The 143,835-nt window shown below is 42.9% G+C and overlaps 2 protein-coding genes across 3 annotated transcripts; both read left to right on the top strand.

Annotated features, from left to right (window-relative positions):
* Nucleotides 1-24,927: 24,927 nt before the first annotated feature.
* HSD17B12 (hydroxysteroid 17-beta dehydrogenase 12) lies at nt 24,928-115,475 on the top strand. Its single transcript, XM_054199645.1, is given in 13 exon segments — nt 24,928-25,029; nt 25,032-25,185; nt 25,188-25,361; nt 59,080-59,126; nt 63,722-63,797; nt 81,083-81,193; nt 85,925-85,989; nt 86,921-86,965; nt 97,400-97,434; nt 102,852-102,933; nt 106,662-106,727; nt 113,428-113,577; nt 113,792-115,475. Coding segments are annotated over 13 exon segments (1,212 nt in total). The 3' UTR covers nt 113,897-115,475.
* A 1,570-nt stretch (nt 115,476-117,045) lies between these two features.
* On the top strand, nt 117,046-138,997 carry ALKBH3 (alkB homolog 3, alpha-ketoglutarate dependent dioxygenase). 2 transcript variants are annotated; one of them, XR_008466105.1, is made up of 9 exons: nt 117,046-117,515; nt 119,188-119,300; nt 120,499-120,533; nt 122,456-122,503; nt 124,075-124,178; nt 125,392-125,480; nt 130,314-130,523; nt 135,304-135,415; nt 136,427-136,525. XR_008466105.1 is itself a non-coding variant. In XM_054199644.1 (9 exons), exons 1-9 carry the CDS (start codon nt 117,428-117,430, stop codon nt 137,143-137,145), a joined length of 879 nt encoding a protein of 292 aa, XP_054055619.1. In that variant the 5' UTR covers nt 117,054-117,427; the 3' UTR covers nt 137,146-138,997. The 2 variants fall into 2 exon arrangements, 1 of the variants encoding a protein (XP_054055619.1); XM_054199644.1 differs by lacking the exon at nt 135,304-135,415 and adding an exon at nt 137,053-138,997 and having other exon boundaries at nt 117,054-117,515.
* Nucleotides 138,998-143,835: the final 4,838 nt, after the last annotated feature.

Here is a 143,835-nt window from a genome sequence, read left to right as displayed (position 1 = left end):
TTTTAATCTCCTAGGGAGCAAGTGCTCTGTACCTGTGGTGCGGTTCCTTTTCCCATTAGCAGGCAGCATGAGTACTTCCTTTTTTTTTGTGATCTACTATATGCAATGCCATTATGTCCATTAGTGCGGTATTTATCAAACTTTCTGAGTCTGTGACCTCCTCTTGATTCACCTCTCTCTCTGTTACTGTCTTAAATTCTTCCCTTTTTTGATGATAGAGACTAAGACTCTGTAATCGCTGTCTGACAACTCACTCCCTTTTCCAGGGAGAGTGGACTTGCTGCCAGCAAGTCAAGGTGGTTACGAGCCTAGTGGCTACCCTAGGTGCAGGAATTTCTCAGTCCCCTGCTGTCAAAAATCGAACTACTGATGACTAAACTTTTTTATTCTAACACTGTGAATATCATCATGTCCTTTTGCAGCCCATAGTTTGAGAAAGGCTTCTTTAGAAGCGGTGCAGTTCCTGTCTAGTGATGAATTCCCTAGCAGCACAGTTTTAGAAAGTGACAGAAATCGGGTTTGTTGAACCTGGATGCAGCGAAGGTCTGTTGATAGTGGCAGAGGACCTACATAATTCTGTGACAGTGCGAAATCCATATGATCATCTGAGTTACAGCCCTCTTGTGTGTGCCTCTTCAAACAAAATTATTCTTGGTAAGGGATATGGGTGATAGAAGGAGGTTTTGATGTTGGCGTATTTGCTTTAAATTTTAGGAAAAAATGAGAGTATTTTTTCCCTATGTTGTGGTGTATATTGTTTTAGATGTGTTGATCAGCTGGTCTTTAGAAGTTGGAAAAAAATTGTACTGGAAATCAATGGGGCTGCATTACATTGGTTGCTTAAAATAGGGCCAGATGACGTTTATAATACCCATGTTGTAATATTCACGGTGTCTCGGTCAACCCCCTTGAGCAAACAGTAAGATGCCATTGGCTCATGGGCACAAGTCGGGGTCCTCAGCACGACTGGGATGCTCTCCCCAGCTGCCCGTCCCCAGCAGCTAGTCTGGCTATTGCTGTTCTCGTCTTGGTCTCTCCCGTGTGAATGCCCCATCGAGTCAGGGTCAGGGCACTGCTTAAGAGATCAGGAAAAAGTAAAGATGGCTGAAGTCTGGTGTATTTGAGACTGAACGAGAGTGACAAAGAGGTGAAAAGTCAGCAGTCCTAGGCTGTGCTCTCTACACCTGTCACAGACACTGCTTGACCTGTTCACATCTCCGTTCCTCAGTTTAACCTACCTGTCATGACAGTTACTCTCCGCTACAATTATTATTAATAATGTGACTATTACATAGCACCAGGGGTTATGCCTGATGCCTTCCAAAACCAAACACATTAATGAGTATTTGTTAATAGTTGCTCCCCTCCTTGTCTCCAGATGGGAAAAGGAAGAGAGGAGCAGGCTGCCCCTGTGATAGCCTCTTGTGCTGCAGCAGGACCTGTCAGGAGAGGGCTGCAGACCATTAGGAACCCCAAGAAGAAACTCCAGAGCCCTTCAGGACTGCTGGCGTGGCTAGGCAAGGCACCTCCTGGGGAGTTCCCTTCTTTGCACTTCAGGAATTAGGATAACGCTAAGTGTCTTTGAAAGAATAGCAACCCTCTTTTCCATCGTCTCTCCCATGTAACTCTTTTCTGCCCCTCTGCCACACTCATAGTATTTCAAAAGGTTCATTGATAATACTTGCTGTGAGGCTTTTCTCCGTAATATCAGAAGACAGAAGATAAATAGCAATCGTACAGTTAAAATTATCTCGTTAGTTAAAGTAACACAAACATGTATAGTAAATATTTATATAAAAGCCGGGTAAAATACAGGACAGACTGCTGCAGAAGGAAATAATTTCTAGGAGTGTGCCAAGAGCTGCATTTAATACCAAGCCTAAGTTATAAAACATGGCCTTTAAAGGAACTGTTTGAAACAGGCCATTGTATTTCCCTGTAATTATTGCTGTTATTGGTAATGATCCACCAATATTAAGTAATGGATAATTGTTAATTTCACGAGTGTCCGCTTAAGCTAAGCTTTGTCATATCTTAAAGAAACTGATACAGTTCAGGGTCTTTGACCCTAAAAGCCAGCGCAGTGAAAGCCAGCAGTAGCAAAGTCTTTCTCCCAGAACATTTTATCACCGAGGAAGGTGCAGCCCTGGGTGAAAGCCTGATGCAAAATCCGTGTGATAACTAACTCCCACCGAAACACTGTTACCAAGAGCTCCGTGGCAAATTAGAATATTAGGGGCAAACGAGTCTTAGACATTGCAGTTAGGAAAGAGTGAATTTTGGCACTTAGGAGGAATGTGGCTGCGCTGGGACGTAGAGGTAGCATGTTTTGAGTCTGTGAAAGTCAGTGTTGCGATCATGCTTCCCAGTAAACAGTTTTCTGTGACCCAGGTGGTCATAATGGTCTGTCTTGGTATGGCATTGAAGCACCTGAAGGTGCGGTTGACCTAGGCGAGTGAATTACCCCACTAAACACAGGCTGTATTTGCACGCTTGAAATCAAGTGTATGTGTAAGTCTCTCGTTGAATTGGCCTTGGAAACACAAAAGATGTCTTCTGGGAAAAGGAGAGGAGAGGTGGGGGTAGAGAAGGAAGGCGGAGAGAAATTCTTTGAGAGCACGGTTACTCCGCGGCTGTGCAGTGGCATCCGGGAAAAGAGAAAACAGGAACGTGTGCTACGTAATGCTGTGGAAGCTGCTCGTGTCTAGATGCATGACGTGATCATATAAGTCAAATATATAGTACTGCAGTTTACTCCCATAGAAAAGTTTGTGTCTGTGAAACGGACGGGTACATGATCACAATGCAATTCCCCATTTTTATTCACGTTTCATATGGTGAAATAAAACGGTAGGGTAGATAAAACTGAGATACAGGTATTCTCACAGGAGTTGCATACGTAAGCTTTTAAGATTTAACTTTTGGCATGTGAACAGGAAAATAATATCTGTAAGCAGCTAGTGACAGTTCCTGTGTGTGCTTGTGGGACACAGAATTGCTAGGAAAGAAGTTGAAAAAGTGGATGTTGCGTGGCTCCTATAAACCCTTAAGTCTTTCCATTAAGTCTCGATGCCTCAGAAACCTTTATGTCTACGAAGACAGAAACTGCAGTGCTTTAGTAGCTAGGGGAAGATTTCACTGTATGTGTATGTGCCTACCTACACACATGTGTGAGTTCACGGCTGCGTTTTGGAGTCCGTGCCATAGACAGAGGAAGGTTAATACAGAAGGGAAGATACAGGTTTTGAAAATATAAATGGAAGCCATTTTTGGGTTTTTTTGGTGTTGACCGTTCTAGTCTCTGAAGGCATTGTGGTTTATCCTGGAAAAATGAGGGTGACACAAGTATATGCTTTGGGAACTTTGATTAAACAAGGTCGTGGTGCAAGACAGTAACGGTTCTGTACGGGTTGGAGTGTTTCATACAGCTTGTGCTTGGCACAAGAAGGAGAAATAGTTATCGCAGCCGGTAGCAGGGACATACAATGTTTCCCTCCCCATGCAAACCAAAGTGGATAGATGCCCTCTTAATTTCCTACGGCCTGTGTCAGGAAGAGTATTTATCACTAATTTAAAAGCATACAGAAAGGTGAATGCAGGGGCTGTTTTTTTCCCTTGAGTTTGCATAGGAAAATAATTGAAGGCAAGCATTGTATGTTATTAGGAATATATTGGTCTGCATATGGCATGCTTTTGTTGCAGATTGCAGACCCAGAGGCCTGATCCTGCTGTCAGTGAAGTTAATGGCACATTTCCTATTGATTTCAGGGAAAGAAGGAGCAGATCACAACCTAAACATGTGACAAGTGAAAGCTGCTCCTTTAGAAGGATGCTGCCCATTACATTTAGGCCTCCAAATTATTTTTTCGTAGTGTCTGGGGAAAGAGATGGACATGAATTGTTCATATTATACGTGTAATGAGGATTGTTTAAAAATGTAAATGTCTTCTTTAACATTGCTGAACCAAAAATATAAAAGATTCTCCCAGTGCATGAAAGTGAAACTGGCTGAGAACAAAAGTGAAACCAACAGGCAACTTTCACTCCCCAGGCTGAGTGAAATGCAGAAAAGTAAATCCTAGACAGGTGATGCTGAACAGTAAATTTGAATTTTAAAATTTTCTTTACTTTTATTAGTGTAGAAAAGCGTTGCTGGTGATCTAGATAAAGATTTCCCCTAAGATAGGTGTTTTCTCTTGATGGTTTCTCTTTAAAAAGTCAGAACCAGTGAAAAAATGTCTGTTTCTTTTTCTTTATGATGTTAAGGGGCATTTCTACATGTTACCCCCTTTTCCTTTTTCATGCTTTGCATCACAGACTTGCAAGTCATTTACACTTAGTAAATGCTGACAGGAGCATGTTACTAAAGCAGGACAGGGCTTACCTTGCTTTGCAAAAGTATGGGTGACTGTAATCAGCAAGTTCCTAGAGAAGGAAAAAAAAAAAGTATCTCTAAAAATATATGAAAATTACAGTAGAATGTGTTTAATCTGTAAAACAGTAAAAAATGAGAGACAGTGTAGCAAATGGGAGAGAGAGACATTCAGTTCTTCCTGCCCGGTCTAATAGGATCAGCAGGAGACAAATACACAGAAAAGTGGGCAAAGACCAAACAAAGCAACAGCAGAGGGTAAAAAAAAGCATAGGGTGCCACGGAGAAAAAGAGAGACTGGACAAAAGAAATGGTTTAGATAAGTTAACATTGTGCAAAATGCTTCCTTGTTTCGCATTTGTCAATGTCCAGGAAATGGGGTGGAAAAACACATGTGCGGCAACAGTCTGCTAGGATCTAAGCAGTATGAGGAGGGTAAAATATGTGGAAGGAGAAGGGTAAAAGATGGAGAAAAGATTTCAATACAGGCAGACTGTTGTTTGTTTTTTTTTTTTAAAAAAAAGGCAGTTTAGTCATAAATACTACACCCTACAGTACTGAGGCTTTCTGACCATGACTTACATTGATAATGCTTATTAAATGACAAACTGAAACAAGGGCTTTTTTGGAAATGCAGCACAATGTGAATTTGTGCTCATTATCTTAACTTTTTTTCCTCTCACATTTGTTTGAAAAAGTGTAGAGGGAAAAGGGGCATAAAAATGGTGTATAGGCAGTGATTTTAGCTGGTATCTTCCTCACAGGTGAAGGGAGGAGAGAGAAGTCTCAAAACTACAGGCCTCCGTAAATTCTACAGCGTCACAAATAAGTACACAATAAAACAAATCACAGAAAAACGGGTAAAGCAAACACCGTATTTATGTGAGAAGGAATTCAGCTTTTAAAACAGGGGAGGGAAAAGTTGCCGTGGGAAGGAATATCTCGGGACTCTGTCCCTCATGTAAATGGCTTTAAAAAAAAAAATTAGATTTCAATATATGTAAAAGCAATTATTTTATTTTTTTCTCAATATAAGATTGTGCCATTTGCAGATTAAATGTTGCTAATTGGTTGGAGCATGCAGCAGTATACAGGCCTCTAAGAACTGAAAACCAGGTCTGGAGAATGTGGTACTTCACGTACGGAGCTAATTTTTGACCTGTGTACCTGACTTATCAAAAACAATTGTGAGGGCTCTAATTAGAGTGTAAAAGGAGTTTTTAAAATGCTTTTCAGACCAAGAGACACGAAGCCTTGTGAGGGCCAGGTAATTTGAATGTGTAGAAATTGGTCTAAACATATAATAATTTTAATCTCTTCTCTCTTACGTTATAGGGAGCGCGGCACAGCCTGTGTTCCGGACAGAAGGACAGCCGTCCGAGGGACGCGAGCATCACTTTTCAGGTAAGGTGCCGTTACTGATGATTTTTCGACATAGAGAGAAAATAACTTTTCCGTTTGGATTTAATAATACCTGACCTTTTGGCCTTTTCGGTTTTGGAGTTTATTGACATTTCAGACAAACCCAAATGTTTTGGTTTTATTTTGCCAGAGGTGAGGAGGCAAATTGTTGAGAGAGAGGGAAGTTAGTGCCAAGTCCTTCCGAAGTCCGGTCGGTTGCAGGAGAGCAGCAGTGCTGACAGTGGTATTCTGGATTTTCCCATTAAAAGATGCAAATGATAGGATGTTATAGAAAGACAGATGTATTTGCGAGCTGTGGTGTGTGTTTCAGTTCACCTCATATTAGAATAGCAAATAAATTGGAAGTGGATGCTGTAATTTGTGGTTGGTCAAAGACAGGGATAAAAAATTAATTCTTTCTAATTGTACGTGGCTTTTTTGTGTTGACAAATATATTTGATGTGGTAGCAATTAAAAATAGTCTGTTTTGATTAAGTTGAAGGAATGATCCTTGTTTTTAAAGCATGCTGGTTAATTAAGCAAGAGTCAGTAAATGGCATAAAGCTATAGGTAGGATGCTTGCTGAGAAAATGCAGTTCCTTGAGGTCAAATTAGTCAATAAGTGAATTGTTTTGATCAGGACAGAGGCTATATTTCTGAGTTATTTTATACTTTGTGTAAGCTTGTTATACACCAATAGAGAGAGGAGCTGTGTTAAAGTGTTGGACTTGCTGTTGTATTACGGTACATCACTTGTTCTTTCTGTTTTGAATTGTTGATTCAACTCTGATAATTTAGACGAGAGAGAAATGTAAATTCCATTTACCAAATGGGATGTTTCTAGCTTTTAAAAAAGAGAGAGATTAAAAATGGTTAGAAGTCTCTAAAATCTATAATGTTGTTCTGTAGCCTTTTAAAAGGGAGAAATCCAAATAATAATATTTCCACTGACAAAATAATGTACCATATCTAAAAACAATATAAACTGTTAGAAGAGCTTTGAAATAAACAGTACGTGGAGATAGGTAGCTAGGATTTTGCAGTATTTTTCTTCCCTTAGTCTCCCTCCTTTTTGGCAGGGAAAATTGAAAGATTTCTTTTAAATATAAACAGAATAAACAAATACAATTGCAATGAAACATTATGCTTGGTATTTGGTGAAATTTGTTTTCTTATAAGTATTTTGGTTTTTAAATGTAAGTGCTGTGAAATAGTTCAGATCTCAAAGTTTGCGGGGAGAAAATGTTTCAGCATCTTTGTTCATACCTGAGGAATCCATTTTAGAAGTCCATTTTCCCTGTTTGCAAAATACATTTTTATTAGATCTATGTATTTGGGTTAAGACTTGCTTAAAATTACTTAATTAGGTTATACTGAAATTCTAAGTGATTTAAAAAGAAGGATTATGGTAATATGACAAAACATAACACTATTTTCATTGAAATCCTTAAATAAAGCCCTTTTAACATGCCAATTTTAAAAATCTATAAATTTGGGGTGTTAAAATAGTACAAAATATAAAAAGGCCGAACTCATAATGGAATGTATAATCCTGTACCAGTGAGCAGGGATTTTGTAGGTACGTCTGGAACATGGGAGGAGGTCATTTACACCTTCAGTTTGTTTTTGAGCATTTCTTTTGTGGTATTGTCCTTTTTAAGACTTTATTATATATATGTAAAATACTTCTAAAATGTTTGTGGTTGATTTGTAAAGAGAAAATGTAGAGAAAGAGGTAACAGTGTAGGTGCGCTAAGCTAGATGGCAATTGATTGTGTTTTCCCAGGAAATTTTGAAAAATATACCAAAGTAAAAATTGGCACAGTAAGGAATAAATTCTAAATAATTGTATTTGTGCCATTTGGAATAGCGTGGCTGTGAATTGTCTTTAAAAACCTCCTGTAAGGGTCTGAAAAACAGTGCAACATAAAAAGGCTTTCCAATTGTGTTTTCTCTAGATAAAGCTATTGGCTTGTAGGCTGATTTAAGGGACAAGGTATTAAAAAATAAACTTTAAAAAAAGAGCTATATGTGTGCTTTTCTTATTGATAAGGTTTTTTTAAAAAAAGGAAAACGTATATGTGTTTCTTTCCTCTGTGCTGTTTATGGTCTGAAATAAATAATAAATTTGTAGTGATTTATTTTTTAAAAAAGAAGTATTTGTATGAAAAAATCTGGCAGTGGGTTTGTTTTACTTGGTGTTTTAATTTTGGAGAAATAGTAGAATGTTTCTGAATATTTGCATTTGTTTCAGAGGTTGGAGCATAAGCCAGATTTCTGTGTAGTCTGTCAGGCAGTTACACGTCTGAGCATGTTACAGTTTGTAGCACGACAAATTAGAGCCATTTGACTTGTGTTTGCTGCACAAGGTTTTCATGAAAAAAAAATAAAAATATGGCAAATAGAACAGATGTATGGGGGACGATCTCGGGGGGCATCTCAGATGCCGAGCTACGGAGGGAGGCCGGGGGAGACCCCGCTGGATTTGGCTCTGAGGTGCTGCTTCTGCACGAACTCGTGCTCTCTGCCCCCGTCCCTTGATCACTATAAAAATGGATTCTGACTGTCTGGATGGGTTTTTTTTCTTGGTTGGCAGCGGGTTAGTTTTGTGTGTGCATCGTTCGTTGCTTATTTTAAGAAAGGGTGTGGGAAAGTGGAGCATGTGTTGGCTGTAGATGTCCTGGGCAGGTGCAGGAGGGTGCGTGGGAAGGACAGGACAGGACAGGACAGCCGGGATGAGCTCTTCACATCACTGTCCCTGCCGGGCAGCCCAGCATCTCCGGATAACTTTGTCCCAGAGTTTTCTGGGGGCTGTAAGCCTATTTTCCAGTTAATTTACTTACTACAATTTGTCTTTTGAAACAAAAATTAAAAAAAACAAACAACCAAACCAACCAACCCTAAACCAAACCCAAACCAACAAATAGTTGGAAAAAAGATATTTCACCTGCTTTTTATTAACTGGCAGGGAGCGAGCAATAATACCACGGCCGTCAGTAGCAGACAGCAGTAGTTGGGACCAGACACCACACTGCAGAGCACCGACACCCACCACAGCACCAGCGGGCCGGGCCCGGGGCCGGCGCCGGGCCGGGCCGCTCGGAGCAAGCACCGCCGGGCCAGGCCGGGCCGGGCCGGGGGCGGCTCTTTCCCGCCGGCCGGCGGAGGAGCGCAGCGGGTCCGGGGCGGCCCGGCGGCGGCGGGCTAGCCGCGGGGAAGCGGTGGCGGCTGGGGGGGGCCGGCGGCTGCGGAGGCGCCCGGGCGCCGCAGAGGGTTAACGGCGGCGGGGCCGGGCAGGCTGGGAGTTGTAGGCGCGGCGGCATGCCGGGAGCTGTCGTAAACGCCGCCGCGCCCGCTCAGCATGGCGGGCCTCACAGGCGGGAGTGCGGCCCGGTCGGGCGCCCCGGGCCCGTCTGCCCTCGGCCGCCGCGCTGGGGCGGCCCGGGCCCGGCAGGCGCCGCTGGAGGAGCGCGGGCTTTACCCCCGTCACCCTAGGACCGGCCCCGGCGGGCGGGGTGGCCGCCTCAGGCGCCGGCAGGTCAGTGGCAGGTTTGGCCCTTCCCCCGGAGCCGGGCGAACCCGGGCAGCCCTGGCCTGTCCTGGCTGAGGCGGAGGCGCTGGCCCTGGCCCTGGCCCGCCGGCGGTGGGGGCGGAGGAGCGGGCCAAAAGCCCGCTGCGGGGCACCCGGGCCGGGCCGGGCCGTCGGGCGGCCGCAGGGCGGCGTGGCAGCGTGGCCGCTCGGGGCGCCGGCACCGGCCCCGGCCCCGGCCGAGGCGCTGACCCACGGGCTAGCAGCCCGTGCTGGGTCCTGCTTCCACTTCGTGGCGAGCTCCGCATCCAGATGAAGAGCCTTCCCGTGGCCCCCTCCGGGAGTCAGCCTGCTCGGGCAGCACACGCTCGGATGTGGCAGGAGGGCGTCTCGGGTTTTATCTACAAATTTGGGTTTGGTGTTGTTTCGTTTTTAAATGTGGAAGGGAAGACTTGAGATGCCTGCAGGTGCTGAAGTTATGGAGGGGCAAACCCGGGAAGCAAACGAGACTTGGTAGTCTGCCTGATAGCACGGTATTTTCTCTGAGAACAAAGCAAGGAGGGAAGAAAAAGGAGGAAAACATATTACATGTTAATTTAATTTATGCTAACAGTGGGCTGCAAGTGTCAAATCAGCTTCTTGTTAAACATTCTGATGTTTTAAAAGAATTTTTTAATTAGCCGGAGGTGTCTTCTTGTATGTATGAAAGGAATGGCAAATAGTAGTACGTGAAATAAATCAGTCTGAAGTGAACTTGGTAAACTTTGTTGGGTTTTTTTTCCTCCTTACTTTTTGAAGGCAAATGTTGAAAGATAGTGATACCACACATCAGCAGTTAGCTGAATTTAGGACTGAGCATGCTTAAACATCTCATGGGAATGGAACCGGAACGATTCTTGTTAGGTAGTTTCTTTTTCTTGGTAATAGTAATCCTCTTGAAATGCAGAAGAAAACATAATTTATTTGTTAACTAATAAATGAAGATGTGCAAAGAACATAACACTGTTGAGATCAAATGGAAAAGGGAAATATGCCATAGTAGGATTGCTTTCTGTTGCACATATTACAGTTCAGTTCTGAGAGGAGATATGAGGGGCTCTGCAAACATTTTTATATTTGTATCTGAAAGCACATCAGATTTTGCCAATAATCATTGCCTCAAATACAGTCATTAAAGTGTATGCAGATGGGTGTAATTTTCGGAGGAAAGGTGGCAAAGCAATGAATTCATTTATTTATTTTTAGGGAAGGTATCGTTCTGTTGGAGGAAAAAACGTTGTTTTGCTTATAAAAGAAATTGTTGGGTAGACACAAAAAAGGGATAAGTGTCTAAGTGCCTGCTTTATAACCCCTGGTGGTTTGGACGTGCAGAGTTAAGCTGGTGAAGATGACTTGAGATACAAAATCAGCAAGTCCAGAACAAAATAATTGTGAGTAATGTGTTTTAAGCTTCTTCACGTATGGGCCACTCTATTGCCATCTGAAAAGAACCATTGCTTTTCCAGTTCTTCAATAGGAAATTAATTTTACTGGATTGTCTCTTCTTATTTCAGTGGCAACGGAAGTGCATTAGCACAATAAATACAGTATATCCCCTATCCAAAAATGTAAAATGTATTTTTAAATACCATAAAAGCAGTGGAAGCTACACATTGAGGGGGCCAAATAGTTCAGGGTACCAAATGGAAAGACAAGATTTGTAATGCAGATGATCTAATCTGATAGCCATGGTACACTTAGCTGTAGAACAGTTTTTGAAGGGCAAAATAGAAGACACACAGGAAAATGAAAGATGGGATGAAATGCAATATAGTTTTAGCAAAACCAGCCTGTGCCAAGTTAACTTATCTTATGCTAGGATTTTCTAGACAGAGGAAATACACTAGATCTAATATGTTTCATTGTCAGGAAAGTATTTGATATTGTACCATGTTAGGAAATTATGTAAATTTGGATTAATTACATTGTCAGGTGACTTGGGGGCACACTGACAGATAATAGGTGGAAAGAGAATGTGCTGATGGAAAGGAGGCTGCAAACTGGATTTTTCAAAGGCTATATTTTAAATTATTTCATTTTTTCCTTAGTGACACTAGTGAAAAAGTAGAACTGTGGTGATAAAATCTTACAATACAAAACTGGTGGACTGTATCAATATAGAGGAGGATTGGAATATCCATGTACCAACAAGATGAATCAAAACTGAGTTAAATAGATAAGATTGTGATGCAAATAGCAGCTAATCACAATTTATTCTAGAACTCATCACTTCAGTGATGAATTGGTAGTTGGTGTGGTAGTCAGCAGCAGAATGATAGCATACTGCTATGTGATGTGGCTGAGAAAATAAAAAATAGATGGTGTCCTAGAATATATTAGAGGAGGGAATTCCTGTATGTATAGAAAATATTAATGTCAATGTATATGGCATTAGTGAGTGCTTATCCGGAGCCCGACTATCACCCACATTCAGATAAATGGATTCAAACAGATGGATGGAACAGATGCAGAAAAGGACCACATGGATGTTAAAGAGAGACTGTTTACGAAAAGACACAAAAGTGACAATTACACAGTTTTTATATAGGGGAGGAAAATAATTATGTGAGCTCAAGATTAGTGTAAACAAGCAAAACAAATGCGTATAAAGGGGATAATGAGCACAGTTTGCTGGGAATTACAGGAAGAGTTCTAACTATCAGGCCACCAATATTCTGGAGCGGTTTCAAATGAGAAAGAAATTTAAATTTCTTTTTAAATGAAGTTTGATAAATCCAGAAAAGAACATCAATGTTTGGTTCTGTGCAGTAGTGGGAAATTTGACTTGGGAATCCTGGATATCCCCTCCCTTAATTCTGCATTCTTGTGTATCAGTAAAATGGATTCTGAGATTGATATGTACATTTACAGTGGGCCCATTTTGAAAGTGCTCCTGGTTTTTGTCATCTTAATTTCCTTTTCCGTTGGTAAAGTTCTTTTCTTTGGGCCCCTTACTAGAAGCAGTGTAGTTTGGTTATATTTGCTATCAACTGCTTATCACCTGCACACTCTGAATTGTGTCAGCAGAAGAAAAGTGATGTTGTTTACCTCACTGACTTCAACGGTGGGAGTAGACAGACTGTAGGGTTTGGACACCATGGTTAAAGGTGTGCTCACACCTGCCTGACTTCTTGTCCCTGAATGGGCTGCTCATAGAAGTCTTCATGGAACATTTTTTAGGAAAGTATTTAAATGAGAAGTCATCTAGGGCCAGACAATATTGCATTCTGAAATGTATGTATAATCATCTCCCTTGCGATATTACTTGAGACCTTGTATCTTTTTTTATGCTTTTTAGACTGTATAGTTTTTACATACAGCACTTAGTGCAACACTGAAAAATAAACGGAAGAACCATAAAATTAAGGAACGTTGCTTTTCAGCAAGGCTACCATACTCTAGGCAGACATTTTAGGTTTTTACTTGGTATTTTTGCTATTTGGGAAATCTCTGCAAAGCAGGGAGTTCAGCAATCATTGCTCAGCCATCCATTTTAATTTTATTTCTCAGTCCACAACTGTTGCAGGTTATTCAAATAGAAAGGGTTTGTTTTAAGGAGGTAACTTCCCATTCAGTGGTCAATAGAAAACTAAGTGATGGAATCAAAAGAATCATCAATGTATATGTTAAGTGCTACCAGTGGCACTTTCACTAGTTGCTGAAGCAGAGGAGTGAATGGATTATAAGGATCAAACTTCCTTCATCGCCCTAGAGGTGAAGAAGTCATGTGAAAATGGAGGGCTCATTTGGTAGGAAACAGTATGAAAGACTTGGAAGACAAAAAAAGAAATATATATTATCTCTAAATGATTTCTTGCACATTTTTTCTGTAATAGATGGTGAGCTACAGACAGAATCTTGAAGCTTACAGGGCAGAAATGTGACTGTAAAGTGATTCTGAGTATGGAGTGAAACATGCTTTGTTGTTATTTTGCCTGGATTCCTGAAAAATATTTTTATCTTCCATCATAAGTCTGATTATTTAAAGAAAAATACTCCTATTCATGGCAGATGCTTTCTCTTGTTCTTTTTTTGACCTTTTTGAATTGGAAGGAAGTAATGGACTGGCCCACTGGAATGGTGGGAACACGAGTGTTAGGACTACAGCAAAGGAAAATTTTCTGTCCTGATCTGCCGATGTAATTGTACAAGGCTTTCTGCTGCAAAAAAAGGCACTTCCACTAGTGTCACCAGTTTTTCATTCTCTTGTGCCGTATTACGCCTATTGAAATACTGCTGTTTGGAAGAGAAAAGTTATGGAAGTGAGAATGGGTAACCTTCATGTGATAAGGTTAATAATTACATTTGCATGATTCAATAACAAAAGCAAACCAGCTAATATTTTAATACAAAATACAAAAATAAGGTGTTAATGCTGTTATTAACGGTAGGACAAATCCATTCTTTTGCTGGTTTTATATGAAGTCTGGGAGGAATGTGTACACATGTATACTCACACACATGTATCTATACACATACACCTGCTTTGCTGCATATGCTGGCTGATGAGTGAAAATAGCAGAGGATCGATATATAAAAGTACTGGGAACTTACACGCTGAACAAAATCAAAGTAGGCCAGAGCTTGGTTTGGTAGCAGTAGACTGGGAAAGGGATGGTTCCCTGCAGCCTCCAGCAGCATTGTTTGGGTTGTTCTTATTTTTATTGTTGTTTGTTTTTAATTATCTGTAGAAATGCTTTGGAGCCAGGTCATTGCTGCTGTAAATCTTCAGATTTTCATTGATGTCTCCAGAGGGATAGTGATTTACACCCCCTGAATAGATGGCCTTCTGGGCGGGGACATTATTATGGTGTCTTTGGCCTGACATCGTTTACTTCCTTTTATTCCCAGAAAGAAAAAACAGTCAAAGGAGAGGTAATGATAAGCTCCTCAATAGGCTCCTCCCATAGGAAAAGAAAAAAAAAAAAGCTCAGTACTTCTAAAATGGTCATACAGTTGGTACAAAAGCTGTTGGATGTTGTTGTTACAGCAGCATCTATAGGAATTGAAATAGCAAGCGGAGAAATAGGAATTTTTGGATTCCCCTGATCTCTCTCCAACTTGTAAAAATCCTAGAATGGAAGGAAATGCCAGCTTTTGGAGCTACTTATTTTGTTTCCTGCAATTCCTTCACATACAGAAACTTCTCTCAAAATTTAATCAAAGCAGAGTAACTAGTAAGTAAGTAGGATAAAACTATTGTTTCTACTTGTTTCAGAGTGGCAGTGGTCATTTCTGTCTTAAGTGTTATGATTACTACTATTCTTATTGCGGTATTCGGGCAGATGACAGCTTGGTTTAAATTACAAATGCGAAATGAGTTTGGCTCTCCCACCATCAAGCACAAAGAAGCTTTGAGTTAGAGATGCCAGACCTCACCTATTTGACCAAGGCAATACCGTAAGTTCCCCAACATGATATTGACTTTTAATACTTCTTTTCCTCTAACCATCCAGAACATCTAGCTGCCCTCTCAGCATCTAAAGGTAAAGATTAGGACATCCAGATCACCTGCTCAGGTGCCACCTAACTGGGAGAGGACCTCAGTTCCTGCCCCTAGATTTCTCTGCCTGCCAAGGTCCCAGTGACCATAGTGCATTTGCGCTGGGCTGTACCAGCACGACGCTCCCCCACCAGTGTTAGTGGGGGTCTGTCCTGCCAGGTCGCCAGAAGCAGGTCATCTGCAGTTGGGCCTTATGAAGTGAGACACACTGTGCATCAGTGGTCTGCCAGTTCAAGCGAGTGAGAACCTGAAGTTCAAATCCCATGCCATCCTCAGCAGATATATCTCCTAAGAGCTCATGCTTCATTTCCCCCCAGGACCTCTGAGGTATTTAGAGAAGATGAGTATGGGATGTGTGTGCATGTTGGAAGAACTGTTTGTGCAGGAGAGAGTGCAGTGCCACATTGCTGAAACCAAGGGTTAGTGCAACCATCTGCAACGATGGGTGCTTGGGATCCAAATCCTGTTGTAATGGGGAACAATGTACAATCCTGTGAATGACTTGAGTCGCTCAGGGTGTTTTTAAAATGCCACCTGTAATGGTTAAAACTTTAGGGGTAGAACTCTTTAGGAAGTCTGGAAGGTGGATATTTTAAAGAATTATGGAGAATTTGAAGAAAAAAATACAGAAGCATAATTGGGTGTTAAAGATAGGAAATGGAGATTTTTTTTTTCTTCTCTCAGTTTTTGTCCCTGGTAGGGTCCTAGTTGAACTCTCTGCCTTCACATTTCCTCACGTGCAAACTAGGAGTGATACATCATACTTGATGGGCATTCTGTGAAGCGTAATTCATGTTTGTGAAATACTGGGAGTGGCTAAGACAAAGTCTTCTAGAAGTACCAGGTTATGGCAGGGGCACCAGAACTGTTTGGCAAGTGGATCTTTGAAGAGACACTCATAGAACACCAGGTTGGAAGGGACTTCGAGGATCATCTGGTCCAACCTCTCTTGGCCAAAGCACAGTCTAGACAAGATGACTCAGCACCCTGTCCAGCTGAATGTTAAAAGTGTCCACTGTTGGGGAAACCACCACTTCCCTGGAGAGATTATTGCAAAAGCTGATTGTTCTCATTGTGAAAAATTTTCCTCTTATGTCCAGTCGGAATCTCCCCAGGAGTAACTGGTACCCATGGGCCATCTTTTCCATGGGACTCCTTGTGAAAAGGGAGTTTCCATTTTCTTTGTACCCACCCTTTAAATACTGGAACATGGAGATAAGGTCTCCCCTAAGCCTTCCTTTCTCAAGGCTGAACAAACCCAGTTCTCCCAGCCTTTCCTCATATGGCACGCTTCCCAGTCCTTTGATCATCTTGGTAGCCCTTCTCTGGACCCTCTCCAGCCTGTCTACATCTTTTTTGTGTAGTGGGGAGCAAAACAGAATGCAGTGTTCCAGGTGTGGCCGGACAAGTGTGGCCAGACAAGTGCTGAATAGAGTGGGATAATGACTTCTTTCTCTCTGCTGGTGATGCCATTGTTGATGCAACCCAGTATCCTGTTGGCTTTCTTTTCTGCAGCAGCACACTGTTCACTCGTATTGAGCTTGTTGTCACCCAGGACCACCTAGGTCCCTTTCCATAGAGCTGCTTTCCAGCCAGGTAGATCCCAGTCTGTGCTGCACTCCAGGATTATGTTTTCCCAGGTGCAAAACCTTACATTTGTCCTTCCTGAACTTCATAAGGTTCTTGTTAGCCCACTTCAGGGCTTCCAGCAGGGTGAGTCTCCCTTCCGAAGTGTACACTTCCCCACTCAGTTTGGTGTCATCAGCAAACTTTGTCAGGGTACACTTGATCCCATCACCCAGATCACTTACGAAGACACTAAACAGCGTTGGGCCCAGTATCAACCCCTGGGGGACCCCGCTTGTGACAGGTTCCCAGTTTGAAAAGGAGCCATTTGCCACCACCCTGTGGTTGTGGCCTGTTGGCCAGTTCCCCACACACCGCACAGATCGCTCGTCTAGACCATAGCGCATCACTTTCTCTAGGAGGAGGCTAGGGGGAACTGTGTCAAAAGCCTTGGAGAAATCCAGGTAGGCAGTGTCTACTACTCACCCCACATCAACCAAGCAGGTTACTTTGTCCTAGAAGGCGATCAGGTTTGTCAAGCATGATTTGCCCTTGGTGAATCTGTGCTGGCTTTTCCCAATCACGTGCTTCATTTAACTTGCCCCCAGGAGGATTTGTTCCACAACTTTCCCAGGGACTGAAGTAAGACTGATGGGCCTGTAATTTCCTGGATTCTCCTTTGAGCCCTTTTTGTAGATGGGGCTGATATTAGCTTTCTTCCAGTCTTTTGGGACGTCCCCCAGTCTCCACAACTTCTCAAAGATTATGGAGAGCGGCCTCACAACGGCGCCTTGAGGAAGAAGGATTTTTTTAAAGGATATGATGGCAAAGCTAGTCCTCTGGGGTATGGAAGAGGTGAAGTAGTTACGTAGAAGAGAGGAAATGTCGCATTATTCCTGTCCCACGGATTTGAACCAGCTTGTGCTAGGCAGAGTCTCTCAGGGACAATAGATGCATTGGAGGGGGGTAGAGGGAGGGCTGTAGACACAGTCTCACATTCAATGTACTCCACAAAAGGATGCAGTGAAAGGGCTGAGTGTATATAATACAGCGTGGTGGATGAACAATAGGTTATAGATGAGGAGACAAAGGTTTATTATCAAATGTAGTCCATCATCTGGGTCTGAAAGTGAATGCATCATGCAAGGTGACACTGAGTGTTGACAGTGGTGTGAGGGACACGCATTCTCGAACTTTGCTCATTTTATGTGGACAAGTATCTGTATCGCTTATCAACAGTTATGAAACTAGGTAGCAGAGACATCAAGGATTAAACATAGAGAACAGAGTATTTTGCTTCTACAGATGATATTTTCAGCTCAAAATCAATACATTTCAGTAGGCTGTAGGTTTGAAGAAGGTTAATCTGTTGCCACGGCCCATATTATGTCTCTCCACTAAACACATCCTGCACTTGGATTTGCAGCATGCACAACTATTAACATTTTTTTTAAGAAGTACTTGATTTCTAGTGTTGCTGGCAATTAAAAAAAAACAACACCAAAACTTTATGTCTACTCAAGCCTTTCCTTGGTTTGCATGAGGAGAGGATCTGGAGCTTCCCATTGTAATCACTTCTGAGAACTCTAAACAGGAAATAGCAACAAAAAGAGGAATTTTGAGATTTTACAAGAAACTGCAGAGCTCACCTCTTAATCCATAGTAGGTAAAAGTGAAAAATCCCTGTGTAAAGTACTAGAAGTTTGTAGTGCCATTTGCATTGTTTCCTATTCTTAAGAGGAACTGAATGGATCTTCTTATGAAGAGCAGGGTGCATCTGCATGACACATTAAATTTACAGTCTGTAGATGCAACTAGTTGATATGTCAGCTGCTGTCTTGCTCTAGGTTCTGTTTAGCTTCCATTGCTACATTTGCCTGGAGTGATTTGTTGTTGAGAAATTTGGGACTTTAATCCCTGAAGCAGGACAGGTTGCTGACGCCCAAGGTTTATTTAAGAAACAAGAAGGAGTGTATAGCTTTTACACAGTGTGGTAACCTAAAATGCCTGGATGACTCAGTTTCAAACCTAAGACTCATGTTTCAAAGATGACTCGTGTTTGCAGGTTCCTGTCCTCATAGAAACTACAGTCAAAATTGCAGGATGAGAGACAGACAAACCAAAATTTGTACTTGCTTGACTATTTATTGTGGCACTTAATGGTACCAGTTCCATCCCTTTCTCTCCGCCTGCTGCTCTCTGGCTCACCTGCATCTATAAGCTCTGCGGAGCAGGGATGATTGGCTCTTCTGTGGTTGGTCAGTGCCTGGTTGAGTCGGGTGCCCCTTCCTTGTGAGTGCTGAGGTGCCCTGTGTTATGGAGTGAATTATTGGAGCGAATAAGGACTCCCACAGGAGTACTGGAAGGGCTGAGAGCCAGCTGGCTGCCGCTGTCAAGGCTTGAGTCTAAAACATAGATCCCCAAGCCCCTGCTTACTGGGAAGCACAGCAGGAGTGAGGAGAGTTACATGAATACCCGCTTCCAGAGTTGCCCAAATGCACTGCTTTAATGCATGCTTAAGATTTATGCGGGGGACGGGGCTGAGAATGTCTGCCCCAGCCCCTCCAGTCCCACTGGCTTTCCCTCCCGTCATCGCAGCTGCTGGAAAACCAGTTATTCTGCATGCTGTGCTACAGCTTCAGCTGAGAGCGCCTCACCCAGCACTCGTCTGTCCCATGCTGGTGAGGCACTTCGCTGGTGCAAGCCCTTTCAGGCAGAGGAGGGAAAACTGTGTTCCTGGGTGGGTGCTAAATAGCGTGTGGGCGCTAAATAGCGTGTGGGCTTGGAGGGGTACCACAACCTCTTCAAGGGAGTGGAGTAGGTGCCTAAGAAAAGGCTCAGGAATGGGAATTCCACACAAAGTATTTTGCCTCACCCCAATGTTAGGATCCGCTGCTGTTTGAGGTGTGGAGAGATGTATTGGCGTGTCCAACTGGTTCCTGTAGAGTTCTTCACTTAACAAGATGGACAGCGTAGATCCCATTCTTGGGTATTCTACTTTTTGCCTTCAGTATGCACCGAGGCGGGGGTCTAATCTGGGGGCAGTGGATTTAGGCAAAGGCATACTGCAGTGCTCAGCACCGCAACAGCCAGGCCCTTGATTGAATCTGGCCTCACTGCAATAAGTGTGAGTAATGTAAGAGAGGCATGAGAGCAGAATGACTGTACAGGAGGGAGAGCTGCACTTTGACTTGACGAAAAACATATTTGTAAAGGGATTAAATTAGCACTGGGTACAAGAATGCCATTTAATGAAACAAATGACTACACTTTTTCTCAGTGGGAGGGAAAAAAGTGACACATCAGAGATAACCAGCAGTTCCCCATCCTCCTCTCAGGGTTGCTGCAGAGCAGACGGCATTGCTGGCTGGGCTGGCCAGGCTGGGGTGAGGAGTGGATCCCAGCGCCTCACTGTACGTGCAGGGGGTGGCTGACTTCAGTTCTCATCTGTGGGCTTGGAGTAAGAGGTGTCTTCCTCAGGTAGTGGGAGAGCAGGGCAGGAGGGAGGATGTGTGTGTGAGACATGGGAATGTGGTCTCACCGAGACGCAGGATTGCTCCTGAGGTACTGGTGGCAGCAAAATCACAGAAGAACTTAATAACAAAAGTCAGATGTCTCTTCTTATTGGGTGCTCTTTTATCCCCTATTCATTGTATTTCATTTCCCTCTCTGCTGTGTTTTTGCCCTCTTTATCTCTCCTTGTGATGTCTTCCTCTCTGTAGTTCTACATCCTTATTTTTTGTTCTTTTTTATTTACAGTTGCTTTGTTACTCGGGCATGTCTTTGCTCCTTTAGCTTCCCTAAATACTTTGTCTTTTGTCTCTCTTGTGATCTGCCGTACAGTTTGGCCACCTTCCATGCGATGGAGCAATGTAGCTGAGTTGTGGGCTGACATAGGCTTGCGTCACCACCCTGAACCAGATTGCATCTGCAATCATCTGGAACTGGCTACATGCCTGAACTGATAGAAGATGCTGCGGAGACGTGGATCTCTGGGGCCTTGGCAAGGTATCCTCATATACATGTGTGTGTGTGTTGATGTGTGAGTACATTCAAGATGTCTGTCAGTTCCATCAGCTCAGCTGACTGGGTGCTCCTTTGTGGGAAATGGGAACAGACCCGCAAAACTCATGGGAAGACCAGGATTAACCCTGGAAAGGGGGATATGCCTGTTGCCCAGCAATGTGTGATGACCGTAAGCAAGAGATCCAGAACCCCTCACTTGACCTTTGTATAATTCTTTCCCTTCCAGTGAGTCCCTTTCCCTGCCTGTGACTCATCTTCTTCTAAATGTAGGCTGTAAGCCTCTCAGAGGACTGCCTTTCTCTCTGAACGGAGTAGCATAAAAAATAGCAGCGCTGTTGAATAACCAGTATTATTTTTTAACACAAAAAACTTGAGGACTGCCTTGCTGTATCTGTGTTTCTCTGTCAAGGGATTTATCGGTTTCCTGAGAGGACAGCGAAGCAGGGTCTGTCCTGACCCATAACAAGAAGGTTGTTCAGACAAGAGGTCTCAGGAGCAGCACAGCTGCAGTACAGTGGGCAGTAGACATTGTAATAAAAGATGGGTCGGCTCTGACAAAGGCCAACGAATCTTTCGTAGCATCCACCTACTTCCTTCCCTATTTCTGACCCATTTGTAATTGGCAGCATTCCCGTGGTAACTGCAGTGTGGCTTATGTGAACATCCAGTAGGAGGTTGCCTGCTCCCTTCAGCAGGTTGCCCGACACCCCTCTCCTTTCCTCCAGCCTCTACATACGCTGTCCAGCTGCCCAGTCCACTTCTGTTCTCGACACCGGGCGACCCTGGTGGTCATACTTTTACCTTCCATCCCTCACTTCAGCTCTTGTTTTGCCTTTGACTTGTAGCAGATCTCTTAAGAGAGCCAAACTGGTTCCTTCTCTCTTTTCAGATGCACTTGCCGTATCCTGTCTCTCTATTGCCTGGTGCTGTGGAAGACAAAAGAGTGAGAATCAGCAGTCTGTTGTTGCCCTGCGAACAATTTGAGACCTGCTTTGACAGCCAATAGAAGAAAATAGTGTGGTGTGGCCACAGCAGGCATGTGCTCTTTCTGACAATTTACAATTGCACTATGATCCCAACAGGGCGTGATGCTCGAACCTCCCTCTGGTTCCCTGTGTTCTTTTCTCTTACTGTAACAACGTTGTTTCTTTCCAACACGCACGCAGATTAAAGTAGAATTGCAAATTAAGGAAAGGCTGGTATGGAACAACAGGAAAATTAAATTTCCCAACAATTTTGCACTTCCTTGTAATCCAAGTACTGCCTTTGGCGGGTGTTACATAGGATACACGCTTGGTGAGGCCTTTGCGAATTTTCCTTCTGTAAAGACTGCAGGATTTCACCCTAGCAAGTCACACTATTCTAAAAATAGTGGCCAGTAAGCAATAGATGGGCTCTTTTGGAGGAGGAGGAAAAAACCAAAACAAAACAGGAAGAAAACTTGGTGAGAGCTTATCTTTTGCAGTGTCACCTTTCACAACTGAGTGACTAACAAACGAAAGAAAAAAGAGGTGAGGTAAATCACCTTGAGGGTGGTTGCCTCCGGTTGTGGGGTAGAATGAAATCCAGTGACATGCTCCCGCCCATTAGATCTGGTACAACTGCTGTGTGATAAAGACTAATTTCTAAAAATCAACTGTAAACCTGTAGGTCAGCCAATAAGACAGTGACTTGACAATTTTTTTCATTGCAAAGCATATGGTAGTTTCATGCCTTTAATCTGCATCACTGCAGACAGTGTATTGTTGAATCCAATGAAGTGTAAATCCCACTATGAGTTTAATTGCTTTCCACAAGTAGATTATGAACAGAAACCTTTTATTTCTTATTTTCTATCTTTGAATGAAAAGCTAGCATGCGTGTATGTATATTTAGTAACAGTAAATGTAACAAACATTTATTTTTATTAAACTAATAAAACAGATAAACCTATCAAAGCATGTTTTCATTTAATTTCTTTGGTCTTGTTTCCCTTAATATAAATCAAAGATCATTAAGTGCAATCTTGTGTATCTCAGGACACACAGTTCATTGCATCAGGTGGTTGATGTCGTTACAAAAGTGTCTTGTTTCTAAGGAAGAGCTTTGAGGTTGCGATAGTCTTTGTAGCTGCGTCCACATGGCAGCATCGTTGGGACCTCAGGGTGCAACACTGAGGGTGCTACTTACCTGTTGTATTTAGGGTAGCACCTCATACAAGATCTTTCCAAGCTCTGAAAAATGTAATCCCTGCATTGAGGAGCTCATGTCCTGTGGACAAGCAGGCAAAGGTTAAGGAATATGGAATGGGACAAGGAGAGAAAAGTTGTAGACAGCTAGAAAATCCATCCAGTTGACAGTAAGTGGTCTGCGGGAGTGGGATCTGTAAAAGGAAGGTGGATCTGAAGCGTGGTGGGGCTTGGCAGATGACCTCCTGGAGGCTGCATCCAGCATCAACGTGGCATGTGGAAAGTAACACAAAGGAGTGGATGGGGAGAACCGGCAAGTGGCTGCAACCCAGGAGCAGCGCTTTAGCAGGGGCAAGGAGGGCGTGGAAAGCCTGGAGGTTCCAGAAAACTGGATGGTGGCAAAGCTACATGTAGCAACCTATGAACACGAGTGTCACCAGCCTGAGTGGCTGTGGGAGCAGTTGGAGAGCCAGCCAGTGAGTGAGGGAGGGAAAGAGCAACGTAACAAAATCAGTGGACAAGGAAGATTGTGACTGTACTGGGTTCAGCTGGGATTGTTGGTGGGTATCTGGGAAAGGCGGAGTAGGCTGCCCTGGGTGTCAGAGCAGCACGGAAAGAGGGTGAAGGCTGAAGCAGAGTGGTGCTTTGGAGATCTTGGAGATCTTCAGCAGTAGCGGCTGGATTTGGGTATGACCTGTTTTCCAAGGCAAGGGAGAAAGAAAAGGCAATGCATAAAACTACCCTCTGTGCTACTTGTCGTTAACAACTCAGGTGGATGTGGATCTCTGAAAAAACCTCATCTAGAGAAGATTTCTTGCTGCTCGTAATGAGGTCATGGTCAAATAAATCATATAAAAGCCTTGCTTTCTAGAAAAAGATTTTAACACTGAGAGTTGCAAAAGTCTGCCTTTAAAAACAGCGGTCTCCTCCACCTCCACCACTGCCGGACTTCTCTGGCGTTTTGGTTGACCCACACATTGCACCAAGGCTGGTGTTTACAAGAAGGAGGGAGAAACCCTGGGCCTGGACGTGGGGTAGGGGTGGCATGGCCCTAGCAGCTGGCTGGAGGTAGGGCAGAAGGCAGCAGAGCTTTGTGCTCTTCTCTCTCTCCACTATTCCGGAGTGTTATGGTTGGAGAAACCCACAACAGTTTACTGTCGTTTAGACAATTATTCTCTCACTCGATGACCCCTCCCCCCAGGAAGGGGAATTGGGGAAAAAACAAGGAAACCCAAGGGCTGAAATATAAACAGATTTAATAGAATAAGACTAGATAATTAACATTAAGAAACACTAAGAAACTAATGTTGATACCAATATAAAATACACAAGGATTATACTCGGGCAGTTCTATCAGCAGGAAGCTGCGCAGTCCCAGCCGTGGACAGCAAATGTCGGACACCGCGAGGGCTACGGCTTCGGGAAGAATGGGTAGGACCCCACTCAGAGGTCCGGCACTGAGGCAAGTTGTCAGGATCACAGCCATCATGGACGAGAGAGCGAACTTCGCAGCAAATTTCCTAATTTGTATTGAATGTGACGTTCATGGTATGAGATAACCCCGTTGGCCAGTTTGAGTCAAGTGCCTGGGTCTTGCCTTCACACCTGGCTAACTCGAAAACACCGACCTTGAAACCCGCACGCTATAGCTGGCTATAAAGTAAATACTTTCACATACTCGGACACTAGAGTCTTCTGAATGTGCCATTTTCCCAAGCATTAGAAGAGAAGTTAGTCCCGTGTCACTCAAACCAGGTCACAGAGGTGGCTGCTACACCCGAGGCTCCCAGCCCATCCGCCGCGGGGCTGCGGGAGCGCGGCCGCGTCCAACCGGCCGGTGTCGGGCGCCGGGGGAGAGCCAGCCCAGGGTGGTCACCCCCGGGGACATCTCAGGAGGCCTCCGCCGCCCCGGGGGGGCAGAGGGAGTCGGTCGGACGGGCGGGCGCCGCCGGCCCCGCGGTACGTGTGGTGCACCGACGGCCGGGCTGCGGCGTTCCCCGGGACGGGCTGCCCCCCGGGGACGGGCTACCCCCGGTGCTCCCCACTCTGCCCGCGGGGCCACTGCTCCCCCTGCCCTGCCCCGTCCCGTCCCGTGTCGCCCCCCAGCCCCCACCGTAGCGATGTCAGCGCGGGGGCGGGGGGGGGGGGGGAACCGAGGGCCATATTCGGGTACGAGGCGGAGCCTGAGCATTTTATGAATGGGCTCATATGACGTCAGCGGGGGCGGGAAGAAAGGCCCCGTCTCCCACCAATCCCGCGAGACTCCAGGGCGGTGGGGCCAATCGGAGCGCGGCCGCCGGTTGATGGACACCCCCGCCGACCAATGGCGGTGGGCGAGCAATGCCGACCACGTGGGGCGCAGGCCGCAAGTAGTACGGGGGCGTGTGGCCGCTCGCTCCCTGCCCCCCTCCCTTCCGGCGTGGAGGGGCCGCGCGGCCCCGGGGCGGGCGGGGCCGGCCGCGTTGCCGGGTTACCGGGTGGTTGAGCGGTCCCTCAGCCAATGGCGGCGGGGCGGGGGCGGGCGCCGTGACGGCTGCGGGCCGGCGGTGGCCGGGAGGGCTCAGTTCGGCCGCCGCCGCCTCCGCAGCATGGTGGCTGCCGCCGCGCTGCCGGCCGCCGGCCTCCTCTACTGGGTGGGCGCGCTGAGCGTCCTCTCCGCCGCGGCGCTGGCCTCATACCGCCTGCTGGCCGGCCTCCGCGTCTGGGTGCTGGGCAGTGGCGCTGCCGCCGTGGGGCCGGCGCTGGGCGCCTGGGCAGGTGAGTGCGCGTCCCGGCCGGCCGCACTGCCCCCAATGCGGGTCTTGCACCCCCGGTGGGTGCGCGGCTGCGGGGGGGGGAACGGGGTGCCCCCCTCACGGCGGGGAGCGGGGGAGCCGGGGGCGGCACCCCGCGGCCAGGCTGGCGGCAGCCGTGTCCCCGAGCGGACCGGCCGGCTGAGGGGCCGGCGGGTGCCGGCGCTGGGCCGGGCGCGCCCCCGCGGCGGCGGGATGTAGGCCGCCCGCGAAAGTTGCGTGGGCCGAGAGGGCGCCGGTCAGAGCCGTGCGTCGGGAGTTGGGCCGGGGGCGGGAGCGGCCGCTTTGAACTTGGGCTGGGACCGCCCGGGGTCGGTGTCCCCCAGCGAGGGGGGCGCGGCGGGGAGCGGTGGCCGGCGCTCCCGGGGAGCGGTGCCGGCGCCGTCGGCCGCTGCGCTCCCGCCCCCTCCGTGCCGGCGCTGGCGGGCGGCCCCGCGCGCGCCGGTCTCGCACCTCATCGCTGACGTCACGCCGGCCCCGTCCCCGCCGCCCCCGGAGCAGCGGGCCCGTCCCTCCGCCGGGGGAGGGGGGGTGTGAGCTGGGAGGGAAGAGCCGCGGGGCTGCGGCTGCGGCGGTACCGAGCCGCCCCGAGCCTGGCGGCGGAGCGGTGCCGTCCCAGCCTGGCTGCCGACAGCCGCTCCGGGGCGCGGGGGCCGCAGGGCGAGCGGACGGGCTCGCTGGCAGAGCCGCTGTGTGTAAGTCCTGCCCCCCCCGCTGCCTCCTTCCCGCAGACCGGCCCCTCAGGGCCCTTCAGGAGGGGGCGTCCCTCGTGAAAGGGGTGGCGGTGGCCAGGAGTGGGTGGCCACGGGTTTTAAGTGGCGTCCCAGAAGCGCTGTGGAAGTACAGGGAGGATATGGCTGGGGGATCGTCACGGCTACGTGGTGCTAACTTTTCTCAGTTCTGCCATTCCTAGTCATAAAATCGTAGAATTGCCTAGGTTGGAAGGGACTTTTCGGATCATCGAGTCCAACCATCAACCTAACTCTTGACAAAAAAAACAAAACGGGCTGGGGAAAGACCATTTCTTCTGCCTTAGTCTGGCACAGTGGCTTTTAAGTAATGATGAGGAATTAGACAGGGCTTCTGTGCCAGTGCAGCGCATCAGGCCAAGAGAACTTTCAAATCCATTCCTGACAAAGTTAGTGGGAAGGGAAAGTCCTGTGTGTGGTTGGGACTTGATAAGGTGGGCCATAAAAATAACTGCAAACTGTTAAGAACCATGAGTTTGAGATGAGGCAATAGTTTAAAAGGCTGCAGAAGGTACTTCCTTCCCTGGGGGGGAGCAGGAGGGCATCGGGTGCTTAGACTCTGCAGCTGCTTCTGGGTGGGAGACCTGTAGGTACAGCAGCCCCACAAGAAGCTGGTGAGTTGCAGGGCCCATGAGTGTGGTTCCTCATAACCTCTGCAAGAGCCAACGCAGAACTCATGTGTGAAGACACAGTTGGGTAGTTAAATGTCTGTTTGTGTGAGGTGTCAGTAAACCAGCAATGCTGCTGGCAGCGTACGTAATCCCAGAGCGTGGCATGTGTCCTGCAGCAGTGCTTTGGACAAATTCTAGCATTACATACAAATGATTAAGGCCCATGTCTTCCTCCCAGCTAGGGAAATGGTATGCCTGTTAAAGATACGGTTGGCACAGGAGACCCAAAGCCTCTTTGACTTTCTAATGTTGGTTTTGAATATATTACTACATTATCAGCTGCCTGCTGACCTGAGGTGCATCACAGAAGTCTTGGTGGCCGCCTTAGCTTGTTCTGCATTGTTTCAAATATGGAGGTTTGCAGTGCTTGAGCCAAATGCCAGCTGGAACCATGAACTGTAGACAACAGATCGTTCCTCAGTCACATCCTCGAACATGCCGTGAACAGAAAACTGCGATGAGAATGTCCTCTGCCACTGTTTTGTACAAGTGCAGGCAGCAGCAGGCCATTGTATGTGGCCAATGACTGCTCACAAAAATTTTTCTTTCTCTTTGCCTTGATCTTCAAGGCATGGAGGAAGAGGAGTGTGGCAGTAGAGCTCAATTCCCTGTATTTATTACTCCCGCTCTGAAGCGAGAGCACTGCTGCAACGTCAAGGAGGATGGAGAAAGAGGATGTTGGTGCCTGCTAACTCAGACCTGAGCTGTCACCGTAGAAAGGCATGTGGCCACCATCAGCTAGCTGTTGTACGTCCTCTGCGTGCTACTGATGCAGGCACGATGCTGCTTTCCTGGGGTGGCTGCCGTAGTCTCCAGCTGAAACGAGGAGAGGTTTCCTCAGTCTGAATAAGTGCTGGGGTGGTTTGCCCTGAAGTGCATTGTGGCACCTGCGATAGGCTGGGGAGGCTCTCTGTTTTCTCTCCTCTTGGAAAGGAGGATGGAGGCACAGCTGCGGATATATTGGGTCACCTTGAGAATTAGTGAATTACCAAGTCATACTGTGGGAAGAAGTGCATCTCCTCTTCTCCTGGTCTTTTAAAAAACAATGGGTTTGATGCTAATTAGCCGCTGTGATTACTGTGACAATGCATTCTTCCTACTGCACAACTAGAAAGCAGCTTCACAAAACCCAGAAAGCCCTTACAAGCCCTTTTGTAAGGGCTCCTTACTGCCCTTTAACTCTTCTGCACGTCTGAAATTGAGTTGCAAATTCAGTTGCAAATTCTGTCTTTGTTTTCTTAGTGGGTTTTTGGTTGCATATATGCAGTTGCTCTGGCTGCTCTAATTTGCTGGTATTTAGAAGGAGGGGATGTGAGGAGGAAGAACTATGTGAACCGATAATGTCCTCTGAGAACATTAGGTTTGTACTACTTTAAATAGCACAAAAAGTTAGTTTTTCTATGGTCACGCTATGTGGGAAGGTCTGTATTGCAGGTGTTCTCTTTTTCTCTCCTCATAACTCACATCTGGCTTGGTTTTGGCTACTGTGCAGTGGTGGGAGTTGGGTGGGTGTTGTCTCAATGTGGGATTTCTGGGTGCATCTTGGGAGAGAATACAGTGAAAATTCCTGGGTCAACTGCTCTGTACCTTTAGCGTGCCTCATAAATTGGTAACAGAAGAGAAGAATAACAGCTCCCTTGCTTGGAAAACAGTTTAGCTAAATAAACCCCAGACTCGACAGGAGCAGAGTGCCAAGGAGTCATTCTGAAATCACCAAGAATGCTGCAAAGATGTGGCTGTTCCCCTGCCTTCCTCTAGACAAGCAGATCTATTGGCAGCGCTGGTAGTTGTGATCCATAATGGTATTTCCTTAGGTTGGATGAGAGTGTCCCATTGATGGCGGTGGCAGGCAGCCACCTCGCTTCTCTGCCATTGACAGTTGAGTGTATTCTGGAGTGCAGAGTGTCTGGAGCAGGGAACAGTCTGCTGCTGCATATCTCCCGCTTGGAGAGATGCCGTATCTCCTATTTTAGGAAGCCACCTCTTTTTCTGGAAAAGAAGAAATCTTTTTTCTGCCCCTTCCCTTCAGTAACTTGGTGAAATGAAGTCAAAATCCAATGGTAATTCAGACTGGGAGGTACCTCAGGAGGCCAACCTCCTGCTCAGAGCAGGGTCAGCTGTGAGATCAGACCAGTTTGGTGTATGCAAATAATCAATGTTGTATATTCAAAATACACTGGCATTACAAAATGGAGAGATCTGATGCTCTAAAACTTCTAACGTCTTGGTCATGTTGGATACTTAAACTTTTCTTTCCTTTTTTCATGGCTCAAAATTGCAAATACTTTAATAAGAATTTTTTTTTCCCAATTTGCTGTAACTGAAGTGATGTGTTAACTGGAAACAAGTTTATTTTGACTGTGTAATTGGCCATATGACACTCAAAGAAAAGTCCTGTTTTCTTTCAAACCTCTCAGTGGTTTAGAAAAGCGTCCACTTCTTCCCCCAGTGCCTTTGATGCAAGTGTGGTTGAATAATCGCCCATTTAGAGATTACAAAATGTTTGATAGTGATGATGCTTTCTCATGTGGTGAATACAGCTGTACAGTTGTATTGGGGCCAACAAATGTTTGCGAAGATGAGCTTGCCTTAATTAAGCTTCTTGGAGTTTATTCACTAACATGCAAAAATAGCTAAATGTGGGCAATTTGCTCTAGATTTCTTAAAAAAAGAATCTGTAAGAGGTCATTAATCAGGATGCTGCTCTCAACTGCCTCTAACTTTCTGTAATTTTGATTTAGACAAAAACTCCTTATTCAGTCTTAAACCGTTCTTTTCTTCATCAGCAGCAAAGCTGGGTGAAAGCTCTCTGCCTGCTCTTGTTGGCTTCTTTGGCTTATGGGCTACATTTGGCTGTGCAAAGTCCAGCATCTAAAAATAGCGATTTGTAGATCAAGGCCACTAAGGGAGGCATGAAAAATACATGTAACTGGGTACACGAGCAGTGGAGTAGATACTTATTTGTGTCTTTAGGGTCAGGTCTTTTAAAAACTAAGAATATGTGGGGTGATTCCCAAACTCTTATTGACTGGGAAGTTGGGGTAATAACAAGCTCTAAATCAGCTCTTAACAATAATCTTATTAGATTAATAAGATGTGACGCTTTTATGAAGAGAAAGAAGTGACAAGCTGGATTTTGTGCTTGTAAACAGTTTGAGTTGGATTCCATCTATAAGATTATGCTTCCTGTTGTCCCTGGAAACAGCGTCTTATAAAGCAACCCTGATCTTTATGAAGTTCTTGGGACAACCGTGATGAAATAAGTCGAATGATAAATGATTTTAATGACAATTTAAGAACTCCGTACAAAGGACATTCACTTTAGTGCTGACCAGGCGGTAACTTGTTGATAACTTGGAGCGGCTTTCATAAGCAATGTCATTTTTCAGGCTCCTTAGCATCAAGTGAAATAGTTGTTACTTGAAGGCTTTCTTGTTTTCTGCAAATAAGTTTCAATCCCTGTTGCACAAATGAGTGCAATCTTGCTTTGCAGGTGTTTGGCAATGTGCAATGATAGCTGATGGGCCACGTCACAAATCACTGTTGCAGATTAAAAGAGCCAACCTTGTGCAATGTGTGCTGAGGGGATAGAAATGAAGGGAACTTCAACCTCTCCTAGCACTGCTCTCTGTGGGATGTGAGAGGAGAGAGGCTCTGTGCAACTCCCCCTTTTCCCTGCACCTGAGTGCTTGGCTAGTGTGTGCAGAGCTTTGCGGAGAGCTCTCGGTTATCTCTCATTCTTTAACAGAATCACTTATTCAGGGGTTTAGCATCTTCAGCGCTTCGGATCTGTGGTGAGGGTTTTCTGGCCTTGTTCTCAATTCTGGGTGCTACGCAAACGCTTCTACCCGTGTATGAAACAACGCATGGCACTCGTCAACCCAAAAAGTAATGTTAGGAGCATGTGAAAATATGCCAGCTTGCTTGTAACTCTTGATCATGACAGCTCAAGTCAAACTCGCAGCCTGTACTTGGAGCATGTATTGTTTTCATGTATGGTGTTTGCAAAGTGCTTCTGAAGGTTACCGCACTGAAATGCGGCTCTGGGAACAATCTGGTGCAAGTGTCCTAATCCTGTCTGACCTTCCCAGAAGTGCTGTGCTCCAGTGTGTGTGGCTCTTTCTTTTCCAATTTACCATGTAATGTTTCCAGTATCCATCCTAAATTTTCTCTGGTAAAAAAAAATTAGCTGTCTTTCTTTAATCGTCAGTCCTACTTGTAGCTTTTAATTTGGAAGGCTTCTGTCAGTGTCTCCCTCCAGCCTGCTTTTTCTCAGCCTAAGCAAGCGCTGCTCTTCCAGAGCAGCTCAGGAGAGGTGGGATCTCTGACCCTGTTGCTGTAGGCTCAGCACTCCCACTATGTGGTACTTCAGTGGGCTCCAACCCCTTTGAGGCCTTGCAGCTCTTGGTGAGTCAGGGAGGGTCTCTAGTATTTTTTACGTAGCCCACTGTTACTAACATACCCTAAAATCAGTTTTGCTTCCTGGACAATATAAAGGAGTGAAAGTTTGCAGATGGCACCAAGTTGGGCGGGAGTGTTGATCTGCTCGAGGGCAGGAAGGCTCTGCAGAGGGATCTGGACAGGCTGGATCGATGGACCGAGGCCAATGGTATGAGGTTCAACAAGGCCAAGTGCCAGGTCCTGCACTTGGGTCACAACAACCCCATGCAGTGCTACAGGCTTGGGGAAGAGTGGCTGGAGAGCTGCCTGGGGGAAAAGCACCTGGGGGTGTTGGTCAACAGCCGGCTGAATATGAGCCAGCAGCATGCCCAGGTGGGCAAGGCGGCCAACAGCATCCTGGGCTGTATCAGGAACAGTGTGGTGAATAGGACTAGGGAAGTGATCATCTCCCTGTACTTGTCACTGGTGAGGCCCCACCTTGAGTACTGTGTCCAGTTTTGGGCCCCTCACTACAAGAAAGACATCAAGATTCTGGAGCGGGTCCAGAGAAGGGCAATGAAGCTGGTGAGGGGTCTGGAGAACAAGTCTTATGAGGAGCGGCTGAGGGAGCTGGGGTTGTTTAGCCTGGAGAAAAGGAGGCTGAGGCTGAGGATAAGCAAACACCTTATTGCTCTCTACAACTACCTGAAAGGAGGCTGTAGAGAGGTGTGGGTTTGTCTCTTCTCCCAAGTAACAAGTGATAGGACAAGAGGAAATGGCCTCAGGTTGCACCAGGGGAGGTTTAGACTGGGTATTAGGAAAAATTTTTACACTGAAAGGGTTATCAAGCATTGGAACAGGCTGCCCAGGGAAGTGGTGGAGTCACCGTCCCTGGCGGTATTTAAAAGACAGGTAGACATAGTGCTTAGAGATGTGGTTTAGTGATGGTTTTTGTCAGAGTTAGGTTGATGGTTGGACTAGATGATCTGAAAGGTCCCTTCCGACGTAGGCAACTCTATGATTCTATGCTCTACTGTGTTTTCCACAGTTTTGCTGTCTTTCTGCTTCTTGATTGCTTCTTTTGGGTGTTTTCCTTTGCACGTGATGTTACTGACTGTTTAAAATGTCTGCTTAGTGGGATTGCTCAACCCTTGTTGCATTAAGTGCTCCTTCTTGCGTGTTCTGGTCAGCAGAGGAGAGGGAGAGCGAATGCTTAGAGCCCAGAAGTCCAGAGTCCCACCTCCAGTTCTGCTGTGTCCCTGCTGATGGTCTTCAGCACTTCACTTCTGGCTTGTGTCGGCACCTCTTGAGACTAAATGCGTACGTGCAGGCACCACCAACCTCAGCATCAATGAGGCTCATGATCTCCAGCTCTAGAGTGTAGTTCAGTGTGAACGCTTCCGGTCTCCTGTTTTTTTTGAGAGATGCTTTTCATTTTTCAAGTGAAATTCTGGGTGGAAGTGTTCAGTAACACAGAGCTAACGTCGCTGGGGAACTTGAATTGGAATATGGACAGGCTTTGCCATGTTTAAGTGCAGGAACAGACATGCATGTGAAGCAGAGTTATAAATGCTGTTGTATGGTCTCTCCACCTGCGGGGGGGGGGGGGGGGAGCTAATGGTGAGTGGAGGACAGATGCTGTTTGCATGAAGGTGAAAGGAATACCCATCTCTGATAAACAGCCTGAGAGGGAAATGCTTGAAAATTTATTAGCCAGGGGGATGAATAGTTGTGTTATTTTAAGCTAGCTCATTCTTTCTGCCTTCTGTCTATTTTAAAGTAGGAATACTTGGAATGGGAACTGGTTACTTAAAACTAAGGAATTCATGCAAGGAAGTCATCTAGAGTAGTATCTTCCTCTGCTTTCTTTATGTTGCTTTTTTGGCCAGTGTACTTCTTTCCTTTTTGGGAAGGTTACCTGTGCAGTGCCCAGCTGAAAGCAAGGAGAGGAGTGTAGCAGTGAGGAGCACAGAGGTGTCTCCAGCAAAGAAGTCCAACTGGAACTGTGCCGGGTGTTGGAGCCAGTTGGGGAAACACATTCCTGTGTAAGGAACAAGTGGTCTATCAGGAGGTGCCTAGGGTGTCATGGCAGAGCTGAGAGTGGGGTTTGGGGAAAACTGCAGTTGTTTACCACCTGTGAATTATTTTTTGGTAGGTGGGTGAAACACGCTGTTCTTGATTTTAGGAATATTTTCATTCCTAATCCATAGGGTTGGGATGACCATCTCTGCTACAGAAGGGATGATAGTAAGAAAATATTTTTCCTAATTATTCTAACAGAAATGCCAAAAGTGATTCTTTAGGTTTGTATATGAACACAAATGTGGGATAAACAGCGTAGCTAGCGGGTAAAGCATCTCATGTTGGGCTTGCATGGTATAATTGCTTGCCTAATTAGATTTAGAGTTGCTGCTTGTAACTTCAGATGACTTCTGTTGCTCACTTGTTGGTAGGCTTTAGGAAACCTAGGTTCCTCAAGTAAAGCAAAACGCTTTGCGGATTGAGTACGTTAGTATCAGAAAATGCTAGAATTACGGCTATTGAGCTTCCTTCCCTTGTAGTACCTTTAATTGTGCAAAAGGATTCTACCTTAAATCTGCTATTTTTGACTCCTGATTATTTAACCTTAATGTAGTATGTTTTTCCAAATCTGTGCAACTTCCCAGATTCCTGGAGTTGAACTCTAGAGCAGTACACCATCGCCCACTGGGTGAGTCATTAGCAGAGCTGAAATCCCGATCCACAATATAAGCTTCTTCAGCTAACACTGGAAAGGAGCTATATGCAAAATTTCTTACTGAGCTTTTAGTTTACTCCCCTGTCCTCAGCAACAGATGGTGACACTTAAAGTCCTGGGGTTTGGTTGTAGGTTTTGAAAGAAACCTCTCGTGAAGCAGTTCTTAAAACTGGAGATGAGATGTCCAGAAGCTGAGCCTCTGGGAAAACGGTGCCTGTCCCTTTATTTCTTGTATTTCTTTATGTCACCCTCCCGGCTTCTTTCTGTCCTGAGGGTTCTCTTGTATTTCTCTCATGACTCAGTTGCTGTCCTGAAGAGGGTGGGAGACAGCTGTGTGGCTCAGTTTGAGGCATGGTGTGTGTATGTGTAGTACTTACTGTCTAGTTGACTGTACAGGATTTGGGTTTGGTTACTTGGGTGGGTTTTTTTTCTACCTCCTTCCTATTTTCTCCTGGTAAGTAATCGTGAGCCGTGGTGTCCTAGGAGGAGGGTGCGTTATATCAGTTGTGCCAGAATCCGAGGGACGGCTGCACTTGCCCTTCTTGAGGAGCTCTATACTTGGTGTACAGGGAAGAGCAGGGGTGAGGAACTCAGCTCTGGGGGTATTAATCACAAAGATTTTCCAGAGGATTTTCAGGTACATTAGAAGACTACCATTGAAGCAGAAAGGGAGAAAAGCTGTAATGAAAGAAAGGGAATGGGAGGTGTGGGATAAGCTCAATGGGGCAAAGGTTTTTGTTGTTGAGGGGAAGAAACTGTTGTGTGGAGACTAAAGAGTCTGTTCTCCTTCCAAAGCCTCTAGTCCCTACTTTTAGATGCAGAGGTTTGCGGACATGTGCAAGGGTGTGTGTAGGTATGGAAAGCAGAAGGAAGAGAACTATCTACAGCGTGACTGCTGCTACCCAACCAACCAATGCTGGCTTATGCTTGCATCACTGCTGTTCTCCATACTAAGCTTCACCACTGGATCCTTGTTTCAACAAGTCCCAGTTTCACGTTCCTCATCTGTGTCCAACCACTCTATTCCTCCAAAACCCTTACCTTGTATCTCTTCTGAAGCCTCTGGTTGGTCTGCTTCCTTCCTTAGGATTCTTATCCTGCCAGCAAAGGCATTTGATCTGTAAACTCATTAGTCACTAGTAGTTTTCACAATTTTTTTTTTTCTCGAGGAGGTGTATATGCCCAGTATTCCTGGTGTCTGAGTGCCATCTGCCACAGGAGCTTTCCATCTCGAGTGCAGCTGAGTAGAGGTGATTCAGCACAGCTCATGAGTCAGACCTCTAACAGGAGGGAGAAGGATAGGGCAGTAAAGGATCATAGCACTGATCGAAGAAGCTGCTACCCTGTCAGTAGTTGCACAAGGGATTAGAGTTAGGGTTTCTTGGTGTTTTTTCCTGCCCTCGGATGTCCTGCATGTCCAACCCAGTGTTTATCCAGCGTGGCAGAAAGGGATATGTGCTCTGAGCAACTTCCAGTTACCTGTCCTAATACAAACTCTTTACCTCAGTCTCTTTGCTCTGCTAGTCCCAATTCTGTCTTCAGATCTATGTCAAAAATTCTGGTGTTCCACAGCTTTGTATTGGTTCCTAGATTCTGATGTAAGATCCTCCATTTGCTGGACTGGTTCTTCACCTTTGCTATTTTTTGCCAATTCTAGTCAGGGTCTGGGTGTTCGCTGCAACCTGCAGGGCCTTGTTCATGCTTCCTTTGCGCGGGAGTCAGTTTATAAATGTGAGATATCATCGGTCACAGAACTGAGCGGGTGGTTTTACATCATGGCTTTCTCATCTAACTGTTTGGTATGGGGAGAGAAGAAGGTAGTTGGAGAACTCTTCTGCTTTTTTTCTTCACGGTGCTGGTGTTTGTCTTATTCTGCAGTGATCTAATTAAGGAGTCTGCCCTGCAGAAAATTAGTCACTTTTGGCTATTTATGCTCCCTAGACTGCTTTGCTGTGGGTCAAATGCGTTCCAGTGCTGGCGCGACAGAAGGGAAATTCGGTAGTATCATGAAGCTGTACGTTGAGGATACAGTTAAGCCCAGTGGTCAGCTTGAGTTGCTCCAAGACCAGGCTGCTGCCAAAATAATTGCTCCTGCTCTCGTCGCTGGCTGTGAACTCTCGCTGCTTCCCTTCTGTCGCCTCTAGTCAATGTGTGGTGGTGGTGTGAGTGAGGTCTGCTCACTGGTGTGGCTGACAACTAACTCTGCAAGAAAGACCAGCTGCGGGGCTAGCTGGATCAGCTTGCTGATTTGCCTGAAAAGCAGTTGGTGAACAGATGCTGGGGAAGCAGGTAGGAATGGATGACTGGGTGACATCCTGCAGCTACGCTGGCGTAAACTGAGCCTAAAACTGCAGGAAGAGCCTGTTGTCACTACTGTTGCTTGGCCCCATCTTGATGGGCTATTCCAAAGTTGTCTTTTGCTCGGTTCCGTGTAGGTGAAGGTGGATGGCATGTACACGGTCCTCTTGTGGGTATGTTGAGAGGCTTGTTTGAGTTGCAGAGCACATCTTTTGAGATCTAAAGACTAGGATAATGGTTTTGCATTGATTTGCTAGTTATGGAATTAATGTTAAGAAAACTTTAAGCTACTCCTTACACAGTAGTTTTAGTACTACATTCTTTCTGTGGGGACTTATTCTTAGGGACAGAGCAGTTATATTGGGCTATATTTAAAACTTTAATTCTGGGAACTGAAATCTTGATGTTTTGCAGTGTTTGAAAATGTGAGGGGGGTGGGAAATCTGTTCATCTGGAAGTCATTTTTGACAAAACTTCCTTGGCTTACAGAGAAAGAGGTGGATTTTCAAGCTGCCAGCTATGCAGAATTGTGGTAGGATCTCATCCCAGCTGGATTCCTCACTTCTATGCTGTCGCTGGTTGTGGTTAAAATCAAAGTATAGAAGTTCCGATATGAAACACTGCCTTGCCAACATATGAAAAGAATGCATTTGTTCAGACAAATGTTAGTGTGACGTACCAGCATAGACTAGCTTGTTTCAGTCACCGTTAGTAAGCTTTGGATTGAAACCATGTCTCCTGTAAACTAACCCAGAATTGGTGTCTTTGCAGCTTTGCTTTCTTCCCCCCCCTAACTTACTTTCAGCACAAAGTCTGTATGAGTAGAGGAAGTAGATCTGAGTAAGAATATACTTTATAAGTGCATATTGTTTTAAAATAGTCTTCTGTATAAGTTGGTTCATATTTTCATTTTTAAAGCTGTACTTACGTGAGGGAATTAGTAGTATGGTATGCAAGGGATGCTGATCATAACTTTTAATGCTCAGTCCTGTCCTGCACATATTCTTACTAGCAGTGGATTTTCTGCAGTCTGAAGTTTTTCCCTTGCTCTGAAATCTTGGAGTGGTAATGTGGATGTGTTTTTTCCTTAAGGTCTCAGTAACTGATGCAAGCTACTTCCCCAATGGCCATTTTTAGTGTGAATGATGTTCCTAAAGTCAGTAGTGGATTAGTTTGCAGCTGGGGTGGGCTGCCCTGCCTTTAACAGTGACCTGACTGTGCTGTGTCCCACTTGGCCCGCATTCAGAGTGCTGATGTCTGTGCGCGTATCCTGTTGCTTTTGGGACAGCAGTATTTTGGCGAGGTGGCACTGTCTGTCTGACCATGCTGTAGGAAAGGTTTGTGAGACCCAAAGGAGAGCAGCAGAAAGCAGAATTGCTGGAACAGTTTCCTCTGGCAGTGGGGGAGCCTTGTGCTGTTTTGAGGGGATCTCCTGAGAAGGATAATAAAGCTGTTTTGCCAGGCTAGTTCTGGCCAGTGGACCAGGTACCAAGATCAGTCTGTGGTGAGGTGGTAAGAGCAACCTCCTTTGCTCTTCCGACTGCCTGACTTCTAAAGGAGAGTTTTTGCCTGGACCAGAAAGAGAAGTCCAATAGCTGGCCCCCAGTCCCACTCAGAGAGGAGTGAGGGGAGTGCTGCTGGAAACCTTTTCTGTTTGTTCCTCTAGTGGAAGCTGTGAAACTTTCTAAATCAAAAAGTCTTTGAGAAGTTGGGATAGGAGAGCTGCAAGGATGGGGTGTCAAAAAGGGGGAGAGCAGCAAATGAAAACGAAGGGATGGGGCAGGAGGCTGATAAAGTCAAACAGGGAGCCAAAGGGGTGCAACCTGTTGTGGGTGCTGCTTTCCAGAGCATCCAGGCAGTTGGTGGATGCTGGTCTCCCTTTGTAGCATTACATCTCTGGACAAAGGGTGTTGCTGGAAATTCCTCTAAGCTTTCTTTTTTTTTTTCCGAGCCATGGCTGGTCAGCTTGCTTGGGACAAGTTGAAGAGTCCTGTCACCACTTACTTGAGTGGAGGACTTCCTAAATGGAATGTACATTGGGGATATTGCAGTGAAGACCTTGCAAGGAGGTTGTGGTGGAGCTTGATGATGGGAGGTGTGTGCTGCATTCTTGGTGCAAGTATCCATAGAAGTCTCCAACCTTGCCAGGAAGGGGATATGTGGTGAGGACGTGGTGAATAGTGCTGTGTCTGCGTTCCCTGGTGCAGCCAGGGCTCAGTGTGACCTGAAATTGATGTGGTGTGAGAGCTGGTCGGGGGTGCATGCCCTGTTGCCATGGCTATGACGGGCAGCGTGGTGGGGCTTTTGGCATCAAGTCAGGGGTGAAGGCTCTGCTGGAGCCTCTGTGAGAGGCAACTGGGGAGACTCATGGCGCAGGGTGGGGAGATGCAGGAGACACTCTCAGTTGTGTTGCTGCAGCTGAGCATGGTGTGGGCTGGGCTGTGAAGAAAGTGCTGGTACCCCTCAGCTGGTCCTGCTGGAAGCCAGGCTTTCTGGAAGTGCCAGACGCTGGCCTGGAGCGGGGCTCCAGTGCCTCTGGAATGGCGCAATTTTAATGCCAGAGTGTTGATCACGTTGTCTGCCGTGACATGGACGTACTGGGATGAATGTCTAAGGGTGAAGGGTGCCCCTCGCACCTGTTGGCTGAACCCTGGGCCTCGTGTGGGACTTTCACCCTGAACTCCTGCTTCCCGCTGGCTGCCCCTTTCCCTGCGGAGCGGCAACCGACGGGCGCGCCAGCTTCCCGGCGGCCGCCGCCGCGGGACGACGCGGTGCCCCACGGGCTGGGGAAGGGGCATCACGCGTGGGCGCGGAGAAATGGCCGCACGGCGGGACCGGGGGCTCGCTCCGTCCTTCTGTCTGTCCGTCCGTCCGTCCGTCCCGCCGCGGCGCCGCAGCGCCCCCTGCCGGCCCCGTCTGGCGGCCTCGGCGGGCAGGGGAGGGCGCCGGGTGTTCGGCTCTCTCGGTCGGAGCCGGTGCCGCCGCCCCGCTCGGCTGGAGCCGGCCTCGCTCCCCGCTGGCTCCGGTGGGTGGCGGGGGAAGCCCGCCCCGCTCCCGGGGGACCCGCTCCCCGCGGGTGAAGGCCGCTCCCGCTCCCGCGAAGGGTTAACGCCGCCTCACCTCAGCCGCCCCGGCCGCGCCGGGAGAGGGGGGGGGGAAGAGGAGGAGGAGGGAGTGCCGTCACTGCGGCGGCTCCCGCGCCCGTTACCTAACCGGTGACATAACGCGCTCCCTCCGTTCCGCTTACGAAACGCCCGGGGCCAGCGCTGGGGCAGGGTCGCAGACCCCGCGGGGAGGTGGCGGGGTCCTTTTGAGCCCGGCCACGGTGCGACCGTCCCCGTCTCCCCCCCCCGCCTTCTCCCCGGATTCCCGTCATTCCCGGGGTGCGGGATGCCCCCCGCCCCCGCGGGGCTGCGAGCCGCCCGGCCCGTGGGGCGGGGGGCGGCGTTGTTCTCCTCCCGAAGTTTCATTAACAGTTTGCGGGGAGCCGCGCGGGTTGTGAATGGAGGGCGCCCGCCGCTATGAATGGGAAGGGGCGCCATTCATCCATCCGCGGGGCTCTGCAGCCCTGGGACTCCTCAGCCCGGGCCGTGCCTGGGATGTGACCGGGCCGGTTTGGAGCGGGGGAGGTTGGGGGGGTCCGCAGCCGCCTCGCGTGACAGGGACACTGGCTGGTCCACGTGCCGCGGGGAGCGGGGGGAAGAAGGGGGGGTCCGGAGGCCGGCGAACGCAGCCTGCGCCAGCCCATGCGGTGCCCAGGGGCGCTTCCTCTGCCTCCCTGCTCTGCCAGGGAGAAGAAAGTGCATCGAATCAATTGCAGCTGAAACATTTAAGGAGGCTTGATGGGAGCCTCGTTTCCATAGGAAAAGCTAGGGAGTTTTCCACCGGGGAAAATACTGCAAGTTTTCAAGGGCTCGCAGTGAAATCCAGAAGGCATCAGTGGCTGTTTCTTTATTTAGAAGTGGGAAGGGAAAGGCAGTGTTGCCTGAGCTTTTCCTTCAATCTTTAACGCAAACACCCATTGCAAAACAGTGCCGATACAAATAAAACAGCCAAGGATTTCTAAATCGCTTGAACATAAGAGTCCCCCTAATGCTTGATGGTAATTTATTGAGGGCATTTCTCATGGGACAACTGTAACCTTCCAAATTGATTAACTTGGGCGTGTTAACATCATTCATTCCCACCCCCCCCAATGGATAGAAATACTCAATTAAAGCAAATGTAATTAAGAGCGTGGGATGGAAGGGACCTCTGTGGAACAATAATTACCAAATATCCTCATTTTAGCTAAAGCTATATATATTTTTAGGGCCAAAAAATACAGAATACTTTTCAGATTTGATCTCTTTCTAGCACTGCATCGTTGTCTTTCAGCTCTAAGCGACCCCCTTTTTATGAATGGTAGGTTTTGCTCAATTGAAGAGACTGGTCTGTTCTCTGTTCCTTCTTAAAGTCTGTGGGCTAGAGGGTGCTGCTGAGCACTTGAGTAATCTTCCTGACAATGCGGAGAAGAAAGACTTTTTCGAAAGGTGTGGTTTGAGCTTGTTTAAGCTTCTGTTGGGGAGCTGCAGTGCACAAAAGCAAGATAATCAGATGACTTCTAATTTAAACAAAGTTGTGCTTGTGTATTAGTTTCTAGTACATAGGCTAGAATATAAAATGCAGACTAGTATTGCAGAATACCTCAGGGTAGTTGTAGGCAGGGTATCTTTTGAAGATAAGTTTGACAGTTTTTCAGCAATTTTAGACTTTGGTTTCTTTTTTTTTGTATGAACCATCTATTTGAATAGATTGCTCCTTATCATAATTAGGTAACTTCCAAAGACTCTAGAAATTTAAATTCTTCTTATGCCACTTCCCTACCTTTTTAAGAGTTGCCTTTATAACATCTCAGCAGCTGAATAAAGAACCGGCAGCTACGTCAGCTTTGCATCTTTTTAACAGCACATTATCTACTCAATATATTCCTAAAGCCATCTTCGTCTCTGACAACGCATGAGAAGCTATTTCCACTATGACTGATAGGGCTCCGCTTTTAACAGAAATAACGGTCTTATTTAAAGTGAGAGGTTATAAAAGGTTTAGAGCCATTCCTAGCATAGCATAAACATGCTCACCAGCTTCTGGTGGATCTTGGAGTGCATGCAATCATGCTTGAACCTGCGAGAGGGGACACCCTGAGGGGTGTTTTCTTCTCTCCCCAGAAGTGCTACTTTAGCAGTGTTGGTTCAAGCAAGATTGCACAGATAGTTCATTTCAAACTAGCGAGGGGGAAGGGAGGAAGAGTCACATTTGATGTTGTTTTGTGTCCTGGGTAGCAACAGGCAGCTTAAACAGTCTAGCCCACCTTTTTTTGTACTTGGGAAATGAAGATTTAGCTGACCTGTAATTTTGGATCTTTCTATTCGGTGGGAATAGAAGCATAACCTTTATTAGAAGATAGAATAATATCAAGATACAATATAAAAAAACAGGTAACGTATGCTGCTTTAAGAAGCCATCTAGGCTAATTAGTGTTCTGAACTCTTCAATTTTATTACCTAATTTAAGTGCTGGGGACTTTCACCTGTAGTGGTCACGTTAGTTTCAGTCCACTTTTATCCTAGACAAGCTGCACACAGAAGTAATAAGGATATGATGGACTGACCTGCTCACTTAAAGTTGTGAATGTCCTGCAGTCCCGTAGTCCTGCAGCCTCATGTGAGGAGCGGTGGGCTGGGTGAATGGGAGCCACTCTCCCAGGCTTTCATGACACGGGTTAATGTTTCTCACCTCTATGTCTAGCACGACACATCTTAGATTGCTGCTGTGCTCTTTCTTCATCTCGGTAAAACCACCGGGAGCTGGCTATGGGAACTGGCCTGGTCTCCTGGCTTGTCATCGCTCCTGTGGCACAGGAGCAAAGCAGACATACGTTTGCACTCTTGCTTCCTGCTGCATGTATATTAAAGGACTTGCTTTCCGCAGTTATCATCCTTTTGTCACCTTCACAAGGCCTTGTAAAATTTCCTGTGTGACGCTCCCCACACTGCTGTTTTGGGGCTTCAGGTATGGAAGTCTCTGTGCTTCAACTTCCCGACTTTGGAGCAGGTTACGTGGTTTGGGCATGAGTCTCGTTGCCACTTCAGCTGTTCTGCAGGATCCTTATTTTCGTACCTCTGTGTCCCTAGAGCAAATGCTAACTTCTCAGTGTACAGCTTGTTTTAATGTTGCTTCTAGCCAAAATGAATAAAATATCATTGGGTGTCTTCCTGCCTCAATTTCTGTTCTACTTCTGAGCAGTCAGGATCTCCAAGAGAGTTTAATTCCCTGTTCTGTATAAAGCTTCTGAATGAAATCTCTCCAAGTCTTGCTGCTTTGCAGCTGGATTCCTTTTTCCCCAGATAGGCTGCAGATGTTACAAATTCTACCTGCGTTGGCTTCCCCATGCTTGTGTTGGAGGGGGAGGAAGTAAATACATCGTGTGGGTGGTGGGGAGGCAAAACCGGACTGCTCCAAACAAGAAGTAAAGAGTTGTCAAGCTTTTCTATTTCTGTTTTTTCTTGTGTGGTACGTGACGTGATGAGAACTCATGAAGAGGGGAAGATCTTGGAAATATCTTAAAGCAGAGCAAATGCTTTTGCTGTGCTCAGGTCTGTCTTTACACCTGCTCTCTCCTGATCTGTTATGCACTGTAGGAGCTGAGGTGTAAAACTTAAAACAAATGTTAATGCTGCTAATGCTAACTGCAGGCTGTGCAAACTGGCCTGTCAAGTAAGATGCGAATTGACTCATGTTCAAGTTTGGTTTTGTTTTATGTCTGCTTAAAAAAAAAAAAAAATCTAAGCCTGGAACATAATCAGGATGTTAACATAAATAGATCATGAGGGCAAAGGTTTGGAAATACAAAAACAACAAAACCTAAGCTGAATGTGAGTTGTTATACATCCATGATACACGCAGGGGAATTCCTCCTGAGCCCTAAATGTTGGCCATAACTGATAAATGGATGGTCTGAAATAGTATGTAAGGGCTGCTATATATACCCTGCATGTGTTAAGCGAAGGAATCGAACTCTGCACGGCAGCAGAGTGGGCTCATGGATTTATTAATATATTGTGTCCATGACCACACATTCAAAACAGTAAGTGTATTTATTTATTTTTTTTTTAATGGCCCTTGCATGCCTTCCTCTCCCGTAGGCCCCTGGAGATCAGAAGTCAAACAAAAGTAGTTTCTTTGGTAGTTCTAACTTCAGGAATACCTCGGTTATTTTTGGGGAGGGGGCAGGTGGAATTTGAATTTATAAGGGGTCAGTGGAAAACTGAACAGTAAGCTTGAATCGGTTACATGGAGGTCCACGTGGCTATTGCAAAACATAAAGGGTCCACAGATCCAAAGGGCTGAAAAATCTCTATTCTGTTTTAAAAAGGGTTTTAAAAATCCCCTAGCATCTCCACAACTCTTCTCGCTTTTAGAGTTTTTAGCTGTTGAAACAGTCACATAGCAGAAATGTGTCTTAACAGTTGTCAGTTACACACAAGAATTTTTTAAAAGATCTCCAAGAATGGAAATAGCTTTGGGAAGGATTAGATGTTGTATTAGCTTTGTGGGTTTTTCAGTCTTCACAGAAAACCCAGCTGCTTCATATTTCAACAGAAAATCTAGAGGTCAGAAAATCCCTGTACGGTGTTGTGTAACTTTCTTGTTATATACAGTGCAGGGCGGGTGTATTTGCTGATGGGTGTATATATGCACTTTTTTCTCTTCATGTGTAAAATCTTACTCTTTCTTGGAAGATACAACTTTAAAGAGGGTGACATGTGTGGGTAATGTGCTGGTGCAGAGAATGGGAAGGTGACAATGCAGGGTTATTAGATATCTTGTAACATGTTTTAATATGGCTTGGGCTTTTAAAGGAAAGGTTCTGGGAGAGCCCTTGCAGCTATTGCATCACTTGCCAAAAATAGCATCTTTACTGCATAAGGCAGCCTGTCTGCAGTGTGGATAGGCTTGAGAAGTTACTGCTTCTTGTGAATGATGTTCAGTCATTTTTGCTTCTCGGTTAAGCAGGTTTTTAGTCTAAATTTTGAGGCAGATTGAAGTAAAAGCTTTTATTTTCTGTCTCTGGGGGTGGGGTGAGCTTGAAAATAGCAGTGTCCAGTTCTGTCTGCAGCATGATTCTAAAAATACATTTTTAAGCTTACTGAAATTGTGATTTAAAGACACTGATAAATATATTCTTATATTGTAATTGTCTGGGGAACAAAAAAATTTTTGTGCAGCACGAGGTAGTCTGCTGTTTTCATCAATCACGTAAAACTTAGGAGTGTTTTTTTTTAAATTGCAATTATATGCTTCAAGCAAAGTATAATTCTAATCTAAATTCTTAGTAAAAACAAACCACCACAGAACCCAAATCCCCTCCCTTGAAAACAGAAGATATGTTCAACAGAGGTTTTTTTTTCCCCTTCTCTTGTTCTGAAATCTTAGTCAAGATGTACCAGCAAGGGAGTGTGTTTGTATTCCAGTGGTGTTGCTGAACCAGACAGGTCTGCAGCACAGCATTTTATTTTTAGACTCTAGGTTGCCATTTTTATCCTGTAAAAAATATTCATCAGCGTCTGGGTGACAGGCCATCAGTTTTTATAAATGTGTCAGACCACGTTTTTTCCACCCCTCTCTCTCTCCTTCTCCTTTTATGTCCTGCTGTATACCTTTATTTTTTGGGGGAAAGGGAGAGGGGGAAATGAGGGTGCGGATTTTAATTCATGCATTAGATTTTTTTTTTTTTCAATTCACGGATCTTTAACGTCACACGGTTCATTCATCTTCTGTGCTCTGCTGCTTACGCAGCTTTGCTTATTTTCTGCAATGGGTGAACTGTTGTGGTGCCTGGAGCCGAAGGCACGGGAAGGGGCCACACAGGTCTGCTGGGGGGCTCATTGCCTCTGCTGGCCCCCAAAATGCCCTGATGTGGCACTGCTAGTGAGAAATAGTTTCATGTATGGTTTCAGGGTACGTGTCAGGTATAAAATTATTTCCCAGAGAAGCTATTGAAGATCTCTTTTCCAATAAATTTATATAGGTCATCTGACTTCTAAAAATAGAAGCGGGGAGATCCCTTCTGGCCTGGGATACTGGGAAGTGGCTAGTGCATGGCAGCAGGGGCTCCAAGCAGAGCAGTTTTAGGGTGGTGAGGCAGTAACTCTCACTAAGCATGAATCTATAGCACAAATTTCTCTTCATGTCAGGAGTGCCACATGTTACAGTTGCTTTCTAGGGTGCCCGACTTCTGTACCTCTATAGTGCAGCTGCCCTCCGTATGTGTGGAAAGCCTGAGGCTTGCATAAAGAGTTGCTCTTTGAGTCTTTGGAGAGCCGTCTAGGTTGGCAGGGGACTTGGCGTCGAAGGCTGTCACCAGAGCAATTGGTACTGCTGCCGGCCCCTTCCTTGTTCCCCTGAACCCAAACATGGGGATCTCGCTGTAGCAGCGATAGGAGCTTGCTTTTGAGTGACTCTTAGCTGCTTTTGCTGGTGTTGAGGAAGAGATGTTGCTTGGGAGAGGTGGCCACCAGGAGCAGCTTGCTGCTGGAGCTGCCTGAGCTCACGGCCTGAGGGGGACCTGCCTAGGAGGGTGGTGGGTCCTGTAACGGTCTAGCTGTGTATGTAGGTTTTACCCGAATGATGGGAGAAGTAGCATCTCAAATGCTAAGAGAGGACTGAGAGAAACAAGTGAAAATGGTGCAAATACTCTTATCAGTCGTTGAAGGTCTGAGTCAACTCTGTCCTGATTAGTTTTGATTTATTTAGAATTTCAAAAATTTCTGAAGTCTTGGGAGTGCTACTGCCTAAGATGGCTTGTTGGGGCAGGGTCACACTTAAGTGTTATAAGTAATCGTAGGTATTCACAAATGTAAGAGCAATAAAATGATTAGGGTGGTTGGTTACTGATACTTTTTGGGTTGGAAGTAGAGATTCAGTACGCTTACACCGTATATACACACATGTTAAGTCTTCTTTAAGCGGGGGGGGGAAATGGATTGGATTCTGATCTTATTTGGAGAGGCATTGTAGATTGAGACCTTCCTAACAAGGGTCCTCAGGTACAATAGTGCACCTTTTGTGTATGGGAATGTAATACACTGAGCATGTGGTGTGACTTAACTAGTAACCTCCTGAAGTGTGTATAATTAAAAAGTAGCTTATTGAAGATACACTTTAGCAGTCGTATTTTTGCTGTAGGCGATGATGTAACACTGTGCCTTTCTCAGAGTTAAAACTTGTTTTTCCTTCTACCCAGATAGGTAGCTGTCCTGATTTGTAACATTCCTTCCTAAAAATGGAACGTTTTCATTCTTGCATATTGGGGTGTTTAAACCCTAGGAAAGTGGCCCTGTGGAAAAAAGTACAGTGGTAGGTGGTATTCCAGAAGAAATTAAGTAACCCATGTATTTCAGTTTTTTGATCTGTTTTGACTACGATGAGTTCGAAACGATGTAGTAAATGAGAGGTTAAGGATGGAGGCTGGACCCGAAATGGTTTACTGTTGTGAAGGGTAATGATATCCAGGTTGGATAAACGTTGCAGGAGAAAGCAGGTAAGGCAGAAGCGTGCTGCATGAAGACTGCAAGAAGTGAGCACAGGCCTGGCTTGGCTGGTCTGAGTCAGAGGGAAAAGGCTTGTCCACATGGGAGGACAAGGTGCAACGGTGGCCAAGTTCGTCTGGGCAGACCTAGGTTAGCTAGTAAGGCTTGTTCTGTCCAAAAATATGCTGAGGAGTGCAGTGTGGGTATGTGGTTCCAAAACAGACAGCCTGTGCCTAGCTGGGGTATTGGTACCAGTTTGGCAGCAGGTAGGGCGAACCCAGCCTGGCTCCCGCCTGGGACTATGTTGGTTATCCGCTTTCCATCCCAGGGGCTGTGCTGCAAGGAGGTTGGTTGCTTAGGTGCAGTGCTGGGTGAATGCGTGAGTCCGAAGCATTCCTCAGCTCTCCAGGAGGCAGAAAGGCTCCATATGGAGGTACCCAGTGATTCTGTGCGAGATGACTTGGGTGTGGATGGGCTCATGAGCTGAAAGCCGGCAGGTTGTGATATGTGAGAATACACCTGTGAGAATGTCTGCAGCTCCCTTTCTTCAGAGACCACCTACCTTTTTTTTCCACAGAGAATGTTTTATCTTAGACAGTGGTCTTTGTTGCAGACTTAGATCCTGCAAATGTTTATTATCTTTGGCACAAGGCAGGGTGCTGATGAAGGTGGTGAAGAAATGTCTGAGTAGTTGTGCAGCTTGGGGTTCATTGGAGTTGGAAGTTAAGCAGAAAGATCAGTTTCTACAGAGTCACTTTTCGTAGTCTTTCTGTGCTTCTTAGTTTGTCTATTTTGGGTGTATTGTTGGCACACTGAAGTTCTACTCTGTAACTTGCATTCAAGATTAAGATTTTAATTCTGGAGGTAGGGAAGTAGCATGATTTTTCTATTAGATGGAACATATTTAGATCATTTTGGTATTTTAAATGTACTTATTTTTTTTAATTCATTTGCCGTCTGCAAGCCTGTAGTCCAAAGAGATTCTGATAGAGGCGCTCCTCAAAGGGTTGTCTGAATGTCTAATCTTATAAATTTTGTTATATCTGTTAGATTTACCTGTTTAATAAATATATAAAGTAACTTGAAAGTCCACAGCTTCAATTTAAAGGACAGAGAGAAAGTTAAGCAACATGATCAGTGTCATTGCTTACCATGATCAGAAGATGGTGGAGAAAGCACCAAATCCCAAACTAGCAGAGCAGTTTCAAAAAGAACAGAAGACGACACTGTGCTCTGCAGGATATTGTTCAGCTGTGTAGCTTCCTGTTACATTCTGATTAGATGCTAAAGGCTTACATGGATTAAAAAAAAAATAATAATACTGTAAAAGATCTTGTTAGCTTTTTCTCCTGTGAATTTGTCCAAAATTACCAACTGTAGTCCACCAAATTGCAGAGCTGCAAGCTGCATGCAGGAAGAGTTTCCTGGAGAGGTATCACGGTGTGCTTGGCTGCTTCTTAAGTCCTCCCCTCAGTACCTACTGCTGACCACTGCCAGAGACCAAGTCTTGGGTTAGCTGGATCTCTGTTCTGAGCTGGAATGTCTATTCTTGTCATAAAACTGTTACGCTATGAGAGAGCTTGTCTACACTATGTTGGGTTTTTTTCCCACCTCGCTTCCAATATAGATAGTTGGATACGTGCAAATGGAGGAAACAGGTGAATGATGACAGGATGCTTTTTTTCAGTTATGTGTTTTTTTTTTTTCTAATGACGTGATGCGTCGGGATGTGCCATGCACTATGATTGAAATGTACCCAAATCTTCATTTAAAGGCTTCTTCAAGACTTTGCGTTTTGTAGAGTTCTAAATAGTTCAGGTCCTAGTCATGAAGCTCTGGAAGGTCAACCAATGTTTCAAAGGTGTAGAGAAAAGGTTGTGTTTAGCACTGCATTCTGGGGTCTCTTGGCACGTACAGCAAAAAAATACGGACTTCCATGCCCATGGTCCGATCTTAAAAAGCTGGTAGAAGCTGTTGTTGTTTCTTTTTGTGCCCCAAACTTTTTTTGAGACTTGTGTCCTCACTTTGAATATGGAGGTGCTCGAGTAAGATGATTTGAGTTATTGCCGGCACAATAGGGAGTTCCAGAAGGAAGCCCTTCTTGGTTCAGATCCTCCTCATGAAACCAGAGTCTCTGTTGTGTTAGGACCACTCTGCATTTGTCTCTCATATCTCTAGCTGCAGCTCGCCTTGCTTTTGTGAGGACATGAGCAGAGACACTGTGGAAGTCAAATTATGTGTTGAGATGGGGAGGGAGGGAGAAAAGGAGAGTTTCTCTGATGCCCTCTGACAATCTGAGGAAGCCTAGAAGCATGTGATTAATTAGAATGTATCAAAACCAGTCAATAAGTTACAGTCAGACTTATTTTTTCTCATGTTCCTTCTGATCCATTAAGTGGATAGTAATGAACAGATTCTTGTTGCAAGGTTGTAGTTCTGTTTCCAGAGTTACGTCTGTCTTGTCCTGCACTACTCTCTTGCATCGCAGAGCTCCTCCAGCAGGTCAGGTTCCTTACCCTTACTGTGTTCTTCAGAGTCAGGAGCACTTTTTTTTTTCTCCTTTAAGATATACTAATTTCCAGTCTTGACTGTGACCAACTTTATTTTCTTCCCAATGTTAACCTGAGCTTTTTATTTTCTGGTGGTCTACACTACATGAGCTTATGAAGAACAAACAACTCTCTAAACTCATCTCCAAAACCAGGTAATTCTTAATCATTTTAGCAGCCCTTTTTTTTTTTTTTTGCAGCTGTTCCCATTTAAATTACTTAATGTATTATTGCTTTCTATTACTATGGGGAAGCACCTCAGTGGATGCAATCAGGTTATATAAGTTGTCTTTATAGCTGCATCAGAATGGCAGTTTATAGTCCATTTTATATTCAGACACTGCACCCCAGGTACCTTTCTTCCATTGCTTATAATGGTCACCTCAACTCTCAGCAAAGTTAGTCTCAAGTGCGCGTCTTGACATCTGGTACCACTGTGTCACCACGTAATATCTGGCAATATTATATTTTTATTACTCTGGTCTATAAAACCATCTAATTCTTTGCAGTGTGATGCTGTGATCCTTTTCAGTAGCTAGATTGTCTGTGAAGTTCATAAAGCATTCCCTTCTTTGCGCAGTGGTCACTAGTAACAGTGCTGAACAGGATTCACGCTGAGATCAGGCCCTGGGGATTGTAACTAGTAATTTATTTTTATCCTGATAAAGCTCCTTTTTTACTTTTTCTTTGGTCTGAACCGTTGTAGATGCCTCCCCAGTTCGCTCCTAACGATGTTCTAAGATTCTTATGTTTGGTCCCAGTCACCTTCGCAGCCATAGTTTCTTATGGGAATCATCTTATGGGCACCATGGCAGGGGGGTTGGAACTAGATGATCTTTAAGGTCCCTTCTAACCCGAACCATTCTGTGATCTAAAATGATTTTCTTTTCATCGTAGGTCTGGAGCTAAACTGACGACACTTTTAAAAAGTCTGGCACAGTTTGCCTTTTGATTAAAAATGTCTACATCTTATCCCAATTTCCACTTTTTTTCTGTGTTTGTAATTATTGTGACACCTTGCATAGCTTTGACTTGAAATAAATATGCCCATAGCTTGCCAGGATCACTTGCTTTGCTCTTCTCTTCGCAGGTGTTGTTTTTTTGTTACCATGTCACTGACATGAATTTATTTTGCTGCCTGTTACAAATATATAGTGAAAGAGGAAACAAACAAACAATCTCAAATTTCTTCCATTGACCTCTTATGTAGAGCCTTCTAGACTCTTGGAGCTTTGCAGGCTCCAAACCCAGAGGTCCTTCTACTGGCTGCTTAGTTCCTTCTCTGAAAAGCAACTTATCTATGCATGTTTCTGGTGTCAAACACACTAAAAGCTTTCAGATGGTGCCCGTCCCAAGCTACCTGATCTTCTAAATTTTCCTGTTGTATTCACCCCCTCCTAGAGGCAGGAAGAACCAGAAATGGTAATTTGAATGACCTCCACGCATGTGATTTCTTGGCCTAGTCGTGCTTGCAGTGACAGTCAGCATCTGTCACGTACACAATGACGAACAAATGAGAGCTTGTTTTTGCCGAATATTAATGCTATGCAGCAACTCTTACGGTAGCTGAGCACAAGGCAGCAATAGCTGTTGCGTATGCTTGTCTCGGCTTAAACAGACTCGACGAGATGATCTGAACAACTTCCTCGTTATTGCAGAAGTGGAGTTCGAGGCACTCTTGGGTTCACCGGACGTTTTCTGGATCAAAAGCCTTGAAAGCAGCAAAGTTCTGCAATTTGTAATGATGGGGTGGGGGCTTACGAACACAGGAGATGGGACAACAGAGTTCCTCCTCTCCTCTTAGACTCCCATATCCATAATGCAGCAGCCCATGACTAACAGGAGTAAAAGACCTCACGGCAAAGGTTTGAGCGGGTGAAGGCAGCCACCCTGGGATGGGGAGAGATCACATAGAGGCGTCTGGACCTGATGTTGCATAAGTGTTGCCTGTGACTTTCATGAACTCTTCCGTATGGCTTTCTTGTTGCGATTTCTAGATTGCTTCTAGCTCTCAAGTCTAAAGAAATCCTGAGAGTGCACTGCCCAAAACCCTTTCTTGCCGTATGTAGTTCTGGATAAAATGGGAACTTGTCAGTGCTGCGATATTTATAGAATATTTTTCTACCCACAATCCTAGCTCCTAGACACAAGCTGTTATCAAGTGTTTGGTTCTGGGAATTGAACCTTTTTCTGTAGCCTGTCTCTTCAAAGCCTGATCATTAGATGTTAGCTCCTTTGTGCAGAAAAAAACCCTTCATATGAAAAAAAAAATACGCATAGAATTTCTAGGATTTCAGCTTGGGTATAGATGATCTTTCTGATGAGGCTTCCTATTTCGGCAAGTTAAATGGAGAGTAGAAGTGAAGTTTGTCTTATTTTTGCACCGAGTTTTCTGTTTTTATTTAATAAAAATGCAGGGAGTTACTGCTGTCTTATTAACTTGCAGCTGGCATGCTTATCTTCTTTGTTCTTTGTTAAATATGAGCTGGCATGTGTTAGACTGCGTTAGCGTTCGCTCTTTGGGACTTCAGTGGTTTCTAAATTTGGCATTGCTAAGCCGGTGCCCTGTTTGCTTGAATCAATTGGGGCTGCTATTTTTAGCAACAAAAAGGAATTGAAATAGCAATTTTCTTTCCATGTAATAGATCCCCAAGAGGAATACTGATGCAAGCTCTCTGTCATCCCATATTCTCCCCCTCCCCAAAAGCGCTCAGACGAAAGGCAGCTGTCACGGTTTGCGGCTGTATTAATCTTTAATCAATCGAGTGTTTTCTGCATTCAGGTGTTCAGGGAAAAAAGGGTCACGACGAGGATCTGCCTAGAATAACTAAGCACTCGTGCATGGGCTGTGCAGTCAGAATTTGTGGGTAATGGCAGGGATAGACGGAGCAGCTAAAAATAGTATTTGCTTCCAGTGTTTCTCCAGTCTATTTTTGATGCTTGATTTTGATAAGGTTGATTGGGCTCTTACTAAAAATAGCCGTTCCTAGCAAGCTGAGGACAAAAAGTAGAATATTTTTAACCACCACAGACTAAAGTATTTTCGTTGGCTGGAGATAATCTAGAAGCTTGGTATTGGTCAAATGCCAGTGATTTATATAAATCTGTAATAAATGAAGCACTGCTTGATGCCAAGCAGGGATAGTCTTTCCTCCCCTTGCCAGCTTTTGTTTTTCCCAGGAGCTGTCATATTCTTAATATAGCCTCCGTGTTTCGTAGCAGAAGAATCTCGAGTCTTCAGTTATTTATGTGTTGTACTTTAAACCCATGCTAAGGTTAGCTGTGCTGTGAAGTTTCTCTCAACTGTATTGCTTTAACAAGACACACTAGGTTCTTAGTTTATTCTTTGTGTTCATGTCTGCTAGAGCTGGGTGCCGTGCCGTGCCAGACCCTCACTCGTATCTGGGTTTAGTCTTGCAGGAGAGGGACGGCTCTTCTGTGTGGATGGAGGATGTAGCTGAGAGACTAGCTCTGCAGTGGCCATTTTGACAACAAATTTGAATACCTCCCCAGGGGATCAGAAACGTAGCCGAGATCTGATCTCCTTGAGATCTGTTTGTTAGCTTAATTTTTCAGCAGGAAGAGTATAGGTATTCCCAAATTGCTGGACCCGCATCTTTCTAGGGGGAAGAACATTGTTAGGGGCTTGAGTTTTCCTTCCAAGGTGATGACGTGCATGAGTGCATCTGCAGTACTCTGAAAGATTGCCTAAAACCTCACACTTTTCTGAATGAAAACAGGAAAATGGCTGAACTGAAATGAATTTGTAGTTTGAAGAGGCTAGTAGAGAACATGCATAATCGTTGTTAGCTTCATTGTGCAGGTAGTCAAAGCAGTGCAAGGAGTGTGCCTGGTGCTGTTCTCTAACAGCAACATGGATAAAAGTATTCCATGCTTTATCTCCATTAGGCATCTCAAAAGCTTATTTTGCTGTGGAAAACGTGTGTTTGTATCTGAAGGCAGGCTTGATCTCTTTAAGCTTTATCTTCATTGTAGTCTAACCTTGAATTGGGGAGTCACGAATCTATAATCTTGTTTCAGCGTGATTGCTCTGCAGAACTGCAGTAGAATTTTCTATGCTTGCTCTTGCTCCCTCTCCCTGTGTCAACGCTGGTCCTTGCTCCTGTCGTGAGACAAGATGATTTCTACATGCCTGCCTCATGCTTTCCTGCACCATTCTTTGCTTTTGTTTTAGGATGCCCATGCTGCATAAGAAGCAGATTAAACTGTTCTTTCTGGGCCTTGAATATTCACTTCATTCACAAAAGACTGCCGTGGTCTGCTGGGTGCTGCTTTTGCCTGGCTGTACAATGGTAGTCTCCTTTTTTAACAGCAGATAATGTTTATCCAGTATACCTCCTAGGAGGTGGTGGATGCTTTCTGGGTGACCTTTTATTTGGGAAGGTGGTGGCTGTTACTACTTAGAAGCAGAGAGACCTTTTGAGCTACCTGCACTGTTGGTGGTACCTTATCCCTTGGGTGTTTAGCCATGGGCTGTGGGATTTCTGGAGGATGCAGGTGCTATTGGAAGCATTTGCATATTCACCCCTCTGTAAGCCTTCTGGAGAAGAGTCTATGTTTTTAACCCCTAAAGGCACGTATCACCGGGCATATTAATCCTCTAAACTAAAGTCAGTGGCTGGTTATACAACGTGTTTCATAGGCTTGGTCTATGGATTTCTTAATAACAGGAAAGCTTTTTCCCTATTAGTGCAAGACCATGTATCTCGCTGACTGCTGAGTTCATTTAACTTTGCCCCGTGTTTGTCAAGGGTTGCCTTGAGTTTGGTACCGGGCAGGAAATTATGCCAATGCTTATGAATTGCATCATATGTGACAAAAGCTGTGAAAACACACCACGTGAAACATTAGGAAGCAAAGTGGCTAGGTGTTATTAAAGTTTAGAGAATTAATGAGTTGCATCTATCAATAACTAGTCCAGTAGTAGAGGCTATGGTGGATTCCTGTGTAGCTGTATCTTAAATTGAAGAGATCATTGTAAGAGGTCAGAGACGTATAAGTAAACTCAAAGCAGGAGTTGAAAAGGGATTTGTTTACTTATTTATTTTTCTTCCTTCCCCACACCATATAGGAAGGAAAATTCCGACACAGTCTCTAAGGCAAAGATGCTATACTGTCCTAAGGTGCAGATTTTGGTAATTTATGAAAGTAATTCCATGATGTGTTAAGGATAATACTGTTACTAAAAATTTAACTAGTGGTCTGAGTTCTTGTGCAGACGTGTATATCTACAATGGCAGTTGAAAGATCTACAGCCTACATATGGCATAACCTCCTCCAGGGCTGTGAGCAGATGATGCCCTATACTGCTTGGTTTGCAGACCTTGATGCTACATTGTACGTTTCTCTGCACACCTACATTTTAGGGCTGCATCCAAAGCATTGGTGGGTTCAAAGTCACTTATACTCATGTGGTGTACACTAATGGTGATTTTAAATGTTTTACCAGGTTTTCCGCTTCTTGTCTGCCATTTTGAACAGTATGGGGTCAGTGGAAGGGATAAATAGGATGTGCACAACTGAAATGAAAGCTGGGACTAGAGGATAAAATCCATGTGTACATCTGTAACCCATTATAATAATGATTATGGCAGTCTTACCCAGTCAAGAAAGTGTCATTACATAGAAGAGCAAGAGATGTTCCTTTCAGTGTGCTGGACTCACTAGGACCAGGCTGTGTGGGCTCTGATTTGGAACAGGAGTCTTTGGGAAGGCTTTTTCAGAACTGAGAAAAGATGATGTAGTCTTGCAAATGTTGCCTCTGTACTTATACATATGCAAGTTTCAAAAAAACACGTATTGAGATGGGGATCTGTTCAGGATGCAGTCTAATTATTTTGTGAATTCTGCGGCTGAATTCTGGTTAGTAGTAACTTCCCGAGGTAGAACATCTACAACGCGAGTGCATGTGTTGGTGTATTAAGAGTGAGCTGTTTTCAGAGTATGTCATGTCATTGGATACCTTTCCTTATTTTTCTTCCCCTTTTCCTCTACAGCCCCAAAAGTCAGGGGAAGGTGGATGTTGCCTTCTTTGCCTAAAATCAGCCAGCGCTTCAATACAAGCTCCCATTTTATTCGGTGGGCTCACACACAAGCTGCTTGGGCACCCTTCTTGCTTCTCTTCTGGAGACGGCAGATGGCTGAAGCGGGAAGCTACTACAGTTAGTCTGACTACTGAGTAAATGTGTATAATCACGAGCTGGTGCAGCTTTCTTGTACAGACAATAACTTCTTGCTACCCTACTTGGTTTGCCTTCTTTAAGCTCTGCCAACTGCAGTCAGTTTAACTTCTGCTGGAACGCCGTCTGTAGAAGAAACAGAATTTAAAAGTTAATCCACACTTGGAGTTAAACTAGCTTCAGCACATTAGGGTGATAGTTAAAATTTAGTTAAACTGGTACAGCTTCTGTACATAGCTGGGATGGTTAAAACTGCAACACTTGGCTCTGGAGTGGAAACTAGCGATTAATGTAATCAATATGAAAAATATAAGTGTCTTGCTAATGCAGAAGTCTTACCAAAACCTCTGTTTATCGTTCTCCCCTTTCCCGATAGCATATACACTTCAGGTAATCCAGAACATGGAGGAAGATGCGGTGGTTGAATCTTTACTCTTTTGATAATTGATCTAATTGGTTGCTTTTACCCCAACTCTTTTCCTTGCTTTTACAACATAGGGCGTAAGTATTGCTCTCTGCAGTATGCCTCAGACACCTTCTCTCAGGCAGGTATCTGTCTGGGCAGCCTTCCTGACCTGACGAACTGCTCACCGGGGTCCCGTAAATAGTCGGTAACCACAGCTCCCTGGCTGAACTGGGTGCTACTGGTCAGCAGCAGGACAGGTCTACACTAGTGCACGTTTCCCATCTCAGTCCTCCGGTGCTGACCTCGACAGCCTCTGCACCAGTGGAGCCATTGATGGGAAATTAATTTCCTTAGAATGGGTGAGAGCTGAGCCAGGTGCTTTCTCTTGAAGAGCCTTAGGAAGAAAAGTGTGGCCTAAAAAACCTGTTTTCTAGGCTATACATTGGCAAGCAGCCTTTTTACTGTGGTTGCTCTTCAAGGTGCTGTGGGAGCACAGAGCAGGAGACAAAGTTATCCTTCTCAAAGCGGAGCCAGCAATAAAATGATGACATTAGTGGCTTCTTGTGAGGAGAGGATTCTCTTATGGCTAAGAAAAACCAGCTGTGTACTTTATTTGGATGCCTATGCCTTTACCTGCAGCAGAAGCAAAAAACCAATGTGTATCAGGTAGGTGCCTGTTTATGTAGGTGATGGCTCAAACACTCTTGTCTTCCTGGTGGGATTTTATAATGTTTTTCGTCATTTATCTATATCAGACTTATTTAAATTTCTCAGGTTCTGTTCTGGAGGTACTTTAACCTCTGGACTACAGGTTCTTTTAATTTGACGTAGGGTCTAAAGAGGGAGGAACCATCCCATTCTCATACTTCAGTTAGAAATCCCTGATCTTCAGCTTCTTAAGCCTCATGCTCCAGCCAATTCTATTACAATTTACCTAAGCAATGGATTCAATAAATGAGTTAAATATCCTTGACTGAAATTGTACTTGCACTCTACTAAGCCTTTAAAGTGCTACAGATGCTTTTCTGAGTCCCTGCCGTACGGAGCATATACTCTCAGTTGTAGTTGCTAGAAGCCGAACAACTCAGTGTCAGAAAACAATATTTTAAAACGCTGAGCTTATTATCTGGGGATAAAACCATTAAGTCCATGAATTTTGAGTTGGGAGGAGGAGAAACGGTCTATAAGCCTTAGAGGGAATGGCTGTTCTTTAGGTACCTCACTAACTGTAATGAAGGAAATAACCCCTTTCACCAAGTCACTGAAGTTGAATGTTTTCCAGATTGGGTCAACTTAGAACATGTCCAGCTACTGTTGTAAGCCTAACGGGGAGGGATACCAGTACAGATTTTTGCTCCTGGGAATGTATTCTTGATTTTTTTTTTCTCCAAGGTCTGCTTTTTTCATTATTTGGACCATTGCTCAACCTTCCTATATGTGGATTTGTGTCTATAACAAAACCATTACTCACGCTTCCCTAATGGTGGCTGGATAGGAAGTGGCAAAACGGGCTGACACGGACACTTGGCTTTCTCAATAAAATTCACTGGGTCTGCCAATACAGCAGCTAGAACTCTGTTTACTAGCCCAAGCATCCTGTGTGTACAGTCATGCATATTCTTATCACACTGGAGCTATGGCATCTTGCAAATAAACCTTGAAACCAGGGAGGGGATAAATGTATGTGTGTGTACCTTCACCTGTGGTCATCTGTAAATCTAGCTCGAGTCAGGGGCATGACTGGATCCTTCATTCTTAGCCTGTTACTGGACTGTTATCTTGGCCATTCGAGCTCAAATAGGACCTTCACAGTCAGCTTCATCACGTGTTATTACGTCCATTTATTTATAGCTAGCAGGCACAGAAACTGAAATGGTTACAGCATTTCCTAGCTGTTATTACTCAAACAGAAATATTCTGGTTGCTGTTTGCATGCCAACTGTTATGGGTGATCTGCAAGCAGTGACTAATCAAATCATCTGCAAACACATCTCCTTCTGATGCCCTGAAGGGAAGTTATTGCTGAGTCCCAGTGCCGGACAACACCTCCGTCTGCTCTGAGTTTCACTTAGGTAGAGGTTGACCTGAGAGCTCAACCAACACGCTCAGCTCAGTTTTCTGAAACATTAAACAAGCCCAATTATTTGAGGCATGCCTACCTTCAGGGGTAGGCAGTAGAAGCACAAACTAAGCTGTTCTGATCTGACATGAGGACAAACAGAAAAATCTGGTATATTCTGTAGCCACTTGGAGCATGAGAGCAGAGACAGATGAATGAGTAGAGAGCTATTTGAGTAAGGATGTTGAGGTGTAGGCATTGGGTTTGATGAGAAGGAAGAGCTGAGAGAGAAAGGTAGTGGTGTTGAATGTGCTTGCTTTAAAAAGTAGTTGGAGAAGCAGATTCTGGGTGGAGGAGTTGCTATTTAGTGAGCAAACTGAGATGATCAGCTACTGGTGTGGTGAGAACCCCGGAAAAATCTGTTAAACTAATGGCGTGTTGAGTCACTCAGAGCTTCTCAGCATGTGGAAAAGAATCCTAAAAAGACTTGAGGCTTGACACAGATCCCAGTCACCCATGGGTGAAAAAGTTTAAGCTCTAGAAGCCCAGCTTGTAACTGGCTGCATCAGTCACTCATACTTGCTGCTGGTAAGCACAATGGTCAGGGTTATCTGGAACCTACCAGAGGGTCACTAACAGAGACTAAGCTGTTTGTTTTATTGGATGCTTACAGGCTTTAAGATAATTTTTATTTTACTATAAAAAAAAGCTGTTTTAATAGTCATAATTGAGGTTTTTTTTAAGTTAAATGACTTGGAAATCTCTCTTAGTCTGCAAAGCTTCAGAAGCAGCATAGTGGGCCAGATGACTGGTGTGAGAGGGGGTGCCGAACATGATTCGTAACATAACTGTTAAGCTCGTAACTCCTTCTCTTCCCTCTCCTTTCTTACATATGGAAAAAATTTAGTGCAAATTCCCTAAGAGATTTGATAAGTTGTACACCTATTCCAGAAACTTTGACCTGTTCTCGTGGCTGGAACGAGTACTTTAGCAGTCTACTAATGAACACCCATTGCAGTTATTTCCGTGAAGCAACTAATGTGTATCTGTCTGTCTTTTTCAGTGATCACAGGAGCTACTGATGGGATTGGAAAAGCCTATGCAGAAGAGGTAAGAATTCTCATCACTTGGAAGTGTATCTTGATCCTTGGCAAGATGTCACGCTGTTTCAACTCTGTCAAGCAGCACGTCATATCTCCTCGCTTATCTTAATGTAGATATCTGTGGAGGAAGAAGTCTCTTGCCTTGCCTCCCTCAGGTGACCAGACAAAAGTTGTATCCCTCTTTGTTAGTTTTCTTTATTTGTGAATTCTATTTTCAGCCCTTACCTCGCCCTTCAGTTTTTATTTAACTTTTTTGGTGGTTACAATTATTTTAAATTTCTCAGTCCTTGGTGTTTCCTTTTGGTATTTCCAGGCACTGACTAAATGTCATTCCTAGCTGCCTGGAGTATGTTCCAATTATTCCCTATAGTTCATGAAGTCTCTGAAGCTGGGTTTTACTTCTATCTCTTTTACTGTACTTTTCTTCTTGGTGGATATGTGGGCTCCAAATATGGTACTGGAACGTATTGCTTAAGACAGAAAGTGCCTGTTAGTATGGGGCAATTTAGCCTATAAGCCAAGAGAACATCATGACAAATAGTGCTGACTACAACAATTTATAGCAAAAATAACTTTAACTCCAGCATCACTACCAAAATGGTCCTGTCTGTACTCATTTTTGTGTTCTCTGAAATACCAGTGTGACTTTGTGTGAGGAGATCAGCTGTGAGAGATTCCCTTTTTCTGGAATGTTCTGTTCTGTGGAGCCCATGGGGAAGGTAGCGTTCATCTTTACAGGTAGTCCTCATCCTTCAGGTTTCCCTCGCATCCCTGCACGCCCTGCTGCGTGTAACCCCTAGCCCCCAGACTCCTTTCTGCTTTGTAGAAAGTAGCGCCTCGTCCTACTGGGTCAAGACAGGGAGAGGTGGCTGCAAAGGGAATTAAGCTTGGTGCCAACAGCGCCTGATTCTGGCGCAGAGCTGACAGCTCATACGTGCCAAATATCCCAGTCAGACATCACTGAAGCAAATGATGCAACGCTTAAATTTAGCTGCCTAGAGCAAGCGGAAGGAGGTCATTGTGCCCAGGAGGAAGCCCTCTGGTGTGGGAGACACCCTCTGAAACATCATGGGAGATTAGTTTCAGGGTCTGTATGTTACGTTATCAAGTGAGCGAAACTACATCTTGCTTTATGTTCTGCTGGTGTCTCTGCGAACCAGGCTGCCTTCAAACACAAATGTGTGCTGCTGGCAGACCCCTGTGTATGAACCCCTGTTAGGAAAGCTGATCACAAGTATGAGATCCTGCTGGGAAACACTTGACTGTTTCAGCTTCCCTGCTGTAGTTGCTGTAGGCACAGATCACCCCAAAAGCACCCCAAAGGGTACAAATATTCATTCTTGGGCTATAGAATAAAACACATTTTTATTTAAAAAATATATATTATTGTTAGTTATTTATTTAGAATAAAACACATATCCACCCTTTCACAGTTTATGTAGATGAAGAATATTTGATGAAGTGTGAATGCAGGGTGAAATGTAGAATACCAGAAAAGACTTCTCAATCTTTCAGTTGACTCTCGAGATGTCTCCATAAGACTGACAATGGAGGCTTGACTTTCTGCTAGAAGATCCCATCAGGTTGCTAGAAATGACACTGGCATACAGCTGCTTGGGCACTGATGGCTGTGATTACAATCGTGCAGATTACTTCCCTCTCCTTGGAGGAGTTTGTGAGAAATGTACGGTGTGTTGAGAATCGCCTCTTTGAAAGCTTGACATGGTCACCAGTAAGTGATGGAAGAATGTTACGAGTTTGTGGATTCTTTGGTTATACTCTGCTCTTTTGGTTACTTTCCTTCTTTTCCAAGCAAAGAAGCGTTTTTACACTTTTCACTCTTGCAGTATTAAGTTCTTTATTCCTTGCTCAGCATTGATAGCCTTGTCATCACTAGACCACCACTTCAGGAAAGGTAGAAAGTGCCATAGTAAATGCAAGTTTTCTTCTCTGTTTGGGTAATGCTAACCAGGTCTTTGATTCCAAAGCAGCATACTTTTTTCTTTTGTCTTTTTTTTTTTTTTTTAAGGATATGGTCAGGAGTTGCTATTTGTGGCCCCTCTCTTGCAATTTGCTGTTCGTTTTTGCAAATCCTGAGTTTAAATTTAATCTCAGATGTATTTGTGTGCTATTGATAAACTAGAGGTTTTGATCCCGTTGCGTACTCTGCTGTGCATGTCTCCTTAGTATTGCTTTTTGTAGATCCTCTTGCTATACCTACTCTAACAAGAGCTTCAGCTCTGCTTTGGTGGGCTGTCAATGACACTCCTTTCCATCTTGGAGAGAACGGGCTTTAATGGCAACTGTGTTTTGCTACCAAAGTGGAAAATGTGGTAGTTACTAACATGGGATTTAAGGAAATCAGATGCCTACATCGACCAACTCCATTAGATGGTGACTCTTGCTTGCATCAGTCGCTAGGCTACAAGAGCATCTTCCCAATGTTTACTATTCTGGGTGAGTTTTTGTGATTAGTTTTAAGGTCTTCTCATTCAGCCTATTCATAACCCTGGAGACATTGGCCAAAGATCCAAGTATAACGGCAGGTTATCTACAAAGCAAATGGGTCTTATATATATATATATATATATATATATATATATATATGAAATGTGTAATATTGTTCCTTATATAAAAATGTAATTAGTTGCTGGGATCTCAGAGGATCCTTATTGCTATTTGGACTACTGTGGTTCTTTTCAACCCGCTAGGACTCTACCAGTGAATTCAGAGTGCTCAGCGGAAACTGATCTGGTTTCATCAGACTCAAACTGAACTTGCTGTTGAGCACTTTATCATTTCCAAGTTTGATTTCTTCTCCTAAGTGATATTTTTTCCTACTTACAGGCTCTTTCCTTGGCCATTTTATATGTTCTGTACTCAGAGAATTCCTTTCGTAAATGGGTTTCCATTTCCAGATTTCAGATGCGCCTCTCGGAGTGCATCCCTTTAGTGTCAACACAGCAGCAGTTTCTCTCAAGCTCACTCTTGCGGAGGCTCTGTAAATGTGCTGAGGTTCCACTATCTGGGTGCGTTGGCATGGCTTTGCTTCCTCGGCTTTTGAAACAAGTACAGCTGGATACTTTTCCGTAAAGCTCAGGCATCTACTTAAGCAGTCTGGGAGCCCAGAGGTTATGACTGCTGAAAGCAAACTGCCCATCAGTGGTCTGGAGCGTGCATCCATGAGGAACATTGCCGGGGCTTTTTTGCCCCATGGGACCACAGCTGTTTCAGACCCTTGAGTAGATTTACTGTCAGGTTGTCCTTGGTGTTACAGGCTGAGATACTTTTAGGTACGGTATTTGACTTTGCTGCCTTGGACCTGTGGAATAAGAGAATGTTATGTTATTCCCTTCTCCCTGCTGCCCTCCAAGCCTACTGCTTGGATTTATGAAAAGTTTATTCCAGTGAGCCAGGTGCTTATCTGGAGGTGGATGTGTTTCATCCCTTTTAGACAGTCATCCTCAACGATAGATCATTTCTTTGAGCAGAAGGTGTAAGTTACCATAAACCTGAACTCTGCGGCAATTTGTTAGCAGTTCTTTGGTCTCATCACACCTCTCTCTAAGCTCATCAGAGGTTTAGTATGAGATTTCTTCTGCTTAGAGATCACACATAGGAGTGAAGGATGGAGTTTGCTGACGAACTTTGTCATACTTGTCCCTGAAAGAAGCTTTCTTGGTTTGCATACTTGTGCTAGAAAGGTAGATGAGGTTAAGTCACTTTAGGTTGTTGCTATACTATGCTGTGGTTTGGGGTATTTTTTTTTTTTAAGATTTCCTTTAAGACCCATTCTCATCTGCTTCCAAAGGCAGTGAAGGAGTTTTATAGAGCCATGAGAACTTACCTGGTTTTTATATGTAGGTGCTAAGTGTCTGAAGGGCAGTGTCACTATGAACTGTGGATATATTGGTTTTACTTTTCACTGGAACAGGGACTTACAGTAGTCACAAACATTGTTTGTTTTCATTGCAGACTAATTCAGATATGTAGCTGTCTTTCTGCAGGCGCTTTTAAATGTGGCTGTTATACCCCGTTACAAACCTGCAGCAGTAGGGCTGATTTGATGACCAGGATATGCTCTGGCCACAGCTTACGTTACACAGCTTCCCTAAAAGAACTGCATGAAGAAATTAATCTTCATACCTATCTTTAGCACAAAGTAAGAGCGGAGCCTGACAAAAGGAAGCAAGTTTTGAGTGCTGGCGTAATTTTACAACACAGTTACTCAAGTGATCACGGATATCTTCATTTGGCATTTAAACTTAGTTATGGGTTCTTTGCTCTGACTTGCAGAGGTGTTGTAAAAGTTCTGTGGAGTATCTGCTGTTGGCTTTCTATTTTATAAAAGTGCCTATACACCTGTATTGAATCACTGAGAGGATAATACATTTGTCATAAAGGGAATCAAGTAAGAAGTAGCATGGAGCTATCTGTCCTGGTTTACCCCTTTCATATCTCTATTTAAAACTGTAATTTTTTTTCAAACTTGCTGGTCATATTGTTGTCATGTTTGACAAATTATGCAATTCCTTTAATTAGGATACTAACGTGGAAGTGATTTATGATTGTTCTTATGTCTCCTGTTTTGCTTTGTTGCAGTTAGCAAGACGTGGAATGAAGGTGGCTCTAATCAGTAGGTCAAAAGAAAAACTGGACCAGGTTGCAAGTGAAATAAGTGAGTTGAAAACTTCTTCCCTAAACTTCACAAGCATGTCTATAAATAAATGTGATTGCACATGAATTGAAAAAGGTTTACTCTCGTGCACAGAGCAAATGCTACAGATATAAGCGGTAAAGGCCTTGTAGATTAATTTTACAGGTGTTCATATGTAACTTCTGAGAACAACAGAAATTAATTCTGGAATAAGTACTTCTAAAACTGTTAGTCTTCCATAAGAACAGTTTACCAGTCAGACCAAAATGCCACCTATTCCCATAGTAGCTGTCTAAAATCATAATAAGGAGGAAAACGTATAGCTGTTACTCATCTGAATATTCCCTCAGCTTGAAGCAAGTTTCATTTCATGGGCTTCAGCCATAAGGGTGGTTTCTTTGTAACTCAAAGATGTTGAAAACACAGTCTTTATGTTACTTGTTGTATTACCAAGTACACAAATTTATTGTGGGTAGTTTCCCCCTCCTCCCCCTTTTTTTGTTTTGTTTAGATAAACTACTCAAGGATCAGATTAGAGAGCTGGAAGCTTTTTTTGGGATGACGAGTGTGCATAGTCATAGAAATATAGGGAATGAGTTGATGTGTTTTAAGAACCTGCATGAGGGATTGTTTCTTCAGTAAACGTGTAGTAACGCTGTAATGCAAAAATAAGGGAGCAACTGAAGTATTCCAATCACTAATGCGAAATAGGTATTTGCATGGGGTCAGTTAGAAAAAAGCTTCAAGTCTCATGCTAAGGAATGATTTTCCAATCAAAAGTATAACCATAACTCACAAGAATTCCTCTTGTAATCTATGTGTCTTTTATAAAGGCAGATTTCATGCAAGGTTATTAGTTTATGCAGAGTATGTCAAGATAAAGTGAGAAATGTAGCCTTGCGCATAGAGGTTTTTGATAAGCAGGAGTGGGAGTTGTGTACTATAACGCAGGTTTCTCAGCATAATGATGTTGTGTAAAGAAACCTTTAAGATTATGCTTCTGTCTTACCTTCCCTTCTCTTGCTTAGACTGTCCTAAAATTATTTTTGTACTTAATGCAGATAAATGTAAGATCTGCTGTCTTTCAGAGGCCTTTGGCTTGAGTTTGTTAAAAATGTTAATGAATTTACTAGTGACACCACTTTGCTGTAAAGCATAATCTGTAAATCAAGCCTCGGCAAACTGTCCTACACTGAGTTGTAAGGGGCTGCTTGGTGAACGTGAGGATGACTAAAAGATTCAAGGACTTCAGCTTGCTTAATGGTAACTGTTACACTGTTTTACTGAGAGACAGAGGGCATACAATTCTGTTGATGCAAACGCCTCTGGCTCTGGTTTTTAGTGTCCGATGGAGGATAGCATTTGAAATTGTTTTCTAGGCAGAGAAGCCTTCCGTTCTACGTGTGTAAGAGGTAGAGAGCATTCCTTCTCAGGGCAAAGATGGCATCAAGTCCTCTCTTCTGCTGGTTTGTCAGTAATTGTATTGTTCATTAGCATCCTGCATGTGCGGATGTTGCTGCAGTGTCTGGACGTACCTGCGATGCTCTAGTCAATAGAGTCACGGTGTAAACTAAACAGTCCAGGTGTCGCGGCTTGGGCAACCTGCGTGAGTACTGCAGCTTATTGCAAATACATAAAGAAGTTACAACAAGGTGGTCTTTTTGGTGCTTCACTGCAATAGCTGGATGGTAGTTTGCTGCATATGTGGGCGTATGCAGTCACGTTTCTTATTATGCGCTATAAAGTTGTCTTGCTAAGTAAAAGTGTAACTGATGGAAGCATCTACAAATATCTTGTTATGGAATCAAGCACTTGCACACGAAGCGAAAAGCTTCCTGAAAGTGGTCATAGCCCTTTCTGTACCAGTCTGGAAATCTTTTCCTGCTTGGGAATTAAGCATGATGCTGACAAGACAGATAAATCTACTGCTTTGAGCTTTCAGCACTTACGTGATAGCTGCCGGGGGAGTTTTTCAGACTTAAAAAATAGGTACATGTAGAGCAGCCTGTAATACACAATTACTGTTAGGCCTCACCCAAACATTTTTTCCACTTTCTTTCCTAAACCATTCTGAAATGAGATGACTCATGTTGGTTTTTCAGAACACTTCTTTTGACAACACTGAGCTACTGAAATGTATACCTTGTTCACTGTGACATATGCTGAAGGATTAGGATAGTCTGCATAATCAAGCAAGCCTGAGTTGCACTTTCAGATCCTGCTAGGTTTTAGTTTTAGCTGGACAGGATTTTCTTGTGTTCAGGCTCATGTGGTCTTTGCAGTCCGTTCTGATGTTGTCGTATACGAGCGAGTGACTTCTTTAGAGCTAAGGCTGTAGCTACTTGAGTGTTTCCCTTGCAGGCGCCTAAGGCAGCTTTAAACTTCTTTATGGTGATCCCGCAATTGTTCGTCAAATACATGTGAGCTTGTTCATCTTGAGTAATGACCCTTAATTACTTTAAGGAAGAATGTTGGTTTGACTAATTCCAGTTCTTTAAATTGTGCATGTTTTCTGTTCCTCCCTTGTTTCCACTGATCAGAGTCCTGCTCATCTTAGTGAACGGTTAAGTGCCCTCTGTTGCAAATAACGAGAGGGGTTTTGAGGCTCAGGTATGTTCATTCTATTCAGAAGAATCTTTTCCTGTGCTCTGAGGATATACTTACATTAGGAGTGATACCTACGTACAAAATGCGAGTTGCATAACCACTATCATAAGGGAAGTACTGATAGGTCTTTCTGAATGTTAAATGCCAACTGACCTGGATCTGATATTTTTGTGTGTGCACACACGCACATTAAGCCAGCTGTACTGATGTTACAAGAAAGCTAGAGATTCTGAACTTACGGCTCAGTTTGAGCAACGAAAACGGGTGGATTAATTAGAAGTAGTTGAAGACTTCAGAAGACTTTCCAGTGTGTCTTCAAACATGTTGTAAAGTTGAATTTGCAGAATAATTAGGTGCCGTAGGATTTGCTGCAAAAGGAAATTCTGCTTTATGTTCCCTAAGAAATAGGGCATAGGCCACTGACTGACGAAGAAAAAAATTTAAATTTCCTCTTAAATGATTATGGACCACGTTTGTATGGAATTACGTAGGTTTTATGGAAACATATCTGATCTTCTAATCAAGTTTTCATACATAAACACCAACTAGTAGGGTCACTACACAAAATCCTTGGTCTAGTTTAGTTCACACTACATTGGTGTCCCAATATCTGTTTTTTAAAGTATCAATTCTGTTACATTGTTAACCACTCTCAGAGGTTCAGGAAGGCTCAGGAAGAAAACTTTTCTGTGAATGGAGACAATCCTTTGAATGCCATGTAATGTGATGGTTCCCTGATTTACTGCATTTAATAATGAATATGGTCCAGGGCATCTTGGGTGCTCTGTGCCAGCAATTGGTTCAAGAACTATGGATTTGCAAGCAGAAAAGCTTCACTTTCGGCACTGTTGGTGATAGGGATGTTCTGAGCAGATGTGAGAAGAACTTTGCTGTAGGAACATATTTGCTAGGGGCTGCAGTATGAAGAATGTGGTGAAAACTAGTCAAGCAGGGAAAATGCTTTAAAGAGAGCTTGCCTGTAGGGAAATTGTCAAAAGAAGGATTTGGTGTTGGTGTACATTATTTGCTGGTGGCTTCAGAGGACAGGTGGTGCAGTTGTGCATGAGCTGTGGGAGGCAAGAACAAACAGCTGTAGCTAAATAGTGTTCCTACTTGCAAGTGTATGTACCTACATACTCATAGGCAAGTGCACATAAAGGTAACACAGGAGATTTTGAGTTTATCAGTTACTGTATAATTCAAAAGTTTTAAGTAAATTTCCATTTAATAGAATCATAGAACCATAGGGTTGGAAGGGACCTCTGGAGATCATCTAGTCTAACCCGCCTGCCAGAGCAGGGTCACCCAGAGCAGGTTGCACAGGAATGCGTCCAGGCGGGTTTGGAATGTCTCCAAAGACGGAGACTCCACCACCTCTCTGGGCAGCCTGTTCCCGTGCTCTGCCACCCTCAGGGTAAAGGAGTTCCTCCTCATGTTTAGGTGGAACTTCCTGTGCTCAAGTTTGTGCCCATTACCTCTTGTCCTGTCGCTGGGCACCACTGAAAAGAGCCTGGCCCCATCCTCCTGACACCCACCCTTTAAGCATTTGTAAGTGTTGATAAGGTCCCCCCTCAGCCATCTTTTTTCCAGACTGAAGAGACCCAAATCCCTCAGCCTTTCTTCACAAGAGAGGTGTTCCAGTCCCCTAATCATCTTGGTAGCCCTTTGCTGCACCCTCTCCAGCAGTTCCCTGTCCTTCTTGAACCGGGGAGCCCAGAACTGGACACAGTACTCCAGGTGCAGCCTCACCAAGGCAGAGTAGAGGGGGAGGATGACCTCCCTCGACCTGCTGGCCACGCTCTTCTGGATGCACCCCAGGATGCCATTGGCCTTTTTGGCCACAAGGGCACACTGCTGGCTCATGGTCATCCTGTTGTCCACCAGGACTCCCAGGTCTCTTTCCACCGAGCTGCTCTCCAGCAGGTCAGCCCCCAACCTGTACTGGTGCATGGGGTTATTCCTCCCCAGGGGCAGAACCCTACACTTGCCCTTGTTGAATTTCATAAGGTTCCTCTCTGCCCAGGAGGTCTCTCTGTATAGTGGCACAGCCTTCCGGTGTGTCGGCCACCCCTCCCAGCTTTGTGTCATCATCAAACTTGCTGAGGGTGCCCTCTATCCCCTCATCCAGGTCATTGATGAATATATTGAAGAGGACTGGACCCAGTGCTGACCCCTGGAGAATGCCACTCATCACTGACCTCCAACGAGACTCTGTGCCCCTAATCACGACCCTCTGAGCTCTGTCTTTCAACCAGTTATCTATCCACCTTACTGTCCATTCACCTAACCCACTCTTCCTAAGCTTCCCTATGAGGATGCTGTGGGAGACTGTGTCGAACGCCTTGCTTAAGTCAAGGCAGACCACATCTACCGCCCTCCCCGCCCTCCCGTCATCTGTCCATCCAGTCATGCCATCATAGAAGGCTATCAGGCTGTCAGACATGATTTCCCCTTGGTGAGTCCATGTTGAGTACTTCTGATAGCTTTCTTTTCCTCCACATGCCTTGAGATGACGCCCAGAACGAGCTGTTCCATCATCTTTCCAGGGATGGAGGTGAGGCGGACTGGCCTGTAGTTCCCCGGCTCCTCCTTCTTGCTTTTTTTGAAGACTAGAGTGCTGCTATCTGGTTGGTGGTTGTTAGTGTTACATACACCTAGGTGATAATATTAGCTCCTAAGAAATTGCTTGGATTGAAATAATCAAAACTCTTCAAATGTGTTCTCACACATGATGGTTTAACTGGAATACATTTTCTTTTAAGCCTTTAATACTGTTTAAGAACTAGCATTCCAAACTTTAATTTGATTCTGCTACATGTCTTTCTTTAAGAAAATACAGGTTTTTGCAATTAGAATCTGTGTAGCTGACTCTTTACTTCCAATAAATTTCCTGAGCTCAGTGTGTAGTGTTCCTGAAGTTGCTTGGTTGGTAGTTTCGTCTTGAGCTACTCTTTTACTCTAAGATTTCAGGTACATCATGAACTGACAGCCATCATGTTTAGACTTGGGATCTATCGTGTTCTCACTCCTCTCTGGCATGATTTGTGAGTACAAGAAAGGAATGGGATGTGGTGCCAAAACCAGAAACGTTCCTTTTCCATTTCTTAGGTGGGTTTTACCACTTTCTTCTGCTTTCTTGGTAAAAACATAGCAGGGAGATATCCTGGAGCAGACCTGATGCTGACCATGGTTCTCATGCCTCAGCTGTTACTGGGACCTACTGCTACAAATGGCCAATGCCCCCCATGGCAAATCCGAGCACTTTGGCCCTTAATCTCTGCCCTGGCATTTGCATTCTTCCCCACCCCTGGCAATGCTCCGGTAAATCTTGGAGTTGGCAGGTAGGAAAACTTGCATTTAATAGAGGAGGCTGAAACGCAGACAAACTCTGTGAGTAAGGGGACATCATCTTCTTACTTTTCTTGCACAGAAATGACAAGGTTCACTTTCCTGAGCTTAACTTGAAGACTAACTGAATCCGGCAGTTATTTTGACCTTTTGTGATCTATTTCAAGGTAAATTAATGTGTTTGCAGCCTTCCATCATCTGAGCCAGGTTCAGCTTGACATACTTGAAATCCCCCTATATTTCTTGGACTTGACAAAATGGCTTCAAATATTTTGAACTTGTTTTGATGCACTGAAGTCACTTTTCACATAAAACTGTAGCATAAGGATCTTTGATCCAAAATGAGCTCTTGCTTTTCATCTCTGAATAAAGTTTCCCTTGGATGAAGTGAAGAAAGTTCCCATGGTTTTGCCTTGAATGGTGTCAGCCACTTACTAAATGAGCAGTTGTCAGACACTGTAGAGACCTGACAGAGGATTCGAGCAAAATTAGTTTTTATTAATTTGTCAATAAATGGAATAGGTGAACCCCAAATACAATCAACAGAGAATGTAAAAGACACAGAGCAATTGGGAAGGAAGCTTTAACTTTTTTTTTTTTCCTTAAGAAGCATCCTGCTTCTGTGGTTTGGGGTCCCCCGCCCTTAGTTCCTTTTTTATCATCTTCTCTTGCATTTTCACAGTGAAGTTTTGCCCGGATTAATTTGAAGAAACTGAGCAGAATGCTTAGAGAGAAACACTTGACAGATGTCCTGCAAGCTATAGGATGCAGTCCTAGGACTACTTGACCCTTTAGGTGAAATTTAAGGTAGCAACAAGGTAGTACGAGCCACGAGGAAAATGTTGTACAGGTGACTGGTGGCATCCTTGCAAAAGGACTCTGTTTACGTATCATCTGTTAGCATATGGAGTAACAGACAATTTTGTCCTAGTTGCTTTTAAGGTTGAAAACCAGTTTAAGAAAGTTTAGCCGTCGGTGTCATGGATTACACGTAGCAGTAAGTGATCTGGCAAGTTCTAGCCGATGGTGCTTTTTCACAGCTGGCAAGACTGAGTTACCCTCTTCCAGAAAGAAGGATTGGACGCATGCTTGCTCTGAACTTCACTGCCAGAGGTCTTCTACGCAGTATTTGTTGTGTTGATAGTTTGTAAACCCATCAAGTCTGGGAGAAGAAATGCGTAAAGGTTATTTAAATGGGAATTACGTGCTTTGGGTTTCCTCTTCTGAATATGAACTACAGCAGAAGTAGCCCCTTCCACACCTCTGATACTCTGTATATTGTGTTTATAGGTTCAGGGCTAACCCTGGGACCTAATGGTGTCTTGAGTCTTAATGTTTTACCCACTAGGTAATTGGATCAATGAGGCAGATGACTTTTGAAACCCAGGCTGAAGAACCAGGCATTAGTCATCTCTGCAAACATTCAGGGCCACTGCTGCCTCCCCCTGGCAGTAGCTGGGTGGGGGAATAGATTGCATTTTCCTTAATACACAGAAACTTAATGCCTGTCTCTGCTAACAACCTATTTGTAACATAAGCTGTTGTGGATGCCAAAACCAAGAGCCCTCATGCTAGTCTCTGAGCCATTAAACACTGTCTGTTAACACAAAACCTACGATATACTGCTTATCGCTTTCAGTGTAAAATAAACTGAATATCACATGAAAAATAAGTATTGGATTGGTTTTGCGGGGTGAAAGTCTGATTTGCAAATCTGGTTTAAGGCAATTGTTGGAAGCTCTATTGCTGAGAGACCTAAAATTAGACCTTTTAAGAGGCTCTAGAGGGAGCGGTCTCTCTCTGGCACAAGGAGAGGACTGGATGATGCAAACAGTGTTGTCCTCCTTATACAACTTCATTCTCTGAATGCATATTTTAGTCTCTTGTCACTTTTTTAGCAGGTTGAGTTCCATTACACCAAGTTCTTTTTATCTGTCAAAGCTGTAAAAATCCCTGATAGACTTCTCTGCTGAGCAAATGGTAATAATCGCTTTTATGTTTTTTTCAGGAATGTGTTGTGGTGAGGAAAATAATTAATGGTAGTTAGTAGCTCTTCATAGAGAAAGGAAATTCTGATCTGTTTTTCACAACAAATTCTTTAGGAAAAAAAAATCCATGAATATGAAAAATAAACAATTTTAAAAATGGTGTAACTAGTGGATACAAGTATGCTTGCTGTGTAACTTCTTAAACATGCGCAACCCTTCCACTGCTGAACTGGGTACTATACTACTTTGTGCATCATATGTGGACTAATTAACAATGTATTTTCCCTTACAAGTGGCATTTTGGAGAACCCTGAAAACTGTGCTTTTAAGTGTCTGTCTTTTGACTGCAGTAAACACTTTTCTGTGGATGCTGAATGCAGATGAAACTATCTGGGACATAAAAAATAATGGTGAATTAGCCTAGAAGTTTGTTTCACTTTTGAAATTTGTTTTAATTCACGTAGAGTGACTGATTTAAATGTCTTGAAACTGACTTGAGAGTAAGGGCACAATTTTTTGTTAATCCATACTATGATACCTTTCAGTCTCTGTAAGTGACTCTTAAATTCTTCTTCTCCTGGTCATTCTGGAATTCACTCTGTTTAGCTTAAATCTAAAAAAAATGGGTTTTTTTAATCATTGCTGTTCTAGTAATTATAGAGCTGGAGAATTTAGACTTGTATTTTCAAAATGTGATGAAACATTTGTGTTTACATGTATATACATCATGTGTACACATCGTCGCAGTCAGGCAATAATAATGACGTTAAGGAAAACTAAATGTTAGGGGAAATACTGGAAATAAGTCCATATGCCCTTCGTAAAATGAGTTAGTAAACTAAAAATAGCTTGCTTCATGCTGTGTAAAAACCAATACCACCAAAGAATAGGAAAAAACGCCTTGGTGGGGGGGCACAGGGTTGAAAATAGTGCCAGGAAAAAGGAGAGAAGGAAGGGGAGTTTGGGATGCTGCCTGTCCCACGATATTAACCTTCCCACACCTCACGCTGCTCTTTTCTCTGAAACAGCTGGGGATCATGTTCTACCAAACTTCGCGCGGCTTCAGCCGTAGTGGATATTTTGAGGTGGTGATGGGGAAAACCACACAAGGGCAAAACGATGCTGTTCTTGGAAGGCCAGGCTCCACACCTGCAGGAGTCACCCGGGCAGTGTCTGTGGGGGGGGGGGGTCTCATGCCCAGCCCTGCTGTGGTGTAGGGGTGGTGGGGGTGTGTTGGGAGCATCAAAATCCGTGCTTGCCTTACTGCCTGAAATAACGTCGGCGTTTGGAAACATTGACTTGACTGTGCAGCCCCCCTGGCTGTCAGCCTCTGCAGCTGTTTTTTACAGGCTGCTTGATTTTGTGTTTTTTAGTTAGCTTTGTAATTAGGACAAGCTTGATTTAGGAAAGCTTACAAAGTTGAGCATAATATTTGGGTGAATGGGCTTGTTGATTGATCCTGTGTGTTGCTAAGAATGTTTTTCTGACTTGGTAAGTGTATCTTAGAAGCTGTAATATGTTTTGACATAATGGGAGTCAGAGAGGAGCAAATGGAGACAAGTATTAATAAAGCGTGTTTTCTTGCTATGTTTTGTAGTAACAGTACTGTGTATACATGTTAAAAACTTAAATGTCCCCTGTGGCTCAAGGTTTTGTGGACTTTGGCTTGGAGATCCATCTTCTGCTGTGTTGTCTTTGAAAGCTGAGAAGTGAGGAATTAACTTGTGTATGTGTGTATATATTGAAACTTGAAGCTGTTTAAGAGAACTGTAACATTTTAAATAAGGTCTGGCTTTTTTTTATCCATTCTACACTTAATATATGATGACATTTTTAAAATATTCACTATTTTAAAGGAAGCTGTGTCTATGAAATTACATGTGGAACTTGTGTAAGGAATTCCCTGGCAGAGTTGCATGGGTAGTTGAATGAAAGGAATCTCAACCTATTCCTAGTGCTTGACCACATGTGCGTACACATGTGCTCTTAAAAATGTGTTGAAGCATAGCAAGTTCTGTTAAATTCTAGGCAGGCATTTCATTATGCTATGCAGAAACTGGTACAATATAGCATCCCTACCTGGAGACTGCTTTTGCAAGCCAGGTGCAAACAGAGCTTCCTTTTAGCTACAACTTACTTCAACTTTTGTAATGCCTTAGTTTACCAGTACTCCGCTTCAGAGTTTTATAGAAATGCGTTTAACTTAAGTATCGTAATAAAAATCCTACTCCTACCTGTTGCTGCGTACCTGCTCCCCTTCTGAAGGCACGTGTTCTCTTGCACGGGGTCTCTGCTGGGCAGCATCCTCCGGAGGAGGGTTCAGCGCTGACCCTCCCATATCTTCTGTGCTGCTCTCCAGGCTCCCCTCTCTCTTGTTTCCTTTTTCTGCAGAAATGAGAAGTGTGATCTGTCATTTGGGAAGAGGGTTGATACAGTGACATGAATGGGAACTCTCATCCCCTCAGAAAGGCTAGCCTTTTAGGTGTCCAGTTTCTCTATGGACTTGGTAATCAAAACATAAATAAAATTCATGTGGCAAAAGGGTCCAGAGTTTTTGCTCTAGATCGCCTTTTCTCCATCTGTTACCAGTGCTACTGGGATCTGATTCCTGAAGGGTTTCTGCTCTTTTCTCCTAATAACTGTCTGTATGCTCCTCTGGTAGTTCTGTATTTCACTGTGACTGATTTTGGGGTGGGGAGAGAGGTTTGTATCTCATTTTACATTTCTTTCTCAATATCTTGGATTTCATTGAGCAACTTAGAACTGTAATTAACAGCTGGTCTCTATTCCGCTGAAGGGCGATGCTCATTCCCTGCATTCTTAAGTCCCTACAAATGATCAGAAAAAGCTAGCTCTTGTTATACCCGGCTGACTTTAACATGCGTCTAGGTGGTGAATACTATCAGTGCGTAATAACAATCTGCCATCACCAGTCTCAAAGTATTTTGTCCTTCTGGAAAACAGATTCCAGCCATACGTGACACTCGGTGTGCTACTTCTGTGAGCTCTGAGAGTCCCAAATTGCATACATTCCCAAAATGGATTGGCTCTCCCTTCAAAAAAACCCCACAGACTTTGTAGAGCTATCTGCAGCCACTGTATAGTCTTAAATTCTTCTTCATCTCTGCCCTGCATAGATACAGTACTAAAAAGCGGAAGGTTTTCATGTTTTGCTTTCATCTCTCAGCCAGCCTCTTACACTTTATTGAAAGGTTACAAACTCTCTGGGGCCAGGGTACTGGATTAGGGTGAGTTTTGCCACTCAGTGATACTGGAAAGATGCCGTCTTTATTTGTGGATGTAGTTGGATCTCCTTACTTAAACAAATTTTTCCCCTCCTGCATGATGAAGAGCAGAGAGATATTTTTCCTACTGCTTTGCTTGCATCTCTGGCCATCCTGAAGCTAAAGACCAAGTGAGACTTCTTTTGTGTTTTTGCAAGCAGTTGCTTTATACTACATCACTGTGGTGGCGGTATTTATATGAGGCTTTGAATGTAAAGTGATGACGTGCTTCAGTTCTAGCAAGAGGTTTTTAATGTACTGTTCCCAATACCTGCTTAAAATGTGGGCCTCATCTCCGGAACCTCTCTGTTGCAAAGTTGACTGGATTTGCTTCAACGTACTTGGTGCAAATTCAAGCTGCTGTAGACAATTGCTTTGATACAGATGGTGCAAGTACTAACATACTAGTAAAAAAAAAAAAAAAGTCTAGTTTTCCAGTTTCCCAGCAAGACGTTGTGCCACAGATGCCTTTAACACTGTCACAGCTCGGTTTACCTGACAGAAACTGCTGCTCCTGACCACCAAGCCAGCGTTTGTTTGCTTTTGCATCTGAGTACGAAAGGTTACTCCTCTGGGGGAACCTTCTTCCAAGCCCAGTTTGTCTGTGTCTGAAAACTTCAATTCCTTAGCTTTTTCTTAGCCTGTCAACTAAGATTTCAGTTTAGAGGGACTGCTGCTTTGAATTACTGCTGCTTTGAATTATTTTCAAGCTTTCAAAAAAAAATAATTTTAAGATGCTTAACTCCTAGCCACTTTACAATACTTTATTAGCCTTTATTTAGGATGTAGCTCACTGTAGTTTCTAGTTTTCCACTTTTTTTTTCTTTTAATTCCGGTGTGATCCTTTTTTCTGGTGTTCTAAGTAATGCGGTGCTATTGCGCACCTGAATCTTTTTAGTAGCAAAGGTGTGCCCTAGTTTGCCCGATCACTTGGATTAGTGTTTTCCTTGTATAACAAGACACTGGATACATTTCCTCTAAGTCAGACATCTCTCTGGCCTTTGGAGTTAATTAAGCTTTTGCTTCACCTAGTGAGGTTGTAACTAGCCATCTTATAGATGGGAACTCATGAGGTAAGCGTTGCGTCTTTTCAGCTGTTTCTCGGGAGGGTGCTGGCATGCCTTCTGCCGCTGAGTAGTCCTTTCTCTACTTTTCTGTCTTCCGTTCTCTGTTGCCTCGGTCGTGCCTGCTCCCTGCCTGCTGAAGTGTGAGGTTTCCAGCTCCACCAGTCTGTCTCCCTTCGGTATTTCCCCCCCACTCCATCCGTCTCCCCCGCAGTGCTGCAGCATCGCTCACTTGTGATCTTGCTGGCTTCAAACTAACTTCATTTGGCCTCTGGAAGTACTGCTTCCATCCTCAGGTAGAACTGGGGGTCTCCTCTGGGCCTCTTGGGCTTAATCTGCTCTTTAGCAGCCTTCGTTCTTGCATTTGCAAGTAAACAGTAATGTCACATCTGTGTAAGAGCAGATATTATTTTCCTGTGAACTCTTGAGGACTTAAATCTTGTATGAATACAGCAGTATCCTTTTAATAAACATCCTGAACTTGATAATTTAGTTTCTGATTTTAAAACGTCAAACTGAGTCTCTAATAAAGTTTGTTAGCAAGAACTTCCGTGAACATTAGACAATGTCTGTATAAAAACTAAAAACCAGAGTTTAGGAAGACAATTGACATCTGGACATACAATATGATGCATCATTTCTTTTCAAAGTGTGAAGGTATTTAAAAGTTTATCATAGTGGAGGCCCCTTAGAAAGAAGGTGTGGGATAGAGGTGGCTTTTGTTTTTGCTGTCTCCATTCCACTTCCCTTCTGCTTGTGGAATTCAATAAGGTGAGATTTGTAAAAGCTGAAAGGGGCAGGTTCATATTCTGAAATATCTAGGAGATGCATAGGAGCAGTCCGACATGCATAGGAAACTAAAAAGACAGACGTGAAAACAAGTAAATGTTAACATCTTCATATCCTCTGGCTCAAAATTGAGAAGTAATGAAAGTAAGTTATCTCTTCAATGTTAGCAACCAAATGTCGGTGCAGTATCAACCAATACATAGTGACAGGAATGAGAAAGAGGGGAAAAAAAAAAAAAAAAAAAAAAAAAAAAAAACCAAAAAACAACAACACCCCCCCCACATTGTTATGAGGTATGACCGAGGAAGAGGAGATGGCAGTTCAAAATATCAGATGGAGCAATTGGAATGGATTGAATTGGAAATTTGGTCAGTTCTGCTCTTGGCAGGTTCAAAAGCAAAAAACGTGGCAGTGGTGAGGTGGTGTGGGTGCTGGAAACATGTAAGGATTTGTAGTGATTGGGTGGTCAGCTGTAGCAAGAGTTGGCTGAAGACCATCAGGGTGGACATACTGAGCTCAGGAAGTTTCTGAGCAACAAACTGTTCAAGCTTGCGATAATAAATTGAGGAAACATTATTATGTACTTTTCCTTCTTCTTTATACCATTTTCCTCTGTCTGCCACAGAATACCAAATACTTGCATAGATGGACCTCTGGACAGACCTGGAATGATGGCTTAAATCTCTTTATGCTTATTTTGAATAGTGGCACCTTAACCAAGTTTGAGACACTATTTGGAGTCCTCTTGTGAGGATACCAAAGGTAGTGTTTTCTTCAAGGGACTGTCCAAAAAAGTGTTTGTATTTCTGATGGTGTGTCTGTGAAGAATGTGGTTAAATAGCCTATTTGTTTCCAGACCGTCGCATCCTGTATTGTGCAGGAATGCATAGAATGGGAACATGCCTCAGGAGGTCAGTTCTTCTTTACCACCTGTGGAAAAAAGGTGATGCTTTTTTCAGTTATATTCCCCTTCTAATGTGGTGTTTTGTTTTTTTTGTTTTTTTAGTGTCTTTGCTTGTATGACAACTGTTTTTCTATAGGTGTTGGTTTGGGACATGCCTGTGCCTCTGCAGTCCGACTGTGTTCTTTGGTTGCTATCTGGATCTTCAAAGGAATCCATCCCAATATCTTCTACAAAAGTTCACTTTGCCTTTTTTCTTGTACCGTCCTGCTCTATCACCATTATGACTATTGGTTCATTCAGCCTTCCCACAGCTGTGAAGATGTTTTGTTGAGGCTTTGTTTATGGTCAACAACTTATTTTTCAAATGATGGTATGGTTGTAGAAGATCACGTCTGCTTTTATTAGATTACTAGGATACTGTTGTGCATAGTTAGTCTCTTGCTACATTCCCAAAGTCTTTGCTAAGGTCAAACGGGCCCTGTAAATTAACAGGACATGTGCAAGCTTAGGTTAAAACTTACCTGTAGGGTCAATATTGATCTTACCTGAGACTTTTATAAATGAGATGATTAAAACGCTGGTGTGTCAGAGTTGAGAAACGTGAAGGAGGTCTGCTGAACTTCCTTTCCCATCCTTGAGACCTTATGGGTAGGTGACGACTGACAGCTGCACAACTATTGGTAATGTGGTGGTGTAACATTCAGTCCCCCGCTAAGAAGCATTTGAAATACTACTTCCAAAGACAAAACATCAGATTCACTTTTCAATATATCATCAGGAATGCTGGACACACCGGTAGATAGTATCAGCACTTGCAGATCTTCTAGCTGCTGACTGCAAAAACTGGCTGGTACCCTTCTTTAGCTTGTTGTGCCTCCTGCGTTCCTCATGTCTGCAAGCCGAAGGCTCCATTAAGGAGGTTCAGATTTTCGCTTCTTGGACAGCAAGAGCCCAGTTGCTGCTAGAATCCTGGATTAGGGCATGGCACACTTGCTTCTTTCTCTGTTACGCTACATCTCAGTGTCTTTTTGGCAGATAAAACAAGGGTGTGTGCTGCTCTCTCTTCTAGCCCATCTGTTTCAGAACATCTTAATTCTTCTTAAGATCAAGGAAATTCCCTTTTCCTTTGTTCTTGCAGAGCACACCTGCTCTGCACCTTGTGCTCTGACTACTAGGACAACCTTACGCAGCAGTGACTTAATGCTATTTGCGTCGTTGTTTGACGTGGAACCATCTTATCATGTGTATCTCCTAGTCTTCTCTGATGTAGTGGATCATCCCACCTACCACAGGTTCTGGGAGAGAACACGGGGTACGCAGAAGTTACAGGATACCTGAACACTGGTGTGAAATGGGAAGGGAAGGTTTGGTCAGTGGGTGGCATCTGCTGGGGCAAGACAGTCTGACATGTTTGCAGCGAGCGACCACAAAAAGCCTGTGTCCTCTGGCCATACTGGTAGGCAGTCTTCTACGTTTCACATGTTTTTATGTACTGTACTACTCATCCTCTGTCCACAAAGGGTGCTGCATCTTTTCATAGGTGTATTGCTTAACTACTTTAAATGTAATGTCTCTTTGCTAATTTTCTAAAGGTTCGAACAGCAGTCTTACACGAACAGTGGTGTGAGGGCTTTTTATTTTTGTTCTATTTATAGTATTAGGTCTTCAGATATTTTTTTCGTATCTCAGTAAGTAGCCCTGTGGTGATTTCAAAAGGCTTTGAAGATAGATTGGTAACGATCTTAATAAAGAGCGTTTAGTACGAAAAGGCCAGTACCAACTGAGCAAATGTGTGAGGACAGTGTTTGGGTCCTTTAAACAACTTGCATTTCGTGAAGCATGCGAGTGGCAGTGAAGACAGCTGCAGATCCCACAAAATAGTTAAAGATGGCATGTGTGCGGAAGTGTGCAACTTGGGCTTTGCCCACCCAGTCCACTTGCACGTATTCGATGTGCCTCTAACGCTGCCTTTAATTCAGTGTCCTGTAAGAACTTGAATGTGTATGCTAAATATTAGAACAGCTGTGTTCAAAAATAGACTGTTTCTACCCCCCTACCCCCCCCCCAATGTTGAACTTGATTTTCTTCTGACGCGATCACAAGACTGCTGCTGCAGTAGGGGCTTAATGCTATTTACGTCGTCATTTGACATAGCAACATCTCTCAGGGGATTTTTAAACAATGCAGCTGTTCAGGAGAGATGAAGAGGTTGAGGGTGGGGAGGGGGGAAAAGGAGGAGAAATAATTTCATCTGCCATTAGGGCTATGGGAGGGGGGAGGGGAGGCAGCCAGCAAACCAGTGAGTTCAGGAGATTCATGATTCTGCATGAATGGACGGCAGGATCATGGGAGTCGCGGCTTTCCCTTGAATGGGAAGGAGCATCATGGGAATCTGGCTGTTTCTAATCTTTTTGTGAATGATTCTTTTCCTTTAACATGGCACTGCTTTTGTGAATGGCTGTGGGGGCAAAGTGCTGCAAAATCCTTCTCCAGCTCTGTACAGGTTCCTGAAGGAGCACTGGGGTGGGACTCAGGTGCAGCAAAACTGAGATGCTGCGATATTAAGCTACTGTTCTGCTCTTTCGAAGTCTGAGAGGACATTGTGCTGATCTTAATTCGATGTAATTAATTGAGCTTGATGGAAGCAGAATTGCCTTTTATGTGAAGTATTTTTAATACTTGCCTTCTTTTTCTATTTCAAAATGTAGTTGACTGCATGTATTTTTCCTGTTCTGTTAAGGATGGAGATGACAGCATATCAGAACATTTTTGGGATGATTAAACTTGAAGTTCTGCTCTTGTTCACCCACACGTTCCCTTTTTGATTTATGTTCAAAATACTAAATATTCAAAAAGTTTTCTGGCACCAGAAGTGAGAATGGAAACAGAGGGCAATAAAGAATTGTTTTGCTTGGTCTGAAGCGATTTATTTACCATTTGGCTTAAGTTGGAAAAAAGCGTTCTGCTCAAGTTGCACTTGAACGCCATTGTGTACGTGCATTTTCAGATTTCTACCTTTTTTTTTTACTAGGTGCAAACCCGTATAACTCATTTCCTTGCCATCTTCACCGTCCCTAACAAAAAAAATGCTGGATCATTTAAGAGTTTACGTTCTCACCAGAAGTACCTTAATGTCGCAAACTTCTTGTGTGGTTATTTTAAAAGTCAAAGATTCCTATTGCGGAGGGTGAAAATGTTAATGTGTGGTATTAGCTACTTACCATAATGTTTTCTTAAAAACATAATGACTGAAATATTCTTCATATCTCATAATTCAGCTATTTTAAACTTTAACTTTTAAAAACATTTTTTTTTTCTCTAGAGGAGAATTACAAAGTGGAAACAAAAGTCATTGTGGCAGACTTCGGAGAGAGAGAAGATATTTACAGTAGAATCAAAGCGGGATTGGAAGGCCTGGAGATCGGTGTTTTAGGTTTGTATCTGGTCTAAATCTTTCATAGTGGTGTTCCGTCTTGACATGCCAACTAACTTTTTCCCATATTGAAGTTTACTGAAACCAATTCACAAAAGCTGATGTTTGCCTGACTAAAACTCTGTTGCTGCATGCTCGATATGTGTTGTAACTTCCTGTTGGTACACTGCACGAGATGGTGCCTGCACGTGTGCTTAGGTTACAGGAATTGTGATGCTTATTGAAGGTTTTCAATGTGTTATTCTGCGATTGCTAAATGCTCTTTAGCTTGTGACTGTGTGCACAGTGACTTGACCTAATGCTGTCTTAGAACCAAAGCAGGCTCCACGTACTTAGATTCAGCTTAGTGGTAGAGTCCTGTGGGAGAACCATTAACTTTTAATTATGGAGCTGTTGAAATTTAATCATTACAACATAGCATCAAGCAACTGGTTCCTGCTTCAAAAGTCTGAAGTGTGTTCTGGTCATGTTGGTTCTTTTGCTGGTAGCAACACAACGTTGCCCGAGTATGGTCCGGGATATTGCAGGAGTGTGGGTGGTGTGGTAGTCCTTGAAAAAACACAGTGACCCATCCAGTTACTTTGTCAGCTGTAGAACTAAGGTGATTTCAAGAAGGTGTTTATCACAACTTAAGAATAGTTTAAACATAACAGCAGTCTACCCGAATCTTTTCTCAACGGTGGTGTAAAGGCAGTTTCTTACCAGTTTTCTGATTCTTTCCTTGGAAGCACATACACCCGTGCCTATCCTGTACTTTTACGGTTACTCAATATGGGGATGAGAGCCTGCAGTGGTTAAACGTAAGGCATGAAATTTCATAAAGTCGCATGACTCGGACATCTACTGGTATATGCCATTTGATAAACTGCTTCTCAATGCAAAATTAGTTTTACTAACCTGAAGTGCAGTAATTAGAGCTAGAATTTTCTTTTTAAAAGAAGCGTATTTCAAAATAAACTCGTTACACACATGATGATATACGATACGAACTTTGTTGCTAATAGATGGATCTTGTTGTATGATGTCTGCAAATAATCCCCAAGAAAATAGAGTACATAAAAACTCAGTTAAAAAAACAACATTAAAGGATAAAGCCCAGAATGTTCCCTGATACTTCTCACAGATTTGAGTACATGCAACTTGTGACATGCAATATTTAATTGCTATGAAAATTCAAATCCCTTGGAGTAACTGCAACTGCCAACAATGTGTTTTGTGCAGAGTAGTCTTTGCAAAGCTGTGGATGCTGTGTTTCTTGTTTCTAAAGGAAATAAGTTCCAAAGAAACTTTGACGATTAAAATTAATGTCTGTTCTAATATCTCCTGTCAAAATCAACGCAGGGAATGTAAGGCTTGCAAGCTGCCTGTCACGTAGCACTTGCTGCAGAGTAGTGTATCACTTCAATGTCTCAAAACACCATCAGACCTTTTACTGTGTGAGGTATGTGTCCGCACTGGAAGGGGTTCTATTATTTCTTAGGCTGTGATAAGGTTATGGTGATGCACAAAATCATGACAATCTGGCTCTCTATAGTCTTGATCAAAGCGGATGCCAAAGCAGTGAATGTGTCTCAAATTTTGTATAAGCTTATTACAGGAAAACAAGCACGTTTCTCAGACAGAGCCCGGTTCTTGCTTTTATTTGCATGAGCACCTTGACTAAAAACACGGTAAAAATAGCAACTAAATGCTCTGGAGTTGTGTATTCTCTCGCTGAGTTCCTCCACTTTTTTTTTTCCTTGCAACCATTGCCAGTGCAGGTTTACAGAAATCTCTCTTCTAACTAATCACTAGCAGTTTTAGTAAATCTCGTGCTTGGGCTCATCAGATTACACGATATCTAGGTTTTTTCTTTTCCCCAGATATAGCTGTATTAATAGAAACCACTTACCAGTGTAATTTTTCAATACAGATCATGGCTACTCCAGAAAGACCGCATCTTAATTTATTTTTTTTATGGCAATTAATTTATACTTCAGTGCCTTATATTTTAAATTCTGTAGCATTTGTTGTAATCTGGAATATAGCTTTTGCTGATCTGCGTTTTTGATGTTTGCGTGAGGGGAAAACATGGGTTTAAATGAGAACAGCCATAAGGATTGAATTCTCAGGTTTCAGTATATTTTCTTCCTTCAGGTCTCGTCTGGTACGGTAGGCGTGAGAGGCGTTGGTAGCACAGCACAGTTGCCAGTGATCGATGCTGATTATTTTTTAGCCTTATACTTAGAGACACGGGAGTCTCCACATACACTGCTCAAGATAGAGCTTCTGATTATATAGTTGCAGAGAGTCTAACTAAAGTACTTACAGATTGAAATCCCTGTAAACTTCTTATTTGGAAGCTTCTTCTCACCCACGTACGAAGGCTAAAAGAGTTTGCATAATGTTTTGCTGTGTGTTCAAAACAGCGTCTGTCAGTGACTTCGAACATGTGCTAGCTACAGCAATATGTTAAACAAGCAGAGGTGGGAAATCTTTCTTTTGCTGTTCTTAAATCGCTGTGATTCTCGGAAGGCATTTTAGCTGGACAGTATCTTACCCTGTTGTTTCGATAGGTAAAATATGCCTGTACAAAGCGAAAACTAATTTTGTTAATGTTCTCTTCCAAACTGCAGCAAAGTACGATCTGATAGAAAATGATTGCTGAAAGTGGAAGGGTACAAAAGTGGGGACCCAGTTTGCAGTAAGGGGTGTGAATTTTGTGCTGTTGTCTCTGTAGCAGGAATCACATAAATATTCTAAACTTGGAGAGAATAACAAGGTTAGTCCCCAAAAACCCTGCCACAGTTCATAGCCAAAATCCATTCCAGAGAGATGGACTGAAAAATTGTTTATTTTAGGATGAAAAGGAAAAAATCTGGCTTGCTCTCGCAATAGCAAGATTAGACCTTCTTCCTTTTCAAAACTTTTCTCTCTTTCTAAACATAGCAAATGTCTGCTGGGAATTTGCCCAGCTCCCTGTTCTCTTCAATTCCTGTATTTTTAAAGGTTATCTAAAAGTTAAAAATTTGAAACACACAACATGACTAGCGAACAAAGGGTTTCCATAAATACACAGAGATCTGGGCTACAAGAGCTGTCATTCAGTGGAATCTCTGAATGAAGTTTGTGCACTTTGCCAGAATCTCTCCTGCGTATTTCCTGCGTGTCCTGCATCCCTGTTCGCACTTAAATATCTTTCAGGTTGGATGTTAAAATGATAGCTTTTGGCACAGGTGTAGGGGCTATTTTATTTAAAAAAAAAAAAAAAAGGCATCGGTGCCTTTTGACGGTGTTTCTTCCCCCCTGGAGGTGCGCAGTGCCATTGAGCATACATAGCACTTTGGGATTCTCTGGGGTGTAAGACACTATATAAATGTAAAATGTTGCCACAGCAACCAAATGTCACACGATTCACTTGCGTAAGATGAACAACAGATACTTAGGAAACGGAGATCCCATTTGCTTGCCTTTTTTTTTTTTTTTTTTTTTTCCTCTCCATATCAATATGCTTTATTAAGTTTGAAGCAGCCGAGGCTGCAGAGCGGCGTTGTTTTCTGACGGTATTATAAGTTTTCCCCTACTTGTGTTGGGGAAAATGGATATTAGCTTCATGTCTGAGAATAAAACCTTGCTAGTGTTGGGGGGGGGGGCGGGGAATAATAAATTGGGTTTAAGTAATTAATATGTTCCCTCGGTTAATTCTAAACGCTGCCACGGGGGAAAGATTTTGCAGATGTAACGAGTCCCTGAGTGGGCAGCGACGGCAAACCAGAAACCCTCATTCTACAGGCAGATAATGCCCGTGGAAAGGGGGGGCGCGGGGAGCTCGCCCCGCCGCCGCTGCCCCCCGCCCCGAGCCCGCCCGGCGCTGCTGCGGGCGCGGCCGCCGCCGCCCGGCCTCTGCCGCCACCTGCCGACGGACCGACACACGCACCGAGCGGCGGCAGAGCGACACACGCACCGACCGACCGACCGACGGACACCCCCCTCCACTCCCGGCCGCCGGCCCGTCGCTTTCCCCCGCGGGAGTTGCTGGGCTGAGGCGGGTCACGGTGCCTGTCCCCAAACCCGATGGGTGACCCCCAGCCCTCGGGACGCCCGGGGAAGGGAGCGACTGGCCGGAGGAGTGTTGGGGAGACTTACCAGGACGCTCTCTTGTATTTTATTTCACTTATTTAGCTATCAAAAAAAAAAAAATAAAAAAACCCGTTAAAACAGTTTCACTGAATGTGCCCCTGCCGGACACTGAGAGCGTTTCTTTGGCTCGAAACTCCCTTTCTGTGACTGCGCCTCCCTGTTGCAGCAATGTCGCTCGTACACTTCTGACATTTCTAAAAGAGGAAACGTTCTCCCCCCGCGCTGTGGAAGGCGCGTACAATGTGCTAAATATGCCAGCTTTTGAACAATTGGAGAATTAGCATTTACATGTCCAAAATGCCTTGCGTATTCACTCTCACGTTCCACTTGTGTGTGCACAAGTATATTTATCATAGAATCATAGAATGGTTAGAGTTCAAAGGGACCTTAAAGATCATCTAGTTCCAACCCCCCTGCCATGGGCAGGGACACCTCCCTCTAGAGGAAATTACAGTTTACAGCTTAATATTTACAGTTAAGGAAACTTGGCTAAAGGGGTTAGAATGTTTTAAATGCTACATTTTAAGAGTATCGAAAACTGTCATTAATCAGAGCATTAGAAATTAGAGGGCATCCAAGCAATCTAATTAAAACTTCATGCTTTCATTTCAGTTAACAATGTGGGAATTTCATACATTTATCCTGAATATTTTCTTGATGTTCCAGACCTGGATAAAGTAAGTGCTTTTACGTTACCTTCTAGTGTTCTCATTTTTAGTACTAAATGCTTAATGAATATGGCAAAAAGTATTTAGATTTGGTTAAGGTACTCATATAACAAGGTTTTCTGATTAGAATTAAGGGTTCAAAAAGCTAAGAGATTTACATAAGCAAGGTAACACAGTTCAGGTGATGGTTTTTGTGTTGTTTTCGACTTACGCTCGTCCCTGCTTCTTCATTTCATATTTCTATTTCAGAGAGATGGTCTGGGGTCAGTATCTGAATTCCACTCTTGTCTGTGGTCTCAACTGGCAGCTCTTCTTGAGCCGCTTTAGCGTGCGGGGAGGAGGTTCTTAAGTGACTGAAGGAAAGGGAGGCAGGTGACTTCATGAATGGAAGCTGCGTATTCCATTGCACTGTTATGAAACTTAAATACGATAGTTCTAGACATTTTGTAACTGTAACATAGCGACAGTCTTGGTTGCATGAGTACTTTGAAAACTCTGACTATGAACACTTCCACCAGTGCATGATTTTGTTTCCAAAACCCCTGCCGCTAACTCTATCGATAAACATATCTGGGTTTTGTTGCACCTTCAATTAAGCTTCATAATATTTATATCTATTCATGTCTAAAATAGCAGAATTTATTAAAGTTCATAAGTATTGCAAATAGCGTTAGGAAATGCAGTGTCAATGTGATACATCTGTGTTGTTCTTTATTGGTATGAGTCCCTAATCAGAAATAAAACATGAACAAGAACAATTCGCAGACTTTGCTTTGGAAGTCTGTCGCTGCTCCTGATACTTAAGCAGGAAGGCAAGGAGTGAAGGTGATGTATAAGTGTGTAAGGATGAATTTACCCTGTCACTTATAACCCAGAGGGTGTGTAAATATTGATCAAATAACTTGAAACACCAAAACCCAAAACTTTTGTTTTCTTGCAGACCATTGACAAAATGATCAACATTAACATCATGGCTGTTTGTAAGGTAAGTGCCCTGTTACCAACACTTGTTCTTGATGTCTTAATTCAAAACCAATAAGCAATTAAAATTCAGTTGTCTGAAGCAAGTACTTTCACCTGTTGGGCCACAGGTTCATTTTTTTCATCTTGTAGTAACCCAGAGGTTATGATTGTTGTATCAGACTGTTGTGGTGGTTGTGTGAAATACCACTTGTTGCAAAGATACCTATTAGCTATTTAAAAGAGAAAAGTATGTACACAAAACAACACTTAATGCTTGTCATTTTAGTCCTTCTTGTAAATCATTTATTCTTTTCCACCTGTATCTGTGTTTCCTGGGGCAGGCAACCTTTCTCTCTGTGTACCTAAGGCTTTTTGTACACTGTAGTGAGAAAACACTTAAACATTTTCTGCAAAATAGGAGCAAGAAGGAAAACCAAGTCACGGAAGTGTTCGCTAACTTTTGAAGTAAAATTATCTTCTCCTTTTGATATTTAGACTGAAGCCTTTACTGGGAAGAAATCAACCTCGACTTCAGGCTAAAACATATGGCTGCTCTCTTATTTATTAATATGAGGCCCATTCAAAAACCAGATTTTTGTCCTGGCATTTCAAAGTTTAAAATGGGCAACAGTAACAGCGGTAACATGTGTCTTACACGACACAAATAGTTGATGTGAGTCCTGAAGAAACTCCTTGTGATTATTCACTGCTAAACCTTAACTTTCTCTTCTTATGCATAACAAAACCTGTATCTCCAGTAGCTGAGAGTTAACCTTTTGCTGCAAAGCCAAAATAGTAGGTGTTTCAAAGTTGGCTTGAAAGATCTGACTTTCTTGCAGCTGTTCTGCTTAGGTTAAGTACTAAATTAATCTAGTACGGTGCTCTCAGGGAGTCTGAACCGTAGGTGTTTTGTTTCCATGTGAGGAGGCACAGAGCATCTTAAAACAATGCTTCTGTAAGATTTTCACACCTTATTAAAACATAGGCAAACAGTGAAAATGCAACCCTTGTGTGACTGAATGGGATTGGTAATGTCAGCTTGCTGCTGCTAACTCTCGCTTTTTTGTGTGCGTGTTTTATTTGACGTCTTAGAACTGCTTGTTGCAGAGTTAGAAAAGCTACAACAGTGAGTCTTCAGACATTTTCACCTGGAAAATTACTGCTAACCTGATGAGCACTGATTTTTAGTTGACCGAGGATTGTGGGCCCATGGTGTCCTGTTGCACTCCTGCAAGACTTTCGTCAGGGAAGTCAGTTATTAATGGGCACCTCTGAAAGTTTCTCTTATGGAAGTCATTTAGCAGACTTTTTTTAATGTTAGCATGGCTACAGCGGGCGTAAATGTGAAGAAGTGTTGTAATGCATAGACCTCTTAGCTTGAGATTAGTGTAATCAGTAGAGTGCTTCTGCTGAGGTGTGACATCTGTGCTGTGCCAGCAGAGGGAGTGCACTATTCAGTGATTAAAGAATTTGGGGTGTCAGTCTTCCTAGGAGCATTATAGGAAGCAGAGGAGCATCCTAGGAACTAGAATAGAAAAGTTACAGGTGAACTACTTTAATATGTATTTCTGAAGATGGTTGGTTAGAATAATAGTTGAGGTCTACTTTAACTCGGTATATGCCTAAAAATCCAGAGATGCAGCCAGACTATATTGCTTTCCAGAATAAACTAGGGCTGTTTTGTGGCTTGAGTCTTCGTATTTATGATCAGCGGTGGTCAACAATTTAACAAAATTCTCCTACGGTTTCTTGTAAACTTTGCATTGTGTCAGCCTCTTCACATTCTAACATGCTTGTTTTCACGCATATAAAAACTTCGTGAGTATCCACTTGCTGTGTGTTAATAGTGTTTTTCTTGCTGTTTGAAAACTTTTTTCTTGAGTGTGAACAGCTCCTGCTACTGGGTATAATCAGAGTTTGAGCATAAGCTTCCAGGCTTGAAAATGTTTCCTCCTGCATGAGCCTGTTGTGTAATTAAACAGTAGGCATGCCAGATGCTTACTGTTTTGGGGAGAGGAGCAGATTAGAGATATGTACCATCTGTAAGTCATTTTTTCAGGAGAACCCATAGAACTAGAGAGTCATGGTAGGAAAAAGTAATTTTAGGAAAAGTCTGTATGTCCTTTCACTTAGGTTTTTGGCACATACTCCCATGAATATTTACTTCAGTGTTTTAGCTTGATACTGTCTCTTATCCAGGGCTATAAGTGCATTTAAAACAAATAAAATATTATCCCTTCTTGCCTGATTAAAAACATGAAGTTTAGTATGGTAGAGAGTGCCAAGTTCTTAAGGAGGTGAAGGTCTGCTGAAAAGGTGAAGGTACAGGGGAGACAAAGTGTGTTTTGCCGGTACCCGTTCAGGCTCTGCTCACAGTATCTCCAGATCTTCATCGGAGGTATCGCATAACATGTCTGCTGTTGTATTCTGGAGTGTTGCCATCCACTTGCTTGCCTTTGGGACAGAACTTCCTCGGTGCCTAAAAGTATTTCCTGTCTTCTCGGTAATCTGAACCTTGTGCCATCAGCAACACCTCTGTTGGACACCATAACTCTTCCGGCACACGTGTCAAATAACTTCGTTTCAGTTCTGGCTGAAACACTCCTTAAGCTTGAGGTGGGAAAGTCAAAAGATATTCAGCAGAGTTTGATTCTGCAGAAACATTAAGGTGTGTTTTGTTGCCACAAGTGTAGGCATTTTTGAAGGACAACGCTCATCCTTTACCTTTTGACCCGTCTTTTTCTGTGGTAGGCAGCTCACTGGATTTCCTAGGGGATATGCAGCATGTAGGAAGGCATGGTACGCTGAGAGATACTTTTCCCAACCATAAGGGATCTAATACTGAAATTTTCCATAATGTTTGAGAATTTGTTTCCCATCAGAGCTTTTAAACATGTTTCTTTCCCAAATCCTATTCCATGCTGTCTGCCCCCATCGTGTCCTTAGAGCAGTGTTGGGTTAGGCCACCCGTGAACCCCACAGTCATGCAATTTTGGGGCTCAATCAGTCTGGCATGAAGAATTGTGGTTACTGTGATCTACCTTCACAGCACCCTGTGCACCACTGAAGGCAAGCTACATAAAACTATGTAAAACATGTTGGAAATTTCACATCTTGTAAAATACTGGTTAAAAAACCCCAATCAAACACCATCCTGTCCCCCGCCCCCACCACAGTAGGTTCTTTTTAAGCTCTCTGGAAAACATCACATTTTTATAGTGATGTGCAGTGCAGGAGTTACTCCATTTTTCATATAATGTATAAAGTAAGAAGTGCCTTGGGTCTTGATGATGCCATAAATAGAATGACGACTTTTTGTGTTTGGTCTTTTCTTGGGAAAGCTTGAGACTTAGTGCAGCCGTATACAAGGATTGAGTTGACAGATACATGCGGAAGAAGACGGGGTAGTATGCAAAGTTCCATGGTTCCTGTCACAATCTCATCTCAAGCTTCTGGAGCGATTTAAAAAGCAGAACTTTTCTTGAATGATTGTTGGTGGCAGTTTAGGTAACATGGGTTTGCCATTATAATTTTTTGATGTCTCATTGCATTTCGAGACACAAAATAAACATATTTCTGACATTGAATAAAATAACAGGTCAAAAGTCCTGGGTTTTTTCACTAGCCAACAAGTGTTGAAGAGCCAAAATTATAATTGCTCTATATAGTTTTCATCTATAGTTCCTTTGTATCAACTGTATCTTCTTGTGTCAATTCACCTTTGTATGCTACATCCTTTGACTTCACCTGGAAAAACAGTTAAACTTGATTTGGCATTAATGTACTGAAAGCCAAGGATGCCAGACTTGCTGTCCAGTGAAAAAAGCAGGTAGGTAACGAGCATAACGAATAGTTTCCCATACTTCAGGGAGCCCTTCTTTCTCCTTTGGAAGCTGCGAGAGATACTTAGTATGTGAGGAAGAGCAAGTCTGCTATTTCTGTTTGCAGCGTCGCAATATGCTAATTGCATTGGGAGTGAGGCATAAACTTGTGTTCTCTTGAAAAACGAGTAGGACTAAATAGTTGAGGGAGTGCTGGCTTAGCGGTTGATTAAGCAGGGAGCTGAATTGGTTTGCAAGCTATTATGTTGTGGGGGAATGTAAATTTTAGGCTTGCAGGCCAGGCTTCGGTTGGAAATTGGCATTAACAGTGGAAGGGGGAGAGTAAATTACATATATGTATGTGCCTTGGTGTCTGTGCTGATCTTCGCTTTGATCACCTTACTGTTGTTTTCTACTGAGTGTCAAATACAAAGGGATAATAGGCCTACAAGATCGAGATTTTTTTTTATCATCACTGTATTTGAGAAGGTGAAGTCTTAATTTGCTTAAGACTTCAAAATATATAAATACTCTGTGTTGAACTGAGAGATCTAGTGTCAGCTGCCCACTTAATGGAAGAGGAGTGAGAGGTGAATTATACCGGGTTGTGAATCCCAGGCCAGAGAAGGGAACAACTACAAAGTCTGAAACTCTGAGTTTCGGGGAAAAAAACAACGCCCAAAAAACTAGCAAAACCCACAACAGATATAAAATTGAAAGGGAGAGAAGAAGGTAGAATACTTGAGAAAGCAGGGAAAATACTCTTTTGCAGACCTGTGCATAGAAAGAAGAAAAGCCTGGGGAGCAATGATCCTGAAAAGACAGTGGGAATGACGTCGCGCTCTCTCGTGAGTGTTCAGATGGGCCAGTGCAGCCTAATACCCTGTCTGTAAAGGTACCTTAGCAGAAATCAGATGATAGTTGCTTGTGCCCTGCTAGAACCCTATGTTCATTTTTATATTTGCTGTGTCTTGGGAGAGGATCACAGTAGGTGGAACACAATTCTGAGGGTAGTGGCGACACTGACTTGTGAGAAGAGATCAGTCTGTGTGCGTGTATTCCAGTCTAGTCAAGAGGTGTCTTTACACTTATGTTCAAAGTCATCATCAAAGGGAGGGATGATGATTTAGCCAAGTACATAATACAAGTTTATAACAGAGAGGGACAGTTGCCAACGCTTGGAAGAGGAGCAAGTGTTCTGTGAAGGTGGTCATGAATATCATTCAGATGGTCTAGAGGGAGAAATTAGATGCTGCGATTTCCCACCTTGCTGACTTTGAACCTGAGAGCATGATACACAGGAAGCTGGAACAAGGGAAATGTGGCTGTGATAAGTACTTTTCAGCAATAATCAGTGAAGCACTTGGGATTTTTCTTCAAAGTACAAGTCACTTGGGGAAACTTAGGAACTCATGGAGTTCTGTGGTTTTTTGTAGATTCGGGGTTGGGACAAATACGTATTCCACATCTTGAAAAGAGAAAGTTCAGCCTTATTTGAGTAGGCTTTTGCCTATGTAAAGCCGAGGAGGGGAGGAGAAGATGCTTACTTTGAGAGCTTTCCCTTGTAAACTGGACTCTAAAAGCTTGTGGCTCTAAATAGGGAAAACTCTCTCCTAAAAACGTTGCTCAAAGGAAAGCCACTGACAATGAAGGGGACTCGCAGCATGTTCAAATTGTAGTTCCTTTTGTATGTCCCGTGCCCCTTTCTGGTCACTGACATTGCCACATGGGTTATTGCATGATTTTCTGTTGAATTGACATCAGGTTTACTTGCCAATTTTTTTCAAATATAAAACATACTCGTTCAGTTTAGGGTATGAGCCGCATTAAGAATTTATTGTTTCAAAAGAGATACATTATAAAAACTTAATAGTAGATGAAGAGAACGGGTCTCATGATCAATTTGACTGTCAGCGCACGAGTACAATTCCTTAGTTCTTTCAGGGCAAGGTCTGCAGGTGAGAGTTACATAGGCACAGTGTCAGTTAACTATTTGTCATAGTGCATTTCTGAACTCGTGTGAATCCTCTGCCCAGGCACTATGAATTATCTTAGGGTAGCAATGATGGTTTTTACACGGGTGGGTGCACCACGAGGAATTGCCGATCATTAAGAAGTTATGTTGCTTTGAGTCGTTATAATTTCACCCCAGACTTGTGAATGAGAACTGAAGGAAGCTTCTTAGCTGCATAACAAAGTAGAAAAGTTGTCTAAGTGCTCTAGCTTCATCCTTTGCTGTCCTTGCATAGGCTTAATTACAGATCACTGTACCTTTTGGAAGTGGAAAGAGTGACTTGCAGTCATAACGTCTTAACAAAGAATGATTTATCTCTGAATATACAACTATGGTATTAGGTTTCTGGCTTAGGATAACAATTATGTGGCCCATAATTTGTGAAGGATGACTTTGAATATTTACCTCGGCTTTTCTTACTGTATTTTAGCAGTCTGACTGAATATCACTACATTCAGAACTTCACAAATTATTATTCTTTCCCTAAGATCTACTCCTGAGCTATTGCTTGGATTGGAGTGAGAAAGGGCTACAACTCAGTGATCACTGAGACTTTTTTTTTTTTCTAAATAGGAAGCACTGGAAATACATGGTTTTAACTTCTGACTCTTTGTTAGTCCCCTAATATGAGCATTCTAGTGTAGCACCTGTTTTAGAACATAAATCTAGCCACGTGGCTGTGCATTTTTGTGCCTGCAAGTAGAAATCTCCGCTTCTTTAGACTAAAAGTGGTGTTCCTGTTCCCAAAATTAAAAGGTAGAAGACAGGTCTGATGAGGAATAGTGGACAATACAACCAGTGCTTGCCAGGCGTGTAATAAATGCAGTTGCAGATAAAACCGATATCAAGAAATGATAGCTGCCTCTAAAAGGTTAACGAAATGATCTGTAATTAATCTCTGCCCTAAGTTAGGCATTTGCCGTGAACATTCTGGAACTTAGGAGCTCTGGAGGGTTAAGTGTGAAAAAAGTTGACTTAAAAAATAAAAATAAAATGCAGCCCTCCAAACCAAAGGAACTATACCCCAAATTCTGTGGTAGCATTATGCGTATATGTGAAATAATTGTAAAACAAACAAGCAAAAAGCCCTCAACAACTGCTGCTTTGTGGTTGTGTGCTAAGCTGCCAGACTATACGAAATATAAAATTAACAACCTCTGATGGCAAGGAGGCTGTCCTGAGCAAATATTTCGGGCACACACACACGCACGCACGTTCTCACTCTGCTCTAATGCACACTTTCAGAAAGAAAAACCAGGCTTTTTTTGAGCTGGCAGTTTTTGCATCGCCTAGTGTCTGGCTACTCTGTCTGAAATTTCCTGAGCCATCAGAGTCTTGGGAACGTTCACATTTTCAACTGCTGCATTGGCGTTTGTGTGGAAGGTAGTATTTGTTCTGAAAAACGGTTATGTGAAGGAAGCCTAAGTGAGTTCAGTAACCTGTAACTGAAGGCACTCCTCTTAGGGCAGCTCCCAGCCTCTCCTTTAGCTTGCCTGCCACTTTCTTCTTCCTTTCTTAGATTGCCTCCAGAGAAAGAAACACTGTCACGGAGTTCTCCGGCATCCTACATGCTAATTCCTACAGACTCAGAATTTCAAGGTTTTGGCATTTGTGAAATACACCCCATTACAGAACTAGCTGTCTCTAAGTAAGACCTAGCCAAAAGTTGGATTATTAATCTGGGAGATATTTATTCAGTTCTAGATGTTTGTTGCTGAGCTGCCTATTTCATAATGGCATGTCTGAGAATGTTGCCACTGAAGACAAGAGTGTTAACTGGTTTGGCTATTTTGGATAAAGATCATGCAAGCATGTATGGACACTTATTAGTGTCCATAGAAAACTACTTTTCTGCTATAGATTGTTTTATTAGAATTAATGCTGGGAATATCTTACGTGTGTGTACAATGTATAAATTTGCCAGCCCTGAATAGGGCTGCAGAATGCCCTGCCAGCATTTTTCCAATAGTGCTCTTGCGCTGCTGGAACAGTCTGAGCGTGGACTTGGCTGGGTGAGGTGAGACTGACTCAGAGAGATGCCTTCTGTTATTTTATTCTTTAAAAAAAATGGTATTTTTTCTGTACATAAAGATACTGAATATTCATATATCTCTCTTTCACACAACACAAGATGTAAAAAATAGATAGGAAAAACAGTTTTGCCCGATTTCACAGATTTTGGAAATTCCCTCAAAATATTGATTTTTAATGGGAACAAATGGAAGTGATGTGGAGTATGAAATGCAGTTTTGCCATCAGTGTTTTTCTGTGGAGGGAAAGAAAAACCCTGATTGCCTGTCCAGCTGAACTTTAGAAACAGACTATTTAACACAGCTGGCGGTGAGAGACTTCTTGATTTCCGCCTGCATTGTGGACCTATTGTAATATCTCGCTGCCAATGGCTTCATAGTTTTGAAATTTATATAAGTGAAACAATTATTGTCGTATATTTTTCTGTCCTCTCATTTGGATATCAATAGTAACCAGCAGGTTCGTGGTACGCTGTTAGAGCCGCTTGGTGGGTTGCAGTTCAGATTTAGACCCTGGATGCATTTGAGTGGATTTATGACAAAGTTTCAAATGTGGGGTCCCCTCTGCATTACAACGGGAGAGCCTGTACTGGTTTTTCAGACCATTTGTGGGTTACCTAAGGAAAGGCAATTGCAGTCCACATCCGTGTGTCAATCTGTGGAGTGATATGCAGCATTACACTGTCTTTAGAGGCAAGAAACATTATGATGCTTTTTGCCACGGTACCTGTGGGAGAGAGCATAAAGCTTGCACCAAGATAAAAGATCTGCTAGTCTTGAACTAGTCTTAAAATCAGCCCAAGTCATTCTTTTATCCTTTACTATTAAAACAAACAGTTGTTTCCACATCTCTTCTGAAGCATTAGTGTACGAAAGAAAAAGCTCATGTGTACTTAGACTATGAAGTCTAAGTTAGAGGGGTTTTTTTTTTTGAAGTTGCATCTGCTTAGCTTGGTGATGTTTACCAACTCTGAATACTTAGTTTGACTTCTGGGGCAGTGCTGAGAGTTAAGTAATGTCAACAGCCGACTTCATGAAAGTTAAGGTCTGTTCAGCTCCTGCCTGTACAGTCCCTTATCGAAGCTGTCATGCAGCACGGCTGATGGCAGGATCTATTCTAAGTGAGAAATGCCAATAAAATACAAAACACGGTCCTTCCCTACCATTTTCTTTGTGTCAGCTGCAATCAACTGAAATCTTGTTTTCTTTTGTGATTTTTCTCCTTTGTTACTGAAAGGGCATTTTTATAATTAAAAATGAAAACAAACAACCAGCCCCCCAAACCAGATTTAGTCATATGTAAGGGCTAACGAAGTGGTGATAGTAATATGAATAGCTTGCTACACTAAGATTTGTTTCTTTGTAATAAAAGTGCTTACAGGTGTTTTGTGCTCCTGTATATGCCGATTTCTTTTTTGTGTGTGTGTTTCCTCCCATACTACTCAAATGCTTTATGCTTTAAGCTATCAAGGTAATTTGGTATCAGTGGGAGTACCATTACATCTTGATGCCATTAGTATTTTATTACACCCTCCTCACTGGCATTCTCGAACTTTTTTGGAACACCTTTTAAAGATGTGAGAAGTGGTAACAATTTATATTTCTTGTCTGCTTTGTCTTTGGTGTCACTGACATGACACTTATTAACAGGGTTGGTTGGGGGCAGGGTAGTATTTGGCACAAGCTGAACTTTGACGACATTATTCTTAAAGGGAGAAATTTTGGATTTAAATCATATTGTAGGATGGTAGTAATTAGTAGTAGGAAAATTAGCTATTTCACACTAATTAAAAATTTGTCAAAGTTTGGATCAATACTTGATTTGTTTCCCTTGTCAGAGCTACTCTGCCTGTGACTGGGAAGTTTGTTTTAGGATTACTGCCCTGGAGAATCCTTCAACCAGGTTGTAAATAGATTGTTCAGAGTCATAACGAAGGCAGGAGCTTCTGGAGCAGCGGGGAGGTCTGCCAGGCTACTTTCCGCATGGAGGTATAGGTTTTTCACTGTGAAAACATCTATGTAATCAGCAAAAAATCTTTTGGTGTCTTAAACGTTTTCTGTAGGTAACATAAGGCAGGAAACTTATCTTCACTAGTGCTTTCCAGTGCTCTTGCTGCTCCACAATTTATTTTTAACTTAAAATCAGTAGTTCAGTAAGCCTAGTTAAAATGCATTGGATATTGTCTTGAGTCTTGGCATGGGTAGTAAATTTAGTCGGTCTTGAGGAAGACAGCTGCTTTTTGTGGGGACAGAAACGTCATACGTGTTACCGTAGTACTCTGGTTCTTTAATGTTCTTTAGAGGCCATGGATGCTGCAGAGCGGTGAAGACATTTTTTTATTTACTCTGATTGTACTTAGGCTACTAGCTGGATAGGTTCACCAGATTCAGTGCACACACTACTTGACAGAGCCAAGTTATCCAGGTAGAATAAAAATAAACTGCCTACGCAAAGTATGGTCTCTGCTTCCCTGATCCTTGGTTGAGGTGGAGGGGGTGGCAGCTGCTTCTGGGAGGAAGGGAGGCTTCCCTCGGTCGCTGGCTGTCTGGTGTCTGCATTCTCAGCCATCACGAATGTTTTCTTTTTGCAGATGACACGATTGGTGCTGCCCGGCATGCTGGAAAGGTGAGTCACACTAACACTATCCAGACAAAGTCATCATTATTTATAGGGGAGAATCCTTTCTTGAAAAATTCATTACTGTGACTAATCAGCCTAGTCTCCATGTTTTAATGGCAGAGTAATGCCGGGTGAGTCACGCTGATGGTGCATGAATCATCAGACGGTGGAAGCCTTTTCCACTCGATTCCCTTTTTATTTTTCCTCTCCCTTCTCCACTGTTGTGGTGATTCCTTTTAGAACAGAATTAAAAAGCCCGTCTGACTCATCAGCACTAACTCAACAACCTGCTATTCTGAGGGGGTGGTTACAGTTCCTGGGAATAACCTTCTTAAGGCTATTTCTCTAAGTCATTGTAAGTAAAATGGATGCAAAGAATATGTTCTCATTATACAGTAGGAGGTATATTGAGGAAAGGCTGTGATCATTTGGAAAAGTAGTATTGGAGACCAGCTCTTTAAAATAAGAGTTAATGCACACCGCTGTCGCCATGGAAGACGTGAACTGACTTCTTAGCTAGCTCCCAGGTGAAACTAAAAGGTGCACAGTTTCCGTGTAGTCCCTCCAGGCTGTTTTTGAGCTGCTGTTGACTGTCCTGGGCTGTTCACCATCTCTGTTGCAACATTAACCCTGGCTTGCTGGGGGTTGCCCTAGGTCAGGTCTGAGCTACACTTGCAATACTGAGAAAAGCTGTGTAGAACCATGTGTGACAGTCACCATGGTATTGCCTCCAAGCGAATACCGTAGGAGGAGCATATATATGGGACAAGAACTTCAAACCCAACAAAGATTAAGAAAAAAAATTGGTATTTCTTGTATCATCCCACTATCTGGGAGTCTTCATCATAGATTAGGATTCAATTTTTCAGGTCTTGCACAGATGCAGAGCGAATGTTTCACATCTAAACCAAAGTTTCTTCGTGGATACAAACTATCAGAGCTAGTGGCCAGTATGGGGGTCAGTGTCTAACACATCAGGGTGACGGCGAGCTTAGATTTTTAGTTAAACAACTGGGAGATAAGAATGAGTGATCTCATGTAAAGGAGCTTGAATTAGAAAAGAAGACACAAGACAGAGTTCTGCTTTATTTCCCAATAAAGCTAGAGTAGAGGATGAGGACTATAGTATGTAGTGGCAGATACTCAGGGTTTGTAAGTCAAAAGTTACATAGGCAAGGAGTACTGTTATTGACAGATAAAGGGACCTGCCTTTTGTGAAACCACCACCCTCTGAAGAAGCCAACGTGACCAAAGCCATTCTGCTTTCGAAGGATTTAATGTTGTTTTGTTATCAGTTTTTGGAACTTTGAAGCTCTAACAATTTTTTGCCTCAGTTTCTTCTGCATCTAAAGAAATGTCATAGTTATCTATTTGGCAGAGTTGATCACTTCAGCTTCTCAGGGCAGTATGATGTATACTCTACTTACAGAATATCCTCTGTATGTTTTTCTTGTTATGCATTAACCTGGGTAAGATATTCTGAATGAAAGGCAGCAAACCAGGATCCTGCTGACTTGTGGCTCTGACTACCCTTGAGCACACCATGTGGTGTTTCTTCTTGCTTTTCTTAACTACGTGATTACCTCAGGAATCTCAAAGATAAATGTTCAAGAAGCTTGGAGAGAAAAGATTAACAGTGGTTAAAAAGAAAAAAGTACACATCTTGAACTTTTTCCTGTGTGTGAGGAGCCACTTTGAATGGCTGCTCAATTTGAATGAAGGCTTTGGTTTCTGTCCCAAGAAAAAATATTTGAAAGAGCTTCCATTTTCTGTTTGGTTTTGTGAAGTCAGTTGGGTTTGCAGCGCACAGACGCAATGTCTGCAGCTGCCAACTCCTGCATAGTCATAGCTCACAGGCCATTAACACCGCTAAGAGTCTGTAACCACAGGAGGACGTGGCTGTCCAGCAAATCCAAAAGCATGAACAAATGGTAGCTGTACTTGGCTGCTCTTTGGGCCAACCATAAATTTCTCACGTGGGACAGCAGGTTAGGAGAAAGGGCTCCAGGCTCTAAGAATAAAACTAACCTAGAAATCCCATCCATTGTTTCTCACTTTTTGAAGGAGGATAGTGTGTTGAGTAGAGAGATGTGACGTAGTAGGCAATAGCATCTTGCAGCTATAGTGCGTACTTTTACGTATTTGAGCATTGGTTTTATGGCAATATATTACAAGACTAATACAGAAATAGAGCAGACTTTACATGCAGGTCTGTAAGGAGAAAACACAACTGGGTCTTGGTGTGTCTGTTACTTTTTATTTATAATAAACATAACAGCATTAGATGAATGCCACTTCTGGGAATGGCATTTAGATTCTCTGCTGTGGCTCCTCTCCTGTGCTCTGAACGCTTAAAGTGACAATTTATAATCTGCGGCTTCCTATTACGCTTAAATGAGTAGTTCCTCTGTAAATTTTCAGGCTACTATCTAAGGTGGGAGACTCATAGAACTGAAAATCAAGGCTTGATGTCTTTGGGAACAAAAAAACCACCACCACCATCAAAAATCAGTTGACTGTTTCTCGACAAATATCAAACTCTGGTATTTATTGCCAGGGAAGTAGCAAGTGCATAATTACATTACAGAGGAAGCTTGCTCTTTCCACTTGGCGTGCAGCTGGAGCGGGCGCTGGTTGCCACAGCAACAGGGAGATGGCTAAATATAGCCTCCCTGCCGCTGGACCGCTTAAGGTAGAATGATGGGGAGGTGTGAGGGTGTGGGTCTGGCTTTCTTCATCTTGACCAACTTTTTTTTTTTTTAAGTGCACAGTTGAGTCGGATGGAGCCAAAATTTCTTTTTGCTGCACTGATGCTCGTGTAGTTCTTCAGATCCCCCCCTGAAAACATTTCTTCTGCAATTTCTCTAAGAAGGAAAATTGCAATTGCAGTAATTGGAAGTGTTCCACACACACACACACTTCACAGTTTCCTTTTATGTGGAGGTTTTAAGTTATGAGCTTTTAAGGCTAGGACTGTTTTCTTTACAAAGAAAAAATACAAACCACAAAACCCACAGTGGCATTGACTGCTTCAAAGAGACCAATACATGGAGCTTCTGCAAGGGGCTGCTATTAATTTGTTGTGTTTCCATGAGGGTTTTCTTCACTGGGTCAGACCATTAATTCCCTGCCCCGAGATGGTGGTCACTACTGCTGGAAAGTTGCAGTCTAGCCAGATGCTGGAGACCTGTGCTTTACAGCCTGAATGCCAACCTCTCTTCCAAAGCTTCAGTTTGTTTTATAAGCATGAGGCTGGTGTTCATCCATACAAATGCTTACCCTTTTTGAATCTTGTTAAGCTTTTGTTCTCGATTAAGTTTTGTGGCAAGTATTCCCATAGTCTGAATATGGGAAGACTGCTTCCTTTTATCGGATCTAAATTTCAGTCTTTCATTTAAATAAGTGTCATCTTTTTTTTTGTATTCTGAGAGGATAAATCAAGATCTTGATCTTTGCCATTCATTAGTCTGTATACTCTTCTCGTGGCTGCTCTTAATAGTCTCTTAAATAACTAAATGGAACCAATCTTTTCACCTCATCGATGTATCAGGGTTTTTTTTTTTCTCCTTTCCCCTTTCTTAAATCATCAGGTTCTTAATATTTCTGTCCTATATTGGGAGGGATAAAAGTGTTCTATAGACTTTAATACAATATTTCAGTGGTGGTGGATCTGTCCCTGCCATTCCCACCATCCTGTTCTTTGGCTGGTTTTGGTGACAGCTGCACGAAGGAGAACTTGTGGATTTTGTTCAGGTTTTCCAGGGACCACATAGTTGATTTAGGGTCCTGCAAGGTTTGTGATTAATTCACGTTATTTTCTTTAGTATCCATTGTTGATTTTGTTAATATTGATTTTTCATCTGCCATTCTGTGGTCTGTTCACATAGCAGTCTGCACTCTTTAAAAAGTTCCTTATAGTATTCTCCAATCTCGTAATCTCTTAAAAACTGCATGAATACTCATTTCGCTTCTAATCCCCATTTGAGCTCATGAATAAATATCACAAGCACCACCTGTCTTGATAGGAGAAACTTCTGGCATCCACTGTTAACCTTTTGCTGTCATGAAAATTCATGATTAATTTGTGATCTTATTTTCTCCATACTACATGTTTTGATCCACACCACTACTTTATTTCACCAATCAAGCCTTGCAGGTAACTCCCGAAAAATACAATGAACTTTGGCAAAGGTGTTTGAAATCCTGAATGACTGAAATGATTATTTCCTGTCACATTAGCCATCTTGATTCTAGAGGTGAATCGACAGATTTAATTCACACTTGTATCATGTCAGAAGCCCCATTGGCTTGAATCTATTGTCATGATTTTCAAAGAGTTATATCATTTCAATTTTTAAGGGTCACTTTAACTCAGCTGTTTGTTTTCAAGATGGCTACTTAAATCATTGTGGCAGCAGTGGCGTAGGATATACCTGGATGAACAAATACGATGAGAAACTCACGTGTAAATCTGTGGAGTTGAACTGCATGATGCCCTACCTGTGTGAATGTTTGCACTGCACACGGCAGACTTAGTAGTATGTTCAGGTAAACTGGCTTGCATTTACTACAGGGTAAGAAGAAACAAGAGATGCATCTTTCACTGTGTTGGACTGTCTGGTAGCGCCTTCTAACAGTGTACTTGCCCTAATTTGCCTGAAGCTTTTAAAACGAATTCTTCTTTCTACCTAGCACTAAATAATATGTCTGGTTTTGTAGGTAAAACTAGTCACAGAAGCAGACGTACTCAAAATCAGTCAGTGGGTTGGGAAATCCAGGAGTCTTACTTTCTGTCCTACCTGCACATACTTTAGAGGTGCTTAGCAGAGCAGGTGGTAGCTCATTTCGGACTGGTACCCTTATCTAAATATTATTTTGGAATACTTTGTGTTACCGTAATACAGCTGTAGAACAACTTACTTTCTGTAGTCATCCACTGAATATCTTCCATACTACAGTAAAACACTTCCTGTATTTGAGCAGTAGATTCAGGTACTTCCTATCTTGAAGATCTGAAGTAAAATATAGAAGATGAAAGGGATTATCAAAGTGTAAAATATACAACAAACTTGTATTGCCATTTCTGCCACCTTAGCCTGACATTTAGGGCTTGTGCTAGCTTTGCTCAATCGGATTTGTATAGTTTAGCCCAGTGTGTGTGTACATGTATACATGTGTGTATGGAGCTTGATTCTCTTGCTGTATTGACCTTGGAGTTCTTCCTAATTTATACTACATGTTTGAATGCTTATATTGTGTTTAAAGTCATATTGGTAAATTTCAATTTAGGATTTGTTTGGGTTTCATGAAGATTTCTTAATCTCAGTTGCATCCTAAAGGGTTTTCTTAGGCTTGCAGTAATTTTATGAAATGTGAAAGACACTTCCTTTATTTCATGATAATGTGTCTTCACTGCCTTTCAGATCAAAAGGGGTAATCCTGAATATCTCCTCAGCTGCTGGGATGTATCCAACTCCACTGCTGACGCTTTACTCTGCCACCAAGGTAAGTGTTCTTTTCCACACTGAAATCAAGTGTCAAACATAAGCCAACGCTACAGCAATGAATGTTTTGGTGTCCATCTAGTGGTGCTTTCAGGAACTAAAAGTACCGAGTTTCTAACTTAAATTTTTCCAGTAGTGGAAGCTGGAAAATTGAGAGAAAAATGAGTGCAAGGGTTTACTGGCATGGAAATGACTTTTTTATATATTTCGTCGTGCATTCTACTTTAACGTGGAAAAGGATGCTAATGTATCAAGCAAGATTAGTGTGAGGTTAAGAAGGGACACTGACTAACACACTTTCTTATTTTGACTTTGAAACTTTTTCCTAATCTTACTGAAGATGTGTATCTTCAATATATAATGTATATATATTTATTTAAATAGGACTCTTCTGGTGCTTGTTGGAAGAAAACATTTGTCCTCCCTTTTTATTAGTTGCCTTAAACTTAACATTTCAGGTTAAAAGAAAGGACAGAGCTCTAAGGCCTCGCCATTACCAAACAGTCAGCTTCCCTTGCTCTGCTGACCATGCATCCTCCTAATGTAGCCCAGTATGTCGTTTGATGTTCTTGCAACATGTGGATTACTGGTTTATCTTCTCCCTGGAAGCCACCATAAATTCCAGGTTCTTTGCAGCAGGGCTGCTACTTGACCAAAATTAAGGCATGACGTTAACCCACTCTTTATGCAGAACTTTGCACTTCACTCTGTGCCAGTCCAGAAATCTCATGATTTTTAATAATAATCAAATTTACAGGGTCTCTCCAGACTGAATCTCTGTCGTGTCAGCTGCTCCGTCTAATGCTGTCATCTGCGAGTTTGCTGACGATGTGCTTTGTGTCATCGTCTAGGTCACTGATAGGAGATACAGAAGAACATGGGCTTCTGTATTGATTTGTAGGGTTCTCTGCTTGCTATCAGCCAGTTGTCAAGTTATTGATTATGGCCCTTTGAGCCTGGTGGTCCAGCCAATTTTCAGTTTGGCCAGCAGTCTGGCCTTTCAGCTCGACTTCCAAATGAGAAGATGATGTCAAAAGCTTTACTGAAGTGAAAATGTATCTATACATGCACATGCATGCATGTATTAAAAATCTGTTTCCCTCATCTACAAAGCTAGTCCAGTCCATTGGAGAAAGCAATTTAGTTGGTCAAACATCATTTGCTGTTGATAAATCTGTGACTGTTTCTGATGTATCTTCTTGTCCTTCATATACTTGGAAATGATTTACAAGAGGAGGGCTCCATGATCTTTCCACAAACTGAGTTAAAGCTGATGGGATTATTCTTGCCTTTTCAAGGAGGGATATGTTAGCCCTCTTCCAGTTGCCAAAGACCTCCCCCAGTTTTCATAACTTTTCAGATACTGTAGGCAGTGGACTTGTATACATACGGACATTCTTTTAGCTCTCTTGAGTGAATCCATGATGGCTCCATCAAGCTTCTCTGAGTAGTCCCTAAATTGTTGCTGCCTCTGCCTGTCTCTTCTGTTAAACAAAGCTGGTGCATGCAGAGGCATGTGAGCAAGCTTTGGCTGTGCAAAGGCAAGAGAAGTGTTGAATAACTTAACCTTTTTTTATCCTTTATCGTTAGTTTGTCTCCCTCATCCATCAACAGACCCCCATTTCTCTGAAATGCCTCTTGAATCTAGTGTACCTGTAGGATCCTTTACTGATACCCTTAAAGTCTTTGCTAGTTTTCTCCTAGCTTGGATTTTATTCCCAAGTACCCAATAATGTTTTATGTTTCTCTTTTGTTACTTCTCCTTGTTTCTGTTTCTCATATGCTCATTTTCAGTTTGTCAAGAAGCTCCCCACTTAGCCAAAAATGTCTTTTATGGAAATTTCCTGTCGTCTTCCACAATAGGCTGGTTTATTTTACCAGTTCATAAGTTACTACTTTAGATCTACGTTTCTTGTTAAATTTATCTGCTCTGGTTTCTCTTTGTGTCACTGTGACAGTTTTGTCTTTCTACAGCTGGTCTTTTTTTTTTTTTTTTTTTTCTTCCCTAAAGATACTTGTAGGGGCTTCTAAAATGTTCACCTAAAAGGTCTCCAGTTAACTCCGTAAAGACAGACTATGGGTACATAGTAGGGAACTGAAGTATATATGATAGAACTAAATGCAAGAGACATTTACACTTGTATTAAAGCAGTATGGCACTACAGCTTTTTCAGATGCACCTGGTAATTACCTTAAATACTTCAAGGGTTTCAGAGTCTAAGCAGAACCTTGCCAGGATGAAGAAACCATCAGTAGTGTCATTCATGTCAGAACAGGCCTATGTTTCCTGTAGACTCTCGGTAACATCTTCATATTTTCAGAAAGGAATTGATGCACACTATTTTATTCATACTAAAGGAGGGGATATTTAGGTTTAGAAATCATGAAAGCCTGGATTAGTTTTAGGTGATAAAATTTGCTCTTGAAATAGCTGTTTCCTGAGAGCGCAGTTCTTTGTTTTAATACGAAAGGTCACTTTCACCGTGGCAGTGCCTTCAGCTTTATGGAATGAACTGAGTTTCTGATTTTAGTGATAATATGCCTTACACTGCTTTGGTTAGTCTTTTTTCAATGAGAATCTCAAATATTTCCTCCCTTCCCCCTAAGAAACTCAATTACAGGTTAAGTAATCTGCTTATTCTCAGCACTGCTCATCTTCTACCACGGCAAGATTAGTAAGCATGAAAGTGACTCCCCTAATGTAGCTATAGAAAGAGTGTATCTGCAATTCCTAGGGTTTTTTTCCTCATCTATATAGAGGGGGTTTAAAGTACAGTACCCTTCAGGTCTAAGTCAATGGCTTTGGCTAATTATCAGGAACAGACACAGTCCAACTCTTTAACCTTCTTGTGGAGAGTTCCCTATTTTACGACAAAACAAGATACTTTTAAAGGAATCATAGTCACTCCATTGATCCTACTTGGCCCTATTGTTTTACTGAAACAAGAAATCATAGCAGAACCTGATGTTTTTGTCTCACTGGACAGCAGGAAGGAAAACTGGAAAGGTGGTTTAGAAGAAAGTCAGGGAGGGGGAATCTGTGCTGGTTTGAACTGCTGGGTGGCCTTGGGTTATTAGGACAATACTTTCTCAGCATGGTTATGGGAGCAGCTGTATCAGATGTGAGGGCATCTTGAAGGCAGGTACTGGCATCCACCTTTTAATCCCTTTTACTTCATTCTTTAAGCTTTTAGTCTTGTAATTGCGAAAACTTCCAGAATTTTGGAAGAGAGTCTGTGGAGGTGGACTTCAGGACTAGGAACAAGTATTACCATAAGGTGGCATTTCTTAAAAGTGTAAAGGCAGAATACAAGATATTTAAAAACTATGTTTTAAAAACCCCATACAAGAGAAACCTACTTAAATAACCCTTTAAAAAAAAAAGTCTAAGGAGATGATATTAAGTAGTGAACAATGTGAACATACAAAGACTTATTTTCCTTTTTTAACTAGGCTTTATGTAACAAATGTAGTTTCTTTTCCTTCTAAATTAGAAAGGATTTTATTTGCTTAGATTGAGCCTCACTTCTGTAAAAACACACCGTAAGCATTGTGTTTCTATTCAGATGTCATTGTTCTAATAGGCAAAGTTTCTTTGAAAACCTAAGATTTTTCACTTTGAAAACAGGAACTATAAATAGTAATTCAAATATGCTTACAAAAACCTGCAAGCTCTGGTTTCCATTTTAATGCGTAGCATGCTGTATGTTTCCCTTCTTTCCTCTCTAGGCTTTTGTGGATTACTTCTCCCGAGGCCTCCATGCAGAATACAAGAGCAAGGGCATCATTGTGCAGGTGAGTAGAGTTTGTTTCATGTAAGTGTGGTTACCACAGCAACATTGGTGTCTTGGTAACAAAAGGGAATCAGCATATTCCCTTATTCATGAATATGTGACGCAGATTAAGGATAAGGATTTCCTTTGATCCCATTAGCAGCTACTCTGAAACTATGCATCTTGAAGCAACAAAAAACATGGGTTTCGTTTGTTTGTTATAGCTGATGGTGGTAACTGAGCTTTAAAGTATAAAATATTCCATAAAAATATGTGCAACTCTGTAGAACACCTCTTTATACCACTTAATCTACTGGAATGCACTTTTGGAGTGCATTTGTACGGAGGTTCAATGGGTAACTGCTCAAAAGACTAGAATTGTGGCAGTCCATTCCCTGCAGTGTCAGCGAATCAACTAGCGTAAGCAGTAGCATGTTTTTAGTTATTTTTGATGGGGCATAAAAGCAAACCAAGCCAGACTCTCACAGCTTCATGTGATTTTGCTTTAATATCACTTCTCACATCCTCATTTAGTTTGCTTCCAAAACGTGGCTGCAAACACTGATTTTTTTTTTTTATATTTTTTTATTACGTATTACACCTGCTGCTCTCCAGAGCAGTCAGTTTGATAAAGGTGGTATAAGATAGTACCTCTACTGTGAAGACAGTGGTGTATCTCTTTCAAATTCAGTTAGGGATCTTCTCACAAACAGGATGAGCCTACGTCCATGCCTGTCATTCCCCTATTCTGTATGGTGGGTCTCAAACCCGTCTGAACTCTGAAAGCCCTATGAGGAATAAGGCACAAAGTTGCCTGCCATATTTGTGTAGTCATTAAGCATGCCAGCACAACTTTTGTTACTGGCTAAAGCCGTAGAGAAGTTGTTACCAACTTAGGGCTATGTTACCTTATTGATGTGCTAGATTTTTATTTTTTTTCCCTTTAAGCCTACTTAGCAAAACAAGAATTTATCACCAGGAAATGTCCTGCATTTTAGTATCCAGATGTTTAGTATAATGTCCTGTCCCAGTTCCTGACAGGGGATTGCATTAAGAAAAAAGACAATTGCTGGGGGAGTTTTTCCCATGCAGTCACTGACGTTTTACTGGGAACCTCATTTAAACATCTAAACATCTAACATACTAAACATCTAAAGGGATGCTGTTTATTTTGGGGTCTGTTGGCAGCGCAGAGGAAGCTATCAAAGGTGGTCCCTGAAAGCATTTTAATGACTGTTGTTACAGCCCACCTTGAGGACAGACTAGATGACACTAGTTTTACACTGGTAACAGATTACAACTTGATGTAGAGCTCCCAAAGTGTAACTTCTCCTCAGAGCACTTGATGCTGTGTCCTAGCAGCCTGGGGTGTCCCTTCAGCTAAGCCAATGTGCAGCAATGAAGGATGCATGAAAAGGCATCACTCTGAACAGGTCCACGTTCAGCGTACAGGGTGGTTTGTGTGTGCTCTTAGTTCTTGAAGTGGTTTAAGCTGGAGCAACTTTGTTTTATGTCTCCTTGTTACTTTCTCGTCTCAGACTTTCCAAGCCTTTCCCTGGCTTCATCCCCAAACCGTCCAGCAATGGGTCAATTTTACCATACTGCAAGTTCCTTACAGCTTTCTTTTCCCTTTCACCCTTCTGTATTACTTCTATCTTCCCAGTGTGGTTCAAGTTGTATTACTTGCAGATTGAGCTTCGTTATCAGACAGCTGTTCTCCTGATCAGTTTCATCTGTATGTAGTGTGGCCTTCTTTTAATCCGTGGTCACAGACCGAAGGAACTGGAAGAGTATTTCTCTTTTCTACATCAATAATATGAAGTCTCCCGATAGGATTTCTTTCCTGCTCAAGACTACTTGCAAACTGTGAGGCGTGGGCTCCTTCAACACACAGCTTCACTGGCAGTAGAGCTGGGTGTGATATTTTTTATGTGTGTGTGCACACGTTGCGGTATACCTAAGTTCTTTCTCTGTTTTATGGTGTTTTCTCAGGTAAAGCTCTGCCGGTAGTCATCTTGGTGTGAGAGTATTTGGAGACAGATGCTTGCAGGAGAAAGAACTGTTACATCTTTCAGATCTGTTGTTCCTACGTGCATTTGTAACCAGGCAGTCTCCTCCTCCCCAAATTTTGCTTAAATAGTACTCTGTCACTTTGAGAGGAAAACATAGAAGGAGCAGGTACCCCTCATTTATGACTATGGAGTACCTATTGAAACTGAAATGGTAAATAACCTAGTAACTCATGCTTGGCTAAAGGCATTAAACACAGTATGACTGTAGATAGTATGGGAAAGATTTTCTAGCTTTTTGGATGTGGAAAAGCTAGAAAAAAAGTTTTCAGTGTCTTACATTTTTAACACTATAAACAAATGATTCTGTATCCATAATTATGTTTTCCTGTGCAAAACATAACAGGTTGTGGTAAGCTGTCTTTTTGTAACTCCCATGCTGGCAAAAGGTGCTGAATTCCTGGCAGCACTGCTTTTTTTGCTCCTAAACGTAGACAGTGAGTTGCCATTCTGAGTTATGTGGGCCTGATGACCAGTAGCTGTCACAGCTTCAATTTATTATGCTAATTTTATTACAGTCCATGTCCTTCTCGTCTTGTTCCAGCCTAAGTCACTGTAAACCACTAATGAATATTACAAGTACCTTTCTGTGAAGACTAGCTGACGTATCTTGTTCAAGCCCTTTGGAAGACTGCATCCCCTTTAGATTCTTTGAAGTTCATCTCTCTGACCTTCAGAAACGTAGCACTTTTAATCCAGATTTGCACTTACAGTTGAGATCACCATTTAAAACGGTTAACTCGTACCATGCCAATATCCGCAGAGTACCAGTGCGGCAAAAGCAGAAACTCAGTACAGGTGGTATTTTATTTTACCGGTTTCTGAAGTTCAACCTAAGGTATATCAGTTTTGCTCAAGTGGATCACCTTCTCTCTGGAAGCTTAATTTTGATAGTATATAGTGCTTTTATTGCAATGCAGACATCTTTAGATTAAAACTATATTCTTTCTTGGCTGATAGGCCTGCTTAATTTTACAGAAGCAGCACAGTAATAGCATCGGGTTAAAATTCTGTGTGTGTTTACATGGAGAGAAAGAGACAGGCAAAAAGAAAAGGAATGAGGAAGAAGATAACGAGGGCTTCTCTCAAGGCTCCTTTTGAAAAATCTCTCCCTGAAAGATTTCTGTAGATTCTTCTGAAACTTTTACTCATTGAATATGTCTAAAAATACTGCTTAATTCTTTACCCCTTTCTTTTATTGCCTTTTTTTTTAACTTACGTCAGTATTGGCATTTTCCCCTCTATACTTCATTACCATCCATAGTAAAAGTGTAACAATGAAAACTTCCACTACCTGTTTTCTTCTACCATATCCACTATATGAAATATCAGATCATAGAATCATGGAAGTATTTGTTTGAAGGGATTTCTAGGAAGTTTTCTTGTCTAACCTCCTGTTCTTCTAGTGTTAGCAGTGGGATTGCTGCTAACACAAGGTCACGGGCTAGTCATGGCTTTATCCAGCCAAATCTTGGAAGACCTTCAAGGGCAGGGGTGCTGTGACCTCTCTGGACAACCTGTTAGTGTTGTTGCACTGCTCTCCTAGTAAATGTTTTTTCCTTAGTGTCTGGTCTGAAAGTTCACAGCCAAAATGGACAGTTTGCCTCCTGTTATTTTATCTGGCACTACTGAGAAGAGTTTGGCTCTCATCTTCGTAACTGCCCATGAAATAACTATAGGTAGGCATTGGATCACCACCAGCCTCCTCTTCCCCACACTGAACAAGCCTATCTCTCTCTCTCTGGGTATTCACAAAAGTGTGCTGTCACCAGATCAATGGCGTTGCCTTCCTCCAAAGCTTTTTACCTTTGCACTGTAGCTTTCTGTACAGGTCAGCTTTGGTTGCTGGAATTCTTCCATTTGCCCTTTATGTCCCCCACCCTCCTTTTCCCCACGGAGAAATGGAAAGAGACTTCTTTGGAAACACTCAAGAGTTCAGGTCTTCTTTTTAAAGTAAGGTAAAACAGGTGATAAAATTGTGTAAACAAGCTATTCTGACTTTTGGGGGCTTATTTTCATGTGAATGTAGCATAATTAATAGAGGTTTCTGTTCAGGACTTGAGATCAGTTTTTGCATCCATACAACATTCAAGACCCCAATTCTGAGTGCCAGCCAATTTTAATAAGTATCAGAGCTGTAAGTACTAGCAAACGTTTTAAGAGAGCAAGTGAGATGGTATTGACATAAGCTACTTTTAAGGCACGTTTTGAAACTGGAGGGCAGGCTAGGCTTTCTCTGGATAAAGACAAGGAATTTTCTATACAGTTCCTTGCGCACAGGTAGTGTGGCATTTTATCTGCCTGAATAAAAAATGCTAAAGGGCTTCAGGCAATGAAAGATTTTTTTATTTTTTTTTAATATGTCATGCTAGTTTTAGATATAGTTCATCAATGTCTGAGATCCTTGTGTGGAGGAAGAAGGGGGGAAAACTAACTTGATGGATTCAACAGGTCTCTTCATAGCTGTTAAAATACAGCACAGTTAATGGGGAGGTGGTAAATCTTATGTTTCTGAAATTAAATACCTGTTTCTGTTGTCTAGAGAGCATTTGGGAGGAAAAAAATGCTGGAGTGTAATCCTATGCTTCCGTGTGCCTTGAAGTCTGTGGATCAATAGCTAACCAGTAGTGCTACCGTATGCTTGCTTTTTCAAGTATCCTCATGCACAATTGTTTGCCCCTTCATGCTATCCAGTGGCTTAACTGGGTAGTGCAGTTCACTTATGAAGTCTTTTTTGAGCAGAGGAAGACAGAAGATAAATCCTAACTATAGACAGAAGATAAATCCTAACTATAAGCATCGTGCCACTGTATGTGAGGATGTTGCAGATATAATTTGGTGGTGAATAAGAAGCTTAGAATGTTTTTCTTTTCTTTTCTTTTTTCTTTTTTTTAAAAACACCAAACTAGAGATTGAGTTTAGAAATGTAATCTGAAAAATGGATGAGGTTCACAGGCGGGAGCTGAAACTATGCTGTTATGGTAATAGAATGAGTAGTTTTCTTACCCAAGCATTTGTAGCTTTTGGAGGCTTCAAAGAGATGATGGTAACCTCTTACACTTCTGAAATTCAAGTCTCCATGTTTTTCCTCTCCATTCGAAAGTGGATTCATGCATTCATATTTTTGAAAGTCCTATTTATAGAGATGGTTTTAATGTTCTAAGGTGCAGGAATGAGCAGACATACCAATGTTTCCTGTTTGTGGTGGTCAAATTCCTGTTGAACCATGCACAGCCATGGCATGGATGAATAGTCAATGAGAGTTCAAGTGGTCCTTTCCCCCTGTGCTATGCTTTTAAGAGTGTGATAGTAGAGCTAATGTTTCTGAGGTCAAGCACGTGTGGTCATTGTTCTTTAAGAGACTAACATGGGGAAGCAGGTTTCCAAACCATAACTTGCCCAAATATACTGAATTTTGAAATGGGGTATTCTCATTTTGAGATACATTAACGCAGCATAAGTGGACACACACTTCTCAGATATCTGCTGTAAAGGTCCATGAATCATCGCACGCACTACTGTGATGGGCAGTAGTGAATTGAATCGCTAGTATAGCCACAGATGAACTATCAATGTTTTAGGAGGTCCTTGTCAAAGTGGTAAGGTTCCAACCTTTCAAAGCTTGTGAGATCTGGTATGTTAATATCTGATTGAGTGGCTATAGAACAGGGCTTTTTGATTACATTTTTTTTTTTAGAGGCATAGATTGAGGACAAGTTGAAAGCAATGCCAAAACCATGACTACGGGGAAAGAGGGTTGCTTGCTAGTGTCCAAGTATACGTGCATTTCCCTTTCCTTCTCCAGTAGCATGAGCTAGGGATAGGTGGAATGTGGTTTTAGATCCATCCCTGAGGTCTTGGGGGATCTTGCCCCACCATGGACATGCCACTGTGGTACCAATGTCCCTTTGTCAACCACATATTCATGCTGCTTCCTCTTGCTTTTCCATTATGCCAGGGCCGATAGTTCTGTGACCCACCATCGCTTTTTCTGTTTCTTCCAAACATCGCTGTAAAAATCCATTAACTGTGCTCCACTTCTTGATACTTCCTTCTGTCCTAGAGGTCTTCCACTCTGGTACAATGTCTCCTCCTTCCTCTGAGCCCTCCTGTGGAGTGACAAGCTCAATGTTCCAAGTCTTCTGATATTCCCTTTCCTTCTTCATCCTGCCTTCGTGTTTCTCTCTGTACAGGTGCCTAACTGAGGAGCTGTTACTCAAGTATAAAATCCTTGTCTTGGATTCTGCTCCTCCTTCCCAAGCAAACATTGGGTGTTTACTACAGAGAAGAAACACTGCAGCATTTTCTGTGAAACAGCTGGAATGAAGTTTTGCACTCAAAAACTTTAATAAAAGCTTTTTAGCCATAGGCTTGCACGAGTGGTTTTTCTAGGGCCCCAACTGGGGATGCTGACTGTCAACAGACCACTAAACTATCTATCTTTCACATGCCAAATGTGGCCCACAAGATATCTGATTGAAAATGTTTTTGATATTGTACATTCTGATCTTATAGCCAGAATCACAAAGAAGGCTAGCTTAAGCTATAATTCAGTATACAGGTTACTGAATTTCCAACCATTTTAGTTTCTTGATGGATCTGTAAGTTAATCTGAAAGCATTCTCTCCTTAATGGGATCTTTCCTATGTGCAGAGTGTTCTACCGTACTATGTGGCAACAAAAATGTCCAAAATCCGCAAGCCAACCTTTGATAAGCCCAGTCCTGAAACCTATGTGAGAGCTGCCTTGGGCACGGTAGGCCTGCAGTCCCAGACCAACGGGTGCCTACCCCACGCACTCATGGTAAGTCACCTTGGAAGACATAAGGATCTGGAATGTCCTTTGTATGTGTTTATTATGGAAGATGAGAAAAGAATAATTTTGAATATTAAATATTTTTGTTCTTTAACTTCTAATCATAACTTGGTAATATTTGTGTGTGCTGGTAACTGTTAGATTTCAATTAGTACAGGCTATAAAAAGCTGAGACTCCCCCCCCCCCCTTTTTTTTTTTTAGGGATGGATCTTCTCACTTCTACCTACACCTGCTGTCATGAATGTACTCATGAAAACAAACAAACAAATACGGGCTCGTTATTTGAAAAAAATGAAGGAGAACTAAGGTGGAGGCAACTCGATCTTGGAAGCCTGGGACTTCTGCAGGTTCCATAGCCACACTGCAGCACCAAGCAGACCTAACGTTTTAAACATCTTCAATCGTAGGTGTACTTTCTAACAAGCAAAACAGTCTCGTTTTGAGGATACAGGTGAAACAAGACTGCTGACCGCTAATATTGATTTAAAAATAGGCTTTACTTGTTTATAGATCTTATTGGGGGGGGAAGCACTTCAGACTAAAATTGCACTGTGCTTTAAGAAATACTTACATGGACTTGATCAGACATTGCGCTGTTGAGGAGCAGCTTGGTTATATAGCGTCCATCACATCTATGTATCGTGTGCGTGGGTGAAGGGCAGAAAAATAGTAGTTCTCACATATTCCTGGACGGGTGGGGAGGAGTGGGAAGGGAGCAGATTTATTTAAAAAGGTAACCTAGCACTATTGACAGAGTGTAACTTTTTCCCAGATCAGGTTTTGGGTATTTGCAAGGATTCTGCATTGTCAGACAGCTCATGAGCGCTCCCCTGCTTACGTGGTTCAGTGGGATTTCTTTTTGGTTATGAACTTGAGGGAATTGGGCCAAAACCAAAAATGAGTGTAACTGCTCATCTATAAATATATACATAAAATAACATTGCAAAAATTATTTAAATTTCTGGTTCTTGAATATGGATTCTAACTTTTCAGTAATATGTAATCTCTATGATTTGTAATAACATTTTTAAAAGTTCAGTGCCTGCTCTTTGTAATAGGTGGTGATAACACAATGTAGATAAATGTCACAAGTTATGTGTTATATGCTGGTTGATATGTTAAAGATTATGGGCACTTTAAATGCAGAGCTTGAAACGAGTTATGTTCCTTGTTAGCATAGATGGTTAAATTCCGTTTGAAGTATGTATCAGTCTGTCTTTTTGGTGAGGCCCTTTGAAACGTGAATCCTGAATATTTGAGACAGCTTTAAAAATGACAAACAGTAAACTTCTGTAAATGTAGAACACTTTAAATGTAATTGTGTTTAACTGATTTCTTTCATGGTTCTATTCCAAAATGGAGTGCTCCAGTGAGGCTGAAGTTAACCCAACTCCACATGATAGGGATCAGAATATATGAGAAGTCTGCACTGCTGTTGTCTGTATTTACCTACTCTTTAAATAAAGATTTTGGTCTCTAACATTCCTTTTTCTAAACATAAAATGTTTAGAAAACTTCCAAGGCAAATCAAATTGCAAGCAGCTGCCAGTGGTTTCTGTGGTGACTTCCTATGGTTGGAGGGTGGAGGTTGTTTTCTGTCCTTGAAAGAATAATTTCAAGCTCTGATTTTGAAGTAAAGTATGTTGTACTAAGACATGATTTGGGGCTAACATTTCTGTACATTGAAAAAACCTGAATACCGATGCAATGGTGCTGATCAAATCTGAGTTTTCTTAATTTTTTGGAACAGGGATGGTGAAGTCAGTGGTATTAGTTCTGTAAGAGCACATGACTTGGTTTGCTCTGGATCTGATGTGGAAAGCATTGGACTAAACAATCTGTATGTTGGGCTTTGTAAAACAAATAAAATGAAATTTGCTCTGAATATTTAACGTGTTGTTTTTTTCCTTAAAATGTTTGCCTGTATATTCAAATGCCTGATTGTCCTTTATCATATATAATAATGCAGTGAAAATTACAGTATTTTTACTTGCCAAAACCAAAGCTTTTATTACTCTGTTTTCCTGGCCATTATCTATTTTAAAGATATTTTTAAATCACTGGAACACAAAAGAAACTATTAACTAGAACTGTTAATTAAGCTATGAGTAAGAAATAGTTATTTCCAAATAACAATTTTCTAACTATTGAAGGTGTTTGGAAAGATATGCCTGAGGGGAACGGCACACACATCTGACTGGCGCTGAAGCAGTGGTGCCCGGGCAAGGCTGGATCTGGCAGGGGTGTTGTTGGAGCCTGTGGTGATGTCCCCGCTGCCCTGTGTGTGGTGCTAGCAGCCTGCAGTTGGGGTTCCCGCTCTCAGGCTTCCGCTGAGGTCTCTTTTTTTCCAAACTGCAGCAGGGAATCGCTTTCTAACCTGAATTGCCTTGACTTTGATTTTTTTGAATGTCTGCTCACTGCAGCGACTGAGATGATGTGCGTCTGCAATAGCTTCCGATGTACTGTGAAGTATCCTGGGCATGTGATAGAAGACAGGAGGGGTTGGGTTTCCTTGTGGTACTCTTACTGTCTCTTTGCAACTCTGCTCCGAAGCCTGTTTTTGTCACTGATGCAATGCAAGAGGGGAGGGAGGACCAGGGGTGTCGTCCTCCCCCTCTACTCTTTTCTGGTGAGGCCACATCTGGAGTGCTGTGTCCAATTCTGGGCTCCCCCATTCAAGAAAGACAAGGAACCACGGGGGAGAGTCCAGTGGAGGGCTACAAAGATTATCAGAGGTCTGGAGCACCTCTCTTATGAGGAAAGGGTGAGAGACCTGGGTCTGCTCAGCCTGGAGGAGAGGAGACAGAGGGGATCTCATCAATGCTTATGAGTATCTAAAGGGCAGGTGTCAAGAGGATGGGGACAGGCTCTTCTCAGTGGTGTCCAGTGACATGACAAAGGGCAATGGTCACAAACTGGAACACAGGAAATTGCGTCTAAATGTAAGGAAAAACTTCTTTACTTTGGGGGTGGCAGAGCACTGGATCAGGCTGCCTAGAGAGGTGGTGGAGTCTCCATCTCTGGAGACATTCCAAACCTGCCTGGACGCATTCTGGTGCCACCTGCTCTGGGTGACCCTGCTCTGGCAGGGGCGTTGGACTAGTTATCTCCAGAGGTCCCTTCCAACCCCTGCCATTCTGTGAAAAGCTGGAGTGAGTTTTCCCTCCCTTGTTTTGGATGTGAAAAACCGGGCAGCTCTCCCTGCTGCCGTACGCCACCGGCACAGGCCCGTTCCCCATGGCCAGCCTGCTCCCTGGTGAAGGAAACCACCGCTGCCAGGAGCGGGTGGTAAGGCCCCGGGCAGCCGGCTGCCTGGCCCAGGAACGGCACAGGGCTGAGGGAGGAGAAGCAGCTCGGTGAGGCGGCTGCAGGTGGGGCCCAGCAGCCGCCAGCACCGCCCCGGGCTGCGGCCATGACCGTGCCCTGCGCCTGGGCCAGGACGGGGCTGAGGTCTGTGGGGGGAGCCGGTTCTGTTATCCCTCGTTAGTTGTAACTATGAGCCTATTCTGCTTCTTTCCACAGGTGGGGAAATGTAGATGTAATTTAAGCAGCTACTTAAAAGCAGCCTCCTTGTCAGAACTGCCACGTTTTGACAGAAAACCTTTAATTCCAACTGCCGACTGAAAACTGCGCGCGGGCCGGTCGTGCCCCCGCTCCTCGGGGGCCGCCTACACCTGGGGAGGAAAGCCAGGCTCGGCCCAGCCGGCAGCCGCTGTTGCGGACGGGTCCCTCGGGACCTGGGCCGTGGAGCGGAGCGGAACCCCAGTCGCGGCGTGCGGAGGCGGGAGGAGCGGCGGGGCGGGCCGGGCCGGGCCACGCCGGCGCTGAGGCGGCGGCATGACGGAGAGGCGACAGCGGGCCCGTGTGCAGGGCGGCTGGGCCGGCGCACCGGCGGACCGGCTGGCAGGCAGGGCCCAGCTCCCAGGTAAGGCCCGGGCCCGCACCCGGGGGCGCGGCGGCGGCGGCCACCAGGTCCTGGCGAGAGGGTGTCCGGGGCTTGCCAGGGTGCTTCTGCTTAGGCCGCGGGGCGGCGGAGAGGCCGGCGCTGGTGAGCCCCATCCCCGGCAGCGCCGGAGCGGTTCGCCGCCGGAGAGGAGCGCCGGGGCTGCCCTGGCCTCGTCCGCTCCCGGAGGGGAGCGCCGGGGCTGCCCTGGCCTTCTAGGCGGTGTGGAGAAAACTGCCGCCGTGGGCCTGGTGTGGGCCGAGGCGAAAAATGCCGGGTAAAGCTTTGAAAGCCTGTAGAGGTGCAGTTGGAAGTTGAGTTGAACCCCTCTGTTTGCTGAGCCGAGGCGCAGCGTGGGTGCCCGTGGTGTGTGTGTGCACCTGCGGCAAAGGGGAAGCCACGGGGACGCGTCTCCTGGATGCTTTTTCTGAGCCTGCTGTGTGTGGCAGGGAGCCTTGAGCGGTGGGCCGGTTTTTTCACATAACTAACGTTAAGGTGTTCAAACCAGTTTTCAAGTAAAATTTTTATGTATGTCACGGATACGTTGTAGCAATTTTGGACACAGAACACAGGGTCAGCTGCATATGTGCGTAGGTGTGTTTCTAATGTATACGCTTAGGTAAGCGTTCTACGGTTGTCTTCGGGCAAGTTAAACGAGACGAATAGAATTCGGTGGAGCTAACTTCTGTAATAACTATTGGTCACTTTGTATTCATAAAATTATTACGTGTGTTCCTTTCTCTTTTCACAGCGAAAACATTGCACAATAAAGATTGCTAGTTGAAAGGGCTGGAGTTAACGTCATTGTTCTGTATGAAACCTTTAAAGAGTGCAGAGGCAGGAGAGCCCTGTGTGGGTTTCCAGACTTGCAAGGAGGACTGGTTTGTTTTGTGAATGTGGTCAAAACACTATGTTCTGTTTGCCTGATTGCAATACCCAGGAAGGCTCCAATTTCTCTGCAGACTGAGCGTTCCAGGCAAGCTGATTTTTTTTTAATCCTGAAAAAAATTAGCCAACTGTTTTTACTTGTGTATGTAGCCTGTAAGTTTTCTGTGACAGGTACATTTTGTTCCACCTATTCCTAAGGGGATTTTTAAAAATTGTTTTTCCAATCTTTTCAATTATACAGAGTGAAGACTTTTACTTTACTTTTTTTTTCCACTCCTCTGTTTCAGGCCCATTTTTAAGCCTTTTTACATCTGTAAATAAAACACATGAAGTGGTATGCCTGAGTTGCTCTTCCATACTTTCTCACTAGTCTCAAAATCTTGTTTTAATAAAAGTGTTTTTCTCCCAGAAATGCCTTTTTGTTTCCTAAAAAAAATTGCAGAGGGAAGCGGTTTAGCTGCTTGGGCAAATTTCTGCTGGCATGTGATAGGCGTTTGTGGTAGAACTGAAAGGTTGTATGATAATCTTTCTGATAAAATTATGTTTTCATTTTTGTTTGTCTATGAATAAGTAATATATTTTTAAAAGTTCCGGTTTCTGTGCAATTTTAACTCTTACGTAACGTAGGTTTGACTGTTTCCCAGAGTCTCTGCCAAGCAGAGGAGAATACTTCGAAGAATTATTCCATAAGTTCTTCCAAACTGTAATTTTTATATGGTGAAATTCTATTTCATGTGTTTTGTTTTTTTTTTTCTCTTTGCTTTAGCACCTAAGGCAGCTGTGGCCACCAGCCTTGCCCCTGCAGGTGCCAGACCGGCATGGAACAGAAGAGATCAGCCTCACACTGAAAAGCAATTTGTCTTTGAAAAGCCATCAGAGGTAAAAATTACACGGTAACTAGCAGAATCTCATCTTTTATTAAGCTTCAAATGATAAAAATTATCAGACTTTGAGATTATAATTTCGTGTTTAAAAACAAATTGAGAACTCAGCTGAGATGAATTTTAGGCTTTTACCAAGCAGAGTTTGCAATTGTCTTGCATACATGGCAAACAGAAAGTTATGGTCCTTCTGTTTAGCCTCAGACTTTCATTATGTACCTGTTCATAACTGACTTTTTTTCAGAGAGCCAAAAGAGTATGTTCTCCTCCTAAATGTTCAGAATGATGCAATGTCCCATGTGTGACTTGAGCTCTGTTTTTTCCCTCAGTTGAGATACCTGTCTTATTTGTTACAGGCAAAGAGCATCGGATTTGTTTTATAGACTTTGCTTTATGTACTGTGAGCAGATGAAGGATATTGTGGTCTGTGCAGTGAGAGGGCAGTTCCTTGCTTGGGAAAAACAAAAACAACTATTGAACACTTCTTTCCAAGGCAGAAGTGTGTGAAAGGCTGTCTTCCTGGCTTAGAAAGGTTGGAGATGGTCTGTGAAGATTCTCTTTTCTCTGTGGCACAGCCCTGATGTCTATATAGTACTATATTTTGACCCTCTTGCTTGCTCAGCTCGATACCTCCTTGCGTCTCAGTGCTCCGCTGAGCTCAGAGACAAGAAGCATAAATCCCTGAGACAACCAGAATCATAATCCAGGCTGGATTAAACTACTGTGTTTGTTTTAACAAAAACCAGCTATCTCAAGCTGTACAGATAATTTTAAAGCATCAGCTCCTGCTATGTCTGGTCTGTCTTGTATTTTGCTCATTGTTTGGGGCTTGGGATTTGTTCATCCCTCCTATGGTTGCTGTAGGTTTTTACTTCCAAATGTAAGGATAAGAATTTTTTTTGTTGCAGTTAATAAATAGCAACTGTTGTAATAATCCTAATAATTTAGAAATGAATGTCCATTAGGGGGCAGTTGATTGTTAGAAACCGCCTGCAGCGGTAGCTGCATTTGAGAGTTTCTGGGGCATGGAGAGAGTGGGTGGGTTGTTACTGCTTACCAATTGTCCAGAGGTATGTTTTTCTCACTGACATAACAGTATGTAGCTATATAGAGTCACTAGAGATGGTAATTAGTTCTGTTTGACTAGAGCATGCCAGGTACTTTAATATTCACCACGTTACCTTGTTACCTTTCAGGTGGAGTGCAAAGTTCCTGAGGCGGGTGTGATAGAGTGAGTATGCTGCTGACATAACTGTCTTTTGTGAGGTTTTTCTGTCCTGTTGGTCTCTGGGAATCTGCTGAAAAAGAGTTCCTTCTCCACTTACAACTGCCATGCCTTTGGAAGAAAATTCAGTACAAAATGTGGACTTTCCGCCCTTTTATCATGAACTGAATTTATAATCAGGAGAGTCCAAGTCTCTGTCAACTAGTTTTTATAGCTTTGGTGTAGCTGTATAAGCCAGGAAGAACAAATAATTGGATGTTCTGGATCCAGAGAACTGCAAATACGCGTCCTTCGGTTAGCAACATACATTTTCCTAGAACAGTCCCTGTGTAAATTATGCTGGAAATTAGTTACTGTTATCCAGGAATAGAGTTGGTATGGCAACTCAAGCAGTGCTTCCTCTGAACACTTGGAAAAGTAGCTGCTACTAAACATCATAGTGAAGCTAGATATTCATACATTGTAGATCACTTACCCTTTGTGTTGAAATGGGGATCTTTTCAGAGTAACCTCGGCTTGAAACGTGACAAGGTGTGGTGGTGTATGATGAAGTTACAGATTTTGAAAATTAAATTTGTTTCAGTTTGGTCATCGTGGTAGAATTTTCTTACTGAGTGCTTCCTAAGAGGCAAGTTACAGATTCATCTTTTGACTCGCTGTATGTTGGTTTTATGTTGATGCTAGGTGGGTATTTGTGCAGAGCAGGCATAATTCAGATGAGATGTTCAGCTGCCCTCCCACTGCTAGAGTGGTAGTGAACTGTTCATTAAGTAGAACTACTTTGTGAGAAGTGTTTCTGTCAAGAGTCATGAAAAATATTGCTGGAAATAGTTACGGAATTTCCCAGAAGCACTTCCAGATGATAAGAGATTTGCTTATGTTTTAACTTTCCATTTCAGTGTGAATGATAGAGCCATATGTTCTTTGCATGTTGTTTATAATTAGTAGTAATAACATAGTACCTAGTTATTAAGTAAATCCAGTGTGTTAAAAGTGTTCTAAGGGCTCACTGACCTTTCATTTGTTACACTTATTTACAAATAAAAAAAATACAGAGGAAACAAGACTGAAATGCCATTGTCATCACAACAGTGTGCTGTCAGTAATATAGTACAGTTTATGCTCTGCATATGCAGTAGGGAAGAGATTGGAAGTTTCTGTGTATTTAACTTTCTTCAGTACAGTGCAAAACACAATATGCGATCATCTCATGAGTAGGTGAACAGTTTTGAGGGCGCGTAATGGTGGAGAGCAATTAGCTCCTGGAGTGCTCTAAGCAGTATAAAGTTTGGAGCTAGCTGAGGAGAAAATGAGATACTAGGTGAAGCAGGCAGTTGGTACAGGAGTAAATAATACTTTATGACAATGCAACTCATAACAGGGAAGAACCGTTTACCCTCTGTACCAGCTACAATAGTTACTATACTGCTCAGGTACCTGTAACTCAGTTTCTCTGTGTCACACAGGCTGATGAACACATTGCTGTTAGCAGAATTGTGGTATCGGTCATCTGACTAAAAACTCGATTTTGCATCTTCAGTCACACTCATGTTCTTTGTATACCTGTAAATGCAAACATAACGGTTTAGGGTGCAGTCTTGTATGGCTATCCCCTTTAGATTCCCTGTGACATCCTTCATTTACATATCTCTAGAGTCTTAAGACTGTGTATTGAGTCTTTGGTGAAATGAGAGCGAGAGGCAGGAAGTACACGCAGACTCATTTCTGCAGCACCCCTTCATGCCTTATTCTGACCTCAGACTGCCTCCAGAACATTAGTGCTTCCCTTAGTAGTGCAAAGCTTTTTTTCTTTTCCTTTTTAAAGAATACTTTCCCTAGTCCAGGTTTACAGTGGTTCTAGTCCATGTTGCATGATAATTTCATGTTGTTTGTCCATCTGATGATTCTTTCCTTTCTTACATCCTCAGCAAGCCTGGTGTGTATGAGCTCAGCAAAGTACCAACTGGCATTTCTAGGTAAGTGAATTGCACTTTTTTTTGAAACTTGTAATTTGCTGTTGCAGAACAACACGGTACTATTCAGCTTTCTGAAGTCTAGTCTCTGCAGAGTGTTTTGGCTCTAGCAGGTGCACATTGCCCTTCCTGTGTATCTTCTGTTTAGAGTACTTCTGGAAATACTTTGAGTATCAGGTAGCAGGGACTTACGCAGTCTGAGCAGCACTGAAGAGAAGAAAAATGAACCTCTTAACATCTAGTGCTTACTGCATTTACTGTTTTTGTCCGGAATCAGGAGAAGGGGCTGCGTCGTCCGTTTGTTTCACAATCCAGACTAAGTTGCTGCTTGAAATTTGGATCGGTATTCCTGTGTTAGCAAGTGCATGATGTCTGTGTTGTATAGTTAAGAGCTACCAAAAACTTTTAGCTGTAAATTGGACTTGTTTTAAATTAATTTAATAAAAGCATTTAACTTTAGGCAGATTTCGTAACTTTAGGGTTGTCCCTTTTGCTTACATGCTATGCCTTAATTTTTCAGCTTCAGGACACTTGAAAACAAAACCTACTTTTTCTGTGATTCCTACTAAATAAAATGCATTTTATTTTACCTTGCTGACTTAGCTGCAATATTAATCCTTTTCTTCTGAATTTGATAGATATTATTAATAGAGGAAGAAATGCCACGGACGTAGTAACTTTTTATGTATTTATTTCAAAGCTTTTGTCTTGGTTTCCTCTAAAACTGCAGATAAAGTTTTATACCAATTTGAAAAGTAAAAGCTTTGACTAGCTGGAAAGAGAAAAGATACACAGCCGGATGGGTTATGGGTTATTCTGTCATTTTCTGGAGTTTGTTTTCATAATAGCTTGCTGGAATAGAACATACCTGGAAAGTTAATAATTGTATTTTGCATCTCTTTTAGTACCTTTACTATATATATATTCTTACTGTAATGTCTTAGGAGCATTGAATAGTTGTGAGAGTAACCTCTTGTGAACAGCATTCCTACTCTGTAGCCCACCACAGTGGCTGGAATTTTTGAATGCTGCTGTTAGTAGAGTCGGGATATAAAATGTACATATGAAAATATAAAAAGTAGGAGAGGTTAAATACTTTAGGGTTCTTGTGCTTGGAAAAGAGAGGATAGGATGGCAGTAGTGATAAAGGGCTGTCAAATTCTGAGGTGGTGAATAAAGAGCAATTATTTACTTATGTTGATTGCAGTACCATAATCAGGGCTATCTAATTTATCAAATGGGAAGTTAATAACAAGCAGAAAGATGCCATTTGTCACAGTCTGTGGCTGATTGTGTGACTCGTAGAATATTGTTGGTGTCATATGTTTTTATAGGTTTTAAAAATGTGTTTGGTGAGGGGAAGACTCATCAGGAGCTCCTGCTACCTTCTGTTCTTTGTTTCACACCTGCTTTTGGCTGTGGTCAGAAATAGGATACTGGGCTTTGACTTTTGATTTGATTTATTACAGCTGTTCTTAGGTCCTTTGGGAACCCTGGAAATTAGAATATTTTATCAAAGCACATATAGAAGTGTATATTCCTTCAATTTTTTTCTTTATCTTTTTCTTCCTTAGGATTCATTTGATTCCTGGCTTTATTGACTCAGAACAAGCAGACTGGATGTTTGAACAACTCCTCCAAGACATACCCTGGGGTCAGAGAACTCACATCAGACAGGGTAAGGGGTGTGTAGACCAACTTTTCAGGTCATTCCCAGGTCATTTCCATAACAAAATTGTTTATCATTATTTTTAGTTTTACATATTTCCACTCCTTTACATATTTCCTGCCAGGTTTTCCACGCATATCTGAAGAGTACTGCTGCATATTTTTATAATCTCTTATCACCATGTTGCAATTGCCAATTAAATGAGATCTTTGCAAATTAAAATTCCCTGTCTTAAAAATCTTTGAATTTTACTTCCTCCTCTTCATTTCCGCTTCTTTTTCCCACTCTTTTTTTAGATTAAGTCTGTGCTCCATTCCTTCATACTGTCTCCCAGTGATGCTGCAGAAACTGTGTTCTTTGAGGTTTCTGTCGCCAGCAATATTTTTTGCCTCTCACTTGAAATCCCAGCAGAGCACGTTTCTTTTCTCTTGTCTTTGCTTGTTAGTTCCAGTATGCAGTGAGTGAGGAGACTGCTATTCTGGATTTGTTCACTAAGGGGCACCTGTTCTAGCTAAATTTATCTTCAGTCAGGAACGGATATAAGATAATATATTGGAGTAGTTACTGGACAGGGCCGGAAAATGTCTTCAACATATGTGTTTATTGGCTTGCAATAAAGGTACAGTATAATGAAGAATGTTACCTGTCAAGCGTGAGAAATAGCTACCAAGATAGTCTTTTCAGAAGCTGAAAGTACTTTAACTTGATGTTTGTATTACACTACAGAGCACACGCATATTTGACAAAGTATTACTTGTCCAGCCTTGCTACATTCTGCCTCTGTAATGTCCCATTGATGATGCAGTCCTTTCCACTTCATCCTTTCCAGCGGATACATCTTGCAACTTATGCCAGTGTATTGGGCACTGGAAGAAGTAGAATATAAACCAAGCCAGAATTATAAATAAAATTTCAGTTTCATTTTGCTATCTTTAACTTGTCCAGGCCCTGCCCTGTCTGGCATAGGGATTAGAAAATTGATGTGGTTCTGAGATTTTGGTGAAGTAATTCCTCTTGCAGACAGGCCTGCCTTTGTATAATCTCATTCCTTCACATGATTTCATTATGTAAGGCTGTGGATTCTAAAGGGGCTGCATTTTAACTTTAGGTGAGTGGACAGTCCCTTTTTGATGAAGTTTCTTGGCAGACTCTCATCATCTTTCCATTTTCAAGCCCTTTGATAAGGCAACTGAGAAAGTCTTCCTGATTTTCTTTTTTTTAGAAGTATCTTTTGAGGAACCAAGGCTTACCTCCTGGTATGGGGAACTTCCTTACACGTACTCCAGGATGACAATGCAGCCAAACCCAAACGTATGTATATGTTTACAGTTTTATTTTATTATCATCTACAAAGAAATCCTTTGCAGAGATTGAGACACAAAAATTCTTTCCATCCTCTATTTTTATCTGGAGTATCTATGAGCATTTCATTTGTGATCAACAATAGATTCTAGTCTAATGTGGACAGTTTGATAAAACAAGTATTATGAGTGGATTGACTGAGAGGAGCATGATTTAGTTACTAAAGAGTGACAAAAGGAAACTCCAGAGTTTAATGTTCTGCTTTTGGGTCACTGTAGCTTTGGACAAAACTAAATTGTTCTGTGTGACTTACTCTGTGCATCTTTATATTGGAAATTGTACTGTACGCTGTCTTACTGAGTTTTTCACTGTAGATATCAATTACTGAAATAGTTACTTTCAGAAACAGTTAGATTCAGTAATGCTTAAATGAGAATTTAGGCATATTGTTGATTCCTGTGTGAGTGCTATGAAATTCACACACAAAACCTGCCTGCTCAGCAAGTCCAGAAAGTATGACATAATTTCCCACGCTATTTCAGAAGGGTTAAAAACCTTCTGAGTGACTTGTTGACGTTTTGTTCATATTCACTCTCTCTCTCTGGCTTCCATCTTGTTGTCTTATCAGCCTGTCTCTTGGTATTGCTTTGTTTGAAATTTCCATGGCAGTAGGCTGCAATGTTCTGAATCATAAATTAAATGTGACTGTTGAAGGCTGGGTAGCATGAGAGAGAAGTGTCCCAAGTCCCAGAACTGCTGCCAAAGGTGGGTACCTCCTAGCAAAGCTCAGTTTGGGAAAAGTGGAAAGGCATTATTTAACAAGATGAGTTGTGAAGATTTTGTAGTCTTAAAAATACCATAGTTCAAAAATTCTATAACCTATGGAATTTGTGGTGGGAAAATAGGCTTTTTTTTTTGTGTAGTCATTTGTGGAATAATATTTTAAATGGACTTTTCTAAAAGCTGAACGGTTTTATGGATTGGAAGTGCCCCTCCAAGATTATTCTGCTGTACACTGATATTTAAATCCATTTCAGAATTGCCTGTGGTGGAAGCTGGTGCTGCTCAGAGGTTGGATACAGCCTATATACCCTGAATTGATGATTTCAGTTCAGTTTGCATAAAGTTCAGAGTTAGCATTTGTTGGGCCACTGGTTTGCTTTTCTCATACAAGAGGTACAAGGCCTAAATTAGTCATGCGTGCTGATCCAGTCTTTTATGCTTGAATAATTCTCCTTTACTGAGAGAAACAAACTCCAGCAGCAAGTGAGATGCACTGGCAAACTTGCATAGCTGGGAGCCAGCCCTCCCACTGGCTGGAAACTGCCCGTAGGCAGATACATGGGCAGACTGCACACAGGCACTCTGGACATTTCACTTAGCTTTGTAGGTGGGAGTTCCTGCAGCCTAGAAGAAGCAGTGGATGGTGTAAAGAGCACAGTCCTTACCTGTAGAATAGGGTTTATACCACAAAAATATCCCAAGTAAAATGTAATTTAGTGCACAGCTTGGACAAAACCAATTACTTGCCTTGGATGCTTGATCTGTAGGAGTAATTGTGCGACTCCTTTTTTGTTCGGTAAGTCTGGGTGTGATAGCAGCACTGCTACGTAAAATCCAGTTCTTGTGCCTAATGAATTTTGGTATTAGAAAAATGTTTCTTTGTAAGCGGTGATGTGGTCGATGACACAGTAATGTTTCAACAAAACTACTTCCACTGCTCTAGGTTTGTAGTGGTGTTTCCAATGAATTGTAAAAATTCACCATACGGTAACATTTCTAGCAGTAAATACTTTTGTGATAGGAACTGAAGGAATCTAGTCCTGTTTGGTCACTGAAAAGTGCTTTCAGCAATTCTTGTTGGACTCTTCTGTCATTACATTGTATGTCCTGCACATAGTGCACATTTACGCAGCCCAGTTAGAAGCTATAGCTTTTCTGGACTGTGTTACTGATTTCCCTACATAGAATCCTAGAACTGTCGAGGCTGGAAGGGACCTTTGAGATCATCAACTCAACCATCAACCTAACACTGACAAAACCACCACTGAACCATGTCCCTAAGCACCACGTCTACCCGTCTTTTAAATGCCTCCAGGGATGGTGATTCAACCACTCCCCTGGGTAGCCTGTTCCAATGCTTGATAACCCTTTCGGTGAAGAAATTTTTCCTAATATCCATCCTAAACCTCCCCTGGTGCAACTTGAGATTGTTTCCTCTTGTCCTATCACTTGTTACTTAGGAGAAGTGACCAACCCCCACCTCTCTACAACCTCCTTTCAGGTAGTTGTAGAAAGCGATAAGGTCTCCCCTCAGCCTCCTTTTCTCCTGACGAAACACACACAGTTCCCTCAGCTGCTCCTCATAAGACTTCTTCTCCAGAATCCTCACCAGCTTTGTTGCCCTTCTCTGGACATGCTCCAGAATTATAGAATCATAAAATGGTTTAGGTTGGAAGGGACCTTAAAGATCATCTAGTTCCAAGGCCCCTGCCATGGGCAGGGACACCTTGACTAGACCGGGTTGCACAAAGCCCCATCCAGCCTGGCCTTGAACACTTCCAGGGATGGGGCATCCACAACTTCTCTGGGCAACATGTTCCACTGTCTTACCACCCTCATAGTGAAAAATTTCTTCCTAATATCTGATTTAAATCTACCCTCTTCCAGTTTGAAGCCATTAACCCTTGTCCTATCACTTACATGCCCTTGTAAAAAGTCCCTCTCCAGCTTTCTTGTAGGTGCCCTTCAGATACTGGAAGGCCGCTATAAGGTCTCCCCAGAGCCTTCTCTTCTCCAGGCTGAACAGCCCCAACTCCCTCAGCCTGTCCTCATAGGAGAGGTGCTCCAGCCCTCTGATCATCTTTGTGGCCCTACGCTGGACCCACTCCAAGGGGTCCATGTCATTTTTATGTTGGGGGCTCCAGAGCTGGATGCAGGACTCCAGGTGGCGTCTCATGAGAGCAGAGTAGAGGGGCAGAATCACCTCTCTTGAACTGCTGGCCAGTTCTTCTGATGCAGCCCTGACTCTCAATGTCTTTCTTGTAATGTGGGGCCGAAAACTGGACACAGTACTTGAGGTGGGGCCTCACCAGTGCTGAGTACAGAGGCACGATCACTTCCCTGGTCCTGCTGGCCACACTATTCCTGATACAGGCCAGGATGGTGTTGGCCTTCTTGGCTACCCGGGCACACTGCTGGCTCATATTCAGCCGGCTTTCAACCAACACCCCCAAGTCCTTTTCCCCCAGGCAGCTCTCCAGCCACTCTTCCCCAGGCCTGTAGCACTGCATGGGGTTGTTGTGACCCAAGTGCAGGACCCGGCACTTGGCCTTGTTGAACCTCGTACCATTGGCCTCGGCCCATCAATCCAGCCTGTCCAGATCCCATACTGACATTCTCACCCAATTTGGTGTCATCTGCAAACTTACTGAGGGTGCGCTTGATCCCCTCGGCCAGATCATTGATGAAGATATTAAAGAGAACTGGTCCCGATACTGAGCCCTGGGGAGCACCACTTGTAACCTGCTGCCAACTGGGTTTAACTCCATTTACCACCATGCTTTGGGCTTGGCTTTCCAGCCAGTTTTTACCCAGCAAAGAGTATGCCTGTCCAAGCCATGAGCAGCCACATGTCCCACAGCTGCAAGCTGTCTTTATGTCTCATTAATTATTCACATGATGCTTAGTCATTGAAGGGGTGACTTAGCTAGAAATACCTCTAATAGAGGAAGATGGTGTGTTGAGGCTCCTGCCGTGTAGCCAATAGGTAAAAAAAAAACCCTTAAACATGGGTAAGCATGGGAAGAAAGTGGTTTAGACTTGATTATTAGAGGTGGGTATTAGGAACTAATTCCTGCTGTCTGTTCCTCCTTCTGCCAGTGGTGCACTGGGAGGCTTGGAATCAGTCCTTTATCCTCTCTTGATCTCTGTTCCTGCTTATATAATGGGCAAAAATTATGGCCTACATTGCTTTGTTGTTTTTTTTTAAACACGTGGAGTACTTAAAAGCAGTCTGACAGATGAAAGTTATGATGTGAGTTTATAACATTAAATAGTGATTCACTGGACTGAGTTGTAATGGAATGTGCAGAGCTGCCGTGGGCTATGGGCTCAGCAAGATGTTAGCAAAGGAAAGGATGAAATTCAGGGCCTGTGACACTGGTTTTGTGAACCACCGAAAAGTTACCATGTCGAAGTCAAAACCCCAAGAGGTGATGAGTCAGGCTCAACAAGCTGTACTAACAGAGCGGGGCACAGGGGGCCGTGCTGTGACAGTGTTGTCTCTTGTTCTGTGTCAACAGCTGCAGGCAATTGATAGCGTGTCATTTAGTCACTGATTGCAACTTTCTGGATGCACTATGCCCGCCAGCAATGGCCAAGTAACTCAGATGTTATCAGAGCCCTGTGTTAAACTCCTCCAGCTTGGCCAGGAGGTTAAAAAAACAGGTATGCATGGGAGAAGTTGCATGCCTATTGTCTTAGTGAAGAACTCCCAATTCGTGGTCAGTTCAAGTAGATTTCACTCTGGCTGCTTTCTCACTTTTCAGTTAATTGGGGTGGCTGGCTACATTAGTATGAAAGGCATTATATAACACTCTTCATAGTTTTAAGAGATAATTTAGTATTGAGCAATAGGTAACATTTGCATATTTTGAAGAAAGCCCATTCCTCAGCTTTAGTAAAAATATCAGAATTGTTCAGAGGCATTTGTTTGATTTCGAGTTTATTGTGATTAAAATGCAGTATATTTTGTTTCTTAGTAGTTTTCCCTTTGTGTCTTATGTTATCTGCTGCTGGCCTGCTTTCATTGTATTTACTGTTCTGCTGTGCTGATTACAGTGGCATCCTCTGCTGACCATGCTTAAGGAGCGCATTGAAGAGTTCAGTGGCTATACCTTCAACTCTCTTCTCTGCAACCTCTACCGAAATGAGAAGGATAGTGTAGACTGGCACAGTGACGATGAACCATCACTGGGAAAAAATCCTGTCATTGCCTCGCTCAGCTTTGGTGCTACCCGGACCTTTGAGATGAGGAAGAAACCCTCCCCTGTGAGTGTTCATATAACTTTGAGAGTCCTATATTTACTAATATGTTTAGTATTTTCCCCCTGTTTAGAGAACTTAATTACTAAGTGTTTAATACTAGTTAATGAAAGCACAGCTTGTCAAGTTCTGTGGAATAAGCGTAGGGATCAAGAAATCTGTCGCATGGAACATGGCATCATGAAGATGGGAACGGGACCACTCTAATAATATGCAGCGGTATAGTACTGCAGTGAAATTGCAACCTGGGCACTCTCCTGCCCAAATAAGGGCCTTTCCTGTTACTTAAAATGAAATCAGCGGTGGTGGAAGGGGACTTGCACTGTGTAAATGAACCAAAGAGTTGATACCATTTTCATAAACTCAAGCAAACATTGTATAATGCATAATGTATGCAGGATGAAGAGTAGCTCTGACTTCTCTTGTAAGTAAAAATCCTCTTAATAATGTTTGCGTTTTGACTTGTGTGTGTTTAGATTGAGGGACAGTGAACAGAGGGAAGGAGATGATTTCTTTTCCATAAAATACTAAACTGTCATATCATACTTCACAAACTAAAGAGAGATCTTTTACTTTGATAAGGAGCCATGTGTGGAACATCCTTTCAGCAATTAGTTGGTGATTCAGTAGTGAATACTCTTTCTAGATAAAAAGCTGTGCTTGGGAATGCTGTGTTTATAAGCCAATGTAAAACTTAAATTTTGCAATTCATATTTATCCAAGTAAAGGAATTGTGCTTTCCTGGGTTGAGAAGACAGGCCTCATTTTGGTGTATCCTGCTTCAGATGTCTTTTCTGCATGTGTAGTCTTTGTTAACTTTGGGAAGAAGTTTGCTGTCCTCTTATGCTGCTATTTATTCTGAGTAAGTAATGCAGAAAGCAAAGGTGATGATTATCAGCCTATTAGAAAACTGCTGACAGTACATCAGCATACAGTCTGCCCATCAAGAGCCACCTTGCGTCAGCTAGTCGTGAACAGCAAAGGTCAGAATTTGAACAAGAAAACAAATTAATTATTTTTATTTTTCACTAGTTCTCTAATTTGTAAGTTCTTTGTTGTCTGAAGTGATTTTAATCCTGGTCCATGAGCATGAGATCACATCACCAGTGCATTGTATCAGTGGGCATAGCATGAGTAAGTATCTTTGATACTGTGATGATAATAGAATGTCAGCTGGAAAGTTCATTCCTCTGAGAAACTGTAAATGCTGCTTAGATTAATTTCTCAAATTGCATGTGTTCCCCTTCGATGGATGAGAATCAAAGCCATTTAGATTTCAGTATAAACTTTGCAGTTTCACTCTTAAAAATTAAACCCAGTTCTTAAGTAAGATGTCTTTTTGTTATGTTTTCTATTTTCTGAAAAGACACCCACTATGAGCAAAGGGGGAAATTCAATCTGTGCCATTCATAATTGGCCACCTTCTTTGATCAGTCCTGCACGATTTCTTCCCTTTTCTTCCTGAGATGGATGATTTTCTATAGATACATCCGTCAAGATTTCCGCGTGTTTTTTTTCGTCAGTGCCTTTGACCTGATATTTCTGACTAGCTGAGTCTTGTTACCTATGAAGTGTGCAAGTGTGACATACCTGTTTCTAAGTTATGATCCCCATGTGCAGTGTGATCTTTGAATAAGTTTCTATTAACTGCATCCTGTACCCAAGGGAACTCATACTTAATAATTATATGGGACACATTACGTATTCTTCGCACATTCCCAAAGCCTGCAATTTTCTGAGAACATCCTATGACACTAGATGCTTTGCCAAGTGGGAGTTACAAGAGGCTCTGATGGAAATTACAACCTTTCAGGCTGTACCACCAAAGAAGTAATTTTCATACTCTATTGTAATGTAGCATTCTCTCTTTCATTAAGAGAAAGTTAAAGTTGATTGTAGGTACTTGAAGTTTGAGCATTACTTTGCTCAAAAGCAAGTTACAGGAAGAGGAAAGTAGTCTAGGGAAAAGGGATTCAGATTAACAGTCATCACAGGCATTCAGGCTCCCCCTCGTTTATAATCTGCCAGTATCAGTACATCGGGTTTTCCAGAGTTAGTCTTCATTGAGCAGGGAAAGAGAAAGTAAATCCTTTTCCTCACAAAATTAAACCTCTTTGAGGGCCAACATTCTAGTATTTCGGAGTCCAGAGTTTCAAAGGCCTTCATTTCCCTCTGTTCTTATAAGTGCTTTTAAGTATTTTGAGATGAAAGACGGAATGAAAATGCAAGATGAGAAATACTATGGTAGAAGCTCACTGTGGATAAATGGTACTGGAAAAAAACCCAACCCTAGAGTGGTTGCCTGTGTGTGATCATGTACTGGATACAAAACAGTACACACCACAAGTCAGGGAACATCTTGTAGTGCTATTGAAGAATACTAGATCAGAGCCTTCAGAGACTTCAGTTCGTGTTCCTATCTCTACAAGTATTTTCCATATTACATTTTGAAATGTGGATGAACTTATTAGAGAATAAAATCCTGTTTCTCTAACTGCAAAGAATACCGGTAATGTTGGTGGGTTGGTTTTTTGGTGCATGTTTGTGTGAATTTTGGCATTTGTCTGGTAGGAATTTGGTGGTGTTTATATAGGCCACTCTGAAACCGTCACAAAAGGAAATCTTTTTATCCTTTCTCTGCATTTTTCCTTGTCAAAAAATGAAAAAGAGAAAAAAAATATTTAGATGTAAGTCATATTTTCTGTTTCCTGAAGATTGTTCTAGGGTGAGGGGAAGGAAAGGGTCAGTTCTCTGGTTTTGTGTTTGGGTTTCTTTGTGGGTTTTTTTTTTGGTGAGTACTGTACTGGATGAGTAAGTGTTCATCGTATCGTAATGGTGAAAGGGTGTAGAGACACGCATAGCCTATTTGAATCTGCATCAACAAGCATCCCTTGTGGATAAGTAGAAATAATTCTTAGTAAGATTTCAGCGTGTAAAAAAAGCTACAAATACATTTCAGGAGTAGATTCTCCACTGGAATTAAGGAGACTTATAATGGAAATTAACATACTGCCAGAAACTGTTTTACTTTACCTGCTGCAGTTTTTCTTTTAAGCATTCTTTCTTCTAAATACTGCCTTTTCTGTTTATTTGTACCAGTTGTGTGGTTGTATCTGATATTTTGCCATTGCTTTCCACTGTCTCAATAAACTTGCCTGAGACTTAAGAAACAAACTTAGGTGATTTATATAGATTTATACTAGAACATTTCTCTTCCTTACCTTTTTGATTTTGATACCATTTTAAGAAAAAAAAGTTGATGTAGTCCAGTAGTGCTTACAGATTTTATATTCACAGCTTCCCATCAACTCATGCAGAGCTTTCCTCACTTATTAACTGTAGTTACTTGAATTAAGGATAAAAAAAATAGTTGTAGTCAGTGTACGCAGACAGTGTAAAGTTTGGATTGTATTGAATGAGCAACTCAAGATGATGAAAATTCTAATATACTAAGAAGCAGAAGAGTTGCTTTACTAGGGCTGTTCTTGGAAGCAGGTGGTTCTGTAATACATGTATAGAGTTAGGAAGTGACCATATAAAAGTTACCTGATGCATTTCTTTCCATGTTTGTTATCAGTATTCTAAAAAAATTCTTTTTGTCCTTAGATATCAAGAATAAATTTCCTTCATAAAATCCTTGACCTCTGAAACTCAACTAAGTTTTCTCTGTGTCTAACATCAGCTCTAGAGAGAAAAGTTCTGAAATGAGATGTGGTGGACAGTGTTAGTAACGACATGTAAGACAGTAAAAACTTCTTGTCTAACTTCACCGTCTCTGCAAAACCATTTGACATAAAAATCTCTTTTTCTAAGTTAAAACTAAGCTCAGAGATGCCCCATTTAAAACAGAAAGTAACTACTGCTTTTACATACTGAATTCTCTAAGCCAAAAGGATGTTTTCTCCTAAATCATTTATCTTAGAAAAATTCCTTTTTAATCAAGATGAGCAAGAGATAAAAATAAGTCCGCTGTTAATCCATCCGCAAAGTGAAATGATGTAATCCAGTGAAATAGAAAACAGCCGTGCAATGGTATTTCTCTGCTTTTCATCAGCAGTCATGTTTATAATACCTATTTTTGAAATTTTTTTCCTTGTTTCCTGTGAAGTTTAAGAAAATGTTTCTGGTGTTATACCTTACTTTTAGCAGAGAAAGATAACAATTCTATGATATAGCCATTCTAATGGCTAATAATTTTAGAAACTTAAAAATATGTTTCGCATTGTCCTTCCAAAGAATACATATTACAGGTGATTGTGAATGCCTTCAGCACTCCCTGATTCCAGAGTCGTCTTCTGTCACATTGTGATTTCTAGTTGCATACCTGAATATAAAGTGTCAATGGTGTGAATAATTAGTCAATTACATCAAGTGATGCTTTTTATTATTGGGAATTGATTTTTTCCCTGCCAAGGTCTCCTGCATTTTAGAGGGTTTGCAGTCTTCACTCTATCTGTGTCTTTTTTATACACACACACACACTCCCAGTTGTTCTTTCGAAAATCAAACTTTGTTTTAAGTCCAGGACATAATTTTTTCAGTAGTTGATACTTTGTGTCATTATTTTGAGCTTCTCAGCAAGCCATGAACTTAAAAAGACAGAACTGCATCAAGTTGGGCCACTGCACAATTAAACTTCAATGAAGTTAGTTAAGCTTTTTGAAAATGTGAGTTTTTGTAAAAGTGTTAAAATGTGTTGGATGAGAGCTGTTGGGTCTTTTTAATGGCTCTCAAAAGACTATGTCTGCCCTTTTATGACCTGTTAATGTTTTCATCTAACTGTCAGGTCTGTGCAGAGCCCCGTTAGTTTTCCTGGGTAACTCAACATACAGCTGAAGCCTGGAGATTTTGTAATGTTTGTTCCCGTTTCAGAAATGTGGGTCTTCTGTCAGTGTGAGGTAACTAACACCTTCACCTCAAACTGGGTGAAATCTTACTGTGGTAATTCCATTTTCCCAGTCTCAGTTGTCCTGTATTGTTTCCGCCTTCTTTGTGATCTGCTTCTGTTAACAAGTGACATAAGTTGTGACCTCTCATCTCTTTTTTTTATTTTCCCCTCCAAAGTACAGTTTCCTTTTACATGACAAATGTGACAAATGCCACTCTGATAGTAACAGATTTTGTGGAGTCTGGAATAATTGCTGCCTTCAGTTGGGTCTGAAATAATGTCGTGCCTCCTCCTAATCACTCAGCAGGAGTGATTTTTAGGAGTCCACCAACCATTATAAGAAACTGGAAGAGAAGACACTGCCTAACTAATTAAAAAAATAAAAAGTCTGAAGCATTTTCAGCAACTGCCTAAGATATATGGTCCCTTAAAGGAACACCATCATGCTTTAGAAGCTCAGACCTTGCCTAATTTTTTTTTTCTCATCTCTTTGTAGTTTTTGTGCATTTCTGACTTCTCTTTCAAGAACAAACAACAGATTTGATGATCTCTTTGGAAAAAACCCTGGTGTGTCTGCTTCTAGAGGCAGTGGTTCAATAACAAATATGCATTCAGGCTGTTCGCTATAGGCAGTATACTCGGAACAAGGTTAATCCTGTATTTGTACAATGTAGAGACAGAAACTGTCATACTCTTTTTTTCAGTGGAGGACATTTATTATCCACTTTACACTTTCAAGCTGTCTGTGGCTTTCTATAACTTAAAAATAAAGTTATAGAACTTGTTGTTGAACTTCACCTGTGTTGTCCAGGCAGTGAGATGCAATGGCTTTGTTCATCCTTAAAATGCTTAGCTCCTGAACTTATCAAATATGTAACAGAGAGGTTTAGTTAGACTTCTTGATCTTGTAAGAGCTTCCTTTCCTCCTCTCACCTCACAGCTTTTTAAGCTCTGCTATAGAGGGCTGGTTTTCTGCCAAATGCACATGCCTACTTCTTCAGTGTCTGACATTTCTTTTTAGGAAGAGAATGGAGACTATACTTACGTGGAAAGACTAAGAATCCCACTTGATCACGGGACTCTGTTGCTGATGGAAGGAGCTACCCAGGAGGATTGGCAGGTGAGAACTCGACACCATCTGTGTGCTTTACTTGCAGTGCAGTTTTCCAAGTATGCAGGAGACACTTCCATAAAGGTATGGGACATTCTGCTTCCAGTGACACAGTTGTTTCCCAGCACATTAATATTGCTGTCTGCCTCAGAATTTCAAAGCACACACAGAAACAATAGGCTTTTTTTCAAGTGCTAAATGATGTAATCATCTCAGATGTTCCAGCATTAAAGTTCAGCAGTGAAGACTGCAGCCTGCAGCTGAAAGAGCAAAATCAATTTAGGAATTTGGAATATAAATAAGTTGCAACTTAATTTAACAAGTCTACAGTAATCTACAGAGACCTTTTGTTTTCAGTGGCCCTGAGCAGTTAGAACATGAAGTTTTTGCCTTACCTAAATGCTTAGAAATGTTGATAATAAACTATCACAGGAAATGAAGGCTTTTTACATTGTTTGATCACCGGTATTTTAAATACAGAAGCTTATGCTTTTGTTCTTTTTCTTTTTTTTTTTTTTTCCTAATGCTGCTTACAGCATCGAGTGCCTAAGGAATATCATTCTAGAGATGCACGGATAAACTTGACGTTTAGGATCATTTATCCAGAACCCGATGGAGTTTGGAAGTGAAGAGGCGCCTTGGGCATTGTTGGGCATAGGCACACAGCAGATCCAGAGCCTCAGATTGCTACAGATTTAAAGGAAGCCTTGCGGGAACAGAGTTCTGTGAAACATCTGATGGGGGAAAAGAACTGGTATTATAAAGATCTTTGACAATCAGAAGCTGCCTGTGTTACATGGACAGTGCTGGTTTGTTTTCAGAAATGGTATGCTATTAGATGATACTAAATCACTGGCTTTAAGTTTGTGAAAAAACAATAATCTTTCTTAAAAGAACACAGAGCACATGAAAGATCTGAGAGGTTCCAACTGGAGCAGAGAGATTCAGTGAGCAGTTATTTTTGCACTTTCTCTTGTCTCCCCTTTCCCGCCCAAGTAGTGGTCAATGTTCTAAGTAACAACATAACAGGATTCTTTAATGGAAAGGCAGCTGTGTGTGTGCTGTGTGTACACAAATGAGAAAGCTGCACTTCATGAGGATCTCCGAGTAGTACTCATTTCACCAAGGGGTAGTGCATTGCTTTTTATTCATAGGTTGCAAAGTCTTTTCCAATGAAGCAATCAGTTTCATTATTTATATAACTACTTGAATTATACTAGTGTCCAGTAGAACAGAGGGCCAAGGCTCCCTTCTGCAATGCACCCTGTGGTCAGACTTTATCCTAACTCTTTATCCATGTAGACAAGACAGACAAAGGCAAGCAACAGAGACATCTTAGCCATGAGGCTTACCAGCCAGGTCGAAGCTTGCCCATTACCTGAATATTAACAGTCCTTCATCCCTGCTGGCTTAAAACTGTTACCTGTGTCGTAGGCAGGAAAAAAGACACAAAGAGACGAAAAACATTACTTTCAGAATTTGCTAATAAATTCTTAGTTTCTTTTTTCTTTTTAGCACACTAAGTTATGGCTTCCAGTGATTTCAGGTGGGACAGAAAATGTCAGGATCTTTAAAAATTAGGCCTGTACTGCCAGATTTGATACCCAGAAGAACTGGTCCAAAGATTTGGACCCAGATTGTTGTAATCACAATGTAAGTGAGTTGCAAAGCTACACTAAGTAGAGTGTAGTAGCACCATGTGCAGCACTCACTCTGGTGCTACTGCTCCTAGGTCAATGCGTAGTGCATTAAACAATATTACTTGGAGGGCTACCTCTCAAACCTCTGCTGTTACAGAGAAGCAGTCAGCAGCGCAGACCTGATTCTGGGTTGACTTGCTGGAATTCCTCAAGTTTGCCCACCCCAGGTACATCTCACCTGTTGGTAGGAACTGGTGAGCTAATGGCTGCTGTCTGGATGCAAAGTCAGGTATGCTACCTACGTGGTTAAGTTCTCCCTGCAGCTAAATGGCATCCACTGGACTGGATCAAAACATAGGTTTGGTAGGTCTTTACTTTCTGCCTGAAGTAGGACTTAAGAACGGGTAAATACTCTATGCCTTGTAACACATTGATATTGTTAAGCAAGTTAGCGTCCCTCTTCGGTGCAAGAGTAAGTTGGTGTTTAGAAAATATTTCTCTTAGCCAACATTTGCTGTAGTTTAAAATTGTTATTTGATGAGAGCAATCAAGTTATCAATCCTCAATTATGCCTGTAGTTTAATGTTATTCATCACCTAAAGAACAGACTGTTGAGCCATTTCAAACCCTGTGCTCTGAAATTAGGCAGAATAATTTTCTTTGTGTATCAAACAACTCTAGAAGTAGCTTCTCTACCTAAAGCACTATACAGCTTTTGAAATAGCTTATTATTCTAAAATGAATGAATATTATTTAGAAAACTTACTTTGTTATCTAATAATGTCTTCAGTTTCATCCCAGTTTGTATAGAAATACATTTTTTGAGTATATTTAATGTTAATTCCTCGCATTTGAATGTAAGATCTGGGCTCTGTGACGTATGTCCTGAGAATTAGTGTTGAAGGAGGCACGTTTACTTTCATGTTTACTTTCTTTGAGTATCCGGAGTTTTGTCTACATCCCTGTATGTGTGCCCAGGTTTGGCAGTCCTGACAGAGAGTGGTTTTCCTTAACCGAGGGGCAGTGCTAATTTCTCCAGGTATTCTGACAAGGCAACACTTTAGCCTTTATCAGTTCATATGAGCTACGTTTATTTACACTGTGTTAAGAGAGTCATGCTGCAAGAGAGAGTAGGAGATGGGGACTAGATGGAAACTTTTAAATCCCCAAACTCTTCACCCTATGGAAATGGCAACTCATTTGAATTCAATGAAGCTGTGGCACATAACTGATGGTAGGGCCCTGGAGGCTGATACTGTTGCGGAAGAACAGTTTTTCACTTACTTTCTCGGTTTCAATTTACAATAGGAAATTGTGTTTTAGTTTCTTTATTTCTGTCGGTTTGAGAGAAGGTTTCCTCCCCAACAATAAAAAGATTTATAAGAGAAGTGCTGTATCCCATGGAGCTCTCTTGAGGTGATACCCTTTTGTTGCTGGTGTCTGCTATGTTCTGTTCTCTCTCCTGTGTCGGCTGTGCTGCTGCTTATATCCAAATCTGGTTGACAGTGGGGAGAAGGCTCGTGGCATTGTTCCTCCCCCTATCCTGAGTGCCCTGGCTGCAAGGGGAACAGTTGGCATAGAGCTCAAGTTTCTTGGTCAGCTGGGAACTTGTGGGTCCTTCCTTCCTCCCCCCACCTCCTCCCAAAAAAGTCACCTAGCCAGGTGGCAGCGGATTGCAACCTCCTGCCTGCCGGGACAGCAGGAAATGGCTTAGAGCAGAGCCCACATCTCCTCAGGAGAGCTTTCTGCAGGAACATTTTTCCTGTAGGTAGAAATTTTTTCCAGAATGCTGCAAGCACTCTTAAGTTCTCAAGATGAATGTGCGCAAAAGTGAGATTTGAGAAGTATTGAGCCCAGTGCTGTTCTCATGGCACCTAAAGATTTTTCACTTGAGACTGGGGCAACTTGAAAATTTCTGGTGCTACTGTTGAGCTGTTTCTGCTGTTGGAGTCAAGTGCAGAGGGTAATATATTGATAACGGTAATAACATAGTTAGGTTCTGTTCTTTAGCTTAAAGATTGCTGCAGGAACCTTTGCCCTAGTTACATGGATTTGAAAACAGTATTTCTAAAAATGCTACCCGAAAGATTTACTTCCCAGTTGTTCGGCTGTTTTCCTTCACAGGACTGTTTTGACAGTATAGTATTTCCAGCCAAAAGGTTTTTGAAAAAAAGGTTTAAAATCAGAATACATTACAGTAATTCAAAGTAAAATATATTGTTTATCTGAAAACAAAGGGTTCTACATACAAAGAGGATTTGGGCCCGGGGGTGGGGGTTGCCCAGAGTTTTTGTTTTTGCTGTTATCGCCAGACTCACTAATCTAAGCATGGAGTAGTCTGTCCATATGAGGTAGTGGAGCAGGTGCTAAGAGCTGCTTTGCCAACAGAGAACCTCCGAATTTTGTTTTCCATATTCTCTGTGTGCTTCCTGTGTGTCCCAAACTGCCTCTTGTAGCCTTTTGCTTTCCCCTCTCATTCCTGCTGTCACCTCTCGTATGCTCCCTGCTGCAGGTGTGACGATGTTTTTTTTATGTAGAAGATATGAACTGTGTGTTTACTTTTTTCCTATTTCTTCATTTGGAAATGTTATTTTTCAGCAGAGTATGTGTATCTCTTCCAAGAAAAGCTGAAAAATTGCGTTCCTCAAAACTCTTTGTTGTCTGTGGCTTTCAAACAGATTGAGTCTACTAGTTACCCCAGTTAAGATTTCCTTTTCCAAAACAGCCATCACCTTTTCCAAAATACAGTGCCCCTCCGGCTTGATAAGGAGCAGATGAATGGAAGCTGTCTTTGGTAAGGATGGATGGTGGCCTGCCAGCCCGAGGGAATGTGCGGGATGGAGCTGTTCTGACAAAAGGACAAGTGGTTCCATCAACAATATGTAACCATTAATTTATTTAACACCTAGATAAACAATAACGTTATTAATTAATCATACTGGTGTCAGGAATCGCTCTGTCTCCATGCTATTTGCAATAATCATTTAATCACAGAATACTTGAATATTCAAGCACGAACTCTCGATGAGGTTAGAATATATCTGATTGAATACTACGCTGTTGGGCCACACCAGGTTGATCTGAGCACACGCTATTTAAAATCAATAGCAAAGTTCCATCATTTCTCTGCTGTATTTTTTTTTTCTGAAAAAACCCAACTCTCTAGGATTTTCAGTCTTGATTAGCTTTTAAGCCATAGATAATTTTATGACTGATGGGCTGCTTATAGCTACATATAGTAATTTATAGCTACAGTAGTAATGTAAAAGGAGACGGGGTGCCAGGAAGGGGTTAAGAAACCAGAATTTTCATACCATAGTGTTGGCAAGGTACAGAACACTGTTCTTCTGGGGTTTGGGGTGGGAGACGTATGATGGGTGCTGTGAATCCATAATGCCTCCTCCTCAAGTGCTGCTACTACTGACTTCGCAAAAAAGATTTTAACACCCACTTTGCCTTTTCTGGTCATAAACCTTTTCAGAGTGGATATGAAATCTGCCTCACGATGTTTTGTTTTCAAAGCGCTTCTTTTCCATCCTTGAGGTTTCCATAGCAACCCGGGACATTTGTTTAAATTGGAGCTCACTGGCCTGTCCTCCCTGCACCTAACTTCTGCCGAGATCTTGCAGGTATCGCCTCCTCTTCTTGCCATGCCAGAGAGTGACTTGTAACGGTTATAGAGGGGCTCAGCAGCAGTTGGCTATAAGAGCGCTGGCCCTTTGCAGAGGGCCATTCACTCAGCAAGACGACAGATGTGTGCTTTCTCCCCTGTTGCCCTGTTCGATTTACCTCATTCTTCTTCTGTGTAATGTTCAGTACGACTTTGTGGAGTTATTACAAGCTCTCTTGAAGAGCAGGTTAGCTGGCAGCTCTTTGGCGGCTCACGCTGGGAAGGCACGTCTCGGTAGAGGTAGAAGGCCTTGTTTTAAGTAAAGTGGGGATTGTATTGAAGAATTCTAATCAGAATAAGGAGCAAGGAGGTCTGTTGCATGGCCCCCATCATTTGATTTAGGTTTCCCAACAGGAACAAAAACTTTGTTCTGTTGACTCAGGAGGTTTTGCTGGCGGAGCAAGACTTAGAGCAGAGTCTTCACATCACGGGAGATCATGCAGACAGACAGTGCTCACTGGGTCCAGAATGATGCCCAACCGAAAGTTGTTTCCGCCTGTCGCTGCGTGTGCAGCTGCCTTGCTATTCCCAGGAGGGTGTTATTTATTCGGTCTCTCTAGTCCCATGGTGGAGACATCACATAGATCCACGCTGAAGAGTGGGCTGACATTACAGCTGACCTCTGACTTGCCAGTGCCAGTCCTCTGCCCCAGGCATGTTTCCAGCGATGCCCTTGTGCTGGAGCCAGTGGGAGGTGAGCTGGCTGAGCATGATTCCTTACAGCAGAAAAGAGCAGAAAGCAGTCCACTTGGGAGAACCCAGAGGCTAGAAAGATCCCCAGTGTTGGATGGGACAGGGGACTTGTGGCTGTGACTTGTCACTGGCCATCGGGTCCTCGTCATCACTAGGGAGGGCTGCGGGAAGACTTCTTGCCCTGAAGACCATCTGATGCGGAGAGCAAAAGATGAAGCAGGAGTGACCAGAGACAGGACTTGCCAGAGGGTGTACTGGCCTGGACATACAACCCGCAGTCCCAGCTTGGTGCCCGATTTGTTAGCCTGCAGAATGTGCATGGTTGTCATTATCCGCCCCCCTCCGTGTCCCGCTTTCAGGAGGCAGATCCATGCTGGGTTTCTGCACTGTGCCGAGGAGGAGGCAGCCCGGCCAACCAGCATGGCATGCCTTTAGCTTGAAATAGCTGGAGGCACTTGGAAAGGAGGGGGGCCAAAAGATGGAGGCTTCTCAATTCTTTGGGAGAAGCAAGTGGGAGTGATGGAAGAGAGGTTTAAAATTGCCTGGTGGTGTTTTCTTCTGTTGGGAAGCGGTGGGTGGCTGAAGTGCCTAAAGTCCCCCAAAAGGTTTAGATACTGAGTGAAAAACAGTCTGCCAAAACAAACCAAACCAAAACCAAAGGATTTGGTTACTTGACGTCTAGTAGTTCATTGTTAAGAAACTTCTTTTTTATTCTCTAGACTGTAGTTGATTTATTTCTTGATTACTTACAAAAAAGGCTTAAAAAGAGAGGGTGGAAAAGGAAATTTGTTCTGCTGAAATGCTTGGATGCTCTGCAGTGTTTTTAGCTGCAGAAGAAAGTGGAAGATAAAATCTTTCAGAAGTGCTAAGATACAATTTGAGGCATCGACTTCAGATTTTTACTCTGGATTCACATAGGAAAAGTTTCCCTTTTGAGCGACCTCCAAAGCAGCCAGACGGAGCTGTTGTGGCCGCGCTGTCTGCTGGTCAGCCCTCCCTCGCCAGTTTTAAGGTTTGTGGTCAGTTTTGCCCACATCTGAGAGAGGACAGGAAAAGTCTCCGAAATAATTCCATTTCTTCAGCTCTTGCAAAAACCAGCAGTTGGGTACAGAAGGGAAACCAGGACGAGCGTCCTGTGCTCAGAGAGCGATGGGTTACGCTGGGCCTCCCCCCGGAGGAGGGGGGAAATCCTCCTCTCCTCGCTCCCTTGCCACAGGAATTCTGCTGACACCTTGCCTGGGAGGCAGCACAGCACGCGTGGCCACCAGCTCGCCGTGGACCACTTAGAGGGATAGAAACTCCTGGGATTCATCAGC

This window comes from Rissa tridactyla, chromosome 4 (genome assembly GCF_028500815.1).
Source record: "Rissa tridactyla isolate bRisTri1 chromosome 4, bRisTri1.patW.cur.20221130, whole genome shotgun sequence".
Lineage (NCBI taxonomy): Eukaryota > Metazoa > Chordata > Aves > Charadriiformes > Laridae > Rissa > Rissa tridactyla.
The sequence above is the reverse complement of the archived record's forward strand: the minus strand, read 5'-3'. Positions and strand labels throughout refer to the sequence as shown.

Excerpts from the sequence above, each read along its gene's own strand:
- ALKBH3 (XM_054199644.1), top strand. The coding sequence starts at position 117,428 with ATGACGGAGAGGCGACAGCGGGCCCGTGTGCAGGGCGGCTGGGCCGGC. Across the intron at positions 122,504-124,074 it reads GTACCAACTGGCATTTCTAG|GATTCATTTGATTCCTGGCT; the intron begins GTAAGTGAATTG and ends TTTCTTCCTTAG. Across the intron at positions 125,481-130,313 it reads CAATGCAGCCAAACCCAAAC|TGGCATCCTCTGCTGACCAT; the intron begins GTATGTATATGT and ends TGCTGATTACAG.